A 143209-nucleotide genomic window follows, 5' to 3' on the forward strand; every position below is an offset into this window, starting at 1 on the left:
AGTACACCAGTAATGAGTATGTTCTTAAAACAAAAGTGTCCACTGTTGATGTTAAAAAGTACAATTGTTTTGTTTTTCATTTTGCAATAACTTTTTCTCTCTTTTTTACAGGTGGCAGCTTGTCGTATCAAAGTTGAGTTAATAGGTGACAAATTTGACCACCTGAGGGGAGAAATTGGTGGGCCACCCGATACACCATATGAAGGTGGACAGTTCACACTTGAGATCAAGATTCCAGAAACGTATCCTTTCAATCCACCTCTGGTAATTAATGCTGTGTTCAAATATGCTTGTAATTAGTATTTCCACCAATTTCTGATTTAAAATTGTGTCCAAAACAGTCTGGCGCTTCTATTTAGGAGTTGGAAGTAAAAAAGTTACATGTACGACCATCACTGTAAAGATTTAGCAGGAAAATATTGACTAATGTTTGTCTGAACTCTTTTGATAATAAAAATAAAGCATGTACTTTTAATGTATCATTGAAGACGATTAATTGGTGCAGATATGGTGGGAGACTATTTTTTATACTTATACTCACTGTGTCAGTTGAAAAATAGCATTCATCACTTACAAAACATGTCAAACATTGATTTTGTTAAAATTAATTGGCAGGGACGTGTACTCTACTTGTATTTGACCTCAATTTCATTTTGTCAGACACTGGGAAAGTTAGCTTGTTTCGTAAAAATTTTATCTGACAAAAGTGAATTTAGTATTCTATATATTTTTTCTGATGTCATTTGCCAAATATGGCAACATATTTTATTGCTAAAATATAATGGTCTACAAGTAAAAGCCAGTTTGAAAGTAAAAAATACCTTTCTTTCTAAAGCTTTAATTTTGTTGAGTTGTCTTTGACAAACTGAAACATGAACTTGGCTCCAGATCATCTGTCCAACTGCACCATGTTCGGGTGTATAATCACCTGTGGGACGTCGTTAATGTATTTTATCATTCATAAATATTACACTTCAGTAATGGTTTTGTGGCATGCTTCAGATTGACATTGTTTATATATATGTAGTTGGTAGTTCACAAAGTCTTCACTTCACCTGTACAAATGTATATTTGGGTAATCATAAGGGGCTGTCCCACAATCACAATGCTCTAGAGGAGCAAGGGTTCATAGAATGAATTACAAACCTCTATTACAAGAAGTTTACAATTTCCAAGCATTTTTGTTTTTTGTTTTTTTCTTTCCTGTGTGCAGTAAAGTCTGATTTTCATGGTATGTATTCACAGACATAATCACCACAATATTTATGAGTTTCATTTTAATTTAATTTATATTCAGTTAAATTTTATATTTTTATGGTAAACATCCAGTATTAATTTGTTTTAAAATTGTAATGGTCGTTATTACCCATATGGTTAAAAGTATCTTGGTACATATCAGAGAGGTACGTTCCACTAGAACGCCAGGTCGGACGTAACACTTGTCATTGATTGGCAAACTACAACCTTACAGAAACATCAACTAAACAAGTTGAGTGATATAAATTAAGATCAATTATGGGTAATAAATTAGATATTAAACACTACCATTTCATATCATGTTTATGTCCCTCGTGAAATAATTTTCATTGTCACTCACTAAAGCTTGTGACAATTGAAAATTATTTCACGGGGAACATAAACATGATACAGAACAGAAGTTCATTTAATATCCTATAATTCTGTGCAAATCCACTTCGGATGTTCTTAACTTTAAACAAATTTTGTTGATTTTCTGTTTAGGTAAGGTTCAAGACCCAAATATGGCATCCTAATATTAGTTCTGTGACTGGGGCCATTTGTCTAGACATTTTGAAAGATCAGTGGTAAGTATCCAGCATGAGTATGCTTTATTACTCTAATTTCAAACTCAGGAATGTGGCTACTGAAAAATGTGATTATAAACCTATCTTTTCCTCTCTTTTTTTTTGTAAATTACTTTTTGTTAAAATATTTGAAGTAATATTTTTTTTGCGTGGCGACTACACCCTATCAGGGTTTCTGCCAGAGGGTACAGAGATTAAAATTATATATCTTAAAATCTTGGAAATTAATGGATATATTTCTATCATTTTTAGAATGCTTGTTTAAAATTTGTTAAAGCACATGGAATGCAGTATCTGATTTTAAACCCATAAGCATCTAGTAGTGGCACTTGTGGTCTGTTTTGTTTTATTATGTTCCTTCAAATTATTTTCTGGAAGAAAGCTTGCCTGTTGCCAAAATTAAACCAAATCTATTTTAGAATATGACCTTTGTAATAAGATTGATAACTCCTATAACTTCGATAACTTGCCTTCAAAGACTTAAAATGCACCAATAGAAATTGTGGTATATGTATGTATCGTCGCCATGTAAAGCGACTAATTTCTTTTTGCATTGTTAACACAGTTATGATAATGTATGTCTTGCCTCAAAGTCAGATAATTTATTCTAGTAGTAGCATGACATCAGCTTTTTTATTTAGCTCGTTATGTTGTACGTAATGTTTAGCTCTACTTTAAATATTTCATGTTTACACTATTTCTCAAGAACCAAGTCTTAGGTCAGTAAAATATTAGTTATTGTTGCACCTAATAGTAATTTGTTTTCATCAATGCAAGTGAAACAAAAATAAAATTAATTAATTAGTAGCTAATGTATGAATTCTATATTATTTATCTTTAAACATGAATAGAACTAGGTTAATCTTGAATTTTACATCACAGATCACAGAATACTTGTTATTTTTAAATGGATGTTTGCTTTGAAGATGAACTGTTGAATATTCCAGGGCAGCAGCCATGACACTTAGAACGGTTTTATTGTCGCTACAAGCCCTTTTAGCTGCTGCGGAGCCTGATGACCCACAGGACGCAGTCGTCGCACAACAGTACAAGGAACACCCTCTAATATTTGAACAAACTGCAAGACACTGGACATCAGTTTATGCAGGAGGTACCTATAGGACAGTCGTCTATTATTATATGTCTAATTTTAGTGTGCAGGACACAAGTTCATGCATGAAAAAACTATCTGACATTGATTGAATACTGGGGTTTTTAAAAACTGTTGTTTGTACTATTGGACAGTCATACAGTGGACTATTGTCCAAAGTGACATTTGTGTAACAGACCTTGTGGTTTGAGGATGCATTAGCTCTGGTGACCTCCACCCCCACTCCTCATTGTATCTCTGTTATACCCTATATGTAATCCTTCTGAGCTTGTCAACATCCTCTGGATTGTTACAGTGACCAACAATTTGACCAACATATTGAATTTTGTGTATATTATTATTTTTTGTGGTTGATAAAAATAGCAGATCTTCTATTTAAATTTTAAAAAATAAGAAACACAGTGACCATTACTTCATGAATAAAAATGAGCTATTGTTTTGAAACTGTTACATAACTGATAAATAGCCTGTCCCTCTTCTGTAATGTGTTGTAATGCATCCCATAATATTCACTTCCAAGTGTTAGGTAATTATTGAGCATCCAAGGTTGTATTTCTTGGTCCATGTTATAAAAATTAAATGTCTTGTCCAAACAAATAACATGAAATTAAAGTAGAGAGATTAGCTAAATTCTTGAGGCTTTAAATTTAAGCAGTTACATCTGTTTAAAATCAAAGTAACCTGGCCTTTAGATGTATGACATATAATTTGGCTAATAATTAAAAAGCAAAATAAACAAAAACAAAAAGACAAATCACTCTCCTTACTAGATATTTAGAAGATAAATTTGCATCACTCCCCTAACTAAGTTTAGGAGAGCTGTTTACTGCTCCTCTCAAAAAACAAATTCACCACGAGGGCTAGTATAATACGTATTGCTAGTATAATACGTATTGCTAGTATAATAGGTATTGCTAATATAATAGGTATTGCTAGTATAATACATATTGCTGTGTAAATTGGCACAATCTTAGTCCTGTTCATGCACAGTTTGTTTATTTTATTTTAATCTGGATGTGGTTGGCTAAAAAACAAAAACAATCAGTAAGCAGAGTATTGTATGCACCTAATAAATGTATTCATAATGTAAATCTCAATGTATTTCAGGTCCCAAAAAGGAAACAGAATTAGAGCAAAAAATATCCAAGATAAAGAGCATGGGATTTGGTGAAGTAAGTAAATCAGTTACTGTACAGTGATAGTTGAACAAGGTGAATATTGGGTCAATGGTTTCATATGTAGGTACACAATGGATGGACTTGTTTTTATTTAAAAGGTTATAGATGATTAGATTGGTTACACATACGGCAACGTGTACTTGTGACATCATGTTAGACGTAGATCTGTTAAAGGGAGTATCAACTCAAATATGAGCCTGATGCGTTGGAAAGATGCATACCCAGATGACCAAGACATACTGACACTTTAATAAATGAAAAACGCATAATTTTAGAGTTGATAAAAAAAAACGTGGGGGCAGCCATTTTGTTTCGATTTTGTGACGTCCAGTGGTATAGCTTGGGGCGAAGTGACGTCAGCTCCGTCCAACGCCTCTATGCACAGTGTAAACAAACGCTCTAATTAACAACAAGGTGCTTCGCTTTCATCAACCTGACTTGTAAAACAACATAAATGACTTAATAGTATAATAAACTATATAACTAAATATACTTCAATTTGCATCAATAGAATGAAATGGAGTTATATTTTACTCTTAAAAAATCCAAACAAACAAATGCATATTATTAGGGTACGTTCGAGCAAAAATGACCACTCACGATACCCAAATGATAATTTTCTTTTCTTTGGGACTACGTAATTGGTCAATTTTGTGATTTTAAATGGGAAAGTCTACTTAATCAAGGGTTTTACAGAATTACTTACAGTAATAAAGCAGGACGGCTGACAATGTCTGTTACAATTTGAGGTGTGTCCGTGCAGTTATCACACAATAAATACTCTGTGATCTTAATAAAAGAGGCACGTCTTTTTAGTATGTCTAGACACAGTGTCTGGGGACCATCTGAATATACACCTGCCAATCAGGAACCACATGTACAGGCCACGGAACGAAAAGACCAATTAACCAAGAAAACACTCCGATTATTATTTCAGTATGTGGCTTAATTTATGTACAAAACATAAGATAGTTATTTCAACACTTTGACAATGGTGGTTTATTTTGTATTGAAAAATAATATATACATGGTGCTGGCTTACTGTGATGGATATTATTACAGATCATTGTGATACATCCGCAAAAATCAGGTATGTTTTGTTTCTTCAGTTCGAAGACTAATTCCTGACGTGACACGTTGGGTATTACGTAACCACCAGCTCACCAGAGGGCATGTTCACTGGGATGGTACAAAATGGCTGTGCCCGTTATATATAATAGCCGTCACATTTAACCATTTTATTAATTAACTATATGATTATACTTGTTGATATTAAGCAATAATGGGCATTATATATCATTGACTATGCATACCAGGCCAAATGCCTTAATTGTCCCCTCTAAGAACTTGTAAAAGTGCTGTTTAGAAAAGATGTACCTGCACATGTACACACAACTGTACCTTAATGAATGGACATTATCTTTAAACATGCAATAACCAGAGGTTCAATTATTTTATTACCTATTCAGTCCATGTGTGTTTCGTGCTGCAAAAAAAACGGGGTAGGGTACGATATGCTGGAATTATGTTTGTCCCATAATTTGAGTTTTAGTTTCATTTTGAAAACTGTTTACCTTTTTTTATTGATATATTAAAATATATTGTTGTAGAATGGAAATGTGGTGGAGAACATTTTCCATTGTTTGAGAGATGATTGTAAGTGGAGTTAGCCTTTTATCTGATTGAATTGTCAGTGTGGTTGCTTATTTATTCCAAGTTTTAAAATTTAAACCTTAGTTAGCCGTTTTAGACCATCAGAAACAACAAAAAACAAGACATGGAAGGAAGGTAAATGCTGTTTAGGTCAGCTTTCAGTAAATGAGTTGCCTCCAGCATGTTGATATTTTGTTAATCCATCTAAATTATCTCCCTTTAAGATTATCAATGCTTATTGTTGTGTATACACTACAGAGTTTGAAACTTGCCAAAAAATATGGTGGCCCAAAAATACTAATGCATGTTGGCAAATTATGGTAAGCAAATCACGAGCAAGATTTTAATGTGGAATACAAATATTAATAGTGGCTCATGTGTTATACTTATAGCTCTAAAGAAGATAATATTATTTGGGCGACTAACACCATTCTTTTTTTTATTATTTAAGTTGCTCAAACAGGACATTGGTCGCATTTGGTGACCTGGTCACAGGCCGTTTCAAGCCCTGCACTAAACAGTTGGTGTTTCTTTTTTATTGAATGTTATTAAAAATTAGATTTCATGATTCCATATCTTAATTTCTAGCTGGAATGAATTTTGGAAAGTAAAGCCTAGAAAGAATTATGGTAGATCTCAATGTTGTTTTTTTGTTTTTTTTTCAGCATCAAGCTAGAGTTGCATTATCATCCAAAAATTGGGACATAGAAAGAGCGACAGAATACCTGCTAACCAGCTAGCCAATGACTGCGTGGTCTAGACAATTATAATGTGATGCATCATCTGGTTTTTTGGAGTACTTTCACACTGGAAAACAAGGCATACATAATTGTATTGGTTCATATGATTTCCACTTGTGCTGACATATACGTGTTTTATTCTTCACAGCCTGTTTAACACAGGGGTAAATTGTTGATTTTTCCAGCTATACTCCAGTGTGCACCAAATTAACACACAGCTTTTATCTGCTTAGAACTGTACATACTGACATGTTGAGAAATACCCATGATTCCTATATTTAGAAAGAAAAATGCATTTTAAAATGTACAATCATTCAAATATTAGCCTTTTCTAAAACCACATAATTACCCCGTCCTATAATATTTTTGGGTTTCGTAGCTCAAAAATAAAAAACGACATTGAGGAAAAATAATTACTATTGCACACAGAGGAAAATGTATAATTGTTTTGTTATATTTATGAAGTGATTTTCTGAAAAAAATGTCCTGTCTAGATTAGGGGTCAATTAGACTTAGCCTTATTTGTAATAATAATATTACTACTACTATACTACTACTATTTTATCATACATGGTAAAGCAGTGGTTTTCAGTGATTTTAATGTTACCATTATAAAGCAAACCAGCAATGCAAGAATGCCATAAATATATACAGAATGTTATAATCGTGTATTATAAAATGCAGGCTATGTATAACGTGTATACAGTTGGATGTTTTTTAAGCAGCCACTGATCTGCCTTGAGTGGTCAGCTGTATGATACTACTTTAGATTGCTGCTTGACTTGAATTTGACTGCATATACAACTAACATGTCAGGTCTGAAATGATTGTCATATTCGTGTTGTCCAAGGTGTGAGAGAATTGTGAAAAGGTTCATCATCTTACATTGAAATATATTAATAATGATTCCACTTGCTAGCTTCTTTCATGTCTACCTTTGTAATGTTTTCATTTGTGAAATCCTTCTTAATAGGGCTGATATTTCGTTTTCATATTCATAAACCTACCCACAGTGATCCTTACAATATTGATAAAAGGAGTTGGATTCACCCTCATACTTTGACATTTTCATGTGTCGCAAACACTGTGTAAAGGGAGGGGAGTGTTCAAATAGTTCTGTGGAGCAACTGGTATCGCAAGAACAGTGCCCGTTCTGTGTGGTTTTGGGGGATTTATTTTTGTTCTCTTTTTTATTCTTCTTTTTTTTTTCTTTTTTTTTTTTTCTTCTTGTTTTTTTTGACAAACCAGGTATGATGTACAGTACACTCATTTGGTAATATCTTTTGGGGTGGGTTTTATTTTGGTTTTGTATGTTTGTTTTTATTATGATTTATTTATTTATCTTTCTTACTATTTTGTTATATATTTGTGTTTCCTGTTTGGCAAACCAGTTTACCCCATTAGTCAGAACCCTGGTTTAACACAAATGACACTCATTTAGTGGCTGGTTTGTGTTTTAGTTTACATTATTTTTTTTTATTTTTTGCATATTTGTGTTTGTTGTTATCAAACCAGTTTGTTTTCGCCTCGATTGCTACATTGGCAGTAACTTAATTTGTTTGTTATGTAGAGTTAAGTAGAAATATAATTCTTCTAATATATGGTGTTTATAATCCCATGTGGTTGTTACTTTTCTTGCTATAGTGAAAAGACCCATTGGTGACAAAACGTATGTTGAATGCACTAGTTATGGGCATTATGTTTTAAGAGATGAAAATAGAATTATGCATGTATGACAAGATAAAAATTAATGAACATACTCAAAACTAAATATCAGATTATTTGAAACTAACATGCATAAATTTAAATTTTATAATTCATATTGAATTGTAGTTACTAGTCCTGAAAGACAGAACAGTAATAAATTATAGAATTGTAGATTTTGTTTTTGATTTTTTAAAATAATATTTCGACAGGAGTTAAAACACCCTGTGATGATAGGATTGTGACCTAAAATAGTTGATGAAATTCCTAAATCTTACCTCACAATTGTTTTCCATTCCTCTAGTACATTTTGATATTATAGCCTAACTGTTCACACTCATTTCTTATTTTGAAATATGTTTAACATCATGGCATACACCAACACCCCAAGATCAAGTTAGAGAAATTTCTTGAGTTTTTTTGTTTTTTGTTAATAGGTTCTATAAATTAAAGATTTTATTATTTAAAAAGTTTGGGAATTAGCTTTAATCCAAATTTTGCTATTAAGCATGCAGATTTTATTTGCTCCAATGTAAATGCTTTATTAGATAAATCCGCTTTTGTCCAGATTTCAACTAGTCTTAAGCTCCTAGATTTACTGGCAGGAATAAAACACAATTGAAGGCATAAAATGGAGAATGTTTAAATATTTAAGTATTTATAATTAATCATCTATGATACCATAATTGTTCTTCACTTAAATCATCTTTATCTCCAATGTAAGTAAAAAATTGAGTATTTGATTAAAAAAAAGTATTTGATTATAAAATGTCTTAAAAAGATGCTGACCTGTCAAAGAAGTTAACATTATCCATGTGATTTGTACAGATTTAGAAAATTATGGAAATTTGAGTACACTATGTCCAGGATTTTGAAAGTTTAGAATTTTTTTTTTTTTACCTTTGAATTTGGAAAGTCTTGAAAAATTGTGATTTCACAAGTGTTCAAATTTCAATCACTCATAATAAAAATAATTTCAGTGGTTTGTATTCATCCCACTTCCCATGTGATATTTGGCGACTATCCTGGTCTCGGCTTTGATGTATGATATTCCAATCTGTTGTTACAAGTAAGGGAGACAAGCACTCTTTCATCACATCATGTAGTATATAGTGGCTTTTTGTAGACAACATACCAATAAATGTGACTTACATGTTACATTTATTTTCATGTACTTAGTGGTGGCTACATACAGATGCCATAATTGTAACAATAACTTACATATTACATTATTAGTCATATGCTGGTGTGTTGTTAAACATTCAGTCATTCGTGTATTTAGCAGTGGCTATTTATAAACCTCATACCAGTGATCATAACTAGTGGCTATTTGTAGAGGACATGCCATCTTAAATATATATCTCTAATTTGTGATGTATGCTAATATATATTAATAATATGTTATAGGATTCATATTTTAATTTGGGGCTGTCAGTGAGTTTCCTCTCTTTTCTTCTGTGTGATTTTATATATGTATGCTATTTTTGTGTGTATGTCAGGTTTGCTTTCAGCGCCCATGTTAGAAACACTTTGTGTCAGGACTTCGTCAGACAAAGCATAGTTAAATTAACCCTACAAACTAACCCAGGGTTAGTCTTACAAATTTCTTTTAATTATTTCTGCACAAATACAAACTAAACTAGATTTGATTGTGTATGGTTGTCCTAAATCAAGTTTCAACAAAGGTTTTCTATTACTATTTCTATTGATTCAGTCATTGGTTTTAACAGTTCTCTTAACTACTGGTTAAGCAAACTGTTTGCTTGTTGCTGACCACCCCTTATTATGCTATATCAAGCAGTTCACATTTGGATTCATTATTTCTCCCACACTTGTACTGTTCTAGACAGAACCCTTTGAAGGCAATATTGGGTTGCATTTGATCCGACATCAGAAATGGGTTCTAATGAGACGCGGCATGAAAAATATGAAAACGGTGCACCATCAGGCTAAAATGACCTTGATGTATTACTGAAGCCTAAACCATGCTAATTTTACAGTGTAAATTGAGCATGTATGATCATTTTTGTTAGCATGTCTTGTATAATATATTCTCTTGACCTGCAAGAGCCAGAAGATGTGATCTCGGTTTTTGTCGGTTGCACTAAGATGACTCAATGCTACTCTCTCTTAATTGATCTATGTAAACCTGTGTGAGTATTCAGTAAGTTACGTACCGGGTATGTCGGCCAGAAGGTCCTGTTCTTGTATACCATCCCAAGAATCACAATAAGTGGAGATAGATGGTTTTGCTATTAAATTAAATAGAATTAGTTATTGGTGTTTAAACATATATCTTGAGAGTTTGTCTGTTGAATAATAAATGAATAGCTGCATTTTAGTATTGCCACATGGGGTTTTTGTCTTCTTTTTTTTTCTTTTTTTTAAATCCTTATTAATTGTGTTCATCATTGGATTGGATGCAGGTGTTGAAGCAGAACATTGTACAATTTTATCTACAGTTTTGTGTGAAGATCATTGTGTTGAAATAACTGCACCGTTATTTTTTTGCCAAGTTTTGTTAATTTTTTGTCTGAATGTATTATATGTTTATTTTTTTTCTGGGAGAATGTTTTTGGTATATGTTTGCTTGCTATTTTAATCATGAGTGTAAGTTCTTTGAGATTTTTCTTTCCAGCTTTTCTCAAGTTTCCTTGCCCTGTCTCCTTGGTAACCAGGTGCATATTGACATATTGTCAGCACTAATGTAGATAATGTGTAAACACAAACCTTGATGTAATACAAGACTATTCTGATATTTGAAATATACATATTTATTACCAACAAAGAGTCCTTTTGTGTTTGTTTGTCAGTATGTTTCATATTTCCAATTATCAATGTTTATTATTTGTTTTTATTTACATATTTTCTTTTGTTTGAAAATGATGAAAAACAACAATTTGAATATACATCTAAAAGTGGGTGGGGTGGAAAAAAAAGAAATATTAGTTTTGTGTTTTGAAGTTAGTTTTACCATGCATCACTGCAATGCCATTTTGATCGATTCCAACATATGCAGGAATATGTGAGAAAAACAAATCCAAGGAAAATCGTAGCTTTGTACAAAGCAGTCATGATGACCCAATTTGAAAAACAATGTAAATAAGCATGCCTCCACCTAACGGAGACCACAATGTACAGGTATGAAATGAAGTTTAAAATATGAACAACAACAACCGTTTTGCTATATCAACATTGTATCTGACCATGGCAAGAGTCCAAAGGATATTAGGCAGTCTGATTGCTTCCATGATCCACTATCAGGTGTTTAGGACTTTCACTCATAGGAGATAAATAACAGGATGTTTATCCGTCCTGCACCGCCTATAGGACAGACACTCCAAATACCACCATAGAATACCCAGACTTGCACAGGATAGAGCTAACAAATTAAAAGAATGCCTAGAGCTACCACTGTGAATAGTGTTTGCAGCTATATAAAAATAAAACATTTTATGGGGAACTAGAGGTATTTTAAAAGTTACCATGATCATTAGTTTCCCCCAAAACTAGTCCCTGTTCACGCCCAGACTTCAAATATGTCTTCTACTGCTATGTTGCGGGCCCAAATGCACACAAAAAAGGAGAAAATCAATAACATGGTAAAGTTCAGCCCACCTAAAAATGTCTCTTTGTGTTGCTCTATAGATTAAGTAATTAGTATTTTTGGAATGGTATTTCACTTGTGAGATGCATTTGTTTGGCGAATTCAAATGAACCTATTTCCAGCATGGTTTTTATCTGCTAACATCCGGATATAATGGGTGTTAGAAAAGTTAAGTACTTGTGGCATTATGATCCTAACACACCAACCTCTATTGGACACATCAATAATGTACAACGTGCAAGGAACACTTAAGGCAGAAACGAGATATTTATTTACAACATCCATTTAAATACATGAATAAGTTATAAGCAGTTCAAGTGTGTCTGTGTGTGTGTGTCTCTCTCTCTCTCTCTCTCTCTCTCTCTCTCTCTCTCTCTCTCTCTCTCTCTCTCTCTCTCTCTCTCTCTCTCTCTGTGTGTGTGTGTGACTAAAACGTCATCCTCCATCCAGTTGTTTCTGTTTTCCAGTGATAAATGATTACCTAAGCACCACGTTACGTAATATATGCTCTTAAACTTGTCTTAAGTTCTTTCACTTCACTATTAAAATAGTTCAGCTTCCTCTGTTAACCTAAATATAGCACACAGCCATTATTTTAATGTATCACAGATACGCTATTGAATACGATCACTAAACGGTCATTTATTTATTCCACATAATCTGGTTTTGTAAAAATATTGGGGTGTCTGACGCAGAATATAAGTTATCAGTTATCCCTGTTCAATTTTAACCCTTAATCATGCCCATCTCAGTACTGTATCTCACCATAATGGTCGGTCCCAGAAACGCTGCAGAGTAATGATTGTTAATTTGGCGCCTGATAACAAATGTCCTTCCCGCATCCACCACCTCACCCCTTCCAAAGCACGCCTGGCCTGGAACAGATTTGTCTATATTATCTCTTAGGAAAATACTTATATATAATACATATTTTGATTCTTGAAATACTGGGCAGGGGCTTGTAACAACCATTTAATAACGTTTCAGATCATATATATAATATATATTTGAATCTATAAACTCGATAGCTGAGTCTATTTGGATATACATGCATAAATATTAGTTTTATTGGCCAAATACATATATTTTTCTTTGCAAAGATGTAGCTTCGCAAATATGTTGTGAGCACTGTTCTTTGTACACTGTCACAGCAGGTCGAGATGTCCAGTCGCAGGCAGAAAGTCTACAACTTTCAAACGGCACACAAGCTACACCCTCTGTTGTTAAGATTCCAAGCTATTAGCCAAGACAGTAACCAGTCTATTCCTTTTCTATATGAAGTTTACCACAATAATAGCAGACCTTCGTGGCAAGTTGTAACAGATATGGCATGAAGCTGACAAGTCCGTGGTACTGATGGTCGGGCATAGCGACTCTGTATGTGAAGAGATTATCTTTCTCGTTGTTGACGTGTGTAAAGTTGTAATTTTCAGAAGAGGCCACTGTGAATTGTTTATGCAGTCTGTCAATTTCTAACTTAATCTTTGGTTCCCGTAACCGAGTTATTGAATCACAGTAAGTACATATGCGCTCATACAAAATATCACTCTGACTTTTCAAATCGCAAAATTGCGACCAAAAAGACAGAAATGCTTCCATTTTAGCGGGTGTTTCATTAATTCTTTTACCACTCTTTGGGACTTTGTTTGTGAAGAGATAGAGACTCTTGAAGTGGCTCAATGTCAGAATGTTGGTTGGTACCATCTGCGGGTATGTGATCTGCACGGTTTTGATGGCGTCCAGAAAGGACTGCCGTCTGCGATCGAACCAGTCCCGGTAGACGATCTTTAGGTCATTCAGTCGACACATGTGTTTGTGACAGTCCAGTTTTAGCTTCTCCAACTCCATGAACTTCACATCAAACAGTGTCGGTTCTGTCTTCTTCATCTTGGTAGCTCTACAAAGAGAAATGAACACCATGTTCAGTGGCAGATCCAGAAAATACATATAGGGTGGGAATGACATGTTCCGAAGGGATTCCTCGGGTTCTCCAACGTGAACAATGAAATATATATACATGTATATTACATAACTTTTGATAAACTATAAAACCCGCCAAAATATAAAAACAAAAAAAAATCCGAGCTAGTTTGTACATGGGACCATGTTTTAAAGGAAATGGCCCATGTTATTAATGTAGAATACTTTTGGCTGTAAAGCTTTCTGTACCACAAACACTTTCAGCATCCATTCATTGTAAAGAACCCTCCTTAGTGTGAACATTGCGAGTGTACACTAACGGTGTGCCGCATTTTGGTGGAGTGTAATAATCTGATGCCGACATTTTGATTTCTATCAAATATTTTAAAATGTATTTACCTTCATATTTGTAGTGTATTGAATTGTATTTTCTCCTCAGCTCTTTACACTGTGTTTTAGACACTGTTACATATTTTTTAATTGTTTATTTTTAATAGAAATAATCATATTAACACACTTACCTTTGTTTCACACCCAATAGCCAATCTCTATTTTCTTTTGTGCTGGGGTGTCGTTAAACATTCATTCATTCATTCATTCATCCATACTGATACTCCTGTGGCTGCTTAATACATGACCGTTTGTAGTACATTATTGGTGAGAATAGTACAAGGCGGTCTGGTGAAACTGATAGTTTTCTTACTGGAGATGGCGGTTTGTTTAGGTTTCAGTTTTGTTATAAAATCTAACTCCATAACGGTATGCTCGAAACCCTAGTGGCATGTTAAAATATATTGGACCATGACAAGTACGAAAGGTCATCGATCTGGTAAAATGGAAATAATACTTATCTATGAGCAATGAGAGCATGATTGTAGGCATGCAAACATACACTGTCAGACATTATTCACCGCGAATAGTACGACAATAACATAATGTTTATATCATTGATATGGCTATAAATGATGGCCAAATGCTCACCAATCACCGGACTACAAATGTCAACAAAATTTGATATTTAATACCAGTAGCTTTTGTAGTGTCTATTGAAAACGAAATGACTAAATGTCTATTGCTTTCAATTTGCTTGGTGGAGATTACTGTTAACAATGGACAGAGGCCGTTTATACAGCAAGCGTGGCCAGGTTTGGGTACAATAAACAAGCGCTTTTGTACACGGCAAACAACTTGGTCACCCAACAATTGAGTCAGAAATAAGATTGCCGTTGATAAAAAAAAAAACCCTCTCTTTCTGTCTGTAATCTCTCTCTCAGTCTGTAATCTCTCTCTCTCTCTCTCTCTCTCCTCTCTCTCTCTCTCTCTCTCTCTCTCTCTCTCTCTCTCTCTCTCTCTCTCTCTCTCTGCGTGCGACACCTGACAGTAATATAACTGTATACAACTGGCGAAATTTGACCGATATTTGCGTTTTTATGTTTAAATTCAAATGTGTTAGTAGACTCATAGTGTTCACCATACACAAGATCCATATTTTATTGGCAAATAAATAAATACATCAATTGATCAGTTGATTATACCTATGAGTTGTCTTTAGAACAGAAAAAGAATATTTGTGTAAACATTTCAGCACTTTTGAAGTACGGTTATTTGATGTCAAACATGATTATTTTGTCATTTCATTTCATTGAGAGAGAGAGAGAGAGAGAGAGAGAGAGAGAGAGAGAGAGAGAGAGAGAGAGAGAGAGAGAGCATGTCTGTACCTTGAGTTGAATTGGGCATGGTAAAGATGTTTGTAATTGGATAGCTGTATGTATGTATGTATATATGTATGTATGTATGTATGTATGTATATATATATATATACTAGCGGAAAAAAGTAACTGTGTATGGTTATCATGTTGATAAAAACATAATTTCAAGACATAAAACGATGAAACGATCAGATAGCATGGTTAATAGGCAAATCTGCAAAACTTCAATTCATTTAAAATGTCACAGCATCCGTCGTTTCATTGGTATTGGGGATGAAAGACACGAGGGTAAAAAATCAGTTCACAAAGTTAATAGCGCGTATGGCCATGGTTTGCGTCGATGCAGGCCTGGTACCGTCGCCTCATAGAGCCTACCAAATTGTTGAAGAATGCCTGGGGAATGCCGTTCCAGATCTGGACTAACGTCTGACCCAGCGCTGCCAACGTCACCGGCTGGTTAGGCAGCGCACGTACACGACGTTGCATCTCATCCCAGACATGCTCGATTGGTGCAAGATCGGGTGAGACTGCAGGCCACTGCAACACATCGGTATTCTGCTGAGCTAGAAATCCCTTACCACCCGGGCGACGTGAGGTCTAGCGTTGTCTTGCTGAAGCGTGATGTGACGTTGCTGTCTTTGCACAAATGGGATGACGTGAGCCTGGATAATGTCGTCACGGTAGCCTACGGCGTTCAAATTGCCATCGATGACCACAATAGGTGTTCGTCCAGTTGACGTGATACCACCCCAAACCATGACACTGCCTCCGCCAAAAGCACGTCGCTCCACAATATAGGCGTCACTAAAACGTTCTCTAACACGACGATAGACTCTTGAACGGCCGTCGCTGCTGTCTAAGTGAAACCTGGACTCGTCTGTAAACAGAATACCCGCCCAGTGTCGGCGATTAAAGCGCAAGTGTCTTCTACACCAAGCCTGACGTGCTACACGATGGCGTCTTAGCAAAACTGAACGGACAGCCGGACGTCGCGAACAAATACGCTGTTCACGTAATCGATTCCGTACAGTTCTGGGGCTGATGGCACGCAATCCAGGAATGGTCCGCGCTGTCAGACTTTCCGTTTGGAAGTGATTCCTGAGGTGCACGAGTCGGGTATGATTGTCCTGCTGTCGTGACGTCACGCGTGGACGACCTGCACGTGGTCGGTCTCTGACATTACCAAATTGTTGAAAACGTCGCGACAAAGCCTGAATAGTGTTTATGTTGACACCAAATTGCGTAGCAACAGCGCAATGGAGCATTTCAGCCTGGATCATACCAATTGCGCGAAGGCGGTCATTTACATTTAGCCTGGGCATTGCTCTACGACCACTTTCAACCGAAAAAACCTGCTTTTCTGTTCCACCGGTTGCCAAACAATGACCCGACAGTAGCAAAGTCGACAAAAGCTGGAGCAGTAAAATGTTGGGCGGAAAAACCTTGAAAAACAGACCCATGTCCAAGAAGCGAAACGGCACGTGCCAATACGGAATTGACCCTCGCGATTGTGTGGCGGTGCGTTCACTGGTCAACTGTGCAAAACATCAGGCTAAAATATTGAGCCGTGTTAATTTTATCTGATGTTTCAAGTTACACTGTTACTTTTTTCCGCTAGTAATATATATATATTCCGCGGTCTTTGATATACCAGTCGCAGAGCAATAATTGATGAGCTCAATCGGCCAACAAATCGCTTCTAAGATAGGTGTTCAGTTGAAGACATTAGCAACTGACAGGCCAAAGTAAAGCCAGCACGGTAATATAATATGGTTAATGGTTCAGAACGAAAGCGAACACGCCTGGAACGACGACAGTCATTTATTTATGCATACCATACCATGTATGTAAAGTGAAGTACTGACATTCTATATCCTTTGTTTGATGTATATTTACCAGGCAAACGTTTCGCATTGTTATTTTTATAAATGGTGATTAGGTTCAGCATAAAGAAAACCGACCCATGGTGGCCCATTCCTGTCACTGTCACACCTAAAGTTATTTTGATTTAAAAACTAGTAGGGCCTGTTGATTGTTTTTTCTTTTCTTTTTCTTATCACAGACCCGTATGCAAGATTTTGTAAAAGGGCCATGCTGTTCCTGAAGTGGCATTTTGCGTGTAGTGATCTTAGGAACGAAGACGTTAGTAAGGACTGTTAAGATCCGTATTCTGAAATGCGACGTATGTTAATATCCAGAATATCTAAAATTCATGGAAATTGAAGGCGTAATATAAATTTATGAATACAAATATTTATAATATGATTGAAATCAGTTCAACACATCCATAACCATAAACATCGTCCATGAATGCTACTTAGATAAAGCAAATTAAAGAGCATTTGATTTAATATGCAAAATTCTTTGTTCTTGAGACGACGACATATCAAATCTGAAGAACATCGGTTTTAGTGCTACTAAACGCTTCATATTTCCCTTTACATTTTAGGTTATGTTGAATTATATTTCTTTACTACAAAATGTCTTGATAGTGCCTTAGTAGTAGCCAACACATAAAACAATGTGTTGCAATAGTCAATCCAGTGTATGCCCATCCTAGACATCAAATACCCACAAGTTCGCCGACCTGTTGTTAAACAAACGTTCTTTTCGTTTCCTAACTAAAAGTCCTTTAATAAATAGACAGGTATGTTTCAGTTTTAATCACATTGAATTTTTCACTTTAACTTGGAATAATGTTCGTGTAAGTAGTCTAGACAAGAAACAACCAATTTACAACTTGTGGATACGAGTGTGGGAAATGGGTGTAGTGATTTCGAATGTATCCACGGAAACTTTCCGGCATTACCACTATTAATATGCCTACACAATCTATAAAAGAGAAGAAACCTATCGTTTTACCATGTACTCTTTGCAGTCTGGAATTTACAAATATGTTCATTGTACATAACAATTTTCCTAAAAAAACGTAGCACCAATTGGGTAGCAAACCATGCCTTTATCGAATGACTTCATCTATTTAAAGCAAAAAATACAGTTCACTATATCGAGACAAGCATATTGGTACACTACCAGCGTTCAACCACTAGTATCATCAATAAAATCTTACCGGCTAGTGTGTTAGATTGTTTAACGGGCCCGCAGTAGAAGTGAGACGAACAGTGATTTCACGAGTATTCGTCTTTCCATAATCAATGATCGTAATCCGCCTTATGATGGACGTGTCTTGAATGTTGTATCACCAAGTAACCGAGTCGTCTGCTGGCGTAACCAGGCGCGCGCGAGCTAGCGACAACCACTTCCACTGTACTCATGAATATATACAGCCCCTTTGCGTGATGTTTTGACAGTCCTTGGGGGTTAATCTTCGTTTGATCGACTTGGAAAATATTCTTCGATTGTTGTCACTTTGACAAGAAAGAGGGAGAGAGAGAAAGTATGTGTGGGTAGTTGCAATTTGATATCAACTTAAGATAAAACACAAGGAAGTGTGGAGTTTTTGTGTTCTTCAACAATAAAGTCAAAAACACGAAAACAGCTGTGATTATTACGTACCATTTAGACAACAGTACTCGGAGAACACTGGAACGTTTAAATGACAATACCGTTTGTTACACAGGTACGGTTCACGACACGTATATGCTCACGTAGTGTAAACTAAAATGTCCACCTATTAACAACTAACGGTCGTATGTAAAGAAAGCCTTGAATAAATAATTGGTAATCTATCGGTAGGTCCGGATATACTTTTCATTTTGTTAACACGGCGTATCATCTGAATGGGTATACATCGGCGACCGAACTTTCCACCCCGCGCACATTACTTAACTTCTGTCTCGGCTTTATCAGACTCAAACAGGCCCATTAGTTGTTATACACTTCACTTACTGACTTGTTTAACTCAAATGAAATTCCGTATCTATTCTTTTAACAATGAGGGTCAAAATTAGAACGCGCGTTTCAGGTATTAACACGTAAATTCAACTCCTATACGACACATACACATATATATTTCTACATACAAATATTATATACATCCACATTTTAACTCGGTGTTCCACGACTGGTATATACCAACGACCGTAAAATGTATGTACGTGTTGTCCTGCCTGTGGGAAAGTGTATACAAAGGATCTCTTGTGGATTGTTAGGCGTGGCTTGTGAAAAACAATGGTTAAAAAAATCAGCCAGTTTTAAACACGTTTTGATGCATTCCTAATCACTGTAAAAGTATAAAAGCAAATGTCAATGGATTTGTTTTTTCGTACACTGAATGCCCGATGCTATATATTTTGAAAGCGAACATTAGGATAGCGTTTTCGTCAACCTTAGGTAAGTGGAAGAAGCATTTGCTTTTACAACTTTATTTAAGACAGGACTAACATTTCTTCATTAGCTAGATTGGTAATTTCTGTGTATACCTTGATCTGTACAGCAGTGTTATGGAAGACCCATCAACACTATAACATTGGTTAGTGAGATCATACAAGACCTAGCCTATACTAAGGCCTACTTGCGGTCCCAGGCCACAAACGCAAATGGTTCTCTCTAATCTTTCAGCACGATGGCCAACGCTAGGCTACACACCACAATCTTGACAAGAAACGTTCAACAAAATTGGTTGAAATCCGACTAATCGGCAGTTTTCTCCGACACCAATGTAGTCGAGAACTTGCTTGAGGTGGCCCCCGCCGTCAGCTACCATGTGTAACCGTCGCTGTTCTAGCTAGCGTTGCAGCAGGCATTTGTCAGACGCCTGGAGTCATTCCATGCCTGTTGGGACTGGAACAAGCTCATTTGGCTGAGCGCTTTCCTCGAGGTGCGCAAGTCATTGAATTAAAATCCTTCAGCGGACCCTCTGCGTCTCTCCCCCCCCCCCCCCCAATCCTATTCAGTGCCCCACAACTGGTATATCAAAGGCCGTGATAAGTTCTATCATTTGTAAACTTTGTGAGACGATTTGCATACATCAGGTGTGGGACACTATCTTTGAAAATGGAAACGGCATTGGGTCCATCCTACAACTCATCGCACCACAGCCGGGCTCTCGAAATCACAATGGGTACTGTCAAACGTTACCCGGAGTATATTACAATTATTTAACCATTCAGAATAGATATTCCACACGAAGTGTCTTGCCACGTCCTAGTTCCTTGACAATGGATGCTGTCAAACATAGCACCCAGTAGATTACAATTATTTAACAATTTGGAATAAATATTCCACAATATGTATCTTACCACAAGCACCATTCTTGAATATCCTTTAGATACAAAATATGTTTTTCTAACTGATCAACAAAAAGACAGTGGAATGTATGATCATAATCATAGAGCTTGGTGCATGTACAGACATCCTTTTGGTTTCCACGCCAATGCTTATGCATAGCTTCTGTATGATCATAATCATAGAGCTTGGTGCATGTACAGACATCCTTTTGGTTTCCACGCCAATGCTTATGCATAGCTTCTGTACTCTGACTTAAGTGGACTTTGAGTTTCGAGTTTTCCTTCTAGGAGTTTCCTTACTAGGATTCGGAGCCTCTCCAGCCTAGTTTTGATTTTGGAGTTTGCTTCTCCTAGACAAGTGTCTTTCTTAACTCACGTCCTCTGTCTGTCCAGTCCATAGTAGTCTAGTCTCTACCCTTTGACCAGTCCAGCTTGGGTGACCCTACCAGGAGCTGATACTCCAGCTGCCATAGCTCTCCAAGTCATTGAGACATACAAGCTACCTCACCACGCCAAGGCATGGACCATGATATAGAATGAAATGTATGAATGAATGAATGAATGAATGAATGAATGTAACTATGAATTTATAACGACACCCCAGTACGAAAAATACATAAATTATTGGGTGGCAAACAGCAATGGTTCTTATCAGCAAATTTGATTATATCTGTACCCAAGATATTATTATTACCCCCCCCACCCCATTGTTTTGAACATTTTGATTAGCAAAAGTTACCAATTGAAATGATTTGCAACTACAATTTAACATTTTAAAACCGTGTAGTGATCTCTGAAACATGCGTTGTGAATCTGTGAATCATGATGGGATACTGAACAAAATGCTCACTTTCCATATACGCGTCTTTGACGGGTTGTATTGTGGTATGGCATTTTATGTCAGTCCGTCCGTCATCTTTGTTGTCCGAGGCACATCATCCTGATCAATTCATATAGGATAACCAACCCTTGAATGCAAGTACAACTTAGAACGGAGGCGTGTCGCATACTTTAAGTTAGTCATTGTGTATAGTTGGTCATTGCGACTTACTTTTCACAGATTACTGAACATTAAAGGAAATTCTTATCGGGGACTTATCTTGTTTATCAATCCATATATGATAATTAAACCTTGCATGTAAGTACAACATGGGAATGGAGGCATGTTGCATACTAGAAGTTGGTCATTGTGACCTACTTTTCACGGATTAATAAACATTAAAGAAATCATTATCAGGGACATATCTTCTTTATCAATTCATATAGGATAACTAAACGTTGCATGCAAGTACATCTTGGGATACTGGTGTGTTGCATATCATAACTATAGTCCGTCCCATCATTCTATAAAACTGTTGTTGTTTTTTGTAAATAATTTCAGTTTGGTTTGACGTAATAAGAAAAGTAAAAGTGTTTTGAAAATAACAACAAAATACTATTTTTGTGTGGAATTTACCAATCAATCACCTCTTAATTAACATGTAGCAAGTTTCATTGTATGATGAAAGGCGTTCCCTGTGGGACAGACTATAGGTCACTGTGACCTACCTTCCATGAATTACTGCACATCAGTAGCTGGTCCAAAATAAACTGTTAAAGGGACATACCCTAGTTTTTAAACACTACAACATGGTTTTTTTTTCACTATTAGAGCCATTTATGATTACTGAAATCAAACATTACTTATATTTTATTGCTTAGATTATCCATTTGCATAGAATCGAAACACACGTGCGTCTGACAACTAGTGGTTATTGATTCGAGTTCTAGTAATTTTTAAGGATATATATCTCGGTTTTAACGCTGTTGTAACTTTATCCAAATGTGTTACAGGATTGTAGATTAACTAAACTTAGTGTCCATTTTTACACGTTAAAACTAGGGTTTGCGCCTTTAATCAAACCCATTACACAAGTTTCACATAATTATAATCCAATCATACACGTACCACATTCACTAATATGCTTCAAACTCCCAAAGGAAGTATCATGTACCTCACCAGTATTCTTGTTAACTGGAGGAGAAGATGGTGCTAGCAACACATTCCAAGAAAATCATATCACCTTCTCATAATCTTTTATTCCTTTACCACCCCCCCCCCCCCCCCCTACACAAACCCTCTATTTTACATACCAACCAACCGATTCCCTTTCCATCTTCTATTTCATTCCATAAAATTAGATCATATATATTATAGTGATTATTTACTGCTTGCTGCAAGTGAAGTCAACAAAGCTATACCTGATCTGACAACAACAGATTTCATTCCTATAATTCATATTACCTACATTGGTATTATATATACGTTATTTAGTAAATAGAATATTGAGTATTGGAATGGCACAGCCAGCTCATTAATATGCAAGCAACTTTCAAAAGCTTGCTTTCAGTTGTTGAACACAAAGCTGGTCTTAACAAGAGAGCAAGCCCATTGGAAGATGATACAAAAGCTTGCTTTCAGTTGTTGAACACAAGGCTGTCTTGACAAGAGAGCAAGCCCATTGGAAGATGATACAAAAGCAACTTAATATTAGCTGAATCATAAGTAATCTTAATAACTTGTTTTTCTGGACTGAATTAGGCAACCTTTGCATGGTGCTAGATAAATTTGTTCAGCACGCTGGGGCTTGCTGATTTCTAAATACGCATGTTTTTTCAGAATTCTGTTGAAATACTTATACCCCCAAGTTGCCATTTCACTTTGTATCATTGTTTTAAAAATAATTGAACAAATTCAATGACATATGGCCAAAGGTCACAAACATTCGCAATGGGAGATCTTGGACTCTCCAACATAAAAAAAAAGAGATTAAAAAAACGAGAAAAGAAAAAAAAAAGCACAATTTAGGGAAAGGCCCCCCCCCCCCCCCCCAAGATCTGCGTTATTTACAACTCACAACAGGAAGGAAGGAAATGTTTTATTTAACGACTCACTCAACACATTTTATTTACGGTTATATTGCATCAGACATGTGGTGAAGGACCACACAGATATTGAGAGAGGAAACCCGCTGTTGCCACTTCATGGGCTACTCTTTTCGAATAGCAGCAAGGGATCTTTTATATGCACCATCCCACAGACAGGATAACACATACCATGGCCTTTGATATACCAGTCGTGGTGCACTGGCTGAAGCGAGAAATAGCACAATGGGCCCACCGTCGGGGATCGATTGAACGCTTTACCACTGAGCTATGTCCTGCCCACACCTCACAACAGTGATAGATTCTATTAATCCAATACAAATTATTTGATGATATTGTTTACACAGTTTTAAGTCACATGTTCTTCAAGTAGTCAATTTGTTACTAGAGCTTACATTTCATTTCAACTTATTTTAGTGCTTATATTCAATTAATGCTCAAGCACACTGTCCTGGGAACACGCCTCAGCTATCTGTCTAGGACAATGAGTTAGTTATTAGTGGTTAGAGAGAGAGAGAAGAGGGTGAAGTGGTCTTACACCTACCCACCGAGTCATTAAAACTCACTCTGGGTGGGAGCCGGTACCAGGATGCGAACCCAGTACATACCAGCCTTATGTCCAATGGCTTAACCACGTCACCACAGAGGCCAGAACTTACAAAATGCAGTTGTGCAACAAGGGGAGGTAACCAAGTGAGAAGCTCCCATGCAAGTAATTACTCATCAGCCTCAGTGATGCAGTGGTTAAGCCATTGGACTACAGGCTGGTAGGTACAGGGTTCGCAGCTCGGTACCAGCTCCAACCCAGAGTGAGTTCTTAAGGGCTCAATGGGTAGGTGTAAGGCTACTACACCCTCTTCTCTCTCACTAATCACTAACCACCTGACAACTAACCCACTGTCCTGGACAGACAGCCCAGATAGCCGAGATGTGTGTCCAGGACAGCGTGCTTGAACTGTAATTGGATATAAGCACGAAAATAAATTGAAATGCTATGAAAATTACTCTTCAGCTGTATAGTACTCTATACATGTACCAGAGAAGAAATCAATTTATCACAGAGCAATACAGCCATAATGCTATAATTGTTTTCTATTCCAAATCTAATATGGTAGAAATTAACTGGCCAATTTTTGGTTCTCCATCAAAAGGCTGCATTCCTGATAGGGACAATATATTTTATTGCAGACAATGTGTCAATCATTACACCTTCTCTTCCCCATTCTGAAGCATGGGTTCCATTAAAGTCAGGAAAGAACATTCAAACTCTTCATCAGAGAATTTCTGAACACTCTCTCTAGCATTCATTTGGATTTTGAGTCTCTCCTTGTCAGACATGTTGAAAATGGTTTCCATGGCATCAGCATAGGATGGAACATCATCAGCCAAGAAGCCCGTTTGTTCTCCGTTGTGCGGTATCACAATATCAAGCTTAGGTCCTCCTGAGTTGTGAGCCAAACCAATACACCCAGCCGCCATCAATTCTACAATACCTGAAAGGCAATAAAAACAAACAGGTTTTTCAATTAATAGAGTACATGTAAATATACCATTTACAAAGGAAAAGAATCAACCATTCACGGATCAATATTAAATTAACGACCAGCCTCGGTGGTGTAGTGGTTATGCCATCGGACCTCTGGCTGGTAGGTATCCCATCTGAGACAATGGGGGATTTTTCATGCCAGTACCGGCTCCAACTCAGAGTGAATGCACCACTAGGCTCAATGGGTCGGTGGAAGGCCACATACACCTAGTTTCACCCACTTCATGGGTGCGATTATGGGTGTGTCTCCCGAGTGTATGACCCCACATGGGGGAGGATTACCCGGCATGCACTGCAGGTTCCGTGTACCCTGGGCTCGGGTGATACCGAGATAGCTCAACTGACAGCAAGCGTGGAGCACGGACCTGTCAAGTTGTTCCATACCGAAATGGAAATACTGCTGCTTCACCATTCATCTCATCATCATCCATGTTTGTAATGTCCAAAAATACCAAAAATGTCTTTGTTTCTGTGTTAAATGTTAGTGGCGTTTTGTTTTGTTTTTTGTTGTTGTTTTTTAAAATAAAATATTTACATTAATACTGGTAGAATTCAGTTTAGATTGATAATGTGCATATATTCCACTCCAAAGTGAATTTGGTTTTTATTATATGGTTGTTAATATACTACTCAAAAGAATTTAAGGGTCAAAAATTTATAACCAAATAAGTTTCAGAGTGTATTAGATTGATGATGTAAACTACACCAATTTTTTTTTTTATTGTTCCATATTTACAAAAAACCACAAATAAACGTCACTGTATACAAGAAAGTCACATGACATGCTGTCAAAGTTGAAGGTTGTCAAACATGGATTTTACCCATTAGAACATTCGTTTAATAGTGTGTGAATCCACCCCTGGCGCGAATACACTCGACACATCGTTGCCTCATGCTGTTGATCAGACGTGTGAAGAACTCTTGGGGAATGGCCTGCCACTCTGCCATAAGAAGTTGACCCAGATCATGAGTGTTGGCCGGAGGGGCATGGTTATCCCGAACTCTCCTGCCTAATTCGTCCCAGGCGTGCTCTATTGTGGCCAAGTCAGGCGAATATGCTGGCCAATCCATCCTGGCGATACCTTGTTGTCTGAGAAAGTCCGTTACCACCCTGGCGCGGTGGGGTCTGGCATTGTCATCCTGCAGAACTGCCCCGCCGCCAATCTGCTGAAGGCCTGGGAGAACCAACGGCCGGATAATCTCATTCAGATAGCGGATTCCATTCAGATTGCCATCCACCACATAGAGGGGGGTCCTGTGGTGGATAGAGATGCCGCCCCACACCATGACGCTGCCACCACCGAACCGGTGACGTTGTCTAACGTTAACGCCAGCGAAGCACTCCCCAGGACGTCTGTAGACACGAACCCGACCGTCGTTGAACTGGAGACTAAACCTGGACTCATCAGTGAACATCACTCGACCCCACTGAACACGTTGCCACCGCAGATGAAGCGTGCACCAGTGACGTCTGGCCGTTCTGTGACGTGGTAGGAGTGGTGGTCGAACAGCCTGGCGATGGCAGCGTAGATTATTGGCTCTCAGACGATTGCGTATGGTTTAATCAGACACTCGAGTTCCAGTCGCAGTCCGCAGATTGTCACGTAATCGGCGTGCAGTGGTTGTGCGTTGACGTAGAGCCATATTGGTGATGTAGCGGTTCTCTCTATTTGTAGTGCTTCGGGGTCTTCCCGAACGTGGACGATTTCGAACAGAATTCGTTGCTTGGTACCGTTGCCACAGTCGGCCAACGACACTCTGACTGACACCAAGTCTCAGAGCAACATTTCTTTGCGTATTGCCATCCTGAAGCCAAGCAATAGCCCTTCCTCGATCTTCGATAGTCAGTTGAAGTCGTACCATTGTCGAATTTGGAGTGTGCACCGTACACGAACACAAGCTCCAATTATACGGAAATTCAGCATTGGGAACATGGAATACACATGAAGTGCTTTGTGAAAAAGCAAGTTATGGGCACTTAGCAGACCTTTCGCTTTCGCCCTAATTTACGTGCAAATGTAAGCATGTTTTCGCCATTAGAACTAGTCGACAGTGTCAATGACAGTGGATTTTAATTCATTTATGGGTTGCTTAGACCCACTTTCGTCAAAATGGAACAATACCATGCGTGGCATTATGGTCTAGCTAATATAATTGACATTCAGAAAATAATGTCGAAAATATCGTCTGACCCTTAAATTCTTTTGAGTAGTATATAATGCACAATGTTGATAATTATTTTTAAAATAATAATAAAAAACCCCAGCCCACTCCAATACATGTTTCCTACACTGAAAATCATGTGACGTCGAAAACTGACAACACTATTGGATAAGTGTTTTATGGACTGATTTTAATGATGTCTTTAATAAGTTCAATACAGGGCTTGAACTTAACGGTGGCACGAACAGCAATTGCAAATGTCACTTTTAAAAAAATTGCCATATATGCAGGCTTAAAATTGCCATATATGCAGGCTTAAAATTGCCATTGGTGGACTGTTCCACCCATAGCAATTCTTTTAAAAACAGTTTTACTTCCCCTTGCAATTCTGCGCATTTGAAATATGACTACATACAGCAAAATAAACTTTTAGTCACATATTATTTGTGGCTAAATTCACTTTTTAAAACATTTACGTAAGTAGCCTCAAAATTGCAATCGGTGAAACAATTTTAAGTTCAAGCCGTTGATAGTTTGTGTACTGTCCGTAGTTACATGTAGTTTCTCTTTTTGATAATCTACCTCAGCAGCTGATAATTTGTCATTTTAATTTTTATTTATTTATTTATTTATTATTATTTTATTTCATTATCATTATTTAAATTTTTTAAATTATTGTTGTTGTTTAGTACTGCAGGTACAATATTACGCTATTCATATCTCTATGAAAACATACACAAAAGGATCCGCTAGATTCATATACCCCCCCTCCTGTTCAGACCACGCACTGTTCATACAGTACTTTGTATGTTTTCCTCCTGTTCCAGATGGTTCGGTAATATGGATCAATCAAATACTTATTTACCACCTATAAACATTTTTGCTGTGTATATAGCCAGCCCTCGTTAGCGGAGGCTAAAAACACGGCCGTCGTATATATAGCCACATCGTATAAAAACACTGTCTAGTTTACAGTATTCTTTAAAAATGTAACGAATCCTATCCTAAGCCAGCTGTTATGGCATATTTTGCATAATAATGAATTTAACAAGGTGGAAAATGAAGGGGTTTCTGATAATACTTTGTTGGGTCATTAATTAGGTCAACCATCCATGACTGAGTGCCTTTAAGAAAAATCCTGAAAACTGTTGTTGTGATGGTTAACTTCCAAGTTCAAGGGCCATACTCTGTCAAAAATGGCTAAAAGCACTTAAAACCCCACAAGGTCAAACATAATCTGTAACTCTACCTGATAAAGGTATATGCAAATTTCAGATCAGTATATACATAACACTTTAGCTCAAAATTATGAGGCATTGCCAAAAATAGTCAGAAATGTAACTCTACCTGATAAAGGTATATGCAAATTTCAGATCAGTATATACATAACACTTTAGCTCAAAATTATGAGGCATTGCCAAAAATAGTCAGAAATGTGGGTCAGTAAAGTCTGTTTTATTTAAGGACGCCACTAGAGCACATTGATTTTTTATCTTATCATCGGCCATTGGACGTCAAACATATGGTCATTCTGACACTGTTTTAAAGAGGAAACCTGCTATCACCACATAGGCTACTCTTTTACGACAGGCAGCAAGGGATCTTTTATTTGCACTTCCCACAGGCAGGATAGCACAAACCATAGCCTTTGTTGAACCAGTTATGGATCACTGGTCGGTGCAAGTGGTTTACACCTACCCATTGAGCCTTGCGGATCACTCACTCAGGGTTTGGAGTAAGTATCTGGATTAAAAATCCCATGCCTTGACTGGGATCTGAACCCAGTATCTACCAGCACAGAGACAAAACCTACAGTCCCATCCAGTAGTGTACTAACAAATAATAAACATCCACATTACCTATTCCAAAATGTTCATTCCACATGGTGTGCAGACCCACTGTAGATGATCCCATCAGCTGCTTCAGTTCCGTGAAGCTGACGTTCAGTTTGAACTGCACCCTGTCGGCCACCCCGAGTTCCTCACAGAACTCCCTCAGATTGTTCACTCTCTCCACGTCACTGTCATGTCGACAACTTCCAACGAGACACAGTTTGTACGCACGTCTTTCAGAGTCGCCCATCCGCTTGAGAAATACAGAGAACGACTCAATCTGTAACGGGTGATCTTTCTCAGGCCTGAACTGTCCCACAGACAGGATCGTTTTATCACCTCCCCTCTCTAGAGGAAGTTTGACGAATTCTGTGACATCGCACGGAGGATACACGATGTGTGTTTTATCAGAAGCCTGCCACAAGGCTTCAATGTGGTTAAACGTCCAGGTAGAGTTGACCATTATTAGATCAAATCGTTTGCCCACAATGCCATATAAATAAGCAAAGAGTCTGTAATATGCAAGTTTGACAGCACTGAGAAGAAGACTGCCGGAAATAAAGGTGGCATTGTTGTATGTGCGAGAGCGGTGTGACACTCTGTCTATCATGTCAGTACTGATTGTAGGATAGTGCGTGTATGCTCCAACCTTACAGCCTCCGAAATACTTAAATAAGGGACCAGTAAATGCGTAGCCCATAGTTTCCAGATATATATCGGGCACAAACTTCATCATGGCTTCCCAGCCTAGAAACACAGATCCCAAGCTCTGGCCGAGGAGAGTGAAGTAGGGGTACTTGAAGGCTTCCACCCAGTCTCGACGGTATAGATAGACAAACTCAACCGGTCTCACAATGACGATGTTGAATCTTTGTCGAGCTCTGTCGATTATGTCAGCTGGTCGAGCATCAACATCTCCTGTGTAAATCACACACTGAATGCTGGGATATCTGGAAAAGACATCTTTAACAATCAAAATTAATTAATAAACTGCAATTAAAAGGACTTGATTTTCTTTTATTATTATTTAACTGGTGTTGACATACATTGTATAGTGTAACAGGTAATATTCCACATCTTTATTTAACCTGGTATAGTTAAGTTTAATATTAATTTCCGAGATAAAGCACTCTTTTAACAAGTTTCAGTTTAAAAATCATAAACAAATATACAGTTGAATCCCGTTGGCTCGAACCCCGTCGGTGCTCAAGAAAGTGTTCGACCCACTGGGTAGTTTGACCGAAATTTTAAATTTCAGAAAGGTATTATATAGCAAAATATCTGTGAAATAATTTATTAGAAATTACTCTGATGCAGAAGCCCTTGTCGGTATTAATTAAATGTGTGGTTGCTGAAGTGATGACAGCTGATTAACTCTTGCAATGTTTCATTTAAAACTGGTCTTGTAGACGTGTTCAAAGTAACGCTTCACGCCGAGACCATTTTGTGCACTAATTGTTTGATTGGTATCATGGTTCATATAACAGGTACCGTAACACTAGCTGTACTGGAAAGATCATTACCGATAGCCGCTTAACAAACAACATGACAAGTATGGTAAAGAAAGGATTGCATGACTATTGTTCAATTCATTTCTTTACTTCAGCCTTGAATCCGAGGTTCATCGGCACAAAACAACAGCATACACATTTCGAACAGAGTCTAATGCACGCAGGCATTAATGAACTGATGACAATATAGTAGCTAATATCAGAAGTAATTTTAATTTTAATTTTATTGTTGCGATTCTCTGATTCATCTATAGCTCGTTCCACCTAAATACTTAATCCACGGTTGTAATCACCAACTGCGCAAGCGCAGGAATTGTTACTCCTTTTCGGTGGTGTTCCTTAAGATATTTGATGGAGGGAATATAGTACGAGGGAAATATAGTTAATAACACAGACGGAACCGATAATTTAGTTTGAGCGAAGGCTTATCGTCAACCCTGGGCCCATCATCAGTTAATATAAGGGTTTACCAAACAAAAAACTTGGGACTTCATTTTTGGTTCGAGCGTTGCGGTGTGTTCGACCCTTCTGAGGTTGAGCCAATGAGATTCTACTGTACTTTAAGTCTTGTAATTACCATTATTCCCGAAGTGGTGTTAGGAATTAACATGGATCACATTTTGTAACTTAACTGTAGTCCCTTTGTTTCTCAACATAATTTCTGACAATATACTAACTGAGAACCAGCACCTGTAAACACTTTGCCATTTATTTACATCATTTATTGGATTAAATATCATTTATTAGTAAAGTGATTTAAAAATAAGAATAAAAATTAATTTGGCTTTTGACATTATTTTCAAAAACGTAAATGGTCCAATAATGAATTTTTTATATATTGTAATAAATAACCATTTTCGGTAAGATAATCTCTGTAACATGCCTGCAGGATAGAATTAGTTTTAAACTGCCTTACTACACACTTTTTCTGTAAAGCTCTGATTGCAGTCCACAGCACTCTCTCGCCACCCCCTCCAGCATTGCAGTATGGGTGAAAGAACCCTACAGTTGTGAGTGTTCTCCCTTGTGCGTCCTTTCTCAGATGAGGCAACAAAGACTTTGAGCGCCAGCCAATCCACAGCTTCAGTGAGATTAGTACCACGGTGAAGACAAGAATGAAAAAGATCCCGGACAAAATCATCAGACTTGCTATCTCCGACACAACACTGGAAAGAAAAAATAATAATTTTGAATCGTAATTTCATAAATGAAATATTTAAGAACACTTTGTTTAATCAGTGGCAATAAGGTCCTGGGCCCCGTTCCACGAAGCGATCTTAGCCCTAAGATCAACTTAAGTGCATAGGGTAGCTATGCGCTTAAGATAATCTTAGGGCTAAGATCGCTTCGTGGAACAGGGCCCAGGACCTTATTGCCACTGATTAAACAAATTGTTCTTAAATATTTCATTTATGAAATTATTATTACACTTGTTAGCGGTAAAATGCTCCATTGACTGGTATATCAAAGGCTGTGCATGGTGCTTATAAAAAAGATCCCTTGCAACTAGTGGAAAAACGTAGTTTCTTCTCTAAGACTGTATGAAAAAAATTACCAAATGTTCAACATCAAATAGCTGATAATTAATAAATCAATGTGCTCTAGTGGTGTTGTTAAACTATTTAACAAACTTTAACTGTTCTTATAGTGATATTCCAGTAATTATAAACTTAAAAGTGATCAGTTTATCTCTACTGATGTGAAGATGACATGTTTTATTTAACGACGCACTCAACACATTTTACTTACTGTTATATGGCATCAGACATATGGCTAAGGACCACATAGAAAATAAGAGAGGAAACCCGCTATACTGATGTGATGATCGATTATAAACATCCATTGTGTGGGAAACTGTTAGCTCCAATGTTCCTCCAGTTAGACGATGGAATTGATGTAAATATTATGTTAGGGCTGGTATTTGATTTCATATGTAACATAAAAAATAAAACATAAAATATGGTAGTTATTAAAGGTAAAATTAGCCATTTGTTAGGTCTATGGATCCCGGTGAACATGGATCTTCAACTCAAAGCCTTCTTATGTTATGTAATTGTAACCGATTGTGTAATCGAAAGTTCATTTGTTGGTGCTAACCAATTACTGTTGGTGCTAACCAATTATAACTGTGAAATCCTAACCAATATGGACTCTCTTATACCAAATCTAGTTTTGGAGCATTGGTTGGAATAGGACAACCACAAATGGTCTCTTCATTGGGGGGGGGGGGGGGGGGGGGTGGTAATGATCCTACATGTACGTACAGCCCACTGCAGGCCTCTGATAATTTTGAGAACGATCGTTTTGTTCGCACATTGCTCACGCAAATCTAATTTTGCGTTACCTATTTTATGTTTGCGCAAAATTTCAAGCACCATTTACTGCGATATAACGGGTTACGCAATAAGAAATGAGTTACCTGGACTTATTTCTGCGTAACCAATTCTCATAGGCCTGAAGAGTGTAGACAAGAATTCTAGAAATGAACTTGGTATGTGATCCCTGTAACAGCCTAAAGTTTGATGGCATGACCACATCATCACTCAGGCCAATATCTCCCCCATCATAAACCCATACCTTTATAGCAGTGGCATAATCGTGGGTTTTTTTTTATTGTATTAAATTTGATAAAATCATACATAGGTAGAGTGGGTAGGTCCCCCCTCCCAATGCCCCCAACAGTGGGTTGCCGCCCCCACTTAATATAAAAGTAGGCTACATAACGTGTTTTCTTTTAATAACTTAATATTAATATTAAATGTACATTGTAAACTGACAGGGTTGAAAATAAGTAGTCGCCTGGTCGCCCGTGGCGACCTTTATTAGCTAAGGGCGACTAAGAATTTTACAAAGGTAATCCGTTGGGCGACCATCGAATTTAGGGTCTGGCGAATATGGTACAAGTTAAAAAAGAAAGACACTGAAACCGAATCGAATGTGACAAAACATACCACGTACGTCTGTGTTGGCGCGAACTACAGATCTGGCAGCAGAAAACATAGAACATGCTCTATATTTTGACAGTGGGGATGTTACACAGATTTATTTTTCTTTTGATATTTATTTTATTAACAGCCTACTACTGTAACATTTACAATATCCAAATTAAACATACACATGTGTGTGTAGACACACATTACATTTTTCTAAGGCTGAAAATATTAATTTTTAGGCTAATGTCCGTTTGCGTCAAAAGGAAACCGATCGATGACATGGCATGTAACTTCATACTGAATAAACATAAAATTCATACAAAACATATTTATTAAGGTTTAAACACAAATCATCTTAAATTACTTTTTTTTCTTCTTTTTTGAGTGTAAATTAAAAATATACTGTATATATTTACAAATTACCATCAAACTGCATTGGTTAAATCTTCTTTTCTAATACAGGTTTTAAGGCAATTGTTGGAACATCCAAGGCAATCTGAACAACAAAACCGTAATGCATGATGATCAGGGTCGTATATCTGCATAATGTAGTCGAATGAGTATTTGGCAAAACTGTGGACAATTCCATGGATCCCTAGCTAGTGCCATGTCTATAGAACCACTACTCCCGAGGAGATCCGTTACTGGAAATTGCATACATCTTGCATCACCACAAAATTTATTTCATCCCTCATCACCACAAAGAGGACTGCCATTCCCAGTCTAGTTTACTAAACCACGTGCAGTTCTACGTTTTGTACTGCATTATATTTTACTTCAGAGACAACACAAGTCACCTTGGCTGTTCTAACAGTTTGTCTTCACCCCTATATTAAAAATGAGATTCAATAATTATCCTGGATTTCTTTTTCATAAAAAATTTTATTCGAGTCGGTATGGGTTTAAAACTTAATAACATGTTTTATATAAATTTTGACTATTCATTATGAAGTTACATGCAAATTCATCGGTTTCCTTTTGATGCAAACAGACTATATATGGTGCACATGTGGTTATTATTTAACTAACATTTTATTTTTTATTTTGGCTGTGCAGTTAAATGCCAATGTCATAATTAGAGGTCTACTTGAATTTGAGAAGGGCCAGTAAGATTTTTCTTCAACTGGCCCTGCTGGCGACCAAGGTTTCAATGTTAATTTTCAACCCTGAACTGATGGCAAGTGTATTCTGTATTGTGATTGGTTAATTACATTCTTTTTCTGGGATCAAATGAAAGTAACACCTGGAAAGCTAATGATGTCATTAGAAAGTGATGTCATTAGCAATTGGAACACGCCAAATTGACGGTTCAAGGATCTACAATAGCCAGGTATGTTTTTCAAGAAATACCAAATCACCAATTAGTTCCACAGAAAAACGATTCAGTTTAAATTACAATGGACATAACCATATGGATGTTTTAGATTTGTGGATGTTATTGTCTGTTTGATGCCTGCAAATGTTACATTTTTAACCTCAAGATAACGCCTTCGGTCAAAAATGACATTTGTCGGATCAAATAGACAATAACACCCACAAATCTAAAAACTCCATATGGTTATCTCCTAGTTACCATGGATCATATTCATCTTTAGCTATCTTTATGTTATATAAAATTATACGATGTACATTAAAAAGACTTGCGGAAACATTTTTTTTTTGTTAATCTCGGAATAACTTTTGAACTGGGACGAGTTGACAAATGAGGTGAGTTGACCAACAACCATGTTTAACGAATCAATGTGTGAACAAGACAAATTTCATGCATCAGCTGATTTGAATGATGTGTAATAATTTTGTAAATTGTTATCTTTAATATTTTGTAAGTACTTGTGATATAAGTACAAACAGTAAAGTGGTCAAATGACCAATCACCGGGACGAGTTGATAAATCTTTAACATGATTAGAGCTAAAGTCCATCCCACCCTCCTACAAAAATGTTTTTTGTAAATAATTTCAGTCTGGTTTGCCATTAAGAAAACGTCTAAAAAATAAATAGCTTTTAGTAAATTCCATAGTATGAAAAAAAGGAGTTCCCTGTGGGAAGGACTAGGGTTGGTAGGATGTGATTCTGCGGACGTTAAAAGACCGTCTTGTTTTACTATGCCACTAAAACACCAGTCCGGAGGGACGTAGAAAGTGTGGTTCTTTCTACGTCAGGATCTTGTTACATACCCTATATATAATGGTAACCTGTATTCAAAACTTGTGGCACCATGCTTCAATCAATTCTCAACCGAAATAGTGCAACAAATGGACACACAAACTAAAAATGTATAACCTACCGTACTCACAAAATCCTGATAGAAGTATTTGCATCATTATTAACAAAATTAATGATAACCTTAAAGGTAGACTAAACTCCAACAAGAGCCTTATGTGTTGGAAAGATGCATACCCGGACCACCAACACATACTGACACTTTAACAAATGAAAAACGCGTAATTTTAGAATTAATAAAAAAACGTGATTATTCAGGGCTGCTAACTGGGGGCAGCCATTTTGTTTCGTTTTTGTGATGTCCGGTGGTATAGCTTGGGGCGAAGTGACGTCAGCTCAGGTCCAACTTCTCTATTATGCACAGTGTAAACAAAATTTTTAATGCTCTAATTTACGACAAGGCGCTTTGCTTTCATCAACCTGACTTGTAAAACAACATAAATGACTTGATAGTATAATAAACTATTTAACTAAATATATTTCAATTTGCATCAATATAACGAAATGGAGTTATAGTATTTTTTCTTTTAAAAAATCCAAAGAAAAAATGCATATTATTAGGCCTATTGGTAGGATACGTTCGAGCAAAAACGACCACTCACGATACTCAAGTGATAATTTTCTTTTCTCTGGGACTACGTAATTGGTCAGGTTTGTGATTTTAGATGGGAAAGTCTACTTAATCAAGGGTCTTACAGAATTACTTACAGTAATAAAACTGGTAAAGTCCATTACGATTTGAGGTTATCACACAATACGTTATGATCTTAATAAAAGTGGCACGTCTTTTTAGTGTCTAGACACAGTGTCTAGGGACCGTCTAAATATACACCTGCCAATCAAGAACCACAGATACAGGCCACGGAAAGAAAAGACCAATTAAGCAAAAAACCCACACCACTCCGACTATTATTTCAGTACGTGGGTTAATTTATATATAAAATATATAACAGTTATTTCAACACTTTGACAATGGTGGTTTATTTTGTATTTAAAAATAAACGACATATACAGGTTGCTGTGTTACTGGGATAGATATACCGGCCTCGGTGGCGGAGTGGTTAAGCCATCGGACTACAGGCTGGTAGGTACAGGTTCGCAGCCCGGTACCAGCTCCAACCCAGAGCGAGTTCTTAAAGGTAGGGTCAACCCAAACAAGAGCATTATGTGTTGGAAAGATGCATACCTGGACCACCAACACATACTGACACTTTAGCAAATGAAAAAATGCATAATTTTAGAGTTAATAAAAAAAACATGATTATTCCTGCTAACTGGGGACAGCCATTTTCTTTGATCAACCGGACTTGTAAAACAGCATAAATGACATAATAATATAATAAACTATTTAACTAAATATATTTCAAGTTGCATTAACAGAACAAAATGGGGTTATAGTATTTTTCTCTGTTAAATAATCTAAAGGAAAAATGTACACTATTAGGCCTATTGATAGGCTATGTTGGAGCAAAAACGACAACCCACGATACCCAAGTGATAATTTTCTTTTCTTTGGGACTACGTAATTGGTCAGTTCTGTGGTTTTAGATGGAATAGTCTACTTAATCAATAGTTTTACAGAACTATTTACAGTAATAAACCATGTCCATTACAATTTTAGGGGCGACAGGTAATATTCCGCAATACCGGTATGTATTTTTGTGTCTAGACACCGTCAATTAATTGGCTCGTCTGGTTACCAATCAAATACACACCTGCCAATTAGGAATCACAGGTAGAAGCGACTAACAGCATAGACCAATTAACTAAGAAAACACTCTGTGTATAATTTCAGTACTTATGTTAATGCATGGGCAAAACATTGTTAATTGTTTCGACTTGTTGTGTAGCCACTTTGACAATGGTATTTTATTTTGTATTGAAAAATAATATATGTATATAATGATATACTTATTGCTGGCTTACTGGGATGTGTATTATTACAGAACATTGCAATGCATGACTATTTACCATCCCGCAAAAAACAGGTAGATTGTGTTTCTCTAGTTCTAAGGCTCATTCCTGACGTTACGCGTTTAAGTATTACATAACCACCAGCTCGCCAGAGGGCGTACTCACTGAGAAGGTACAAAATGGCTGCGCCCGTTATATATAATAGCTGTCACATTTAACTGTTTTATTAATTAACTATACGATTATACGTATTGATATTAAGCAATAATGTGCATTATATATCGTTGAATATGCATACCAGGCCAAATGCCTTAATTGTCCTCTCCTTTAATGGGTAGGTGTAAGGCCACTACACACTCTTCTCTCTCACTAACTACTAACCAACTGTTCTGGACAAACAGCCCAGATAGATGAGGTGTGTGCCCAGGACAGCGTGCTTGAACCTTAATTGGATATAAGCACAAAAATAAGTTGAAATGAAAGGGATAGATATTATTACAGAACAATGCGATGCATCCGCAAAAATCAGGTATGTTTTGTTTCTTCAGTTCAAAGACTAATTCCTGATGCGACACGTTAGGTATTACGTAACCACCAGTTCGTTAGAGGGCGTATTCAATGGGATGGTACAAAATGGCTGCGCCCGTTATATATAATAGCCGTCACATTTAACCATTTTATTAATTAACTATACGATTATACTTGTTGATATTAAGCAATAATGTGCATTATGTATCGTTGAATATGCACCCCAGTCCAAAAGCCTTGCTTTAGCATTCCTTTAACAAATAAACCCGCCATTTTAAATTTGCTAAGTAGAGGGAAGCAACTCGCTGTGCAAGTTAAGAAAAGTATTGACTTAATGTGCCCCATGCACCACTAAGACACTTATTTATCCAATCATTGGAGGGGTGGGACATAGCCCAGTGGTAAAGTGTTCGCTTGATGCGCGGTCAGTCTACGATCAATCCCCGTCGGTGGACCCATTGGGCTATTTCTCGTTCCAGCCAGTGCTCCACAACTGGTGTAACAAAGGCCATGGTATGTACTATCCTGTCTGTGGGATGGTGCATATAAAAGATCCCTTGCTGCTAATCGAAAAGAGTAGCCTTTGACGTGGCAACAGTGAGTTTTGTCTCTCTATATCTGTGTGATCCCTAACCATATGTCTGACGCCATATAAGTGTAAATAAAATGTGTTGAGTACATCGTTAAATAAAACATTTCCTTCCTTCCAATCATTGGATATCAAATATTTGTTAATTCTGATAATTATTCTAACGTTATCTGCAAGGGATCTTTTATATGCACCTTTCCATTAGACAGGGCCGTACATATCACGGCCTTTGATATGCCAGTCGTGGGGCACAGACTTCAATTTGGACTTGGATCCCAGCTCAGACGAGCGATCTGCTGTTTTCTACGCATAATTTTAAAATTCAATTACCTTACATATTTATGCATCAGCGTCGACAGCAGCATTTTAGATTGAGATTACGTATTCGTAACGCCAGTAGCCTATTGACAAGAAATTGAAGAATGAAGAATCACAACCGAAAGCCGCGAGGGTCAACTTGCGTAAGCTTCCGGTAACGTTTAATTTAGTTTAACTCAACAACTGTACAAGAACCACATGATATCATAGTTCGCATTATTAGAAATTTTTAAAATTTGCATTGCCAATAAATTGCGTAATTTACGATGAAAACAACAAGCATATGAATAAACATTGCAGACGAAACAAGGGGGGAAAGTAGGTATGGGGGAAGCAAGTACACTGGTAGAATACGTTTGTTCCGTCTAAGCCGGTGCGTTTTAAACACCGCAAAGAGAAAGTAACTGCGCAGCAACATGTTGTCTCTTAAAGGGACAATCAGGTCAAATATGAGCTTTATGTGCTGGACCACCAACACATACTGACAGTTTAACAAATGAAAAAACGCGAAATTTTAGAATTATTCCTGCTAATTGGGGGCATCCATCACGATCGCCAAGTGTATCAAATGAGATGATAGAGATAATTTCCTTTTCTTTGGAAATATGTGATTGGTCAGTTCTATGATTTTAGATGAGACAGTCTGCTTAACGGATTGCAAAATTATTTACAGTAATAAGCCCTCTCGGTTGATAAATATAGAATATGGTCAAATTACTACGTTTTGATATCGTGGTTATTTGACGAAGTTTCAATAAAGGCTTACCGGTGTAACAGGCGAGCACATCTTTATCGAACTAAGTAACCTCTTTGAAGTTATATTTTTTAATTATTTTGTTTTTCGATGAAAATAACACAAGTTTAGGTGTGACGCGACAAACATTTAATGACTGTGACGTCAGACGCTGTTTCAGTGTAAACATTCTTTGCAGGAAGCTACGTTTTATTTTATTTTATTTTTTTAATGTTTAATGTAATGGAGCAAAATGGCTGTGCTCGTTATATTTAATAGCCGTTTCATGTAAACCTTTTATTAATTCAATAAATAAATTGATATTAAGCAATAATGTGCATTAAATATTGTTTAATATGCATACCAGTCTAAAAGCATGTTCCAAATCAAACCAGTGACCATGCCAGACACCGTATTCAATTGGGCTAGACGTACCTTCCTCATTGTTCTTGTTTGAAATAAAGAGCCAAAAATTGGTTCACCAGAGTTCAACTCCCTTACTTAAATATTCTACACTATGATCTATCTATAATTTATTTTTACAAGATGGTGATTGGTTTGATTGAAACGTATATTTTTCTTTAAAACAAAATCCAACAGCAAACAAAAAACAACAACCCCACAACATCAAATGGATTAGGCGCAAGTTATACAACTTACATCGCACGACAGTACTTAATATATTTATACTTATATACAGGGCCGTTTAAGGACTTTTAGACTATTAACTACTCATTTTCCCTTCCAAAGAAAAAATCCTAGCTACGGCCCTGATATATGGTACATGAAAAAATATTTCTATATTGTGTACTTCACTTAGAACACTTTTACCATTTAAAACCAGTTTCCTGAAATCTTTGCAACAACGAATTCCAGAGAATGCGTCTTTGTCTTTTTATATAAAATGAATCATCATCAAAAATAAATAAATAATAATAATGTTTTTGAAATTTAAGGGGATAAAAATTAGCGGGGGAGCGTGCGTGTGTGTGTGTGTGTGTGTGTGTGTGTGTGTGTGTGTGTGTGACTGTGTCAGGTGGCGAAATCCAGGATGGCCACCAAAATGATCAAAACACGTGTTTTCCAAATTTGAGGGTCAAAGATTTCAATAATTTGCATTAAAGAGACTGCTGCCATTACACGTTACAACATGTTTTCGACTAACAGTATTTTTAACAAATAAAATTACATTTTAAATATAATTGTTCTTGTTTGACATATCAGTGTCTGTACATTAGTATACAATGTGTTTCTTGCTATCCTAATGTTTGTAGGTAGCCCGGATGATATTTTGCCTCTAATAATTTCGAAAATACAAAATAAATAAATAAATAAATAAATTAGGAAGTAAAATGAAAAGTGACCTACTATAAACATTAGGATAACCAGAAACATATTCGACGTACAGAAACTGATATTATGAACACTAACTGTATTTAAGATGTAACTTCAGCTGGTAAAAAAAAAAAAAATTGTAGTTTTTTTAAATTAAGAAATATATTACAATGGTTACAACGAAACTCGGGATAGCCCATTTAATATATTCACCAGCAATTCATTGAAGCAATAATTGTTTTTTAGAATTGTGTTATTGAAGCTGTAACATTAATAACGATTATTAATCTGCCATTAGCTTATTCAATATACTATCTCTGCACAAAATTGATTCCAAACGAAGGTATGATAAAGTCGCAAAGGTATACAGCCATGATTCGCTGCCTAGTACTTTGTCTACAGAGGAGAACTGATCATGGTGACCAACTTCACCTACAGGCCGGGTGCTTATAAAACTTTTAGAGTCTAGACTCTAGACTAATAGAGTCCGAGACACCAATATCATGACAACGCCATTCAAATTGTATGCGTGTGACGTCATTAGAGATCGAGTCTGGACTCTAAAAGTTTAATAAGCACGGGCCCAGGACTGTCACTCTACCGCTTACGCCAATGCAGCTTCCGTAAACAGACATGTCTGAATGAATACATGGATGTGCACTGAATATTTCAAGAGTGGAACTGAAAGTATTTTACAGAAATAATGCTCAAATTAATTTCAGGTCCAAGTACCTTTAACTCTAGGGAAGCGGGGGCTTTTTATATTTTTAGTTTTCTACACTGAGGCACCAGCCATGATCAAACTTGTAAGGAAAGTGGGATATCTAATATGACACAACTGAGCAGAAAGTACACTTGATGGCTTGTCAGTTAAAACTTGATGTTATGAGTGTCCTGGTTCAGTTGAATACCAAATGTTGCTTCTCTTTTTCTTACTTTTCCAAATCCAGGTTTCAGCTATTATAATATACTATATACTTGAGTCTGTTTTCAAAACCTGCGAACATCCCCAGGTCTTATTACACTCTCAAAGACTTTGCATCAGATCCAGTGAATATATGCAGAAGTATATCACCATCCTTAGAATAAAAGTTTGTTTTAACCGTTTCCTCATTATCTCAGGATCATCATCTACATTGCGTGCAACATGTGGAAATAACAACCTCCATATATCTAGCATCAATGATAACAATATCAGTTATACCAGACATTCTAAGTTGGAAATAGATGTATAACATTTAATATATTTTTATGCTGACATTGGGATTCAACTACTAGTAATTCGCTGTCATTTACATTAAAATATTAATTCGTGTTTTTATACTTTTTGTGGCCATCTTGGATTTCGTCACTTGGTGGAGTTAGCCCACACTTTTGAGAGGGTCACTCCCGCTATCTTTGGTCAAAAGGCTTTGAAAATATGAAAAACACCTTCAAACCTTTGTCCCCGTAAATTGGTTACGGAACTGTATTAGTTTGCATCTACTAGTGTTTTAGAGAACGAAATAAAATTGCCGTAATTTGTGGTATTTAAAGTGATGTTCAACATCAAACCAGTCTATTTTTTTTTTTTTAACAAATACACTAGTTTTTATACAATATTTCGCATTCTCGTTTAATAAGTATATGACCTGTATAACGTCAACTAAGCCCAAAACAAGAAGAGGAGTTCCCTTTCCAATAATTGACGTAAATGTTTACCACTTACAGTAACTGAAAGGTAGAAGCATATGTGCGTCTTTTTAAAAATGTATTTATTAACAATATGAATATAATCTGAAATTTTAACGTTTTATAAGATGACGGAAGACTAAATTTCAATTTAATTTTAAAGAACTTTGTTTTTTGGATTGAAGGTCGATGACAGACACTGACAGCACTGTTGTTTTGGCATCGCACACCATAAATACAACATATCTTACTGTGCAATTCGTGAAAATATGATTTTCACACATCACTCGTTGACAAACATCGTATTAAAAAAACAAAAAAAACCCCATGAAATATCCTCCATCATCCATGTACTTTCACTTCGTATCTATCTCAGTATCTGTTGTAAATAGTATACAGTATACTCCTTTCTCATGGTATTGCAGGTTCCATGGTATCACAGTATTTGTATTTTTTTACGTGCAAATCCGCCTGATAGCAAATTTAATTATATAAACACGTTGACAGATGGTACTCTGTCATCTCTGTGAAGAAATTTTAAATAATTTCAAATTGTTTTAAAAATTATAAATGTTTTACTGATTCCTCACAGAATTACTAATACTAGTATTATTAGTAATAGTGTGATTTTTCTGACACCTGTATGCTTAAAAAAATCTGCAGTACCCGCAATGCAAATTTAAAACGTTATTGCTTGTAATACAACTTACAAGACTATTGTCTGGTCGTTGACAATCAAAATGAGGCTACGTATTGTGACGTGTTTACCATTTTGAGAATGCAACCAAAGGCGAAGTAGAAATATATCGGGAAATTTAAGAGTCCAAAATATATTTTTAAAAACCTGAAAATGTCATTACACTTTATTTCGACAATCAGAATATGTGAGAGGCTGTTGTACTTTCGTAAAATGGACAGAATATAACTTATTGTCTTAAGTGGACACATGTCAGCCCCGAAATTTTGATCATATGTTCAAGTGATAAGGCACAGACAAGTTTTTAAATGCGGTCTCTGTTTTACACAGAACTAAACTGGTTTTCTTAGTGAAACTGTAGACATGTAGCTGAATTGAACAAACGAAAGGTTTCAACCGAATTTTAGGATTTTTTTTGTGTTCAAAATTTGGTCGCTTCAATTTTACTGTAAATGTGTGAATAAAAACCACATATTTAACCATTCAGGTGAATTGTATACCATGTTTTCAAGTTGCCGCGATAACATGAGAGAAGCACGTCGAAAAACTCTGCAACGGTATAAGGGCACACTTCTGCCAGTAATATTTATTTACAAACAGGATTTATATGCAAATATATGATATGATGAACATGGAAATATGAGGTAAAATCCAACAAAAGTATATTTACCTTGATGTATGTAAGTATATCATTTTATTTCTGCACTATCATTAAGTACCGCGATACTGTGAGACCCCAGTATACAATTTTTATATTGCAATATTTTCTTAAAAAACAGTGATATACATTAATAATTTTCATACTTATAAACAAATTTTAGTAGCAGATGTCATTCAAATTTAAAACCAGTTATATTATTACTATATTTCGACATGTTAAAAACAACAACAAAGCAACAAAAAAAACCCCCTCAAAACACCAACCATGAACACCTTCACCACTGTCAAAATAGAAAGTTCTGTAATATATGTATGTTTTTATTTTTCATAATTTTAAACAAAATATTAAAGTTTTAAGTTTAGAAAGATATTTTAAAAAGAGTACCATTTTTGAAATATATTAAAAGATTACCATTGGATGTTATATTTATGGATAAACAAATATTTAATGACACCCCAAACATGAAAAAGACTTCATATATACATGTATGAAGCCAAAAGGATTGTATGTAGAGCTGGGTGGTATCCCTTAAGGTATTGGTATCATGTCAATATCGATTTACCATACCAAGCAAATTTCAGTATACCAAAATTTCGGTATTGAAAAATTGTTTCTCGTCATTTAGTAAAGCACTAACAATATATGTGACAAATGTGAAATAGGTTGGGTATAAATCAGACGAGAGCCTTGTGTATGGAATTTAAATGTTATTTAGATGAAATTAGCGAGTGAGCCTTAAAGGTACAGACCCTGTTTCAACCCGTGAAAATTAACTCTAAGTTTAGTTGATCTACAAACCTGTAACACATTTGGAATGAATGTTTAACGACACCCCAGCACGAAAAACATATCGGCTATTGGGTGTCAAACTACGGTAATGCAAACAAATAAAGCGATGATCAACATCAATATAAAAATTCAAGATTTAAATAAAAACTGTAAAGAACTGTGAAAAAGTACAAATATCACAGATAGATACTGACTTTTATTCAAAATTTTAATTTGTGCTGCATTGGCCATTCTCAAAGAGAATGTTACACATTTGGATAAAGTTAAATTGAGTGAAACATGTGTCTGTGACATTGAAATAGTGAAATACGCTCTAAAAATAGATTAAAACTCGACTCCATAACTCTTACTTCTCAGACACACATGCGTTTTTTAAAATATGAGAGAAAAAATGCATTTTATGATATTAAATACACCAGGGTGACTTCGAATGTATGGAAATTGATCATCTAAACCATAAAATCTAAGTAAAGTATGATTTCAGTTATTAAAAACGGCTATAATAGTAAAAAATATGCCTTATGGTCCGTTCACACGGTAACCGCGTGTATACCGTGACAGTTTCCGCACCGCTACGGGTTCACACTGTCGCAGAATGTTCTCATGGAAATCGCGCGGCGAAGCAAAATAAAGTTACGTGATCATATTGAATTGTGAAAGTTTGGCGTGTATACATGGATTTTTTTGTCTAGCGGAAGAGAAGAAATGTGAACAAAGGTATACAGAGGGATCTGAGGGCGTTCAATCCCCTCCACCGCCCCATATTAAAAAAGACATGTTTTATTTAACGATGCACTCAACACATTTATTTACGGTTATATGGTGTCAGACATATGGTTAAGGACCACACAGCTATTGAGAGAGGAAACCTGCTGTCACCACTTCATGGGCTACTCTTTTCGATTAGCAGCAAGGGATCTTTTATATGCACTATCCCACAGACAGGATAGTACATACCACAGCCTTTGTTATACCAGTTGTGGAGCACTGGCTGGAATGAGAAATAGCCCAATGGGTCCACCGATGGGGATTGATCCCAGACCAACCGCGCATCAAGCGAACGCTTTACCTGGGCTACATCCCCACCCCCCATATTAAAGTAATTATTTGCTTTCAGCCTGTAGGCCACGGGCTCATACCCAAACATTCACGTTAGTCCCCTTTTGAGAGACAGGGCTCACTATTTTAATGGGACCTTAGGAATATCATTACCAAATGTTTGACATCCAATAGCCGATGATTAAACTTTATTTTTAGGAATATTAATGAATGAAAATCACTTTGTATTTGGATTACTAGTAATATACTCAACTGTCACAGCTTTTGGGCAAACTCTTAGGTATCTTGTAGCAAGAAAATCTTAAAATCACTCTTTCTACCATTTTCCTAAAAAAACAGAATTTCGAAACTGATGTTTTTACCACACAAATTAACTATTCTGCCTAAATATATTGTTCACAAAGGTAACTAAAACAAACTGCCTGGGTATCTCAGAATGGGTTTGCCATTGAAAGCACCTTCAGGAATATGTCATATGAATCCTGAGATATTAATTTTTAACGTTTTGTCACCATAAAACACATTTTTTGCACCAAATGGCCATTGCCATGGCACCCATTGAGAAATATTTTAATAAACGGTATTTAAAAAATCAGCATTTGGACTGGTCATGATTTCCACTTGATTATTTTGTCTCTTGCTGTAGGCCTACATACCTTTTTTTTATAAGAAAAACTTCCACTTGGGACTGATTTATATGTTTTTCCAATATATTATTTATTTATTTATTACATAGGTGGAAAAAGTACACACATAACATTTTATCTGTGGTGAATGTAGTTAAAATAAGTATATATATTAACTGGCACATTCCATGAAACACATAAAATTAATGTTTCACTCCCAAATTTGTTTTTTAACATCATTTCTTTTGTATTCGTCTATTGACTTGTAAAGTATTAGATTATATAGCACTTTTTCACATCTATATTCATATTTCTATTTGAATTTCTCCCAAACCAGTTCATAGTGGCCAAGAACGTCGCGCAGAAACCGCGCTCCAATCAGTCGACGAGCGAATCCAGCGGAAAACATGATGTTTTTCCGTTCAGAGAATTTACTTTGCGGTTTTGGTATGAACAGTTAAATGCAAGGACGTAGTGAGCAATTAGTTTAGTGGCAACCATGCGGAAAAACGCAAATTTTTGCAGTTTCGGTGTGAATGGACCATAAGTGTTTAAAAACTAGGGTATGTTCTTTTAACTCAGGCATGCATTTAAGCTTGGATATGGCGCTATGAAATAGAATGCAACCACAGACAACAGGGGGTATGGGAGGCCTCCCTCAGAAAGAAAATGGGTTAAGTTTTAGGTTAGGGTTAAGAAAATTGTACAGTAATGATAAAGAGTCATTAATTATGTTAAAATGTTAACGTAAAAAAAATAAAAATAAAAAAATAAAAAATGTTAACATAAAAATAAAAAAATTTGGGTATGGCACAATACCCATTTTACTCTCTAGCAGAAACCCTGAAGCTGAATATACTGAAAAAGCCACTTGGTATTGGTATTGTGTCAATACTGAATGCCATGCCAATACCGAGGTAAATCACCACCAAAATACCAATATCAATACTGAACCTCAAATTTCAATACCGCCCAGCTCTAATTGTATGATAAGTCAGTGTCTATGTCAGCCTTTGTAGTCCGATATGTAGATGTGTATCAGACTGTGATTTTAGCTGAGTCAGTGTCTGGCTCTGTTCAGTAGTTTCTGGTCTTGGCTAGAGAGTGCATTATGTAATAGATGTTAACTCTTTTTTAACAAATAAATGGTCTACAAGTAAGTCCATTGATTTGAATACACACTTTTTCTAAATTTGACGCACCATACCTTTAGTTCAGTCTTTTTAAGTTCACTCATAACATTAAACTTAATGTTAAGGTTACTTACTTGCACCATCCATTTGGCTTTGTCCACAATAAATATAGCATATATTTAACAGTAATTTTAATGTTATATTTAACAAATGGTACTTTTTTCTTCCATCTTTTTAAACTTGAATGTAATGTTTTGAATAATTGTTTGAACTTTTTGAACATGACTAATTAATGCATTTAATTGTGTTTGATGAAAGCATTATAACCTAATTGTTTTACTATAATTTATGAAATATGAATATGAAGTTAAATTATGGTAACCGTAAGGTATGCTAATTGTTATATATGGAATAAATATATGCAATACAAATATTAATAGTGACTCATATGTTTTAAAGAAAATCGACCAAATAATAATATTTGGCCAACTAACACCATTATTATTAAAAAAAAATTTAAGTCGCCCAAATAGGACATTGGTTGCAATTGGCGACCTGGCCACAGGCCGTTTCGAGCCGTGCTAATCTTGGCATATTCAAGAAAGACACCACCCAAAAGCCTCCAACAAAACAACAAAAAACATTTGATGCTGTTATTGTGAGATGAATGCAACAACATAGATTCAGTCCTGTGTTGTTGCTTCAGTCACATTTTATTCCATTTTTTCTTCATTTGAACAATATTCTCTTTCAATTACAGTTGCTAACAAATACATCATTTTGTCTGCATGCTTAATGTATATGATTTGACATTTCTATAAGAAAATATTCAGAGAAATATCCCTTGAATTATTTATGCATCTTGGGATAAGTAACTAAGAACATAAAATTAAGAATTCTAGATGTGTCTGGAATACTATAAAAAATAAAATGGAAGGCAAAAGTGGCTTGTGAAGTTGATCATCAGAAAGCATCCATGTGTTTGGTATGTTGAGTGGGATTAGCTGCCTGTCCCCTGACAATTTCGAGCCCTGTTTTACACTTAAATGTCTTCATTTTGTTCATAAAGTAAAAAACAGCCAGGCTTGGTAAATTTGTTAATTGAATTGAATAGACCGTGAATTGTTTTTTATCACCAAAGGGAAACCCCCCAAACAACATATGCAGAGAAAATCCAGTAGTGTTGGTTGAATTATGTTTCAGTGAGAGAGTAATGCAGATGTTGGGCAGTGTCTTCATTGTGTAATACGTCTTAGTCCTACCTACCCGGTATACGTGTGAAAAGAGTGCGCCAAGTCAGAGGATCAGTGTCTCTTAGTGGACGCATTTGATTGTTTCTTATTCCAGTCTGTACTCACTGCTTTATGAAAAGCCATGGTAAGTGTTACCTTTTTTGTGGAAACGTCTTTATAAAAGACTGCTTGTTTTTAGAAAAAAAGATAATTTGGTGTTAATAGTTTTCTTTTGTGACAGTGTTTTTAAATAACGAGTTGATATGCTGTCCTATCTGTGGGTAAGTACTTAGCATTTAGTACTCATATATAGTACAGTTTGAGCCGTGTAGTACAAAAGATTCCTTTCTGTGATTAAAAAAAGAATAACTTATGCACATGGTGACTGGGTATTCTTCATTGATTCTGCAGATCAACTGTCCCAGATATATCTGACACTGGTAGATATTGATTTAGCAGGACCGGCCTTGATGGTGTCGTGGTTAAGCCATCGGACATAAGGCTGGTAGGTACAGAGTTCACAGCTCCGACCCAGAGTGAGTTTTAATGACTCAATGGGTAGGCATAAGGCCACTACACCCTCTTCTCTCTCACTAACCACTAACCACTAACCCTCTGTCCTGGACAGATAGCTGAGGTATGTACCCAGGACAGTGTGCTTGAACCTTAATTGGATATAAGCACGAAAATAAGTTGAAATGAAATGATTAAGCAATGTGCTGGGGTGTTGTTTTTACATAGATTGTCCCTGTAACTTCATTTCCTCCAATGTTTTGATGTCGGTCTATGTGACAGATTACCGGTCATGAACCAGACAACCTTACTTGACCATTGTGGGATTGCCATACATGTATTTACTGTTTAGACGTGATGAATAGGTGTTGACGACTCCAGTACCAGCTGAACAATCTAACTATACAATACTATTCATATTAGTATACTTTTTCACAACATACTTGTAGTAAATGGAATACATACACAGGTGTTTGTAGCTGTGACTTCTCTTGCTCAAGCTGATAGAACAAATTGATAAATTCTGTGTTTTCATTCCACTGATGTCCTCAGCAACCTGGGCATATAATACTATAGTAGCTGCACTGAAAATTTACCCAGATCCAAGGGTGTAAGAAACTTATAAACTTACAAATAAGGTAAAAAAAAATTTTTTAATAGAAATTCTTTTCGATTTTAAGCCATTTTAAATATGCTAATATAAAAAAAAAATTGGGGTGGGGTGGGGTGGTCAGATTTTGCACTTTTTGCACATTGTTTTGTTACTGCAGAGAAGATTTTGTTTTTAAAATCTTGATTAGCAATATTTTTAGTCAACTGAAAATTGATTAGCAACTACTGTTTGATGTTTAAAAATTGTGTAGCGATCTCTGAAACAACCGGCCTTGGTGGCGTCGTGGTTAGACCATTGTCAACAGGCTAGTAGGTACTGGGTTCGGATCCCAGTCGAGGCATGGGATTTTTAATCCAGATATTGACTCCAAACCCTGAGTGAGTGTTCTGCAAGGATAATGGGTAGGTGTAAACCACTTGTACCGACTAGTGATCCATAACTGGTTCAACAAAGGCCATGGTTTGTGCTATTCTGTCGCAAATAAAAGATCCCTTGCTGCTAATCGGAAAGAGTAGCCCATGAAGTGGCGACAGCGGGATTTCCTCTCAAAATCTGTGTGGTCCTTAACCATATGTCTGACGCCATATAACCGTAAATAAAATGTGTTGAGTGCATCGTTAAATAAAATATTTCTTTCTTTCGATCTCTGAAACATGCATAGCAAATCGCAACATGATACTGGACAAAATATTCCATGTTCTGTAACAAAGACATATAACCTAAAGAAAGCTATTAAAATATATTATATATGTACAGTCAGACCTTGTTACAATGACCGTGGTTACTACTACATTCACACCATCTGACCACAGATTGTCAGGAACAAACATACATCAGTGTTATTCTGCTCATTACACCGGAATTCACACCTACAGACACCGACAGAGCAAATTAGGAACAAACATGCATCTGACATCTGAAACACCTCTTTACAACAACATTACATAATCACAGATACCTAGCACGTTGGCAGTACACACACAGCCACTTAGAATCCTTGATCTTGTAGTGAGCCAACTGTGTCACATGCAGCCCGAGCTACCGATGTCTGCTAAATCTGTGGACATGGATTGCTTTTGCAATTAAGCCTTTAGTTAACCAATTAAAGGATTAACTTCAAACAAGAAAATCTTCTATTTTCATGATATTTTGTAAACGAAACAGATACCAATCGGAGATGTCTTTCACCAAGCAATGATTAGACGGACGGTGAATGCGCCTTGCTTAATATATTTAATGATTTTTAAAAACCCCCAGTATTTAATGTATGTATGTGTATTTGTTGTTTTTAATAATAATTGCAATGCATTAATTATTTAAATGCTATTTAGTCATCAGTTAATATTAATTAGTATTTTTTGTTATGTTATTTTGGCAATGGAGATAACTCAAAACAATTCGATACACTGGCAATTTCGATATAATGACTAAGTGACCCAGGGACAAACATGTATATATATATTTTTTCTTCACAACATTTGCTTTTGACACCTATAATTCAATGAAAAACTAATGTTTTCCCTAAAACATCAAAGGGTACCGTAGTACAAGTACATTGTACTCTGGGGATGTTTCCATAGTTTTTACAAACAATACATATAGGTGATATCACAGAGATGGACTATGTGATAAGTTTGTTTTGTTTAATAACACCACTAGAGCACCTTGGTTTGTTAATCATTAGATATTGGATGTCAAACGTTTGATAATTCTGACATATAGACTATGTGATAAGAATGCTATTTAGGCTGTGTACAACATAACACAACAAAACTATGAGAAACAAGTTACGTGTATATTGTATATATAACCTAACAGCCTGCTGTGTAATACGTTGTGTATATCACTCCCAGACAAGCTGGATAGGAAGTTGTCTCTTTAATTATCCAAAGTTGATTTATAGAACAAAAATGTTTTTTCAATTATATTATAAATATAGGTACATGTATTCTTGCTTGGAGATGTACTTGAACCTTTTCCATATAATATATAAATTTCCACATGTCCTCCGAAACAAATTTACTGCCATTACCCCACCCTTTTACATATATACTGGCAAGTTGTTACAGGAAATATGTCACAGAGAAATTGCATCTCCATCCATCCATCCATCCATCCGTCCGTCTGTCCAGCCAGCCAGCCAGCCGTCTGTCCATCCATCCATTCATTCATTCATCCACACATCCAAAAATTCATCCTTTGATGCATCCATCCATCTATTCCTCTGTCCATCCATCCCTTCCTCCATCCATCCATCCATCCATCCATCCATCCATCCATCCATCCATCCAGTCATCAGTCCATTCATTCATCCATCCATTCATTCATCCACACGTCCAAAAATCCATCCTTTGATGCATCCATCCTTCTATTCCTCCGTCCATCCGTCCATCCATCCATCCATCCATCCATCCATCCATCCATCCATCCATCCATCCATCCATTCATTCATTTCAGGATTGTCTGTTATTTCTTTTACATTCATCGGGGTATGAACAAAAAAATTAATCCCCAAACTGTGAATCAGCAAAACCGTTCTCACATAAGTTTGCGGATTACTTTTTTTGTTCATACCCAGATGAACATACAGACAATACTTATAATTAAATTTGAAACATACTTACTAATAATAACAATAAAAGTTCATTATTATTTTTTGGTTAAAACAATAATGCTCAGTAAGACAAATTACCAATATAAAGTGACAACGTAATTTTTATATTATTCATCAAGAAATGAACAAACTCCCGTTGCTATGGCTGGATGATAAACACCAAAACCGTTTTACACACTATGAATGGCGTAGCGCATTAATATTGCCATTATACAAAACTATATTTAAAAAAGCCAATCGAACTGTATTCCACAATGATTTACAACTGTATCATTATACAAATAAGGGAATGCCCTTAGAAAGTTAACTTCTTTTTTTACCGTCAAATCTCTGATTCATTATAATGATTTACATACGGTTTTATAAATTTTAATTAAAGTTGAATTAATGAATGTGAACACTGACTTGAAAGGGATAAAGTGGTTTCAGTGTTACAGTTTGTGTGGATTTCAGAGGAAGTTTGTGATTGTGTGATATTATTCTCGGAAAGAACAGGTCGCGTAATTGTGCATGAAGGTGTATGTGTATTCGTGTGTGTAAGTTGTTGATTTGGTGTTTTTGTCAAATGTGACAGAGCTGCGCTCATGTCTCTCTTTGTCGAGCATTCTCTGCTATAACTTCTAATAGAAGCTTCATTTTTTGTGGCCTATCATATACATTATGTATCTCAGGTCAAAACCTGAGTCGTTTAAAGCCTGAATTGTCACTGTCAGTCCCAGTGCAGATGATATTGGGATAAAATTAGAAATGATAGAATCCTCGGGGATTTTGTAATTGATAAAAAGTAGTTACGGTAATAACATTTAGTTTTTATTTGTTTACCGAAAAAGTGCAGTTTTCGCATTCATGGAAGAATGAACATTGTTTTTTTAGATCACGTGATAGTGTTTTAACCAATCCAGACGCCTATTACAAAACAGTAATTATAAAATGGAATTAGATTGTAATGAATGTAACGGAAATTTAATTATTCATTCATCCACCCATTCAAAAATCCATCCTTCAATGCATCCATCCTTCGATTCATCCATCCATGCATTCTTCCTTCTTCCCCTCCATTCCTTTATCCATCCATCCATCCAATCCATCCAATCCATCCAATCCATCCATCCATCGATCCATCCATCCATCCATCCATTCATCTATCTATTCATTCATTCATTTATCCACCCATCCAAAAATCCATCCTTCAATGCATCCATCCTTCGATTCATCCATCCATGCATTCTTCCTTCTTCCCCTCCATTCCTTTATCCATCCATCCATCCAATCCATCCAATCCATCCAATCCATCCATCCATCCATCCATTCATCTATCTATTCATTCATTCATTTATCCACCCATCCAAAAATCCATCCTTCAAATCATCCATCCTTCGATTCATCCATCCATGCATTCTTCCTTCTTCCCCTCCATTCCTTTATCCATCCATCCATCCAATCCATCCAATCCATCCATCCATCCATCCATCCATCCATCCATTCATCTATCTAATCATTCATTCATTTATCCACCCATCCAAAAATCCATCCTTCAATGCATCCATCCTTCGATTCATCCATCCATGCATTCTTCCTTCTTCCCCTCCATTCCTTTATCCATCCATCCATCCAATCCATCCAATCCATCCATCCATCCATCCATCCATCCATCCATTCATCTATCTATTCATTCATTCATTTATCCACCCATCCAAAAATCCATCCTTAATGCATCCATCCATTTGTCCCTCCCCCTTCCCTCCCTCCCTCAACCATCCATCCATCCATCCATCCATCCATCCATCCATCCATTCAATCATCCATCCATCCTTTCATCCATCAATCCATTCATTCATTCATCTTTTCATCCATCTGTCCATCCGTCCGTCCATCTAACCATTCTTTTATCCATCCTTCCATCCATCCATCCATCCATACTGTGATGTGTTGTAAAATGAGCATGGTTATTTTTACGTATTCAGGGCAGTACCTAATGGGGGTTGTGGAGAAGACAAACTAGCAGATAGATCACACAGAATTATGAAAAAGTGCAGTTTTTAGTTGAGAAGTTCCCATTTTTGTCTGCCTAGAGGCTATAGAAGATCCTCCATTACTCTGCCCCCATTATTTTTGTACTGCCACCCCCACTTGTTTTTCACTAAGTACTACCTTGGCAGTTTAAAGACGTGTTATTATAGAAAACCTGATAGCTCTAAGCACATGCTGCCTAATGTTCAGGATCTGTGATTGCATGCGTGTCACTGATAAAGAATGGGTCAGGATACATTGCACGTTCACACTACGCTAAACAAGTTTCCTAGTTGATACACATTCACAAGCACATGAAGTTAAACCTGCTGTAAGCAGCCACCTGAGGCCTCTTAAAGATGATATATATACAGGCCAGATTATTGAATATTAAATATTTTGTGAGAGTAGAATGGTAAGAGTAGAATGATTGGCAGTAGAGACAGATGGTTGGTTAATTAAATAGCAGTATGTGGCTCTTTAGACAGGCTGGACGTGCTGAATGTGATATGTAAGATGTAAGTCAGAGTAAGTGTAAGCATGCAGTAATTACAGATTGTACTGATTGTATCTGACATACTGGACGGGACCTCGCAAAACATGTGGTTAGTGTGACGTTTAGAAACAGGATTCAGTCGGTTTTATTGGATGCCCAGGTTCAGGATGAACTGAGATGTAAGCCAACAGCTGTTTTATTTTCCTATTAGGTGTGGGTGTGGAAATATTTACTGCATGGCATTGTATCAACAGAAACCCACTTATTAATTAACATGTTGTGAAAAAAGTTGTTTTTAATCCTTGTTTATAACAGACAAATAGTCATTATCATGGGAGGTGGGTGATGGGGATAATGTATGCATATTCTTGAACAAAAAAAGAAAAAAGATGATAAAACATTCCTTACAAAATCAATATTTTTGATGTATGCTTTTAGGAAGGGGGAGAGAGTTAAAAACAACAACAGAGTATGATTTGTACACCCACAATTTGTACTGTCCCTTACTGAAATGCTGTGGCAAAATATTACAACAGTTGTAAATAACTGTCGTAAAAGATGCAGTATATTTGTTATATGATATTTTATTACCCACATGATTATAATGCATGGTTACATAAATGTCATTATTGCCCATATGGTTAAACATATTTTGGTACATATCAAAGTGATACGTCCCACTTAAATGCCAAGTGGGACGTAACACTTTTGATGTCGCACAATGACGTCATCAGTTGGTGCAGTGCAATCTTAAAGGAACGTCAACGAAACGACATGAGTGATATAAATTAAGATTGATTATGGGTAATAAATAGGATATTAAACTCGCTATCATTTTGTATCATTTCGCTAAAGCTTGTGACAATTGAAAATTATTTCACTCTGGACATAAACATGATACGAAATGGAAGCTCGTTTAATATCCTATAATTCTTCCCCATGTAATGTTTATGGCATGGACCATAACAATACATTAAATACTGCTGTCACTAGTCTGTATAACAATTGTGGCTTTTGAAATTGACATCATTCAGCATATTTGTAACTGACCTTGTTGAGTGTTATTAAAGGTGCTTTGTCAAAATTGCAATAATGGTGGTTCCTAATAAAATATTTATTAATTTTTGCTTTGAAACATAAAGTTTATACCTTCAGTTATATGCTTATGAAATATTACAACCAAATAATTCCATTTATTAGTAGAAAAAAAATAATTTTGCCTACAACCCACTTTGCCTACACTCAGTTTGCCTACAACCCAGTTTGCCTACACTCAGTGTGAAAAGATGACATCCCCAGTTAAAAGTGGAACATTCCATGTATAAAAATAACATTACACAACAAAAACAGTTAGAGGTCTAAAATTAACGAGCTACTCTCGATTCACTAATATCAAAACCTATATTAGCTCGGCCATTTACCTTTCGACCGACCATTCAAAATTGCACCAAATTCCCTCAATCAAAATTGCGCACCCTTTTCTCTTTGGCATTTAATTGCTCCATTCAAATTCCATAGCACCACCCCCATCCGTCTGCTACCGATTTGATCGGGCTGCTGGTGCTCCCTTGCACCTGCCAGTGCAGGCGGTCCCTCCTCTCCCCTCCCCCCACCTTTCCTGTCATGGACGGAGGAGCCGGCCAAGGCTGGCTCTTGTGCCCACGACAGGCGTGCGCTACAACAGATTGTTCTGAATGTGCACGTAAAACCCTATGACCTGACCTGACCTGACAAAAACAATGCCATTTACCTTTCGACCGACCGTTCAAAAATTGCGCCAAATTTCCTCAATCAAAATTGCGCACCCTTTCTCTTTGGCATTAATTGCTCCATTCAAAATTCCATAGCATCACCACCACCACCACCCGCCTACTACCGACTTGATCGGGCTGCTGGTACTCCCTTGCACCTGCCAGTGTAGGCAGTCCCTCCATTCCCCCCCCCCCCCCCATTTCCTGTCATGGATGGAGGAGCCAGCCAAAGCCGGCTCTTGTGCCCACGACAGGCATGCACTACAACAGCTTGTTCTGAATGTGCACGTAAAACCCTATGACATGACATGACACAAAAACAATTAAACTATTAAAATTGGATCAATGGACTAATACTACTCACCAGAGCATGAAATCACCTTTGCGCTACTAAGCCCCAATTACATTACTTATGTTCATTATAATCTTAATTGTTTATATAATACAATGTTTTTATGTTGGTTTGAGACACAAAATAATAGAGACTGTCCAATTATTAACTGGGCATGTAATTTTTTCATACTGTAGGCAAACTGAGTGTAAGTATACTGAATTGTAGGCAAAATGGGTGTAGGCAAAGTGGGTTGTAGGCAAAGTGGGTTGTAGGCAGAATGGGAGGGAACCGTTGAATGTGTATGCATAAAACAGTTACGTCACTAGTTAATGCATGTGAAACACTTTCAACACTTAACTTTACCCAGAATGTTTTGCAGACAACTAACAAACAAAAAAAGAGTGACTATGCTATATTTTCCCACAAATTTTTAGGGAAACCCCAAGCTTGTTGTCCAGTATAAGACGTTTTTTAAATGATTATTCTTGAGTTAATTATGGAAAAATTTATGCATGGAATCGATTAATTTGTAATTATTTATTACAAATAAATGCAAAAATAACGAAATACTGTAGTCTCAACTTTGACATAGGACCCTTAACATCGTTTGTGAAGAGATTAGTTATACTCAACTTTTGTTACAAATCACAGTTTGTGGATAATATATAAATTATTACATTTGCATAGGTACCATACGAAGGTTTTGGAACTTGTTTGGGAACTGGATTTATACCCTTTATTAATTATAAGTTGTATGTGTGCACTGTGTGAAATTTAAACATTGGCCAGGATTTTATATTGAGGTAGAGGTGAGGGATCACTCACACTGTTTATGAGTCATGTTATGGGTGATAGGCAAATATGAAAGGTGGTGTGAAAAAAAATAGGTGTGATGGGGGGGAGGGGGTGATGGGGGGGGGGACATGGCCTACTCTGACAGTGTCAGTGAGCATAATAATCTGCCGTTTGCCCTCCCCACCCACTTAACCCCTTCATACTCTCTGATGACCTGCAATATACAATTTATGTTTTGGGTTTCCTAATTATGGTTCTAGAATTCCACAAGGTATGTAAAGGAACAGACCCTAGTTTTTAAACACTACGACATATTTTTCACTATTAGAGCTATAAAATTTATGATCACTGAAATCAAACATTACTTATATTTTATTGTTTAGATTATCCATTTCCATACAATCAAGGTGTTTCTGGTCATCTTGGTGTTTTTAATACCATAAAAGTACATTTTTGATATTTTAAAAACGCAAGTGCGTCTGAGAAGTAACATTTATGGAGTCGCATTTTAGTCTATTTTTAAGGGTATTTCAGCATGACAAATTCTTGTTTCACTCTGTTGTATCCAAATTTGTTACAAGTTTGTAAATTATGCAAACTCAGTGTCTATTTTTACGGGTTGAAACTAGAGTCTAGGTGAAAAATATGCTTTAGTGTTTAAAAACTAGGGTCTCTCCCTTTAAGTCATGTACTCATCTCAGGGTCATACATTGCACTCACGTCTGCTATTTGGATGTGCATGTATACTAAAAGTGTCCTTTACACCTAGGCTATCTGTACCTACATGTAAATATCAATTATCATATAGATATCATGTACTCATCTCAGGGTCGTACATTGCACTCACGTCTGCTGTTTGGATGTGTATGTACACTAAAAGTGTCCTTTACACCTAGGCTATCTGTACCTACATGTAAATATCAATTATCATATAGATATCATGTACTCATCTCAGGGTTGTACATTGCACTCACGTCTGCTATTTGGATGTGTATGTACACTAAAAGTGTCCTTTACACCTAGGCTATCTGTACCTACATGTAAATATCAATTATCATATAGATATCATGTACTCATCTCAGGGTTGTACATTGCACTCACGTCTGCTATTTGGATGTGTATGTACACTAAAAGTGTCCTTTACACCTAGGCTATCTGTACCTACATGTAAATATCAATTATCATATAGATATCATGTACTCATCTCAGGGTCGTACATTGCACTCACGTCTGCTATTTGGATGTGTATGTATACTAAAAGTGTCCTTTACACCTAGGCTATCTGTACCTACATGTAAATATCAGTTATCATATAGATATCATGTACTCATCTCAGGGTCGTACATTGCACTCACGTCTGCTATTTGGATGTGTATGTATACTAAAAGTGTCCTTTACACCTAGGCTATCTGTACCTACATGTAAATATCACTTATCATATAGATATCATGTACTCATCTCAGGGTCGTACATTGCACTCAAGTCTGCTATTTGGATGTGCATGTATACTAAAAGTGTCCTTTACACCTAGGCTATCTGTACCTACATGTAAATATCAATTATCATATAGATATCATGTACTCATCTCAGGGTCGTACATTGCACTCACGTCTGCTATTTGGATGTGTATGTATACTAAAAGTGTCCTTTACACCTAGGCTATCTGTACCTACATGTAAATATCAATTATCATATAGATATCATGTACTCATCTCAGGGTCGTACATTGCACTCACAGTCTGCTATTTGGATGTGTATGTATACTAAAAGTGTCCTTTACACCTAGGCTATCTGTACCTACATGTAAATATCAATTATCATATAGATATCATGTACTCATCTCAGGGTCGTACATTGCACTCACATCTGCTATTTGGATGTGTATGTATACTAAAAGTGTCCTTTACACCTAGGCTATCTGTACCTACATGTAAATATCAATTATCATATAGATATCATGCCTGTAGTTGTACGCTCATTATCAATATAGATTATGCATGATGTGCCTTTGTTAGTATTAATACAGCGAATAATGGGTTACCGGGTAATGACATATACTCTAGCATATTGATCTCCTTTATCCGGTGAAAGTAACAGTGTTTAACTGTGCGTGGATTGCCAACCAAAATTCCATCCTGTGTCATTAATATGTTATTGTTTTTATGCTTCAATGTCACAAAACATTGGACAAATTGTATTGTTTCCAACATTTGACAGGTAAATGTATTCCTAGGGCGTGAAGGGGCTAGGGATCAATCTTCCTCAATGGACCTATTGCGTCATGTGTGTGTGTATGCGTGTGTGTGTGTGTGTGTGTTAGGGGAGGGGGAGGGGGAGGGGGGAGGGAGTCAGCATGTTCATGTAGCCTGATGAGGTCATGGTCGGTGTCAGTATAGAAGCCTGTGATTTGAACTTGATGAGCTAAAGGAATATACATGGACACACACCAAGGACTTACTAGAAGAATATTTCTTGCCCACTGGGCAGGGTTATCCAGCTTTTGTATGGTGCTAGACAAATCTGTCTGACCCTAGGGCTAGATAAATCTGTCTGACCCGAGGGCTAGACGATTTCTACATACACGTGATGTCATAACTCATGTTTTACGACAAAATTCTCTTTGCCATTTCACACTGTATCATTGTTTTAAAAATATTTAAACAAATTAATATTTTCAACTTTATATTTATTAAGTTGTTGCATTTTTATGTCGTTGCATAAGTTGGACTATATTTTTCAGCGTATGATTAAATGAGTTTTATTGTTTGTAAGTGAAATGTTTACGAATCGTTCTACAATAAACCAGCCGTACGTAGCTTACAAAATTAATGTTTTGTTACTGTAATTAAATGGACCGGCCTCGGTGGTGTCGTGGCAGGCCATCGGTCTACAGGCTGGTAGGTACTGGGTTCGGATCCCAGTCGAGGCATGGGATTTTTAATCTAGATACCGACTCCAAACCCTGAGTGAGTGCTCCGCAAGGCTCAATGGGTAGGTGTAATCCACTTGCACCGACCAGTGATCCATAACTGGTTCAACAAAGGCCATGGTTTGTGCTATCCTGCCTGTGGGAAGCGCAAATAAAAGATCCCTTGCTGCTGATTGGAAGAGTAGCCCATGTAGTGGCAACAGCGGGTTTCCTCTCAAAATCTGTGTGGTCCTTAACCATATGTCTGACGCCATATAACCGTAAATAAAATGTGTTGAGTGCGTCGTTAAATAAAACATTTCTTTCTTTCTTTCTTTCCATATAACCGTAAATAAAATGTGTTGAGTGCGTCATTAACTAAAACATTTCTTTCTTTCTGTAATTAAATGGGCAAGAAAAAGAATCAATCACTGTTGTGAGGTATAGAGAAGGCAATTCCAACCCTCGGGACAAAATGTTTTTGTAAGGGCCTCGGTAAACCTTGGCCCTCACAAAACACATTTTGTCTCTCGGGTTGGAATTGCCTTATCTATACCTCACAACGGTGATAGATTCTATTAATACATTCTGTTCCATGCAGTGCTCCATCTTTTCAATAAGGTTTGATTTATTTAACAACTTACCTAGAGCACGTTGATTTATTAATCAGCTATTGGATGTCAAATATTTGTTAATTCCACCCATATTTTTCAAAATTAATTTATGTTTACATTGATTGTAAATCTTTTATGTTGTAGATACCAGTTATTACTTAAGTGGTGTGTATCATGTAATATTCCTTTACAATAAAAGCCAAATAACAAATTAGCTGACCAATATTTCAAATTTTCTTGACGTTTCAACAAGCCAGATGTTGAATTGGGTGTATTTTTGATTTTTTATACACCAACAGTAAAAACCTCTGATATGTAGATTTCCTTTCATCACAACATGGCTTACAGTGTGTGACTTGCACATGGAAAACATGTACAGTTAAACCCCTCAACACCGGACCTCCATGGGACCTAGTAAAATATCCGGTTTTGAGTGGTGTCTGGTTTTCAGGGGTCTGCATTTACGTGACTTGTTCTCCATTAAATTGGGAAAGTGATAAAGACCAGAAATAGGGATGTTTTAATAATAATTAAAAACACCTAACCCAAATCCGAAAACCTATCTTAACCAAAATTACAACACAATGCATGTATTAATTAAATATCAAAGCTGGCGATGGGTATTTTAATTGTTTATTAGCATGTTGCCAACCTTGTTTACTTAGGATCGTGTAACAGTGATTACATTGATAACAGCGAACCCGAGCATGCACATATTACATGTTCCCCAACATGTAATCTGGCTGGAATGATATTAGGAGCAATTAGTGGCACCACATTGATTGGCATTGGTTTGATTGTCCGGTTTTCAGGGGGAAGATTTACACTAAATTGACATATTGGGACCAAATTGTTTGTCCGGTGTTCAGTTTAGAGAAGTTTCCATTTTAGAGGGGTACAATTTAGTGTTAAAAGTTGAGTAAATCATGGGACTGTGGAACACATCTGGTGTTGAGGGGTTTCTGGTTGAGAGGGGGTCCGGTGTTGAGGGGTTTCTGGTTGAGAGGGGGTCCGGTGTTGAGGGGATTCTGGTTGAGAGGGGGTCCGGTGTTGAGGGGATTCTGGTTGAGAGGGGGTCCAGTGTTGAGGGGATTCTGGTTGAGAGGGGGTCCGGTGTTGAGGGGATTCTGGTTGAGAGGGGATCCGGTGTTGAGGGGTTTCACTGTATAGACTATCATGGAAATTTATATATGGAAGGTTAGGGTGTGAGATTTAGCTGTTCGTTGAGAGCTCGGTTGAGGTGCTTGCATCGCAAGGTCGAACCATTTCGGTGGATCCATTCAACTGATTGGGGTTTTTTCTCGTTCCAACCAGTGCACCACAACTGGTCAAAGGCTGTGGTATGTGACTTCTTATCTGTGGGAAAGTGCATATAAAAGATCCCGTGCTACATTAGGAAAAATGTAGCAGGTTTCCTCTGATGACTACATGTCAGAATTACTAAATGTTTGAAATCCAATGTTGTGCAGTTAAACAAAAACTTTTTTTTGTATGGAAGGTTATTGTGTATAAAATATCTGAGTTTGAATCGGGTGGTGGTTAACTTTAGCCCAAGTGTTCTTAACTATCACATGTTTGTCTAGCCAAGGTGGAGAGTGGGTTATCTGTGTTCTGTTTACTGGCTGTCCTCACTGACCTAGTTATTGAACATATCTGTCTCCAGTTGTGCAGTGTCATGCTGGTCAATAATTGCATCATGTTCTCTGGTGTTCTGGAAGGAGGTGTGCAGAGTATTAATATATGAGGAGATAACAAATCCTCATTGCCCCACTGACATGGCGAGTGAAGACACGTCCTTGGTATCTGCTGTCAGCAGTGTTAAGTTAATAGTGCGTGTTACAAATCATTTTAACAGTAATTATTTAATTGTTAGAGTGAATCAGTAATATCAAATATTCCAAGATGCCCAAATGTGGAGAAGATGAGTCCTTCCAGCCAGTGTTACTCAGATAAATATTAGCTGCTGGACCACTATGATTACCACTGATCAATGTACATCCTGGTCACTTATTAACTAATGGGAAGAAAGTTAAATAGCTGGTGCCACACTGTAGTTATTTTCAATTAGCCTAATAGGTTTACGGAGAAAAACCAGTTGTGGTATGCTTTAACAAAAAGGAGGCTTATTGTTTGTTATTGTCATGTATTAAAGGTGTTATCTCGAAGTTAAATAATAGGGACTTCCCACTGTGTAATTACTTAACGTTTGCTTTCAAATATAAGCATAAGGGACCAAATTTACGAAGCTTATTATTTTTATGTACCAGTATACGCAGTTGTTTAAGCATGTGTAAGACAAAAACAAGCATTGTAAATTTGGGAAAATTACAACCAAATAATTGAATTGAATAGTAAATTATTTTTTTTAACTGGAAAATCTTTAGAGGACGACTGTTGGATGTGTCAGATTGAGGTGAATGCAGTTGTTACTAAATATTGTTATGTTGCCAACAAGTATGCTGTCTTTGTGCATATCATTTGTAGAGTGCTTGCCAGAGGTTATTTGGTATTATTCAGTGAAGGTGTTTTTCCCCATTTCAACCAGTGCTCCATGACTGGTATATAAAAAAACGTATGTGCTGTCCTGTCTGTGGGAAAGTGCATATAAGAAAATCCCATGCTGCTAATGGAAAATTATAGTGTGCTTCTTTTGAAAACTATGAGTGAAATGTTTGACATCCAGTAGCCGATGATTAATAAATCAATGTGCTGTAGTGGTCCTGTTAAACAATACCAATGTTTTAACTGTAGCATGGCCATGTCTAGCTGTGGATAGTCATACCAATGTTTTAACTGTAGTATGGCCATGTCTGGCTGTGGATAGTCAAAACCAATGTTTTAACTGTAGTATGGCCATGTCTAGCTGTGGATAGTCATACCAATGTTTTAACTGTAGTATGGCCATGTCTGGCTGTGGATAGTCAAAACCAATGTTTTAACTGTAGTATGGCCATGTCTAGCTGTGGATAGTCATACCAATGTTTTAACTGTAGTATGGCCATGTCTAGCTGTGGATAGTCATACCAATGTTTTTACTGTAGTATGGCCATGTCTAGTGTGGATAGTCAATACCAATGTTTTAACTGTAGTATGGCCATGTCTAGCTGTGGATAGTCAATACCAATGTTTTAACTGTAGGATGGCCATGTCTAGCTGTGGATAGTCAAAACCAATGTTTTAACTGTAGTATGGCCATGTCTAGCTGTGGATAGTCAAAACCAGTGTTTTAACTGTAGCGTTTTTACTGTATCATGGCCATGTCTAGCTGTGGATAGTCAATACCAATGTTTTAACTGTAGCATGGCCATGTCTAGCTGTGGATAGTCAATACCAATGTTTTAACTGTAGCATGGCCATGTCTAGCTGTGGATAGTCAATACCAATGTTTTAACTGTAGGATGGCCATGTCTAGCTGTGGATAGTCAAAACCAATGTTTTAACTGTCGCATGGCCATGTCTAGCTGTGGATAGTCAATACCAATGTTTTAACTGTAGCATGGCCATGTCTAGCTGTGGATAGTCCATACTAATGTTTTAACTGTAGTATGGCCATGTCTAGCTGTGGATAGTCCATACCAGTGTTTTTACTGTAGCATGGCCATGTCTAGCTGTGGATAGTCAAAACCAGTGTTTTTACTGTAGCATGGCCATGTCTAGCTGTGGATAGTCAAAACCAGTGTTTTTACTGTAGCATGGCCATGTCTAGCTGTGGATAGTCAAAACCAGTGTTTTTACTGTAGCATGGCCATGTCTAGCTGTGGATAGTCAAAACCAGTGTTTTTACTGTAGCATGGCCATGTCTAGCTGTGGATAGTCAAAACCAATGTTTTAACTGTAGCATGGCCATGTCTAGCTGTGGATAGTCAAAACCAATGTTTTAACTGTCGCATGGCCATGTCTAGCTGTGGATAGTCAAACCAATGTTTTAAATGTAGCATGGCCATGTCTAGCTGTGGATAGTCAATACCAATGTTTTAACTGTAGTATGGCCATGTCTAGCTGTGGATAGTCAAAACCAAAGTTTTAACTGTAGCATGGCCATGTCTAGCTGTGGATAGTCAATACCAATGTTTTAACTGTAGCATGGCCATGTCTAGCTGTGGATAGTCAATACCAATGTTTTAACTGTCGCATGGCCATGTCTAGCTGTGGATAGTCAAACCAATGTTTTAAATGTAGCATGGCCATGTCTAGCTGTGGATAGTCAATACCAATGTTTTAACTGTCGCATGGCCATGTCTAGCTGTGGATAGTCAAACCAATGTTTTAAATGTAGCATGGCCATGTCTAGCTGTGGATAGTCAGTACCAATGTTTTAACTGTAGTATGGCCATGTCTAGCTGTGGATAGTCAATACCAATGTTTTAACTGTAGCATGGCCATGTCTAGCTGTGGATAGTCAATACCAATGTTTTAACTGTCGCATGGCCATGTCTAGCTGTGGATAGTCAAACCAATGTTTTAAATGTAGCATGGCCATGTCTAGCTGTGGATAGTCAATACCAATGTTTTAACTGTAGTATGGCCATGTCTAGCTGTGGATAGTCAAAACCAATGTTTTAACTGTCGCATGGCCATGTCTAGCTGTGGATAGTCAATACCAATGTTTTAACTGTAGTATGGCCATGTCTAGCTGTGGATAGTCATACCAATGTTTTAACTGTATGGCCATGTCTATGGCCATATCATGGCCATGTCTAGCTGTGGATAGTCATACCAATGTTTTAACTGTAGGATGGCCATGTCTAGCTGTGGATAGTCCATACCAATGTTTTAACTGTAGCATGGCCATGTCTAGCTGTGGATAGTCAAAACCAATGTTTTTACGGTAGCATGGCCATGTCTAGCTGTGGATAGTCCATACCAGTGTTTTTACTGTAGCATGGCCATGTCTAGCTGTGGATAGTCAAAACCAGTGTTTTTACTGTAGCATGGCCATGTCTAGCTGTGGATAGTCAAAACCAGTGTTTTTACTGTAGCATGGCCATGTCTAGCTGTGGATAGTCAAAACCAGTGTTTTTACTGTAGCATGGCCATGTCTAGCTGTGGATAGTCAAAACCAGTGTTTTTACTGTCGCATGGCCATGTCTAGCTGTGGATAGTCAAAACCAGTGTTTTTACTGTCGCATGGCCATGTCTAGCTGTGGATAGTCAAAACCAGTGTTTTTACTGTTGCATGGCCATGTCTAGCTGTGGATAGTCAAAACCAATGTTTTAACTGTCGCATGGCCATGTCTAGCTGTGGATAGTCAAAACCAATGTTTTAACTGTCGCATGGCCATGTCTAGCTGTGGATAGTCAATACCAATGTTTTTACTGTCGCATGGCCATGTCTAGCTGTGGATAGTCATACCAATGTTTTAACTGTAGCATGGCCATGTCTAGTGTGGATAGTCAATACCAATGTTTTAACTGTAGCATGGCCATGTCTAGTGTGGATAGTCCATACTAATGTTTTAACTGTAGCATGGCCATGTCTGGCTGTGGATAATCCATACCAATGTTTTAAATGTAGCATGGCCATGTCTGGCTGTGGATAGTCAAAACCAATGTTTTAACTGTAGCATGGCCATGTCTAGCTGTGGATAGTCAAAACCAATGTTTTAAATGTAGCATGGCCATGTCTAGCTGTGGATAGTCAAACCAATGTTTTAACTGTAGCATGGCCATGTCTGGCTGTGGATAGTCAAAACCAATGTTTTAACTGTAGTATGGCCATGTCTAGCTGTGGATAGTCATACCAATGTTTTAACTGTAGCATGGCCATGTCTAGCTGTGGATAGTCCATACCAATGTTTTAACTAGCATGGCCATGTCTAGCTGTGGATAGTCAAAACCAATGTTTTTACGGTAGCATGGCCATGTCTAGCTGTGGATAGTCCATACCAGTGTTTTTACTGTAGCATGGCCATGTCTAGCTGTGGATAGTCAAAACCAGTGTTTTTACTGTAGCATGGCCATGTCTAGCTGTGGATAGTCAAAACCAGTGTTTTTACTGTAGCATGGCCATGTCTAGCTGTGGATAGTCAAAACCAGTGTTTTTACTGTAGCATGGCCATGTCTGGCTGTGGATAGTCCATACCAATGTTTTAACTGTAGCATGGCCATGTCTAGCTGTGGATAGTCAAAACCAATGTTTTTACTGTCGCATGGCCATGTCTAGCTGTGGATAGTCAATACCAGTGTTTTTACTGTCGCATGGCCATGTCTAGCTATGGATAGTCAAAACCAATGTTTTAACTGTCGCATGGCCATGTCTAGCTGTGGATAGTCAAAACCAATGTTTTAACTGTAGCATGGCCATGTCTAGCTGTGGATAGTCAAAACCAGTGTTTTTACTGTAGCATGGCCATGTCTAGCTGTGGATAGTCAAAACCAGTGTTTTTACTGTAGCATGGCCATGTCTGGCTGTGGATAGTCCATACCAATGTTTTTACTGTAGCATGGCCATGTCTAGCTGTGGATAGTCCATACCAGTGTTTTTACTGTAGCATGGCCATGTCTAGCTGTGGATAGTCAAAACCAATGTTTTTACTGTCGCATGGCCATGTCTAGCTGTGGATAGTCAATACCAGTGTTTTTACTGTCGCATGGCCATGTCTAGCTGTGGATAGTCAATACCAGTGTTTTAACTGTAGCATGGCCATGTCTAGCTGTGGATAGTCAAAACCAGTGTTTTTACTGTCGCATGGCCATGTCTAGCTGTGGATAGTCAATACCAGTGTTTTAACTGTAGCATGGCCATGTCTAGCTGTGGATAGTCAATACCAGTGTTTTTACTGTCGCATGGCCATGTCTAGCTGTGGATAGTCCAAACCAATGTTTTAACTGTCGCATGGCCATGTCTAGCTGTGGATAGTCAAAACCAGTGTTTTTACTGTAGCATGGCCATGTCTGGCTGTGGATAGTCCATACCAATGTTTTAACTGTAGCATGGCCATGTCTAGCTGTGGATAGTCCAAACCAATGTTTTAACTGTCGCATGGCCATGTCTGGCTGTGGATAGTCCATACCAATGTTTTAACTGTAGCATGGCCATGTCTAGCTGTGGATAGTCCATACCAATGTTTTAACTGTCGCATGGCCATGTCTAGCTGTGGATAGTCAAAACCAGTGTTTTTACTGTCGCATGGCCATGTCTAGCTGTGGATAGTCCAAACCAATGTTTTAACTGTCGCATGGCCATGTCTAGCTGTGGATAGTCAAAACCAGTGTTTTTACTGTAGCATGGCCATGTCTGGCTGTGGATAGTCCATACCAATGTTTTAACTGTAGCATGGCCATGTCTAGCTGTGGATAGTCCAAACCAATGTTTTAACTGTCGCATGGCCATGTCTGGCTGTGGATAGTCCATACCAATGTTTTAACTGTAGCATGGCCATGTCTAGCTGTGGATAGTCCATACCAATGTTTTAACTGTAGCATGGCCATGTCTAGCTGTGGATAGTCAAAACCAATGTTTTTACTGTCGCATGGCCATGTCTAGCTGTGGATAGTCAATACCAGTGTTTTTACTGTCGCATGGCCATGTCTAGCTATGGATAGTCAATACCAATGTTTTAACTGTAGTATGGCCATGTCTAGCTGTGGATAGTCAAAACCAATGTTTTAACTGTCGCATGGCCATGTCTAGCTGTGGATAGTCAATACCAATGTTTTAACTGTCGCATGGCCATGTCTAGCTGTGGATAGTCAATACCAATGTTTTTACTGTAGCATGGCCATGTCTAGCTACGGATAGTCAATACCAATGTTTTAACTGTAGCATGGCCATGTCTAGCTGTGGATAGTCATACCAATGTTTTAACTGTAGCATGGCCATGTCTAGCTGTGGATAGTCATACCAATGTTTTTACTGTCGCATGGCCATGTCTAGCTATGGATAGTCAATACCAATGTTTTAACTGTAGCATGGCCATGTCTAGCTGTAGATAGTCAAAACCAATGTTTTAACTGTCGCATGGCCATGTCTAGCTGTGGATAGTCAAAACCAATGTTTTAACTGTCGCATGGCCATGTCTAGCTGTGGATAGTCAATACCAATGTTTTTACTGTCGCATGGCCATGTCTAGCTGTGGATAGTCATACCAATGTTTTAACTATAGCATGGCCATGTCTAGTGTGGATAGTCAATACCAATGTTTTAACTGTAGCATGGCCATGTCTAGTGTGGATAGTCCATACTAATGTTTTAACTGTAGCATGGCCATGTCTGGCTGTGGATAATCCATACCAATGTTTTAAATGTAGCATGGCCATGTCTGGCTGTGGATAGTCAAAACCAATGTTTTAACTGTAGCATGGCCATGTCTAGCTGTGGATAGTCAAAACCAATGTTTTAAATGTAGCATGGCCATGTCTGGCTGTGGATAGTCAAAACCAATGTTTTAACTGTAGCATGGCCATGTCTGGCTGTGGATAATCCATACCAATGTTTTAAATGTAGCATGGCCATGTCTGGCTGTGGATAGTCAAAACCAATGTTTTAAATGTAGCATGGCCATGTCTGGCTGTGGATAGTCAAAACCAGTGTTTTAACTGTAGGATGGCCATGTCTAGCTGTGGATAGTCATACCAATGTTTTAAATGTAGCATGGCCATGTCTGGCTGTGGATAGTCAAAACCAATGTTTTAAATGTAGCATGGCCATGTCTGGCTGTGGATAGTCAAAACCAGTGTTTTAACTGTAGCATGGCCATGTCTAGTGTGGATAGTCCATACTAATGTTTTAACTGTAGCATGGCCATGTCTGGCTGTGGATAATCCATACCAATGTTTTAACTGTAGCATGGCCATGTCTGGTTGTGGATAGTCAATACCAATGTTTTAACTGTAGCATGGCCATGTCTGGCTGTGGATAGTCAAAACCAATGTTTTAACTGTAGCATGGCCATGTCTGGCTGTGGATAGTCCATTTTCTGGACTGTGAATTCTTTGATTTCATAAGATTTTATAAGACAGGAACCAAGTTGTAGTGAATGTGATTCTACATCAGTTAGAAGCACATTTCAAAGTTTATGTGTTTGATAATGATTGATTAGCTATTTATCAAAAATATAACTAGTAGAATTTGGCACTGAAAGTTTAAAATACAGCACCTTTAAAAGATGTAGAAAAGCATTTATTAAGTTTGATACACACACCAACTCTCATAACATTAAAGAAGTATGAAACAAACATTGTATCTCCATCATATTGGGTAGATTAAATTCCATTGTTAATAAAAGGACAGCTTGGACCAAGGTAGGCAGTTGTTATTAGAAATTGATATGCAGTGTATGGATCTGATGGCAGAACTGCACATGTAACTGTTTTTTGTACCATCAGTTGTTTTCATCCCTGTATTAAACAGATGTTTTAAAAACTTAAGTGATTTGATAGGAATTTGTGAAGAACCTTTTTAACAGTTTACGTTGAAATAATGAGAAATAATTATGTCAGTCAGTTGGTGCAGGTTTAAAATTTTAATGATTTGTTTTAAAAGCTTGCCTTTAATTTTCTATAATATTAAAATATTTGTATACTGTTGGCTGTGTACAAAAAACAGAACTACTTTTTACTTTTATATTTGAGTTTTACTTAATAAACTACTAGTAATTAAAAAGTTTAAACTTTTATTATATACATGTAATTTGCAAACCAAGGGAAATAACTCTTTCCACTCTACTAATCTAAACACTTGACTGAATGTTCATATAAGAAGTTACAAGCCAAGGGGAAAGTGTGTGTTTGTGTGTGTGGGTGGATAGTTACTATATAAGTTTATTCTTTCACAATATACATGTACAATTTGTCTCTGTTATTTTACATGTGGCATAGTAACAAGTAGTTACATTTAACAATGCTGGGTTTAAGCTGGAACCAAAACATTGTTGGCGACTTTGGTCCGAAAATCTGTAAGCAAATGTAATTTTCAATTAGCCAAACAGCCAAAATGGTTATTGGTCTCCGAAAGTTAGATGAGTCTCGGTGAATATAATTTGGTGATTTGGCAAACAATACTTAAAAACCCTGACAATGTGCTGAGGTGCTATTAAACATTCCTTTTTTTTGCATGTGTATATTAGTTTTTAACTCTGTGTGTTTCTGTGTGACAATGACAATCATTTACTTGCTAGTAAATCACATATATTCACTAGCCAAATCTCTTCGTCCACTCGCCAGTTTTAATACCTATTACATAATTTTATAAATTAAATGTATGGCAGTGCCCCAATATTCGACCACCTAAGAAAGAAAGAAATAGACCCAAGTTTTGTTTATGCATTATACCGTGGTTAAAGCATGATTGGAGTGCCTCGATGAACAGTATACAGTTACTGATCAGATGACCAGTATTGATCCACTTTCTAATTAACCAAGATGAAACTCATTTACTTAACGTTTATTGTCTACTATATAGCTCTTTTGGAAGAAAGGTTGTTTACCCTACAGCGAATGTTCAAAATACTTTGAAAAAAATCTATGTACTGTTCAGTTAAAAGGAGAATGGAAATACACTGGTTGAATACTGATGCTGTTGCTGTTGCTTCAGTTCTTTTTATTATTTAAAGAAAAACATTTGTTTAATGTTTGATAATTCTATGTCATATTCTACTCCATATCTATGCTAATAAAGTGCGTATTTAAGATAATATACACAACATGAATTTTAAGGAATACTAGCTATTGTGTATTTATAGTTTATAGCACCAAAGATACAAACGGACATTAGCTGTCTGACTCACGATCACTTTACCCTATCGTTGGCTAAACTTCCTGCACATATCATACCACGCAGGCTAAAAATAAATGTGTCTATAACAAATTCAGATGATCTAAGCTGGAGTTTGGTGAAGCAGTATAGGAAGTAAACATGATTTGTTTCGAAATCCTGTTACCATACTAATTACCGTACTAAGATATTAATAACTGATGATTTCATTGGCACGTTCGACTTGTTTATGCTTACTAGGCCCTATATTTTGTACTCACCAGTTGGATACTACTTTTTTTACAAATGCTCACCTGTGAACAAAAGTTATTGACAAATACGAGTGTTTTACTTGCTGTGTAGATTGAGACCTGCATGATGATGAAGTAAATTAGATCTATGATACCAAGTGTTCCTTTACTTCTTTTTCCCAGTGTCTCCATGTCATCTTATTTAGTATAACATCATAGCACTTTGACATGAGATGAAGTAAATTAGATCTATGATACCAAGTGTTCCTTTACTTCTTTCTCCCAGTGTCTTCATGTCATCTTATTTCTAAAGTATAACATCATAGCACTTTGACATGAGATGAAGTATTTAGTATAACATCATAGCACTTTGACATGAGATGAAGTAAATTAGATCTATGATACCAAGTGTTCCTTTACTTCTTTTTCCCAGTGTCTCCATGTCATCTTATTTAGTATAACATCATAGCACTTTGACATGAGATGAAGTATTTAGTATAACATCATAGCACTTTGACATGAGATGAAGTATTTAGTATAACATCATAGCACTTTGACATGAGATGAAGTAAATTAGATCTATGATACCAAGTGTTCCTTTACTTCATTCTCCCAGTGTCTTCATGTCATCTTATTTCTAAAGTATAACATCATAGCACTTTGACATGAGATGAAGTATTTAGTATAACATCATAGCACTTTGACATGAGATGAAGTAAATTAGATCTATGATACCAAGTGTTCCTTTACTTCTTTTTCCCAGTGTCTCCATGTCATCTTATTTAGTATAACATCATAGCACTTTGACATGAGATGAAGTATTTAGTATAACATCATAGCACTTTGACATGAGATGAAGTATTTAGTATAACATCATAGCACTTTGACATGAGATGAAGTAAATTAGATCTATGATACCAAGTGTTCCTTTACTTCTTTCTCCCAGTGTCTTCATGTCATCTTATTTCTAAAGTATAACATCATAGCACTTTGACATGAGATGAAGTATTTAGTATAACATCATAGCACTTTGACATGAGATGAAGTAAATTAGATCTATGATACCAAGTGTTCCTTTACTTCTTTCTCCCAGTGTCTTCATGTCATCTTATTTAGTATAACATCATAGCACTTTGACATGAGATGAAGTATTTAGTATAACATCATAGCACTTTGACATGAGATGAAGTATTTAGTATAACATCATAGCACTTTGACATGAGATGAAGTATTTAGTATAACATCATAGCACTTTGACATGAGATGAAGTAAATTAGATCTATGATACCAAGTGTTCCTTTACTTCTTTCTCCCAGTGTCTTCATGTCATCTTATTTAGTATAACATCATAGCACTTTGACATGAGATGAAGTATTTAGTATAACATCATAGCACTTTGACATGAGATGAAGTATTTAGTATAACATCATAGCACTTTGACATGAGATGAAGTATTTAGTATAACATCATAGCACTTTGACATGAGATGAAGTAAATTAGATCTATGATACCAAGTGTTCCTTTACTTCTTTCTCCCAGTGTCTTCATGTCATCTTATTTAGTATAACATCATAGCACTTTGACATGAGATGAAGTATTTAGTATAACATCATAGCACTTTGACATGAGATGAAATATTTAGTATAACATCATAGCACTTTGACATGAGATGAAGTATTTAGTATAACATCATAGCACTTTGACATGAGATGAAGTGACCACCAAAACAAGTACATGTATTTCAGTTTTTTTGTTTATGTTTTTGTATTTTTATTTGTATTTGTATTTTTCAGAACTCCATGCCTGGTGAAAACATGGACCGGGTGACGGTGCTAAAAGTGGATGGCATGACTTGCCATTCATGTGTGAGCAAAATAGAAACCAACTTAGCTAAGGAGCCAGGTGTCATTAGCATTAAGGTATGTCATTAACTTAGATAGGAGCCAGGTGTTATTAGCATATAGGTATGTCTTTAACTTAGGAGCCAGGTATCATTAGCATATATGTATGTCATTAACTTAGATAGGAGCCAGGTATCATTAGCATATATGTATGTCATTAACTTAGATAGGAGCCAGGTGTCATTGGCATTAAAATATGTCATTAACTTAGATAGGAGCCAGGTGTTATTAGCATATAGGTATGTCATTAACTTAGGAGCCAGGTATCATTAGCATATATGTATGTCATTAACTTAGATAGGAGCCAGGTATCATTAGCATATATGTATGTCATTAACTTAGATAGGAGCCAGGTGTCATTGGCATTAAGGTATGTCATGAATTTGGATAGGAGTCCGGTGTCATTAGCATTAACTTGATTAAGGTATGTCATTAACTTAAATAGGAGCCTGGTGTCATTAGCATTAAGGTATGTCATTAACTTGGCCAAGGAACCAGGTGTCATTAGTATTGAGATATGTCATTAACTTGGCCAAGGTATGTCATTAATTTGGATAGGAGTCCGGTGTCATTAGCATTAAGGTATGTCATTAACTTAGCCAAGGAGCCAGGTGTCATTAGCATTAAGGTGTGCCATTAACTTAGATAGGAGCCAGGTGTCATTAGCATTAAGGTGTGTCATTAACTTAGATAGGAGCCAGGTGTCATTAGCATATAGGTATGTCATTAACTTAGATAGGAGCCAGATGTTATTGGCACCAAAATATGTCATTTACGTAGGTTGGACCAGTAAATTAGCATAACAGCACACTTTTGAGACCTGACCTCTGACTGCATCAAACTTCCTTATCGCGTCATGTAATGTCAGTTAGGGGCATGGTGCACATCAGTTACCACATAAACTTACATGTGGTATGCTGGGTTATTTGTATATTTTCCATGTTTGGATTGCTCTCGCTGTTGCACATAAGACGATCAGTTGTCAGTCAAAACATTGAAGGTGTACAAACAACCGTGCACAGTCTAGTTTAAAATGGATAATAATTCACTGGACATATTCCCATAACTTTGAAGTGCACTTTTTGTAGATGTTGATATAAATATAACGGGTAACCAGTGCCATGTATTAATCACATTAAGGAGTGTCTGACATTTGTCACAAGTTTGATGATTTCCTAGTTGAGAAACATTAAATTGTTTATGAATATGTAGCATTGATAAAAACATAAAAGTTACACAAGTTGCCCTGAAAATATGTAAATGTTGAGTGACATTAATTTTGTCAGTTTTGATTGATTTATTTATTGCTGTTCATGTCCGCAGTAACAATAACAATTTTTAAAATGAAAAAGTGTTATATTCACTATTCACTCTTATGTTATATATATTTTCCAATATTTCTCAAAATGTATATTAAGATAATTGAATGCAGTTAAATCACTGACTTGTTATATAAAGTTTGTAGCTGTTGCTTTGGGCAACACAGGCATAAGCTGACCTCATTTCTAGAAAGATAGCACAGACGAATTATATCAAAATTGCAGTATGCCCCAAGGCAAGTTGAATTGTGAATAAACTAATAAGAAATTGTGACTGGATTTTTGACTTGGGTTCAGGTTTTAAACCAGATTATATCTATGGGTAACAGTTTGGATTACCGTATGTGGGAAAAAAATGACTGTTTAATGTCAGCCCAGCGTGTTGTTAAACAGTGTCTGGTAGGTACTGTATTCGACTTAAGGGAATTGTGACACTTAGTTTAGAAGGTTAGATAAGATACCGTCTACCACAGGATACACAAAGGTTCTTGTTATGCACTTTCCCACAATATGGACAACACATATACACAGGTTGTTCGTTATCTTTGAAAGTAGAAAAGAAGAAAGAAAGAAAGCTGTTTTATTTAATGACCGACTGAACTCATTTTATAGTTATATGGTGTCAGACATATGGTTAAGGACCACACAGATAATTAGAGGAAACCCGCTGCTGTCACACAGTGGGCTTCTGTTTTTGATTAGCAGCAGGGGATCTTTATATTCACTATCTCACAGACAGGATAGTATGTTCCATAACCTTTGTTATACCATTTGTGGAGCACTGGCTGGAATGAATTTGAAAACCCTCAACATTTGCAACAGCAATCAGGAGTTCTGCCGCAAAAAGCATTGCTAAATTGATCTGCAGTGTCATTTTTAGCATTATCGGATATTTACTATGTTATTATCTCTATTAAATAGCCTTTGCAAGATTATCAAAATGTTGAGGGCTGCAAATGTGGAGCACTGGCTGGAATAAATAGTAGCTGAACTGGTGCACGACGTGGTCCAGTGGTGGGGCGGGACGTGGTCCAGTGGTGGGGCGGGACGTGGTCCAGTGGTTGGGTGGGACAGAGTCCAGTGGTGGGGCGGGACGTGGTCCAGTGGTGGGGCGGGACAGAGTCCTTTGGTGGGGCGGGACGTGGTCCAGTGGTGGGGCGGATGTAGCCCAGTGGTGCACGATTGGTGTGGAATCAATCCCAGTCTGTGGGCCTATTGGGCTATTTCTCGTCCCAGCCATTGCATCGCGACTGTTATATCAAAGGCCATGGTATGTGCTATCCTGTGTAGGATGGTGCATTTAAAAGATCCCTTGCTATTAATGGAAATATGTAGCGGGTTTCCTCTCTAAGCCTAAATGTAAAAATTACCAAATGTTTGACATCCAATAGCCAATGATTAATTAATCAATGTGCTCCAGTGGTGTCACTAAAAAAAAAAAACTTTAGTTCAGTGGTAAAAGCACTTGCTTGATGCGTGGTCGGTTTGGGATCGATCCCTGTCGGTGGGCCCATTGGGCTATTTTTGTCATTCTACTCAGTGTACCACAACTAGTATATCAACGGTCATGGTATGTGCTGTCCTGTCTCTGGAATGGTGCATATAAAAGATCCCTTGCTACTAATGGAAAAATGTAGCGGGTTTCTTCTCTAAGATTATATGTCAGTATTACCAAATGTTTGACATCCAATAGCCAATTGTTCAATAAGTCAATGTGCTCTAGTGGTGTCATTAAACACAACAAACTTTGTTAGCTATATCAGCGAGCTATATGTTTGTCCCACTCCCAGTTTCTCAAGTGACCCAGCAATTAATGGAGCACTATGTGTACCCATGGCAACAGCCGTTTGATGGGAAACATTACATAAATCTTATTCAGGATGAGGAAGTCTATTACTTACTGTTTTCACTCACCTTGTTTTCAGCAAACAGTGATGCACACAGAGACATTTAAATAATTGTTATAAATATCCTTTTAATGGTTTGTCCCGGGGCCAAACTTAAACTAAATCCACGTGACCTCTACTGGTATTTGTGTTTTCTCCAAGCTATGATTTTCTTTTCTTTATACAACAATTTGTCTTTTGAAGAGTGTATCATAAAAAATAAAAATAAAACAATAAATGTTTTTATGTGTAGTCTTTTGCTTTGTTTTAAGCACTGACACATTGTCCATGTTAATGTATGTTTTAAAAAAAGTAATCGTTTTGGTCTCCTACCGGTCCAACCAGAAGGGGACTATAGGTTTCATCTCCACCTATCTGTCTGTTCGTCTGTCCGTCATTCCCTCTGTCCCAATTATAATTTTGTTGATATTTTTTTAACAATGTCTTGAGATATTGAGCTTTATCATGTACTATCACAGATCACGTTTTACTTTCATGGTGATTTACCCAATTTTTACACAGTTATGGCCCTTGAACTTCAGAGATACAGAAGTTTGTTAAGCCCGATAGAGGACATGTATTGCTTTAACAGCTCTCAGAATGCTTTGTTTTTCTTGTATTCATCTGTTTCTGCCTGAGTACATGTGATTATGTAGTTCTGCCCGAGTACATGTGATTATGTAGTTCTTCCCGAGTACATGTGGTTATGTAGTTCTTCCCGAGTACATGTGGTTATGTAGTTCTTCCCGAGTACATGTGGTTATGTAGTTCTTACCGAGTACATGTGGTTATGTAGTTCTTCCCGAGTACATGTGGTTATGTAGTTCTTCCCGAGTACATGTGATTATGTAGTTCTTCCCGAGTACATGTGATTATGTAGTTCTTCCCGAGTACATGTGATTATGTAGTTCTTCCCGAGTACATGTGATTATGTAGTTCTTCCCGAGTACATGTGATTATGCATTTCTTCCCGAGTACATGTGATTACATGTATATAGTTCTTCCTGAGTACATGTGATTATGTAGTTCTTCCCGAGTACATGTGATTATGCATTTCTTCCCGAGTACATGTGATTACATGTATATAGTTCTTCCCGAGTACATGTGATTATGTAGTTCTTCCCGAGTAATGTGGTTATATAGTTCTTCCCGAGTACATGTGATTATGTAGTTCTTCCCGAGTACATGTGATTATGTAGTTCTTCCCGAGTACATGTGATTATGTAGTTCTGCCCGAGTACATGTGATTATGCATTTCTTCCCGAGTACATGTGATTACATGTATATAGTTCTTCCTGAGTACATGCGATTACATGTATATAGTTCTTCCCGAGTACATGTGATTATGTAGTTCTTCCAGAGTACATGTGATTACATGTATATAGTTCTTCCCGAGTACATGTGATTACATGTATATAGTTCTTCCAGAGTACATGTGATTATGTAGTTCTTCTAGAGTACATGTGATTACATGTATATAGTTCTTCCCGAGTACATGTGATTATGTAGTTCTTCCCGAGTACATGTGATTACATGTATATAGTTCTTCCCGAGTACATGTGATTATGTAGTTCTTCCCGAGTACGTGATAAGGTAGTTCTTCCCGAGTACATGTGATTATGTAGTTCTTCCCGAGTACATGCGATTATGTAGTTCTTCCTGAATACATGTGATTATGTAGTTCTTCCTGAGTACATGCGATTATGTAGTTCTTCCTGAATACATGTGATTATGTAGTTCTTCCCGAGTACATGTGATTATGTAGTTCTGCCCGAGTACATGTGATTATGTAGTTCTTCCAGAGTACATGTGATTATGCAGTTCTTCCCGAGTACATGTGATTACATGTATATAGTTCTTCCCGAGTACATGTCATTATGTAGTTCTTCCCGAGTACATGTGATTATGTAGTTCTTCCCGAGTACATGCGATTACATGTATATAGTTCTTCCTGAGTACATGTGATTATGTAGTTCTTCCCGAGTACATGTGATTATGTAGTTCTTCCCGAGTACATGTGATTATGTAGTTCTTCCCGAGTACATGTGATTATGTAGTTCTGCCCGAGTACATGTGATTATGCAGTTCTTCCCGAGTACATGTGATTACATGTATATAGTTCTTCCTGAGTACATGTGATTATGTAGTTCTGCCCGAGTACGTGTGATTATGTAGTTCTTCCAGAGTACATGTGATTATGTAGTTCTTCCCGAGTACATGTGATTATGTAGTTCTGCCCGAGTACGTGTGATTATGTAGTTCTTCCAGAGTACATGTGATTATGTAGTTCTTCCCGAGTACATGTGATTATGTAGTTCTTCCAGAGTACATGTGATTACATGTATATAGTTCTTCCCGAGTACATGTGATTATGTAGTTCTTCCCGAGTACATGTGATTATGTAGTTCTTCCCGAGTACATGCGATTACATGTATATAGTTCTTCCCGAGTACATGTGATTATGTAGTTCTTCCCGAGTACATGTGATTATGTAGTTCTTCCCGAGTACATGTGATTATGTAGTTCTTCCCGAGTACATGTGATTATGTAGTTCTTCCCGAGTACATGCGATTACATGTATATAGTTCTTCCCGAGTACATGTGATTATGTAGTTCTGCCCGAGTACGTGTGATTATGTAGTTCTTCCCGAGTACATGTGATTATGTAGTTCTTCCCGAGTACATGCGATTACATGTATATAGTTCTTCCCGAGTACATGTGATTATGTAGTTCTTCCCGAGTACATGTGATTATGTAGTTCTTCCCGAGTACATGTGATTATGTAGTTCTTCCCGAGTACATGTGATTATGTAGTTCTTCCCGAGTACATGTGATTATGTAGTTCTTCCCGAGTACATGCGATTACATGTATATAGTTCTTCCCGAGTACATGTGATTATGTAGTTCTTCCCGAGTACATGTGATTATGTAGTTCTTCCCGAGTACATGCGATTATGTAGTTCTTCCTGAATACATGTGATTATGTAGTTCTTCCCGAGTACATGTGATTATGTAGTTCTTCCCGAGTACATGTGATTATGTAGTTCTTCCCGAGTACATGTGATTATGTAGTTCTTCCCGAGTACATGCGATTATGTAGTTCTTCCTGAATACATGTGATTATATAGTTCTTCCCGAGTACATGTGATTATGTAGTTCTTCCCGAGTACATGCGATTATGTAGTTCTTCCCGAGTACATGTGATTATGTAGTTCTTCCCGAGTACATGCGATTATGTAGTTCTTCCCGAGTACATGTGATTATGTAGTTCTTACCGAGTACATGCGATTATGTAGTTCTTCCAGAGTACATGCGATTACATGTATATAGTTCTTCCCGAGTACATGTGATTATGTAGTTCTTCCCGAGTACATGCGATTACATGTATATAGTTCTTCCCGAGTACATGTGATTATGTAGTTCTTCCTGAATACATGTGATTATGTAGTTCTTCCCGAGTACATGTGATTATGTAGTTCTTCCCGAGTACATGCGATTATGTAGTTCTTCCAGAGTACATGTGATTACATGTATATAGTTCTTCCCGAGTACATGTGATTATGTAGTTCTTCCCGAGTACATGTGATTATGTAGTTCTTCCCGAGTACATGTGATTATGTAGTTCTTCCCGAGTACATGCGATTATGTAGTTCTTCCAGAGTACATGTGATTACATGTATGTAGTTCTTCCTGAGTACATGTGATTATGTAGTTCTTCCAGAGTACATGTGATTACATGTATATAGTTCTTCCCGAGTACATGTGATTATGTAGTTCTTCCAGAGTACATGTGATTACATGTATATAGTTCTTCCCGAGTACATGTGATTATGTAGTTCTTCCCGAGTACATGTGATTATGTAGTTCTTCCCGAGTACATGTGATTATGTAGTTCTTCCCGAGTACATGCGATTATGTAGTTCTTCCTGAATACATGTGATTATGTAGTTCTTCCCGAGTACATGTGATTATGTAGTTCTTCCCGAGTACATGTGATTATGTAGTTCTTCCCGAGTACATGCGATTATGTAGTTCTTCCTGAATACATGTGATTATGTAGTTCTTCCCGAGTACATGTGATTATGTAGTTCTTCCTGAATACATGTGGTTATGTAGTTCTTCCTGAATACATGTGATTATGTAGTTCTTCCTGAGTACATGTGATTATGTAGTTCTTCCTGAATACATGTGATTATGTAGTTCTTCCTGAGTACATGTGATTATGTAGTTCTTCCCGAGTACATGCGATTATGTAGTTCTTCCCGAGTACATGTGATTATGTAGTTCTTCCCGAGTACATGCGATTATGTAGTTCTTCCCGAGTACATGTGATTATGTAGTTCTTCCCGAGTACATGTGGTTATGTAGTTCTGCCCGAGTACATGTGATTATGTAGTTCTTCCCGAGTACATGTGATTATGTAGTTCTTCCAGAGTACATGTGATTATGTAGTTCTTCCCGAGTACATGTGATTATGTAGTTCTTCCCGAGTACATGCGATTACATGTATATAGTTCTTCCCGAGTACATGTGATTATGTAGTTCTTCCTGAATACATGTGATTATGTAGTTCTTCCCGAGTACATGTGATTATGTAGTTCTTCCCGAGTACATGTGATTATGTAGTTCTTCCCGAGTACATGCGATTATGTAGTTCTTCCAGAGTACATGTGATTACATGTATATAGTTCTTCCCGAGTACATGTGATTATGTAGTTCTTCCCGAGTACATGTGATTATGTAGTTCTTCCCGAGTACATGTGATTATGTAGTTCTTCCCGAGTACATGCGATTATGTAGTTCTTCCAGAGTACATGTGATTACATGTATATAGTTCTTCCCGAGTACATGTGATTATGTAGTTCTTCCCGAGTACATGTGATTATGTAGTTCTTCCCGAGTACATGTGATTATGTAGTTCTTCCCGAGTACATGCGATTATGTAGTTCTTCCCGAATACATGTGATTATGTAGTTCTTCCTGAATACATGTGATTATGTAGTTCTTCCTGAATACATGTGATTATGTAGTTCTTCCCGAGTACATGTGATTATGTAGTTCTTCCCGAGTACATGTGATTATGTAGTTCTTCCCGAGTACATGCGATTATGTAGTTCTTCCCGAGTACATGTGATTACATGTATGTAGTTCTTCCTGAGTACATGTGATTATGTAGTTCTGCCCGAGTATGTGTGATTATGTAGTTCTTCCAGAGTACATGTGATTATGTAGTTCTTCCAGAGTACATGTGATTACATGTATATAGTTCTTCCCGAGTACATGTGATTATGTAGTTCTTCCCGAGTACGTGATAAGGTAGTTCTTCCCGAGTACATGTGATTATGTAGTTCTTCCCGAGTACATGTGATTATGTAGTTCTTCCCGAGTACATGTGATTATGTAGTTCTTCCCGAGTACATGTGATTATGTAGTTCTTCCCGAGTACATGTGATTATGTAGTTCTTCCCGAGTACATGTGATTATGTAGTTCTTCCAGAGTACATGTGATTATGTAGTTCTTCCCGAGTACATGTGATTATGTAGTTCTTCCAGAGTACATGTGATTATGTAGTTCTTCCCGAGTACATGTGATTACATGTATATAGTTCTTCCAGAGTACATGTGATTATGTAGTTCTTCCCGAGTACATGTGGTTATGTAGTTCTTCCCGAGTACATGTGGTTATGTAGTTCTTCCCGAGTACATGTGGTTATGTAGTTCTTCCCGAGTACATGTGATTATGTAGTTCTTCCCGAGTACATGTGGTTATGTAGTTCTTCCCGAGTACATGTGGTTATGTAGTTCTTCCAGAGTACATGTGATTATGTAGTTCTTCCAGTGTACATGTGATTATGTAGTTCTTCAGCCAGTGGATAGTTGAACCATGCTGCCTGCTGCTTATCAGTTTTGTACACTTTATTATCGAAGTGCACATTAGAAGACATATACTGTGTAGTTGCAGAAAACACATGTTATATTCACACTGTTATCGCACACACAATCCAACACAATAGTATTTAATGTGTTTAAGGATCAGTATATTAAATTATATGGAGAACTTTTCCTGGAGTACTCCATTGGGCTATTTCTCGCTCTAGACAGTGCACCATGACTAATATATCAAAGACCGTGGTATGTGCTATCCTGTTTGTGGGATGGTGCATATAAAAGATCCCTTGCTTCTACTGGAAAAATGTAGCAGGTTTCCTCTCTAAGACTATATGTCAAAATTATCAAATGTTTGATATTCAATAGCTGATGATTAATATATCAATGTGCTCTAGTGGTGTCGTTTAACTTTCCTGGTGTTTCCTGGGTTTTTTAATTTAGTAAATTTTATGAGCACATACTATGACCTTTGATATGACCGTTGTGTGGTAATGGTTAGAATGAGGGTGGAGGATGTGCTGAAGCATCATTAGTCCCGTACCAGAGACTGTTTATCTTTCTGTCTGTCTGCCTGCCCCTCTCCATCTGTCTGTCCATCTGTCTGTCCCACATATAGGGGTTTTTTAACTTTTTTCTGCAATGCCTAATGATATTCAGCTAAAAAAACACTTTGTATAGTTTTAATTATCATGAAGAGATAAGTTCAGTTTTATACCTTCATGGGGATTTGCCCATTTTTGATGGAGTTATGGCCCTTGAACTTTGGAGATATGAAAATGAGTTGGGCCTGGTAGAGAATATGTATTGCTTTAGCACTACTCTCAGAATGCTTGTTATACAAACCTTCCTTTCCTTTCAAGTGATGTGTCATCGTTATACCTGTATTACCTGTATCTACCTGTCGGGGGCCTCACTCCAGGTGTTTGTGTAGTACAGGTATCTGTAGTAAATCTCTACAGGTAATATAATGAGCCTGTGTAGCAGCTCCGTTGTACCCACTGAGGAGAGGCATCTCCTGGTGGGTTTATCTATGTTTATGCTGTTTAATATTAATGTGTGAATCATGTGGTCCACTTCGTGTTGGTGACGTTCGTGCAGTATATCCTTGTTAACCTAATATAAACTATTAAAAGTGCACTCTCACCTAATGAATATTAATGTGTGAATCATGTGGCCCACTACGTGTTGGTGACATTCGTGCAGTATATCCTTGTTAACCTAATATAAACTATTAAAGGTGCACTCTCACCTGTTGAATATTAATGTGTGAATCATATGGCCCACTACATGTTGGTGATGTTCGTACAGTATATCCTTGTAAACCTAATATAAACTATTAAAGGTGCACCTTACCTGTTTAATATTAATGTTTGAATCACATGTACCTATATATGTTGGTTACATTTGTACAGGTGTATCCTTGTAAACCTAACATTAAATATTAAAATTGCAATATGACCTCGATTCTTAATGCAAAAGACAAATGCACCTGCTGTTTTAACAAACTCATTTGTTTTTGCGGTCAACCATGTTTTTAATACATTGTAACAGAACAATAGAGTGGATTGTTTATTGTGAGTTAATACTTTTTAAGTGATCTATATTAGTGATTGCATTTAAAGGAAATTGGCGAATGGTGTTTCATCAAAAGAAAGGGTTGGGATGTAGCACAGTGGTAAAATTTTATTGTCCCCAGAAATATTTGGCAGTGTCAGGGTTGAGGAACCCTGAGCTCACTGACTTACAAATATTTTAAATATATTTCAAATATATACAGACTATTTACATGTACACAATGTTCATGTTTAAAACATATACTGCATTCAAAAAACTCTCTCATCCATTCACCTGCTCACCTCCCCCCCCCCCCCCCCCCCCCCCCCCCACCCACACACACACAAATATCCATGTACATCAGTTTTCATACATGTCAGTAATTAGTTTTAATTATTTCTGGGAGCAAGAAAGAAGAGAAAGAAGAAAGGAAAAAACGAAATATCAAAAGTGACAGAAAAGAATAACGGGTTGCAAATTTTATCTTTTAATGTTTGTCTCTAAGCCAGTATGTTAAAGTACAGTTGAAAAGAGTTCATGTAAAATTGTCAATAAATGAATTATACCATTTCTTCCAATATGTTTCCAAATATTCGTATTCACAGTTTTTAAGCAGAATACACCTTTGAATTTCTAATTTGTTTTTAATTGTCCGTTGTAATGATCATAAGTTCAATTTTTATAGAATAAATATAATATTTAATATTAATAATCATCCAATTTACTACACTTCTGTTTGGTTCATTAGGCAAACTTAAGATAACTATATGTTTATCAAAAGTATTATGTTCACCCATAGTATTTGTTATCCAATTCGCAATAGATTTCCATAGTTTTTTTTAACAAAATGACAATCATAGAATAAGTGTCTGGCAGCAGATTACAGAAAGTACATTTATTGGTATCTACATGTATATAGTGAATAGTATATAAAAAATGGTTAGTTGTGAGTATTCATTGCAATATTCTGTACTGAAACCACCGCAAAGTTGTATCTCTGGTACATTTAAAGGGTATGCTATAATATATTTTCCATTCCTTTAATGAATAGTTAAAACCTTTTTCCTGATATTTTAATTGTGATTTTGGAATTTTTGATGTTTTGCATAGCAGTTTATATTGTTCCTTGCAACCTTGTTTCTCTTTTAACATCTGCTTTAACTTTTGTGGATAAACTGGTTTATAATTAGGGAAAAAATTCAGTTTGACAATTTAATTTTCCATATTTTTCAATAATTTTTTTTACTGCTTTAATTAAAGATGTATAATCTAAAAAATGTGTTATTATATTATACTTTACCATAAATTCGTCAACAGTTAGAAAGCCACTATGTACACCAATTAAATCATTTATAAAAATAATTCCCTTTTCGGCATACTTTTTGTAGAAAATAGTTTTTTTTTTATCTTTAATATTTTACTGTTGCCCCAAATATTGACACCAACTAAGTTGTCTATACTTTCAATGATTTCTTCACATTGAATTTTTCTCCAGCTTTCAAGAACATCTTTCCAAAAAGGATTACTTATATTTTGCATTTTCTTGCCAACAAATTGATCCCCATATATAATTAAATCATGTATTGATACATTTGTAATAAATGAAAAAAGATGTATCCATTTTGAATCATTTGTAAGTACTTCTTATCCATGTTGATTTTAAAGCTGTTATATAGATTGAAATATTAATCATTCTTAATCCTCCGTTTTGATAATCTTGAATTATAGTTTCACGTTTTATTTTTTCTGGTTTATTTTCCCATATAAAACTATAAAATCTTTTATTTAACTTTTGGACTAATTGTTCAGATGGAGTTGGTAATGAGATTAGTAAATTTATTATTTTGGGTATTATTAATGTTTTTAAAACAGTGCGTCTGCCTAATAGCGTCAATTTTCGTGCACTCCAGATTTTCATTGTACTTTCCATTTTTAATACTTTTGGTTCAAAGTTATTTTTAACTATATCTTTTAGATTTAAAGAAAAGCGAATTCCCAATAAAGTAAACTTAGTTGAAACCCATTTTAATTTCCATCTAGTATGATGAAAGACTTCATTTGAGAAATATTTTCTGCCAATCCATATTGTCTTTGATTTAGAATAATTTAGCTTCAAACCTGACATTTTTCCAAAGTAGTCTAGAGTACTTAATAAGTGTGCCATACAGTGACTCGGGAGATCCATCCAAAATAAAAGTAGTATCATCTGCATACTGCAAAATAAGATATTCTTCTCCATCAATATAAATTCCCTTAATATTCTTGTTATTGTGTATTAAAATGGCAAGTATTTCTGCACATATTATAAAAATGTAGGGCGATAACAGATCGTCTTGTCTGCAGCCTCTGTATAACTTAAAACTTGCTGATAGATGTCCATTTTGGATTACAGCTAAAACTGAATTTTTATACACTGTTTGTATCCAGGTTTTTATTGAACACTTAAAATTAAAAATGTCTAGAGCTTTTTTAATAAATTTCCAGGATAAGGAGTCAAACGCCTTTTCAAAATTGACTAACAATAGCTGACCTGGTATTTTATATGTTTCTGTGTACCGTATATTTTCTCCTACATATCTTCCGTTTATAAATCCTGTTTGATCTTTTTCAATAATTTTGTCCAATACGGTTTTTATCCTATTTGCAATGCAACCAGATGCTATTTTATAAGTACAATTTAAAAGGGTGAGTGGCCTCCAATTTTTAAAAAATTGCTTAGGTTTGTTTGCTTTTGGTATGCAGGTTATGATGCCTGTTTTTTGTACATGTGACATTTCTTAAATACTGTAACTATAATTGATGGCTCTAACTACAAAAGTGCCCCAACTCAAGCCAAAAGAATTTTAAAAATTCTACTGGAAATCCATCAGAACCAGGACTTTTTTCATTTTTCATATTTTTAAGAAATAATAAAGCTTCAACGTACGTTAATTCCCCCTCCAACTCTGCTGCTTCGTTATCAGAGAGAATATTAAAATTACAGTTTTAAATTAATTTTGTTATATCTTCACATTCAGATTCCTGTTTTGAATACTGTTTTTCATAAATACGTTTTGTTTCTTTCAATATTTCAGCTTGGTCTGTGATTGAATTTCCGTTTTCTAATTCTATTTTAGAAACTAATTTGCTACGAAAGTTTCTTCAATTTACTGCCTTATAGTTGGACACATTAGTTACTATGAACATGATTATATATACATATATATTCATTCTGTAAACAAATTTCTGACTAAGTTTACACAATGTTCAGGAAGGAATTTTTTTTATGTGAACTTCAGTTCATTGTTGACTATAACCAGAGAATTTTGAATTTGTGGTGATGTGGTCGGGAAGGGGCATAGATATGAGTGATTATTATTAAAATTAGAAAGCTTCAAATACTTTGTGTAGTGTTTCTCTTTGTCATTTCTCCATGTATGGGGCAGGATGTAGCCCAGTAGTGAAGCGCTCACTTGATGCGATGGTCAGTCTGGAATCGATCCCCGTCAATGGGCCCATTGGGCTATTTCTCGTTCCAGGCAGTGCACCACGACTGGTATATCAAAGGTCATGGTATGTACTATCCTGTCTGTGGGAAAGTGCATATAAACGATCCCTTGCTACTAATGGAATAATTTAACGGGTTTCCTCTCTAAGACTATATGTCAAAATTACCAAATGTTTGGCATCCAATAGCTGATGATTGATAAATCAATGTGTTCCGGTGGTGATGTTAAGCAAAACAAACTTTAACTTTTTTTCCATGTTAGTTAAAGCAAAGAAAGAAATTTTTATTTATTTAAGTACATGTATGCATTTAGCACATTCAAATTATGGTTATATTGTGTCGAGCATATAGAAGGCCAAATTTGGAAAGCGTCTTTATGACTTTTGCACATGTATCAACATATATTTACAAAGCTTAAATACCTGTTTAAAAAAAACCCCAGACTTCATAAATTTGGCCCACAGTCATAGCTAAACCGTGAGTTACATGTATATTGTACTGTGTGGAGTCTGCTGTGTGTATGTAACAGGGTTCAAAGGACGAAAACAACACATCACGATGTTTGGAAATGATTTACTTCATAAACAGTTCATTATGACATTGCAAACAACGCCCTGCAAGAATAAAATATACAATATATAACAGGCGTTCATTATAAATAATTACATGTATGCGTCATAAAAATCATCGTCATAAAAATAGTTCGATCATACATGTCAATCACAACATCATAAAAATATGTCCATCACATGTCATCAATATTAAAAAAATATATATTAACATTTCAATTCGTATCCCATTAATGTCACGGTTATAAGTAACATCTACTAAAATATAATATCTTCCTAATCAAACAATCTGTTTGATTAAACTAAACCTGAATAACCTTTTGGTCCACACCTACATGTATATGATAGATATCGGGATAATTAATTCCAAGGGGAGGTAATTACAAGAATAACAAATGGTTGAGATTTAGTGAAAACATTAACCTAATTGACTTAAAATAAATTACTGTGGAATGTTGTCAGAATAAAAAAATACTTTACTATATTAAATATTATAATTATGTTATAATGAGGTTTAAGATTAATAATTAATTGAAATAACTGCTTGATTACTAACTAACTATGTCATACTCTGTATGTGGTACACGAGCGTAAACAATGCCGGTGGTCAACAAGACAGTGTGTGAAAACCTGGGGAATAAATTATAAACTATTAAGCATCATAAACTACAGATGCTTACGAACCTGCAACAAAATAAAACATTGGCACAGCATACACTCATAAATCATACACGCATATCTTCGTACAATTATGATAGTGGAAATATTAAAATAAGTTGATGTTTAAAATACAAACATATCTTTACGCTGAAGAATTAAGTGTTATTGATATAATATATTTATATGATTCCTTTTTAGAAATAATTTAAAACATTTAGTAGTTTGTTATACTTAGTCGTGGAACTCCTAGAACTTGCACAATTAGTTATATTATTATCAAAACAATGTAATCATTTATCTGCATTAATTCGCTAGTATGTGAGCAATATATTTATATATATTATTAATAATGTTTAACTAAAAGAAAGAAATTAATTTGTACCTATAATGTATTCTGATCTGTCGCCTGTCAAAACCCGTCAAACATGTCTGCTGTTCATGTAGTGTGTGCACGTGAAAAGCATGCAGTGCTATTAGCCAATCAGATAAAGGGTACCTGACTGAGAAAACTAATAGAATAAATACTATTTGGCAGACAACAATATCTGACAAATACCTGCGAAATATTAAAATAACAAATTACATATTTACACAATATTAAAACATCATCTGCCACATGTACACTTGTGAGTAAACAAAAGCAAAAACATGTCAGAATAATGTGGTTTTTGAAATCTGTTTACGTCACTTGTCACCGCATGCTGTTCCTGCTGTTGGCTGGATCAAGGAAGAGGTGTATTGTTGGAACAGTGTGACGGGAGTAGGACCACTGTGGAAACCTGTCATAGTGATGAACATTGAGTGTAGGATCACAGGCTGAGATGCATGAAGTGTTCAGGAAATACTCACCGAGCACCTGGCCAGTAACACACAGAGTCACTGATGATCTGCATATTGGACTTATCATACACTGATTACAATCACCTGAAGTAGGACTATTGACTTGTCTGTGGTCTGACGAACACATATTGAATTTATCTATGGTGATTACAGTGACCTCCAGTTCAAGTATTGAGCTGTTTTCGGTCTGATGATATGCAGGTGAATGTCAATGCTGTCAATACCAATTCTGCTGTGATTCTTTCTGGTATTGAAAGGCAAGGGACGTACTCGTTTTTAACATGTGACATGAACACTGTGCTATTGTGCATGTGCTTTTTATGCTCCAGTTAACATGTGTAGTGTGTTTGGTGGCTAACAAATGCATTAGTGATAGTTTTTATGAGGTGATTTATGTAGGAATTTCATATTTGGTTTATTTGCTGGTGGCATTTCAGTGGTGTTAGTTGACAAGTCCCATCCAGGTTAACTGTTTGTTTACAAAGAACATATAAGCTGCTCTGATCATGTTTCAGGTACTGGAATGAGGCAGTGATACATCTGACAAACTGTGCTTTTTCATGCATGTCATTTTAGTTTTTACCTCTGTACTCCGCCAGTGATATATATTGAAGTTCAGTGTTGTGACGTATGTTGGATATGTACCAGTGATTATCATTGCAGTTCACAAATATTTCTGTTGTAGTAAATCTGTTCTTTGGTACAGTTGTGTGATTATTTATCTAAAGACATCAGTGATGTATTGTCTGGACTTGAATATGATTTCCAAGTAGTTGTGTGATGTTTGTTTTGCAAGGTGTGTTTGACTTTTAGAACCACTTTGTTGTTCACAGTTATATAAACTTACCTTAATTGATCTATTTTCTGGGTCAATTGTTTGATAGTATATCTTTTTAAAAACGTTTTAGATTGGTGACACTGATATGTTCACATCTATATTTGAACTCTCCAACCAGTGTTTGTGTTCCATTTATTTAGTTAATCCTGTTGACGTACATATAGTCCACACATCCAAGGACATCTTTATCAGTGAGATAAGTGTGCCTATGTTAATAGACCTGTTCCTTTGGTCAGCTACATGTATGGGTATGTGATAATATGTCAGAGAAATAAGTCACTGGTCACATTGCCAAGCCCAGACTTCAGTGTACGGTCACGTGCTGCCTACACTGTATTTACTTAGTGTTGATTTCGCTGGTTTGCATTTTCTGGTCAACAAAGTTACAAGGCCTGTTTCATTCATACTTGGTGAAATTTGCTATGGTCTTGAATTCATCCTTGTGTACCATTTATTTGTGTATCATGTTTACTTAGATATGTTTGCATTATTCAACCCAGTTTTCAGATCTTATCATGTGGTTAATATAAGTCACCTGAACAGAAGTGGCACACTTTAGGTATTCTGTTTTAGCACCAGCCTCCGGTTATTACCCATTTGTGGCTGTATCGGTGAATTCATCAAACCAGTAGCGGAAATGATGGAGGTAAACCACCTGTTGATTCTGTTTTAGGCTTCAGCTTAAGGCCATGTAGTTAGCTGAGAACTTTATTGCTTTATTAGACCATTATTGCATTTGTTTAAACCATTGTCAGTCAGTTCTTTATCTTGGGATAGTGTCGGGCATTGATTGTGTTTTTATGATATACGCTATAGTTATACTGAATATATTAATACATACAGGAATCTCTGTAATACACAGCATGTGATGTGACAGGTTTATGGATTTTATTGGGTTTGTTTTTGATGCTGTCATTCCCTGTCGAAGGTTTACATTGAAATTAAGACTGTTGTGTAAAAATATGTGAAAACAAGACTAGCTGTGGAACAGAATGTAGGGAATCAGTATTTGCATTCAGAATAAGTGGAGCGTAAATTGTGAGACCCTTTTCAACAAACAACAGAATGTCATCTCGTTACGGATATTTTTATGACACCTTGCCGGTAAAGTTATTTTTTTTCCTTTAAAGTTTATATTTGTAGGTTTTATTTATTTGTTTATATACACATGTACGTTGTTTATAATTGTCTATGTTTTTAAATGCATATTTAGACTCTGTGTTTGACACACACTAAAGTCCCAGATCAGTAAAACGTAAGCTGTAGCTGCACATTTGGATCTTATCAATGTATATTTTAAATAAATGTTTTTATTTTTGCATTTAGTTTACATAGTTACAGTACCGGGTAGTTTTATTTCTATAAGTCACAATTCATTTATACTTAAGCTGTGGTTTCATCCATGAATATTTATCAAAGTCCATATTATTTTTTGTCTTCTTTTTCCCAAGAAAACAAAAAGAAGAAAAGAAAAAAAGATAAATAAAAGTCTTTAACTTAAAGTACCAGTATTCATGTGTTTTTATAAATTTTAAAAGCCAGTGCCCCATTTTACAAGACGATCTTATTGCTAAGACTACCTTAAGTGTATAAAGGTAGCTATGCACGTATGGTGATCTTAGCGCTAAGATCGTAAAATGGAACCCAGGTCATAGTTTAGACATAGCATAAAATGAACCAGAGTTGTAAGAATGTGTAATTGTTTAGCACTTGCTTGATGCGTGGTCAGTTTGGGATCGATCCCCGTCGGTGGGCCCATTGGGCTATTTCTCGTTCCAGCCAGTGCACCATGACATGCATATCAAAGGCCGTGGTATGTGCTATCCTGTTTATGGGATGGTGCATATAAAAGATCCCTTGCTACTAAAGCTAAAAATAATAGAAAAATGTATCGGGTTTCTTCTCTAAGACTATATGTCAAAATTGCCAAATGTTTGACATCCAGTAGCCAATGATTAATAAATCAGTGTGCTCTAGTGGTGTCACTAAACAAAACAATCTTTGTGTAATTGTTACAATTCTAGTTACAACCTGCAGGTAGGAAAAAAAATTCGAAACAGAACTTGTTCTATAATGCAAGGTTTTTTTGTTGTCCCATTTAAAACACCCCATTTATTGCACATTATTTTAAAATGTCTGAAGATTGTACAAAGAGATATTTTTATTACAAAAATTAAAATTATAAGCAATTATCAGGGTACATTTTGTTCAGTATCATGTTGCCTTTTGCTATGCAAGTTTTAAATACTGCTACACAATTCTAACACATTAAATAACAGTTGCTAAAAAACAAAACTATATTCCCTCATAGAATTTAAATTTTTAAAACCATTTTGGCCTCACTGGAAACTCAACCTGAATAGTATATATGTCAAGACAGGAATGGACTTTTGTTGTAACAAGAAATCCTACCGTAAAACATACATCTTATGTTGAAATGTCTTTGGATTATAATATTAGAATAAAATTTTCAATTAATTAGTTATTTACCACATTATAAAGCCATACAACAAATTAAACAACAATTACAAACAAACAAAACATTTTAAATAAATGGATTCACTGTGATTCTTTTGATGTGAATACAAATAAAGATTCAGATGGCATTTGGTAATACTGGCACCTGGATATGCATACATACATTTATTATTCACATGGTTCAACATAACTGAGTTAATAAAAACCATATGAAGCCCACGTGTAATAACAAGTAATCACGTGACTACTCTTAGATGATGTCGCCTACAGCAATGTAAAAAATTAAATCATTTCGTCATTATTCATTAAAAAATAATAATAATAATGAAACGGATAATAAAGAAATTATTACACTCGCATGTGAGTCATACTGATTTTATGAAACTTGTGTGAGGATTCATATATTATCCTCGCTCTTGCTCGGGCAATACAAAATCCTTACACTTGGTATGTAAAACCAGTACGATACACAAGCTTGTATAACAATCTCTATGTTTACCTAATATCCAAGATGTATTGTACACTATCAGAACCAGATCTGTTTATTAAAAATATGTGACTGTTTTTCTTGCAGGTCTTACTGGAGGAGAAGGAGGCTTTGATAAACTACCGGCCCACTGAGACTAACCCAGGAATACTGGTGGACAAGATTGAAGACATGGGCTTTGACGCCAAGGTCAAGGAAATCCAGTCGAGGAACTCCCAGTATGATGCTGGTGCTGCTGTCAAGGAAACGGTGATCGACATTGAGGGCATGACCTGTATGTCATGTGTGAGGACAATCGAAGGGATGATTTCAAAACTGGACGGAATTCAACAGATAACCGTTTCACTGGAAAACAAATGTGCTACCATTTGCTACGACCCTTCCAAATTGTCTGCCGATAAGATTGCGAATGAGATTGATGATCTTGGATTTGATGCCCGAGTTCACAACTCCTATCCGATGCATGACACTGTGACAATACACGTGGAAGGTATGACGTGCATGTCTTGTGTCAAGACTATTGAAAGCAACATGTCTTCAAAGGAGGGAGTGAAAGACGTCAAAGTCTCCCTAGCCGAGAAGCAAGCCTTTTTTGTGTACGATCCAAAGAAAACCAATCCTGAAGTGCTGTGCTCTGACCTGGATGACATGGGCTTCACGGCCTCACTGTTGGACTCTGCATCAAGTGAGGATGAGTTTGAGGATATTGTCTGGAGAAGACGGAGTGAGGTGGACTTAGTGAAATCTTCCAAGAAGTCAGAGTGTGTGATTGACATAGATGGGATGACCTGTGGGTCGTGTGTCAGGAACATTGAAAACAATATCTCATCCAAGAAGGGCATAAAGGGCATCAAAGTTTCACTGGAAAACAGGAACGGAATTGTGCAGTACGATAGTTCTTCGACAAGCCCGAAAGCAATATCAGAAATGATCGAGGATATGGGATTTGAAGCAAAGGTTGTCAGTGATCAGCATGGTCCTTCGTCGAAGAAAGCCAAACTGACAAACATTGTGATCAAAATCCAAGGGATGACATGTCAGTCCTGTGTTAAGACGATAGAGAACAAAATTAGTGACCATCATGGAGTGAAGAGAATCAAAGTTTCACTGGCGGACCAGAAAGCTGAAGTGACATTTTATCCAGACAAAGTGTCGTCCATAACATTAAGAGATGCAATCAATAATATGGGCTTCGAAGCATCATTATCAGGTTTGTTTTAAACACAGTGACTTATTGCAAAATAGTTTGCCCACTCCCCTTTCCATAATCAGTCATAGGCTGTAGATTTACATGTCTATATGTATATGATGAGTATTTCTGTTCACTTGGACAGTTGTAAGAACTGTCACTTGCGTTATCCAATTTCTTTACATGTGCATGACAACAAATGCAAATACAAGCAGATTTTATAATACTTTGAAGACTGTATGAATAATTATAGTTGACATTTTGCATGACAGTTGACTATAATTTTATAACTGATCACCCCATTACTGGAAACTTGCCCATCAATTATTGATTATAATTGATCATCAGAACACCAGTAATTTCCATTTCAGCAGATTTATTTTACATTCTAGTCAGACATACAGTTATTTATCACATGTATATATATCTAAATGAATAGAGTCGTCTTGTTTTGTAACAGGTGTGAAAACACACTTTTTAAAACTGAAATGTAATCATGATTTAATCATTTAAAATTCATTTTATTAATTCAAGAAATATATGTGATTAAATTTAATGTTATTTGAATTTTTAAAGTAAAAATTTTAATTATTCATATGAAATGAGGCACATGTACTCTTTTTGTACATGATTTTTAGGCTATGTACAGTGTTTTTGACATAGCCCCACATTTCTGCTGTTTAAAACATGGTTTTAATTTTTTTTATCGAGTTTATGTTCCATCAAATGTATAAAAAAAACCTTTTTGATCCATATATATTTGTTGACAGTTTTCATGGATATAAATGTTTTAACCTGTGAAGTGGCTCCCAACCCGCACCTGAATCTGAACACGCAGTCAGAAACAAAACACACAAATACAGGAGTGTGTCTTAATTCTTTTTCTAGAAAGTCTCGGCAAGAGCTTGGAGCCCACGATTGAATTCATTAAATCTATCAGTACCTCTGTTTCACAAACGTCCGTCAAATTCCAGAAGAATGGTGATATTGAAGTTGAGGAGTTTGAGAAATGTTACTTGAAAGTAACCGGCATGACATGTGCTTCCTGTGTAGCAACAATAGAGAAAAACATTGGGAAGATTGAAGGTATGTTGATTCGTTTACATGCACATGTACTGTTTGTTTGATCATAACTGTCACCAATGTTCACAACCTACTTACTGAATATTTGTGGTTACTGGAACCCTAGACAAGTTTCACTAATATTATCCATTTTCTTTTACAACCTACCTGCTGAGTATTTCTGTTCACTTGGACCTTACAACTTTCACTTACATTATTCAATTTCTTTACATGTGCATGACAACAAATGCAAACACAAGCAGATTTTATAATACTTTGAAGATTGTATGAATAAGTATAGTTGACATTTTGCATGACAGTTGACTATAATTTCATAACTGATCACCCCATTACTGGAAACTTGCCCATCAATTATTGATTATAACTGATCATCAGAACACCAGTGATTTCCATTTCCACAGATTTGTTTTACATTCTAGTTAAGACATACAGTTATTTATCATATAACTATTACAGTATATCTATAATACGTTCATGACACAAACCATCCATTACAGAGTCCAATGCAAATCTTTGTCCTCAGTTTCTGATAGTAAATAGAGTATCATACGCACATGTCATATTTACTGTTCATCAGAGACATTTTGTAATGCAATTGTAAACTAGAAAGTACTGTGTTATTTGCAGGCATCCAGTCTGTGCTGGTGGCTCTGATGGCCCAGAAGGCCGAGGTGAAGTACGACCCCGCCTACATCCTCCCGTCTCAGATTGCGAGCGCGATCAATGAGCTCGGTTTCCGGGCATCCGTCATGGAGGTGGACGGTGCAGGGGAGGCAACCATTGAGCTCACCGTGAGTTGGGGGGGTCTGGGTGGACATACAATGATATGTGGGATCAATGAGCTTGGTTTCCGAGCGTCCATCATGGATGTGGACAGTGCAGGGGAGGCAACCATTGAGCTCACCGTGAGTTGGGGGGTCTGGGTGGACATACAATGATATGTGGGATCAACAAGCTCGGTTTCCTGGTGGCTGTCATGGAGGTGGACGGTGTAGGGGAGGCAGCCATTGAGCTCACCATGAGTTGGGGGGTCTGAGTGGACATACAATGATATGTGGGATCAATGAGCTCGGTTTCCGGGCATCTGTCATGGAGGTGGACACGGTGCAGGGGAGGCAACCATTGAGCTCATAGTGAGTTAGGGGGTCTGGGTGGACATACAATGATATGTGCGATAACAAGCTCGGTTTGCGGGCGTCCGTCATGGAGGTAGACGGTGCAGTGGAGGCAACCATTGAGCTCACCGTGAGTTGGGGGGGTCTGGGTGGACATACAGTGATATGTGGGATCAACAAGCTCGGTTTCCTGGTGGCCGTCATGGAGGTGGACAGTGCAGGGGAGACAACCATTGAGCTCACCATGAGTTGGGGGTCTGGGTGGACATACAGTGATATGTGGGATCAATGAGCTCGGTTTCCTGGTGGCTGTCATGGAGGTGGACGGTGCAGGGGAGGCAACCATTGAGCTTACCGTGACTTGGGGGAACTCTTAAAAAGCTATATACAGTTCGGGGCAACTTTATACACCTTTTAATTTAATGCAAGTCAGTACAAAACAACCCAAAACAACACCAAAAGAAACAAATCATCATGGTAATTTGGTATACAAGAAAGGGGAAGTAATCTATGACTAATCTAGTAATTTAAATCTTTTTGTTCTAATACCTTAGTTCTAAATATATATGTATAGCACATATTTTTGACAGAATGTGATTAAATACAAATGTATTGTAACTTATTAATTTAGTTAGCCTATTTAGACCAAGAGAGAAATATCTGTCGTAAATTTGGCCATTTTATTTGTTTAGTGTAAATAATACAGGGTTTGTCAAGACTGATTTTATATGTGATGATGTGGAATAATAATAATAATAATATCATGTTTGTACACAGATCAAGGGCATGACCTGCTCCTCATGTGTTCACCTCATCGAGTCTACACTAAAGAAGAAACCAGGCATCATATTGGCTTCAGTTGCATTGGCGACATCGAAAGGGAAGTTTACTTACAAAACTGATGACACAGGACCAAGGGATGTCATTGACATCATCAAGGTAGGATATTGTGGTCTAAAGTATACATGCAGACAAGTGTTTAGTGTATAATTATACTGATACTATTACTACATCATGGCTTGAACTTAAGAATTTGCCAGTCACAACGGCCCACTGATGGCAAGTTTTTTTTTTAAAACATGACTAAAAGGTTATTATATCTGATTATATGGAGAAGACTGTTCACTTGAAATATCTGTTGTTTGTTAAAAAATTAATTGTATATGATTATTCAGTTTCAACATGTAATTCTATATAAATGAAAAAAATGACAGGTTCCAGTGGAATTCTTTTGGAAATACACATTTACATATACTAGTGGAAAAAAGTAACTGTGTAACCTAAAAAATCGGATGAAAATAAAACTGCTCAATATTTTAGCCTGATGTTTTGTACATGTTACCAGTGAACGCACCGCCACACAATAGCTGGGTCAATGCCGTATTTGCACGTGCAGTTTTGCTTCTGGGACATGAACATGTTTTTCCCATTTTTTTCTCCCAAAATGTTACTTTTCAAGTTTTTGTCGACTTTTCAACTGTCGGGTCATTGCATGCCAACCGGGGGTACAGAAAAGCAGGTTATTTCTGTTGAAAATTGTAGCAGAGCAATGCCCAGGCTAAACGAAAATGACCGCCTTCGCGCAATTGGCATGATCCAGGCTGGTATGCGCCATCGCGCTGTCGCTACGCAATTTGGTGTACACATAAACAGTATTCAGGCTTTGTGGAGACGTTATCAACATGTTGGTAATGTCAGAGACCAACAACGTGCGGGCCGTCCACGCGTGACGTCACGACAGCAGGACAACCACATCAGACTCGTGCACCTCAGGAATCGATTCCAAACGGCAAGTCTGACAGCGCGGACCATTCCTGGATTGCGTGCCATTAATCCCAGAACTGTACGGAATCGATTACGTGAACATGGTATCCGTCCGCGACGCCCGGCTGTCCGTTCAGTTTTGCTAAGACGTCATCGTGTAGCACGTTTGGCTTGGTGTAGAAGACACTTGCACTTTAATTGCCGTGACTGGGTGGGTATACTGTTTACGGACGAGTCCAGGTTTCACTTGGACAGCAGTGACGGTCAAGAGTGTATCGTCGTGTTGGAGAACGTTTTAGTGACGCCTGTGTTGTGGAGCGACGTGCATTTGGCAGAGGCAGTGTCATGGTTTGGGGTGGCATCACGTCAACTGGACGAACACCTCTTGTGGTCATCGATGGCAATTTGAACGCTGTTTGCTACCGTGACGACATTATTCAGGCTCACGTCATCCCATTTGTGCAAGGACAGCAACGTCACATCACGCTTCAGCATGACAATGCTAGACCTCACGTCGCCCGGGTGGTAATGGATTTTCTAGCACAGCAGAACATCGATGTGTTGCAGTGGCCTGCGGTCTCACCCGATCTTGCACCAATCGAGCACGTCTGGGATGAGATGCAACGTCGTGTACGTGCACTGCCTAACCAGCCGCTGACGTTGAGAGCGCATGGTCAGACGTTAGTACAGATCTGGAACGGCATTCCCCAGGCATTCTTCAACAATTTGGTAGGCTCTATGAGGCGACGGTGCCAGGCCTGCATCGACGCAAACGGTGGCCATACGCGCTATTAACTTTGTGAACTGGTTTTTTACCCCCCATGTCTTTCATCCCCAATACCGATGAAATGACGGATGCTGTGACATTTTAAATGAATTGACGTTTTGCTTAATTGCCTAATAAATAATGCTATATGATAATTTTATCGTTTTATGTCTTGAAATTATGTTTTTATCAACATGATAACCATACACAGTTACTTTTTTCCACTAGTATATATGTAGCATATGTATCCTCTTTTGTGGTTTGAAGCAAAATAATTAACATTTATTTATCTTAATTCAGCTAACAGCATCATGTATTTTACGTGTTATTATTTCTGTCATGTTTTAACGGACACTAGATTAAAATCTTAAATAAAAAATGCATCCAGAAAATAGAATTGCTTGCTCTTGGCTGACTTATTAAATATTTATTATGAATTCTTTCTTTACAGTACCATTTTCATTACATGTTTTTCATCTTTACAAGGCACTGTAGAACCCTATGTTACATATTTGAGGTTAATCAACATGAATTATCTAATAATATTTAGAAAATATCAAAATGAATGAAAGTCCGATTGCTAATTTTGTTTGTATTTTTTCACAGTCTTTAGGTTTCGAGGCTCACCTGGTAACCGATGACGACGATATTGCTCGATACGACCACAGAGATGAAATAAAAAGGTGCGTATTTCACCTGTTGTTTGGCTTTCTTCCAGTCAGTAATTCCCACTTGTCATTTGAAGGGAGCTTATTGATAAGTTTATTGTCTTCCAATCTAATTAAAATTAGCTCCACTGGTTAATTACTATTACCTGTGGATCTAACAGCACCCCGTTGGAGCTCATGTTCAGTTGACCTTTCATTCGACCAATCAAAACCTTAGTTTGCAAAATAATGCCAGTGATTTGAAAAGAATTTGAAAACATTCGGGATTATGCTGAGTGTATACAAAATGATTTAGGTGAATTATGAAGTATGCCGAAAACTAATTTCAATATAAAATTTTATATAAAATTCATTTCAAGATGAAAAACCCACTGTAATGGTATAGCCATAAAATCTGTTTATACTAGTATACAATCCAGAGTTTATTACTGCGCTTTTCCACCTGTTTTTTAATGTTGAAATAGACCAACAAGTTCGCCTATTGCATAAATAGTCTCGCCTGATATTTTTATAATTTGTATCCTCCCGAATAACGCTATAAAAGGCGAAGTGTAATTGGTCAATATTCAAATTGTTACTTATAGATGAAATGTCACCTGGACATGGGAGTCCATGCAATGCTGTTAGATTGACTGTCTTCATACAGTTATAGTGTTAGGAAGTAGATGAAATGTCACCTGGACATGGGAGTCCATGCAATGCTGTTAGATTGACTGTCTTCATACAGTTATAGTGTTAGGAAGTAGATGAAATGTCACCTGAACATGGGAGTCCATGCAATGCTGTTAGATTGACTGTCTTCATACAGTTATAGTGTTAGGAAGTAGATGAAATGTCACCTGGACATGGGAGTCCATGCAATGCTGTTAGATTGACTGTCTTCATACAGTTATAGTGTTAGGAAGTAGATGAAATGTCACCTGGACATGGGAGTCCATGCAATGCTGTTAGATTGACCGTCTTCATACAGTTATAGTGTTAGGAAGTAGATGAAATGTCACCTGGACATGGGAGTCCATGCAATGCTGTTAGATTGACTGTCTTCATACAGTTATAGTGTTAGGAAGTAGATGAACTGTTTAGAAAGTTATAGTAACCCATTAATAATTAATTAAATGTACATAATGCTTTGGAATGCTGAATCTGTTTACTAGTTTATGCTGAACAAATTGAAGTTGTAGCTTTTCCTTATTAAAACTTTTAAGTGACTATTTTCAGAGAAAATAATACAAAGTTTTCCTACATGTACTAAGCTGATTACTTTTGTGTTTTTCCAGGTGGCGAAGCTCATTTTTGCTGTCCCTGGTGTTTGGTCTACCAGCCATGATTGTGATGGTGTACTTCATGTTTCACAAACCGGCCGGCGCACATGTGGCTGTGGTTTCAAATGAGACACATGTGGAAAACATATCTACTACTCCAAAACCTAAAGCTTCAATGCCAGGGCATTACCAAATCATGGTTATTCCTGGACTGTCTGTGGAAAATCTTCTGCTTTTCCTCTTGTCAACTCCAGTTCAGGTTGGTACATATTTAAACTAGTGAATAATCCAAGTGATTTGTGAGGCAACTGAAATGTAGCTGTAATGTAAATAAAATCTCAGTAAACATATACAAAAAATTGGACTTTACTCTGAAATATAATTAGTTTATACATGTAGGTTTTTGAATGTCTCATTACCCTAGAGAACCATATCCAGTGGCGGATCCAGAAAATCCATTTAGGGGGGCCCTAATGACATAAGGCAGAATGCCAATGGAACTTTGGGGGAGGTTTGGAGGGGATCTTAAAAAAATGAAAATTAATATATTATAAAATTATAACAGTCCCAAAATTTAGGGGGGGCCCGGGCCCCTGGGGCCCCCACCCTAGATCTGCCTCTGATATCAATGGAAGCTCTAGCACCGGGTAGGGTCACTCAAGCTGGATTAGTCAAAGTGTAGAGACTAGACTAATATGGATCACAGCTGGATGTGCGGGGTCAAACTACTTGTAGGGACGTGCCTAACCACAGCTCAATGTACATTTGCTCATATGGCAGACGTATGACAGACAATCCATTTATAGATATGGTTACGGTATAACTGTTCTATAGAAGTTATTAGTTTCTTTTTGTAATTTTAAAAATTTCTCTTATATTTAAACGTACATGCAGCAGTATGTTTTATGTCCTGCCACCAAATGGTACAGGGTTAGGCTTGACCGTAGATTTCTTCTGTCTATAATATTTATGTATGTGTAGTGCCATAATAGCTAGGGCATCAGTATCCCATTGTGAACATTTCTAGTTTTTACTTTGTTAGTAACTAACGATTGCTATATAGTTTTTACATAAAGTTACATATACACTTCTAAGGTCTGCACCTTTACATTTGTTGATATTAAATGGATATTGTTTAATTTCTTTTTCAGTTTATTGGTGGCCGATATTTTTACATCCAGGCTTATAAAGCTGTCAAACATCGAGCAACAAATATGGATGTTTTGGTTGTCTTGGCAACTACAATATCGTATACATATTCTGTGATAATTATTGTGGTTGCGATGATCATCAAGGAGCCGACAAGTCCAATGACGTTCTTTGAGACGACCCCGATGTTGATGGTGTTTATTTCACTGGGCAGGTGGCTGGAACACATTGCTAAGGTACGTTCTCAGTATAGGTGGCTGGAACACATTGCTAAGGTACGTTCTCATTATAGGTGGCTGGAACACATTGCTAAGGTACGTTCTCAGTATAGGTGGCTCGAACACATTGCTAAGGTATGTTCTCAGTACAGGTGGCTCGAACACATTGTTAAGGTACGTTCTCAGTATAGGTGGCTCGAACACATTGCTAAGGTACGTTCTCAGTACAGGTGGCTGGAACACATTGCTAAGGTACGTTCTTAGTATAGGTGGCTGGAACACATTGCTAAGGTTCGTTCTCAGTACAGGTGGCTGGAACACATTGCTAAGGTACGTTCTCAGTAGTTAGTTCAAAGGGCGGATGAGTACTGAGAATGTGCACCTCCTCCCGATTGCTACAAATGTCCTAAAACTGAAGCATGCAATAAATTTTATTTATGGTCATTTGCTGAAAAAGAGCAACAAAATGATTCTCTAGGGTGATATTCTTTGTTGAGAAAGGTATGTTTGATATATGAAAAAAAAGATACCCACCCCGAAACCTCCCTTATAACAAAAAAGAAAAGAAAAAAGAGAGAAGATTTAAATGCTCAAAACATTCACACACTGCAGTGAGTGTTGGAAGTTCAGTAGAATACTTTTCCACAACTTTTACTCAGAAATATTTATGTGTTTGAAATACAAACAAAACTGTATTGTCTATGATAGATTGATACTGTTAATAAAAAAAAATTATATTCCTGAAATAAAAACTGAAAATATGATACTTTTTGTCAGAAATATTTTTATATTAAAATTTAAAAATATGATTTTAATGTGTGTTACTTATTAGCAATCATTCATATGATAACTTTATCATATCTATGTGTTTCAGTAGTAAAACAGTCTTTATGTTATATATTTAGGGTAAGACAAGTGAAGCACTGGCCAAGCTGATGTCCCTGCAGGCCTCGGAGGCAGTTCTAGTGGAGGTGGACAAGGAGTACAACATTCTCAGGGAGGAGACAATCAGTGTGGATCTAGTGCAGAGGGGAGATGTCTTAAAGGTTAGTTGGTTATTGTAAAAAACATAGGGGAGATGTCTTGAAGGTCAGTTGGTTATTGTAAGAAACAAGAGAGGAGATGTCTTGAAGGTCAGTTGGTTATTGTAAAAAACAGAGGGGAGATGTCTTGAAGGTCAGTTGGTTATTGTAAAAAACAGAGGGGAGATGTCTTGAAGGTCAGTTGGTTATTGTAAAAAACAGAGGGGAGATGTCTTGAAGGTCAGTTGGTTATTGTAAAAAAAAAAATTAAAAATACAAACAGGTTGTTCAAATAGTGTTATGTTACAGCACCAGCTTTGATAGAAAGCTGTGGTTTCTACAATTATGTTATTTTGTTTGGTGAAATGTTGAATTTTTCTTATTGGATGTTGCATAAAAAATTAAAGAATAATAATAATAAACCCAGACAAATTGCTGAACACAAAACATTTAATCTGCAGAATTCTTGTTGGGTTTTACACATATCTATTTGTTTAATTACAGGTGGTGCCAGGTGAAAAGATTCCAGTGGATGGCAGAGTTCTGGATGGGACGTCAACATGTGACGAGTCACTCATAACAGGAGAGAGTATGCCAGTCCCCAAAAAGACAGGTAACAACAGCAAATTGTATTCTGAACTTTTGATACCACAAATTGATTATAGTGCAGTAATGATTATTGTGGTTCCCGTCTTCCCTCATTATCAGGCCTTAATCTAGCAGGCGAAATGAACGTCTTCTTCTCTGAAAGTCGGCTCAAGTCGCAGAGTTAATAGCCGTAGTGGGAAGTCGAAGTCGCCTTAATAATTTGGTCCTAATTTGATTTCAAAAACAAAATCGCACAACAGACATCAAGACCCCAACGTGTTTAGTGTCATAGCCCACTTGGCACCTACATGTAGGTTGGTCTGTGTTTTTACTTTGGCGCCAGACTGTACACTGAAGCATGTTGTGCCATTTGCAATGACCATTCAAGCGTGGTCAGAAAATACTAATTATTACTTTAATTTTAACATAACACATTATCAACTACTTTATAATATCATGTTTTTAATGAAACATACAATTGTTTTGTTTAAATTTTATTACCATAAGTAGTAGTATGTTATATCAAAATATTACGATTAAAACCAATCAAGTGTATAATTCGGAATCATCCCAAATGAATGTGGAAAATGGTTAAACATTAAGAAATGTACTGATAAATGTTCACTTTGCCTATTTTTATCAAACGTCTCCCCTTTCTTCTGGGAAGGGAGAAGTCACTTCTACTTTTTCAATTGTACATAAGGGCCTGCATTATATTAATTTAATTATGAAAACTCATGTCAACTTATTTAATTGTCATCTTGTTAATTCTTTTATCCTAATCATATTCCTTTATTCTGTCTGATTACTTCAGTAGTTTACTATTAATTAAAAGACTGAACAGTCAAATATATAGTTGATATTCGCCGATGGTCTTGTCATATCATAATTTATCAGCATGAGTTGATAAAAGTATGAAATCCGAGGCTTGCCGAGGATTTATGCTTTTATCAACGAGTGCTGATAAATTATGATATCACAAGACACGAGGGGGGTATTCTTTTTATCATCCATTATCATTCTTTTCATTTGTGACAGTTGTAAACAATGTCAGTAATGTGGGTTGAATGTCAGTGGTAGACTCGTTAACTAGCAGAACGGCAGTGGTGTGACGTCACTAATGGTAGGTTTAGCGCTGAAACAAACACAGTGACGTAACAAAACATTGTCTTGTGATTAAAACTTGACCAATCAAGATTATAAGAAGCGATATCTCCTACAAAAGCCTTTTATGCATGATAAATATATATTTGTTTTTTTTCGTTTCCAGGTAGCTCTGTTATCGGAGGTTCGATTAACCAACACGGCATGCTGCTGGTAGAGGCCACACATGTGGGATCGGACACCACCCTGTCACAGATCGTGAAACTCGTCGAGGAGGCTCAGACGTCAAAGGTAGTATAACAACAATTGTTTTTGTTTAAGGTATTACCTTTCCAGTGGTGTTTGAGTCAATGTTTTGCATTTAGCTCACAGTTAAAGTTTTTCATTGTGCTTCATTTCTCAAATCTTAGATCAGTGAAACTTTGTTTATAGTTACATACATGAATGTTCATGTAATAAATTAAAATTTTAAATGAATTTATTCTGTTGAATTATTTTTAAAGTTCAATTTATGTATTTGTTTAATTTTAACATGCATTGAAAAGAACGTCTATGGATGCCACTCTCAATGACACCAAATACATGTACGTGTATGCTAGGCGTAACATTTAATTTGAGCACCGGCCTCGGTGGCGTCGTGGCAGGCCATCGGTCTACAGGCTGGTAGGTACTGGGTTCGGATCCCAGTCGAGGCATGGGATTTTTAATCCAGATACCGACTCCAAACCCTGAGTGAGTGCTCCGCAAGGCTCAATGGGTAGGTGTAAACCACTTGCACCGACCAGTGATCCATAACTGGTTCAACAAAGGCCATGGTTTGTGCTTTCCTGCCTGTGGGAAGCGCAAATAAAAGATCCCTTGCTGCCTGTCGTAAAAAGAGTAGCCTATGTGGCGACAGCGGGTTTCCTCTAAAAACAGTGTCAGAATGACCATATGTTTGACGTCCAATAGCCGATGATAAGATAAAAAAATCAATGTGCTCTAGCAGCGTCGTTAAATAAAACAAACTTTACTTTTTTAATTTGAGCAGTTCTTGGTTCTGTTTCTCATAATGTTTTATATTTTCCTTCTTCTTCGAAGACAAGCTCATTATATCCTTTGCCTCATGGATCGAGACCATATGCAAAGTTATCAAGTGTTTTGTTTAATTCAAGTTCGTTTTCATTTCTGATATTTTATTGAGTTATGTTTCACAGTAACATTTAAGACATGTATATTTTCAGGCTCCGATCCAGAACCTGGCTGACAAGATCGCTGGTATCTTTGTACCCATTGTGTGTATCCTCTCACTTCTCACTCTCACTGTATGGGTCGTTCTTGGCTTTGTCGACATCAAATACATCGTTCCAGATTTCCAGGTTTGTGTAAATCTGTCACATTTAGCCATATCATTTTTTTATTGTATCTTTCTTTTTCAAATTTCAATTTTAAACTTTTTTTTATACTATTATTTTTTTTAATCTATCATTAGAATAGACTTTTCTGTTCTCAGACATGAATATCTTCTCTACTGAGAGTGAATATCAAGTTTTTTTAATGTGTATATTATATTGTTTTTGAGGAACATTACTAATGCCAGTTAAAGTCTAGACACCACATCACCCCTGCACACACAGGTCTTTTTGATTTGGTGAATGTATTACAGATCATTTGTTTGTTGTAACTTAATTCACCATTTTAGTAGTGGTTTGGAAGGCAACAAGCAAATAAAGGTTAAAAAACCCATTCCAGATGAGTAGCCTATTTGGTGCGGTATTTACTAATACCCAAATTGTCAATTGCCAAATGTCTAACACATAACATCGACTAATCAACAATATCCAGAAGTGTTGTTTTTCTGTTTTTAGGATGGCGGTTCAGTTCTGAAGCATGAAGCGATCTTTGAGAAGGCGTTCCAGTACGCCATCACAGTGCTGAGTATTGCATGTCCGTGTGCACTGGGGCTGGCCACGCCCACTGCCGTGATGGTGGGGACCGGGGTGGGAGCCATTAATGGAATCCTCATTAAGGGAGGAGAACCTCTGGAGACCACACACAAGGTATGCAGTGGGTAGTTTAATTGTGTCTAAGATCAGGCTTGTTATATGAACACTTGAAGGGTAAATCAGGCATCAAAATAAGCAATGTGTCTGATGACCCATGTACAGGTTACCACAAAATACAGACATGGTAAAGACACATTTATCACAGTACATTATTATTACTATAAAATCCCATAGTAGACCAAGGATTTATCCAGGAGTTTTGGCAGGGTCCCGTGTCTGATGGGATTGGGTAAATTAGTGTGATTAAATCATATTTGGGATATTTGTTCAGACCACTGAATGATGCAGAACACCACTGTTAAATGAATTTATTGGCAGGGTCCCGTGTCTGATGGGATTGGGTAAATTAGTGTGATTAAATCATATTTGGGATATTTGTTCAGACCACTGAATGATGCAGAACACCACTGTTAAATGAATTTATTGGCAGGGTCCCGTGACTGATGGGATTGGGTAAATTAGTGTGAGTAAATCATATTTGGGATATTTGTTCAGACCACTGAATTATGCAGAACACCACTGTTAAATGAATTTATTGGCACAGACACAATTAAATATATATATATTGGCAATTTGGAGCATAGAAATTGGGAATTTTCAGTGCCATTTTCTTTTGGGAAGGGGCCGATGTTTGGACCCACAGAACTCCTGGATAAATCCCTGACATACCTATACACATACATCAGTGTGTTGCCACAATTGTTTGCTGATTGCTCAAAAAGCTGTTTTTGCTGCTTGCTGCTTCGACATGCATAAAAATCCTCAGTTGTAATATTGTAATATTTTACATCTTCCACAAAAAACAACAACATTTTGAAATGATTGAAGAATATTTACATTTTAATTAAAATAAGCCCCTAAACAACAAAACAAAACAGTGTCAAACAGCAGATCGAAGAATTATTGATCACATAGGGTGGAAAAAATACCCCTCGCATTACAACATGTTTTATCTTTTAGAAAGTTGCATCATCAGCAAATTCTTTCCTAGCAGCCATGTATTTAAAAAAAAAAAAATTCATTATATTATTTTATTTTATTATTTTCCCACTATTATGATTTTTTGTTGGTTGTGTTGACACCTCACTGCTGACTTTGTAGCAGGATATCCCTTGACCATCGAATTACTATGTTTCATTTGAGTAAGGCAAAAACTTTTATTACTGGTCTCTGCACAGCATGCATACGCATTGATTTTGACTGTGCACATTAAAATCTTGTTTACAATAAAAGTTAAAAGTGACAACATCTCAGCTATAATCCATTTTATAGTGTTTTTATGTATCCTAAGTATGTTTATAATAGATGTGTCAGAATAGCCTTTCTGTAATATATATATATATGCAGTGTTTCTGCCTGAAAGAATGTTTTGGGTATGGCACTGTAAAATTGTATATTTACAATGTGTGTGCTGAATGCATCCACAGTCGATAGAGGGTATGGGGCCTCCCTCGGAAAGAAAATGGGTTAGGTTTAGGGTTAGGGTTAAGAAAATCATACAGTAATGATAAGAGTCATTAATTTTGTCAAAAGATCAACTTAAAAAAAAGCCCAAACAAATCTGCTAAACATTTTGGGTATGGTGCCATACCCATTTTACTCTCTGGCAGAAAGCCTGATATGGCATTTGTATGTTTGACTAGATTTTTCTGTATTGTGTTATACTTGTTCAGGTTAAATGTGTGGTGTTTGACAAGACGGGCACAGTAACATACGGTATTCCACGGGTCACTCGGGTCTCCATGTTCGTGGATGAGAAAGATTGCTCATTTGTGTCTCTCCTGGCCATTGCCGGAACAGCTGAAGCCAGCAGTGAACACCCCATAGCATCGGCCATTGTCAAATATGCCAAAGAGGTGAGAACTGTTACATACTTATAAAATATGTAATTACAGGCTCAGGTTCAAACTCATTAAGGGGTGTGTTCATTATGCGATTAGTCGCACTGACTTGTCGCATGCGATCAAATCATTCTGTGAGAACACCTAAATCAGAACTACAAGTTATGTCGGAGTCATACTGATTAGAACCTGTTCTATTTCTCACAACAAATCGCATACGACAAGTGGATGTGACAAGTCGCACAATGAGAATGCCACTTTAGGAGTGACTCTTAACACAATGTAATTAGCACATGGTCATCAATGTTGAGAAATCCCAGTTTGAAAATGTAATATAACAGATGTTCTTCTCATTAAATATTTTCTAAATACAGAAAGGTGAAAACTGTAGAGACTTGGTAAATGAAAAATAAGTGGTTTTTATTTCTGCAAAAAAAAAAAGAAGGTACATGTTATTACACATAATTGAGTTAAGTCAACAAACAATGTGCCGCAAGAATATTATTGGTAGTAATAACTGGCCCAGGTTGTACCATCTAACTGCTTTAACACATGAACTAATTAATAAATAACTACTGGTAGGTTTTTCTTTCAAACTAAAAGCAGGCATAATGCTATGTTATGTGTTAATAGTCTTATTCAACTTACTGTGCTAGCACAACCAAAATGCTATACAACCTGAGTGATAACCTCCACTGCAGAATTGTCTTCCCTTGCCGGATGTATATTACCACATCCGCAAGTGGGTAGACCATCATCCTTGTCTTCAATTCTGCACATTGTGGTCATGTTTGCAATTGCTCTCATTTATAAACTTAACTTTTACATTTTATAATTTGTAAATTGTTGTTTATTATTTCTCTGGGTATTATAAAGTTATGTTATGCATTACATGACAGATCTTGTATTTTCTTAAACTATAGACACTGAAGACGGAGTATCTTGGAAAGGTGAAGAACTTCAGTGCAGTCCCAGGCTGTGGACTCAAGTGTGATGTAACTCAAATCGAACCTTTGTTAGCTACGTTAGACATGGAAGGTGTGAACAACCGCAAAAACCGGGTTGGGAGCATCAATATCAAAACAGATCACTCCCTATATGGTGATATAGAGCTGGCAACAATGCTTATTGCAGGTAAATCAATTAAAAAGTGCAAAAAACCCCAACAATTTTGTTTTTTAAATTGAATGGTATGAAATTTAAAGTTAAAAGAACTCAATACAGTGACAAATGAGCCAAGCCTGTGTGTTCAGTCATACATAGTCTCCAGTTGTTTCTTCATTAGTTCACAATGTGTTAAAAAAAAAAAAACATCACATGGAGGTGGGTGGGTATTGCCCACATTATTTTATGGGTATATTTGAATAGAGTCTTGAAAAGTTGGTGATGGGGACAGCTATATATCTCTGCTATAACAGATTAATTAAGCAGCTTTGGTATTTACGTTGTTATAAGTGCTTATTAAACTGGACACTAAGTAAGTGGCAAGATTTTATGTAGAATTGAAAACAATCCTTGACTGTCTTCTGTATAAATGCCCAAGATGTAAATATTTAGAATCATTTGTGCTAAATCAGTTTCTAAATAATATATGCCCACAATGTAATATCATTTTTGCATTTCAAAAGTATTTCAGATTTATATGGAATTCTGGATTTTTTAACCATTTGTACAGTTTTTATGGGTTCTGTACAAAACTTATGATATGGTTTTGGCTGTACCTTTACATACATTCTAGATGGACTCGCCATTTTAGATCATTAGGCAATTCTAACCCTATCGGATAACCAATATTAAAATTTTAAGATTGTTTTTCATCATCCACTTTCATCTTTTTTTTTCAGATGCATTTATATCAGCGTCTTCCTCAAAGACTTACGAAGTTCTGATTGGAAATCGTGAATGGATGCATCGTAATGGTCTGGTTGTGACAGACGACATGGAAACCGTAATGACGGAGCACGAAGAACAGGGCCATACAGCTGTTCTCTGTGTCATTGATAGTAAGTATATACTATATTTATTGTACTTGGTGTCATTGATAGTAAGTATATACTATATTCATTGTACTTAGTGTCATTGATAGTAAGTATATACTATATTTATTGCATTTAGTGTCACTGATAGTAAGTATATACTATATTTATTGTACTCAATGTCATTGGTAGTATGTGTATACTATATTTATTGCACTTAGTGTCATTGATAGTAAGTATATACTATATTTATTTCACTTAGTGTCATTGATAGTAAGTATATACTATATTTATTTCACTTAGTGTCATTGATAGTAAGTATATACTATATTTATTGTACTCGGTGTCTTTTATAGTATGTATATACTATATTTATTGTTCTCTGTGTCATTGATAGTAAGTATATACTATATTTATGACGTACTTATTCAATCTTACTATACTGATAAAGACATTTTCAAGCCGTGTGATAAATTTATGTTGTATCGCACATATATGCAATCTGGACCGGAACTTTTAAATGGGGAATTCCCTTTTTATTTTTACTGGAGTTAGCGCCATTTTGTATCTAATGTCATATATGATTTACAAATTACGTCACATCGTATTTGAAACATTACACAAGGCTATCGCAGAGTACGATTCTTAATGTTAAGTAAATCCATGAAAGGAGGATTGATCATAGATTTAAGAAAGTGTTGTTATGACATTAAATTAAAAAACATTTTTGCAAAACATAAAAGAAGGTATGTGATAAATACAGAACTTCACATACATTGTTTTCACTTGCTATTTATTGCACTTATTTATTTTGTGCAAGAAAATAACACACTCGACCGCTACGCAGTCTTGTGGTATATATTCTTGCGCAAAATAAACTTGTGCAGTAAATAGGAAGTAAAAACAACGTATGTGAAGTTCTGTATATTCAATCTTACTATAGTGATAAGACATTTTCAAACCGTGTGACAAATTTATCTTGTATTACACATGTGTGAACTGGACCAGAACTTGTTAATGGGGAATTCCCTTTTTATTTTTACTGGAGTTAATGCCTTTTTATTACTGACTTCATGTCTGATTTACAAATTTTGTCACATCATATTTGAAACATGACACAAAAATTACTGCAGAGTATGATTTTTAATGTTAAGTAAATCCATGAAAAGAGGATTGGTTAATAGATTTAAGAAAGTGTAATTATAACGTTAAATTATAAATTGTTTTTGTAAAAAAATAAAAGAAGGTATGTTTTGAATATCAGTGTTTTTATATACAAGAGTTATAATTGATGTTTACTTGGGGTTGTCTCTGGCTCATTTGACAGCATAACCTGAGGTGCTTGGGCGAAAGGATGAAATCCCAGTCTCTGATTGACCCCCCCACCCCACCCCACCCCCCAGCCAATGTTGTGTTTTGTAGTATTTTCTTTGTATCTTAGTGAAATGTTTATAAGAGTACTTGTAATGAAGTTATGTTGTTGTGTTTGTAAAAGTGATTAATACTATGTCTTGTGTTTGTAGGAGTGATTAATACCATGTCTTGTGTTTGTAGGAGTGATCGTGTCAATGTGTTTGTAAGAGTGATAACAGTTATATATTGTTTTTGTAGGAGTAATCAGTGTTGTGCTTGTAGGAGTCATCACAGCTATTGATTGTTTGTATGAGTGATTATAACTGTGGTGTGTTGTTTGTAGGAGTGATCAGTGTTGTGTTTGTAGGAGTGGTTATAACTGTGTGTTGTTTGTAGGAGGGATCAGTGTTGTGCTTGTAGGAGTGAACATAGCTATGGATTGTTTGTAGGAGTGATTATATCTATATATATTTTGTAGGAGTGATCGTGTCGATGCTGTGTTTGTAGGAGTGATTATATCTATATATATTTTGTAGGAGTGATCGTGTCGATGCTGTGTTTGTAGGAGTGATTATATCTATATATATTTTGTAGGAGTGATTGTGTCGATGCTGGCGGTGGCCGACATGGTTAAGTCTGAGGCTCACCTGGCCGTGCACTGTCTGAAGCGCATGGGTCTACAAGTGATTCTGCTCACCGGGGACAACAACAAGACGGCTAAGGCCATCGCTAAACAGGTCCGTTCAAACATAGTGTATCGCAAGTGGGAAAGTTTGTAATTCCATTACCATATACCGTTGCCTATTAATAGCTCTCGGCTATAAGTTGAGTCTCTAATTTCAAACCCTGAAAACATAAACAAAAAAAATTGACTGTTGACCCTAAAAATAGCCTAAGAATATTAAAGTGTTTTTTATTTTTCAGCAAATGAGAATCATGAATTACTAATACATGCAATATTTGAACTAAAGAAAATTATTTTAGAAACTTTGGCTTTACACATTGGACTCCCATTTCCAATCAGATCTTCTAGCATCAAAAGAGAATATGTACTCAGTACATTGTTAAGACCTTTTCACTGTTACCTTATCACACTACACAGAATGATATGCACAGAACAATGCTTTTTTTTATCAACAGATTGTGATAATATCCAGTGTGAAACTGAACATTTTACTGTGTAAAGGGGAATAACTCTGTTGTACAGACAAAACTTTTTCACACCAAATGTGATTCATTGTTCAAGCCTTGTGAACAATGCAAGCTCTTGTTCCAGCCAGTACTCCACAACTGATGTAACAAAGGCTGTGGTACATACTTCCTGTATGTGGGATTGTGCATATAAAAGATCCCTTGTTGCTGATCGAAAAGAGTAGCCCATGAAGTGACAACAGCGGGTTTCCTCTCTCTATATATTTGTATGATCCTTCACCATATGTCTGACACCATATAACCATAAATAAAATGTGTTGAGTGCGTCATTATATAAAACATTTCCTTCCTTCCCACTGCAAGCTGATTCAAATGATTAAATTATGCATTAAGGTTTTTTTCTTCAGATTGGAGTGACTCGGGTCTTCTCTGAAGTGCTTCCGTCACACAAGGTGAAGAAGATAAAACAACTTCAGAAGCAAGGCTTGAAGGTCGCCATGGTTGGAGATGGCTGTGAACGACTCGCCAGCCCTGGCTCAGGCTGATGTGGGTATTGCTATCGGCACGGGAACGGATGTAGCAGTGGAAGCAGCCGATATTGTCCTCATTAAGGTGAGATACACAGTCGGCAGACCATGATAAATTTATAATTCCAATCTTTAAATACTCTTGTTATGCTTGGATCAGTCTAAATGATATCATGTGACTTTAAAAAAACACAATGTTCTTAACTTGTTGAATTTCAGTTCTGCACTACTTTCAGTGAGAATGTTGGGATGTTCCCAAATGGTGATGACTTACCAGAGGTGTGATGGTTTGTTGGATTTATTGCCATCAATAGAGTCAGGTGGTTTTTGTTCGCATCTCAACCGGTGCTCCACAACTAGTAAAACAAAGTCTACTGGGCTGTTTTTCTATTAAAAAAAAGTGCTTACAAAAGATCCCTCGTCATTTTTGTATGGAAGTAGCCTGTGTGGTGGCCGATCGGTGGGCCCATTGGGCTATTTTTTTGTTTCAACCAGCACTCCATAACTGGTGTAACAAAGGCTTTCCTGTTTATGGTATTATGCATATAAAGATCCCTTGCTGCTAATTGAAAAGAGAAGCCAATTGCGTGGCAGCAGCAGGTTTACTTTCTCATTGTCTGGTCCTTAACCATATATCTGATGTTGTATATGTGGTGGCAGCAAGCTTCCTCATGATTGTCGTATAGAAATCACCACATGTCAGACAAATAGGTATACTTAAAATATACTGAGTTATCTTTTAAAATGTTCCTTTTGTTTTATACCAGAGTGATCTGCTGGATGTGTACTGCGCCATTAAGCTATCCAAGATGACAGTTCGGCGGATCCGGTTCAACTTCATTGCAGCCTCTGTGTACAACCTCATTGGTATTCCTGTCGCTGCAGGTAACTGATAATTTTTTCATTGAAGCTTGGTTTGCTACCCAGTTACTGATGTTTTGTTTATGCTGAATTATTATTGATATACGTCAATTCATTTCATTTGTTCATCCATTTCATTTGTTCATTCATTCATTTGTTCATTCATTCATTTGTTCTTGTGTTCATTAGTTTATTTGTTGTGTTCCACTTTTGGTTTCACAGTAAAAGACTTCTAAACTAGTCCATTTATTCAGCAATCAAAACATAATTGGCAGTCCCAAACAAAGATATGAAAATTTGTTTTGCAGACTTTTGTTTTTTTTACAATGCCTCAATATTTTATAATGCCTCAAGTATTGAGCTGAAAGTTTGTGTATAGCTTTATCATGTTCTGTTACAGATCAAGTTTGACTTTCATGGTAAAATACCCATTTTTCACAGAGTTATGGCCCATGAAATTAAGATATATAAACTTTTAATTTTTATGGTGATTTTATGTGTTGGGCCTGGCAGGGGACACGTATTGCTTTAGCAGTACTTTCAGAATGCTTGTTGGCATTTGGTTTCATTACACTTTACTAACTGAATCCGCACAGATTTATTTTACATGTTTTTTTGTTTTTTTTCAGGTTTGTTTGTGCCTCTTGGATTATCTTTGCGTCCATGGATGGCCTCTGCTGCCATGGCGATGTCATCAGTCTCAGTAGTTGTGTCATCGTTGTTACTCAAACTGTAAGTATTAGGAAATAAATATAAATTGTTTGTACCTGGAGTACTGTACAGTATTTATAAAATGAGTTTACACAGTAGTCAAGTTCGAAGCAAGAGCAAGGGCAATAAAATAGTCATTAAAAAAAAAATAATAATAATAATTGATACCACACACACACACACATACATACATACAGACAGACAGACAGACAGACAGACAGACACACACACACACACGTACACCACACATTGGTAAGTATGTGTAATAGTTTATATATTGTCAGAAGTACAGACAGACATACATATAATGGTTTTTGATGAACAAAGCCTTTTAAAAAACCTCAAAGTTATAAATACTCAGCATTAAATAACAACACTTACTTTGGACTGTTTTTTCCACATTCCAACCAGTACCTCACTATTTGTACCACCCCACCCTAGCCCACCCCCAGCTTACCCACTGCTAATGCCTAGTACATGTATGTAATTATATATTATTATTATTGAAATGCAACACTCGCTTGAATGTTACTTACAGGTTTATTTAGGGTACGGTTCCTACAATAAATTGCAAATAAATACAGCTTAAGTATTTTATTTAAAAGTATTTCAGCATTAACAATTCTGCTACAGTTCAAAAATTAAGTTACTACACATATAGTATTAGCATAACAATTTAATTGATGGAAAACAAACTTGCCAATATTAATAATGGAGTATTTATTTTAATTTTTAATGTTTTTCAGTTTCAAAAAACCACAGAAAGACAAAATGATCACCACAGACTATTTTAAGAAATTTTATGATGATCAAAATAGTGACAATATTTCTCTCCACCGTGGAATGGATGAAGACCCACCAAGCACAAAGGGCAGCAAACAGGGGAGCCTACTCTCGCGGCTTAGCAACAAACCCAAGATGATCAACCCTGATCACATCAGCTTGTTAGCTCCAGAAGATATTCATGAGAATACTTAATTGCCAGTCATTTTGTTTTGTTGAGAATATAAGGATAATATTTTAATATAAACTAATTTTTTATTGTGTAAAGTATTTGTAGATTGATCCTTTTTCAGTTCTGTAACTAGTCACAATGCACATCAATCAAAAGTGATCATTGTATAACAATTTTTGTGTCTAAATATTACATTGTATTATGCGGTTGTGATAAGTAAACAATGATTATGTTAAAATGAGATTGATATTACTATGTATTGCACATGCATAATTTTTGAAATTTTTAATGTTGATATCAAATTGAAGTCACAAAAGTGTCCTTTAACTCTTCATATATAGGTATGTTCACAGTAAGCGGGTAATTATAAATAAATACTGTATGAGTATTTATGCCAAATAGGTTTCAGGTGCAGGATAGTTGTTTGTTAATGTATTGAAATCATTGATTTAGTATGTGTCTAAGGGTTCTTCTCATTAAAACTCACACTATTTTCTGTACAGCTTAAAGGGTGTTCTCATCATGCGATTAACTGCACCAACTTGTTACGTACTGTGAGAACACCAAAATTGGTACGACATTAGTCTTATGTGACAAGTTGTACCAATTAGACATGTCCTATTTCTTATGACAAATTGTATGCGACAAGTCAGTGCGATAATTTGCATATTGAGAATCCTGCTGTACGTGAGTACAAGATAACGTGTATGCAGTTTGTACTGTGAGCATCAACAACAAAGTTTACTGTATGTGGGTGTGCAGGGAGGAGGTTAGCAAGAATCACTTGTCATGTTATGGTGAAGTGTTTTTTGCACACGTATAAAATAAAAATGTAAGTGGACAGAGAGTTACACTGTTTTCTACACTATGATTTTGGACAAAGGAATAAAGGGATGTAATTATGCAAAGGTGTTTTACAGAATGGCTACACACACCCAGCTCCAAAAAATACAGTGTTGTTATCAAGACACTGTCTTCTACCATTATAGAGAAAACAAAACAAAATTTGCACAGTACAAATGTTTGTAAAATGTTTTATCATTATGATTAAGAAACAGATTGTTAACAGTAAGAATGGTAGTTAACACCATTGAAGATGACTGACCACAAACGAAATGGCTACCACAATCCTCAATTTTGGCTTTGACACTAAAGGTTTTTAAATTTTTAGCCCACCCAAATTAAAAAAGTTAATTATCCAAATTAAAATTAGTATATATCATTATCCTAGCAAAGACAATTATTTGTAAATGCTTATTTGATGATATTTTACTGTTTTACTGTTGATCATATACTGTAAACAAGTTGTACGCTAATCTAGGTTTATCAAATACAATATGTACATGTTTTACAAGGCTTTGTTTTAGATTTTGATACCTAAAACCATATTTGTATTATCAGAACACTAAATAAGAATGATAAAAATTACAGCATGTTTATATACGGGCCTCGGTGGTATAGTGGTTAAGCCATTGGACATAAGGCTGGTAGGTACTGGGTTCACAGCCTGTTACCGGCTCCCACTCAGAACGAGTTTAATGACTCAATGGGTAGGTGTAAATCAACTACACTGACCACTAACAACTAACCACTAATGTACTGTCCTGGACAGATAGCTGAGGTGTGTGCCCAGGATAGCATGCTTAAACCTTAATTGGATAGAAGCACGAAAATAAGTATAAATGAATGAACCATTTTGAAAAACATTTTATGTTGAAATGCTATTGCTGTATGTTGAAATGCTGTTGCATGGATCAAGAAAAGACAGCTGATTTAATAAACAACTTTTGAATAGCAATAAACATTGTTTAAACCAAGGGCTTAGCACTGACATGTTAAGAATTGTAAGGTATGATTACCACTAAACTTTCAATTTAGGTCACAGTATCTGCTAAACGGGGGGAATAAAATTGCTTTGCAATGTAAAGCATACCTGATTTCATGCTTGAGAGAACAGGTATAAAAGTCTATCACGAGACATTGCCAGCTTCACATGGCTTTGTCAAAGGTCAAGGTCACAATAGATAGAAAAAGAAAAGAAAAACCCAACCCAAAACAACAAACACACTGGGTGGTGGAGATGGTGTTATCTTGTTAAGAGATGAAAAACAATTTGTAAACCATTTTTAATTATTTGTAATATTTATTTTTATTAATATTTTAAAAATAAATGTCTTCATAATCATACCTCATGTTTTTTCTTTTAAATTTGTAGCAATGTAATTATTTTTTTAAAAGATAGCTTTTATATTTTATTTTGTAGTCTTTTTGAGAGTTTTTTTTAGGTTTGGAGGGGGACCGAGGAATGGAAGAGAAAGAGACATTTAATGACCCATTTTAAAAGTACTCTGTATATTATAATATCATGTCCCCAAATCACAAATAATATGACTTTTGTCTTTTATCTATGTTCGACATGCTGGTTTTGGGGGGGGGGGGGGGGGGGGGGGGGTTTGAGGGGATTATCTTTTATTGTTGTAATCTTCAACCTGACTTCTTACTTATGGCATTTTCTCCCATGATAGCCGTTTTATTGACAACTGGGATGTTCAAACTAGTCCATTGGAAAATCGATATTGAGAGGTCAGGATAAATATTTAGACTGAGAACAAATCAAATGTTTTCTTCATTTTAATTTTTAGTCTTGATATATATATTTAGAAACACTGTATAAAACATAATTTTGTTTGTACATATATGTAGTATTAACATGCGATTTTTCAGTAAATATACAAAATATTATTTTTGTGATGAACTTACACTTGTTACTCATGTAGACTCCTACATACTAGCATCTTAATAGTTTAATCCCGATTATTGTTTGGTCCGCTGTATTTAGCAGATAAAATATCAATGTACATTAAATACTAGTACGTCTTTTCTGAGAATATTTGAACAAAGTACTGAATATTAGTATGTGTTTAATGACATTTTATTTTTGAAAGGCTGTGGTCTTTTTTTTATTTATGATATATAAGGATTCAGCCATTCTAACAGTTTAATGTAAATTGTTACAAGCATTTTGGTGCACTTGCATGTCATTCATGGAATGCTTGTACAGACCTGGTTTTACACACAGGTACCCCCAAACAGAAACCTGTATTACTAATACCATAGTTATATTAAAGAGTTTTATTATATAACATAACTATAGCATGCTCAGCGTTATTGGTTTTACTTTAAAAAAAGGTTTAAAGGGACATTCCTGAGTTTGCTGCATTGTAAGATGTTTCCGACTAATAAAATACTTCTTCGATTAAACTTACATATTAAATATATTTTCTTGTTTGGAATATCGGTGTCTGTATAATTCATGTGTTTCTAGTCGTCTTAATATTTGTAAGAAGCCCAAACTGGCTTTTGTCTTCAAATAATTTTGTACGTACGAAAATAAATATTTTAGGAAACAAAATAAAATTTAACCTAGTACACATATTAGAACGATCAGAAACACGTTTAATATACAGCCACTAATATTTTATGCAGAAAAATATATTTGATATGTAATTACAATCGTTAAAAAGTCTCTGTTAGTCGATAGCATCTTAAAAATAGCAGCAAACTTGGGAATGTCCCTTTAAACCTTTTTTTTTGTTAACGCATTATATGTAATATATCATTTACATAGTCACAACGGGTTACGCATAAATGAAATGGGTCACCTGAATTTGTTTTGTTTAATCTATAAATGGGTTATGCCAATTTTCAGTTCTCGGAGTCCTGTTTTTGATGTAGTTTAAAGATTCTTTGATGTTTACAGGGTGAATGCAATACAAAGAGCATTCTTAGATAATATATCATATTTTGCTAAATGTAAATAGTTTGTTGTTGTCACGGTAAAAATTGGTGTGAGATATTTATGTTTAATTGGTGTCAATAGAACTATATTTTTTTTACCAGTGTTTTACACTTACACATAACCTTAGAGTTGAGCATGTGAGAATATCTGATTAATGTACTGGTTGGTGTTTAAAAAGTACACCAGGGTAAGCAGAAGCACAAATTAATTGGTCCGGCCATTTTCGTTCACCATCTCTGCAAACCACATTATGGAAGAGAACCCCACGTAAGTATTTCTTGAACCCTGGCTAGTTCAGAACAATTCTTATGACCTCAAGTATGCTTTAATAAGGCATATTCTTATTTTTTGTTAATTTAATGTCAGTTTGGGCATTTTCAGTGATTCATTCAAACAACTGAACTAGAAGCTATTGGTTCTGCTAGTCTTGAAATATTCCACTGGCCCTGATCAATACAAAAGTTTGACATGTATAAGAATGTAATTTATGTTTCTATGTTCATTTACATAATACTTTGTTTCATATTATGTATATATGAATACTGTCAAAATATGCTGTAATCTGTGTTATACTAGTATATTAAAACAAGTAATATTAATTAAGACTTGCTTTGTGTTTCTTTGCAATTTAGCTACCATTAATATTTCAAAATGTATTCACCCGAAGAAAATACTCTGTATATCTTGCCTGCAAGAGGGGAGGGTGATTCTAGTATGATAATAATGAATTTTTTTATGTTTGTTTTCTCTCTCAGATGAGAACGAGTGAGAGTGAGAGAGAGAGAGAGAGAGACAGACAGAGAGACAGACAGAGAGACAGAGGGGGTGTCAGAATTAAGGTTTCTGATTGACAATTACACGTGACAACTTGTATTTGCTGATTATATGGGCTTAGTAGATTGGATGTTATCGATGGAATTGGACATCCAAGTCTATGCATTTACTACAGTTACAGCAATCCCCATCGGTGGCCCTATTTGGCTATTTTTCGTTCCAACCAGTGCTCCACAACTGGTGTAACAAAGGCTGTGGTATGTGCTATCCCGTCTGAGATGGTGCATATAAAAATCCCTTGCTGCTAATCGAAAAGAGTAGCCCATGAAGTTGCGACAGCGGGTTTCCTCTCTCTATATCTGTATGGTCCTTAACCATATGTCTGACGCCATATAACCGTAAATAAAATATGTTGAGTGTTTCATTGAATAAAACATTTCCTTGTTACAGTTACTGCAATAGTTTTAATAAACTCATTAACAATAGTTACTAGCAGTCTTCATACAATGTACAAGTCTGTTCCAATGTTCAAATAGTGCCCTGCTTCTGAATGTCAAAAAGACAACAATATATTTTTATTGACCTAAAAGAACGACATCCAGCAAGCAATAAGAACTTAATATCTTGAGATTTCAGATTTAAATAACTGTTCTTCACATACTTCACCACTGACAAAATAGAATTTGTTCTAAACCATATATGTATAGAGAAAACAATTTTGCAGACCCACGAAGCATATGGAATAACACTAGTACCAGTACTACAATTATGACCTATACCAAACCTCAAATTCAGACATCTTGTAACGTAATTTAGTACAAATGATAACACGGTAGGTACTTGATAATGATAAAAATGTCACTGCATATCAATTGTGCGACAGCTTTTTGTAGCAGTACTGTTGATAGTCTTCGTGAACTGCAAAGGCTGCTATCCTGCCTCTCACGTGATCAATTCTGGCAATGATCCGCTTCCATCCGATCACTACTAGTGATCAGTGATGTTCCTTGATCTTATGTACGTTTTGAGATGCAATGAGTTTGCCTTCTTCAACTGGCTCTTCTTGAAAGGGCTGCCCTAAGTTTGCTGTTCTTGTAAGATTTTTTTTCAAATAACAAGTTTTTACAACCAGTAATCATAATAATAATAATAATAATTGGTACGACCATGACGTATGGCCTACCTATTTGAAAAGTGGTACGTCCCTGAGGGGTATGAGTTACCGACAGTCGTTTTCATTAAAATAAACCTCGGAGTGCTCGGTTTAAGCCTATTTTATGTTGTCGGTATCCGCGTAATCGACGATTTGTTATTAAGATTTAATAGGACATGACAAAAACTGTTGAAACCGAATGACGACTTCGGGGACCAATCAGGCCTATTAATAGTTTGCGAACGTAGGACTGGTTTTCTCCGTACTTACTATTTAAACATTTTAGCTATATATACTCTTCAAAAAAAGAAACGCAAAAGGGTACAAATGGGTTATAACTCCGATTTTATGTTTCCTACCGGTTCATGCTTTGTGAATATAAGGTCATTGCATGTCCCAAACACATTCCCACGGTTACATTCGATAAAACGCAGCTACTGTACAATAAAGTTCCAAAATGTGAATATTCGCAAAAACGCAGCCACGTGCAAACCATGTCACCACTGCACGTGCGTTGTCTGCACGTGCAACATGAACACCGACAGTATAAAAGTGCAGGGTGTTCGCTTGCCTGGCCTCTGTATCTGGCCGGCAGTTGACAATCCAGGACATGCCACGTCTCAGTGAACCGCAGAGAAACAATGCCATCGGCCGACTAGACGCAGGCGAATCCAGAACGGCCGTTGCCAGGGCATTCCATGTGTCCCCAAGCACCATCTCCAGACTGTGGGACCGTTACCAGCAACATGGATCAACACGTGACCTCCCTAGATCCGGTCGACCACGGGTCACTACCCCCGGGCAGGACCGCTACATCCGGGTACGCCACCTTCGGGAACGATTGACTACTGCCACCTCCACAGCCGCAGCAATACCAGGTTTGCGCAGGATATCCGACCAGACCGTACGGAACCGCCTACGTGAGGTAGGAATTCGTGCCAGACGTCCAGTTCGAGGTGTCATCTTAACACCACAACACCGTCGACTCCGACTGCAGTGGTGCCAGATTCATCGACAATGGCCTCAACTGCGATGGAGACAGGTGTGGTTCAGTGACGAGTCCCGATTTCTGCTCCGACGTCATGATGGAAGATGTCGCGTGTATAGGCGTCGTGGTGAACGTTATGCGGCAAACTGCGTGCAGGAAGTGGACAGATTCGGCGGGGGTAGTGTCATGGTGTGGGCAGCCATCTCACACACTGGCAGAACTGACCTGGTCCACGTGCAGGGCAACCTGAATGCACAGGGCTACATTGACCAGACGTCGTTCCAGTTATGGCCAATGCCAACGCAGTGTTCCAACATGACAACGCCAGGCCTCACACAGCACGTCTCACAACGGCTTTCCTACAGAACAACAACATTAATGTCCTTCCTTGGCCATCGATATCACCGGATTTGAACCCAATTGAGCATCTATGGGACGAGTTGAACCGACGCCTCCGACAGCGACAACCACAGCCCCAGACCCTGCCCGAGCTGGCAGCAGCCTTGCAGGCCGAGTGGGCCACCATCCCCCGGGACGTCATCCGTACTCTGGTTGCTTCAATGGGCAGGCGGTGCCAGGCAGTTGTCAACACACGCGGAGGCCACACCCGGTATTGACTCCAGATGACCTTGACCTTGGTGGTGTGTCCTATCACTTACTCACAATGGACTAGAGTGAATTGTGAACAATCCTGCAACATTTGGTAATTATCGGACTCACCATTCAATAATTAAATCAATTCTCCAAATGTTACGACAATGTGGTTTTGCGTTTCTTCTTTTGAAGAGTATATAAGGGAACCCCTGATTCGCACCCAGTGCTAATACATTAAAGTTTTGATATTCTCTGGATATGAACTGATCTTACGGTAAGATATGTGACATTTATTGTGTACGATGCTAAAACTATGGTGCCACAACGTCCTGTCATCTACCTTTAAAAACCCAAAAACGCCTCATAGAATAAGGAGGAAGTGACATCATATGGATGAAGATTAAAAAGTTCTACCTATATTTTTGCGTTCTTAAAAAAAAGAAGAAAAAAAGGGCAGATAGGCCTAATAGTGTTGGATATTAGAATACTTTCTTCAACGTTGATCAGTTCGCACAAACACGTTTTTAAAGTGGCATTTTCACATATTGAAAGATTGATTATGATGAAAATCGGGGGAAAAACTGACAGTGAAGAGCTCTATATTTCGGTAAATTTTGTTGCAAAATCATAAAATAAAAATGTTTGCAGCTGATGAAATGGTCCATAATCCCATTGTGCATTTATTTAATTATATAATGATGATAATAATAATGCTAATTATAAACTACCCCCCCCAATATTTTTTCTTCCCCCCCCCCCCCCCCCCCCCGAACGGGGATGGTGTTGATTAACTGATAGGGGCTACACCGACTTCTCTCTCACTAACAACTAACAACTATCTATCTCGGTCCAGGATAGACAGCCCAGATAGCTGAGGTGTGTGTGCCCAGGACAGCGTGCTTGAACATTGGATATAAGCATGGAAATAAGAAGTTGAAATGAATGAATCAAATGAAGTCTTTTTAATGAATAGAAATAATGAATTTGGTTTTTGCTTGTTGTGATGGGTGTTACTGTAGCCTAGGATGGTGCAACAACCACAAGGTGCATTTGTATTATTGTGTTATCAAACTGCAAGGGAATTTTATATGCCAGAGAACATTTTGTTCAGTATTGCATCACATTGAAAATCGCTATGCAAGTTTCAGAGATCGCTACATAATTTTAAAACATTAAATAGTAGTTGCTAGAAATATCGCTAATCAGGATTTTGAAAACAAACTGTTCCCTGTATGCACTTTTTGAATGGTGTAGGAAGCAGGGAAGTGGAGGGTTGTCCCCATTTCTGAAGATAATGCACTGGCCCCTATTTGAAGTTCAAACGAATACATTGTTACATCCACCTTAAAGGACAACACATACCACTCCATATACTAACAGTAAGGCATTGACAGGGATGGAGGATAAATTTCATTAGGTCTACTGAGAGGTATTTATCCTTTTTGTTTCCTCAAATTCGGGTAAGAGCTCTGTCAGTGAGCCTGCATTCAATGGGACATGCTCTAGTGGTATATACTTGTGACTTTGCTTGTTTATAGAAAACTAGTTTTTAAAGCTTGGCCTTACCGGTATCTTATCTCTCTAGTTTTAGGCTGGCCAGTTGACTGTCTGACAGCCTCATTGAAGCAACACAACAATCAGCCTGGTCATGACTGACCTGACCTGTTATTTAGTTTAGTCCGGGTGGTCTTCTGAAAAGAAAAATGGCTACAAAACATGCCACTCCATGTTAGCCATCATCTTCAGTCTGAATATTGACACCAGGCAGCTAGGCATCTAGTCATCTATACTCTGTTCATTACAAAAAATAAAAAAATAAAAAATGAAGTGTTTATTTGTCAATAATTCCAATTTGGCTTCACATAAACTTTAGAAAAACTGTTTTGGAAATAACAAGGATGTTATTTTTTATTTGTTAAAAAAGTTGATCAAGATAACAGTTACTCCTCTCAAAACCAGATCCTCTGTAAACCAGAATTCCCTCAAAACTGCACATTTTTCATTGCAATACAGAATATGATCTTTGTAAACCAGATACCCCTTTAACAAAAGACTAATCGAATATTAGTAGGCTCAATTAATAAAGGAAATATTTCAAACTGAAAGAGCTGACATCATCCATCACTATGGGTGGGTACTGCTTGTTTATTTATATATTGACCAATATTTTTCAAATTGCAAATTAGAAAAAAACATTTCTTAATTTTAAAAATAATTTTCCTTTTCTTAATAATTTATGTCAAGCTGAAATATAATTATTGTATAAAAAACACTTGAAAATTTTAATGGAATGAAGTACTCTTAAATTTTTTTAGTTTTTTTTAAATATTAACAGCTGGTAAGATACATGACATTGTGTAATTTTAATTTTATATATATATATATATATATATTTTTTTAATGTAGGCATACATGTAATCGTAAAATGAGCTCTGTAAAAAATGAAACCCTTAATAATTACTATCTTTGAGAAAATAATATATGGAATCTTTCTTCCCATGTAGCATTAATTTATGGAACAATTTATGAATGAATATCAACAATTCCACATCTATCAGTTCTTTCAAGAAAAAATAAAAAGCAAAAGATTTGGCAGTCCCTGCACATTTTTATGAGGGTGAAAGAAAGCTACAAATACTGCACTGCAGACTTAGATTAGGAATAAGTGATCTACAGAACAGAACAACAGAATTTTATTACACTCGGGCTGTTCCACAACGGCGTTAGAGGAACATACATAATAAATAGTATAAACGTGACAAGATGGTTTACAAGAGGATGAAATAATAACATATGATAATACATAATACATGCATTTACTTGTATATGATATTAATTGATAATAACTGTAACAGAAGTTGTTGTAGTAGTAGTAGTAATAATAATAATAATAATAATAATAATGGTGGTATCAGTAATGGTAGTCGTAGTAGTATAATAATAGTAGTAGTAGTAGCAGTAATAGTAATAGTAATGGTAGTACATGGTACAGTAATAATAATAATAATAATAAATTTTGTAATATAGCTAGGAAACAGTTTTGATTGTGACATGAGTTATTCAGTTACCAGGACGTTTAAAAACCTGGCAAATTACATTTATAAATTTCGCCAACTTCTTTAATACACTTATTTTCTTACTGTTCATTAATTCTTTGAATTTGTAGGTGCTTGGTCTAGTATAATAATAGGGATGTAAAAATCTTACTCGGGAATTATGAAAAAATATACATACAAATAAATAATGGAATTCATCACCAATGTCACTTTCATCACATAAAGTACACAATCTGTCTTCAAATAATATGTTATTCCATCTTCCAATTTCGACAGGTAAATAGTGATTTGACATTCTAAATTTTATAATTAATCTCCACAACCTTTTGGGAATTATATTTAAATATTTTTCAAAAATGAGTTCTTCTTTAAAAAGTTGATAGGTTTTGCCTCTTGATGACATTGATATGCTATTATTCCATATTTGTAAATATTGATCATTTTGCCTAATTTTAATTTGTTGTGAGAGCCAAGTTAACGATAAAAAGGTATGTGATATCCAAACATAGCTCATTCCTAAATGCTCCAAATTATTTTTAATACTAGTGAGCCAATTATAATTTATTCTATTTGTAACATGATCTGTCAACATAAATCTGTATAGAAGAAATGATAATTTTGATTGTTTCCCTGAAATAATGCGTGCCAAGTAATAATGCGTGCCCAGTAACAAACCATTCTTTTTTGAATATTTAATTCCACGGGCACTTTCCCCAATTCTCCATATAACATAAATAATGGGGTGGATTTTTTTGTTGGCAAGATGTGTCGGAAGAAATTTATTTGAACAAAATAGCATATATCGTTTTTTCCATATTCCCAAACTTCGCAACCGTATAACAAGATTGGGAGAACCATTGATTCAAACATTTTAAGTTTACACTCAATCGATAGATTATTGTCTTTAGATTTCGCCAATACAAAATACATAGCTTTAGTTGCTTGATGTTTTAATTGAGCCTTGATCGTTTTAAAATTATTTAATTTGCTAAAAGTGACCCCAAGGTATTTAAATTCCTTAACATTTTCAAGAACATATTTTCCAAGTTTGAAAGTACATTTATAATCTCTGAGTTTTTGAGATATTTATCTTTAGTTTCCATTTATTACAGAACTGATCGAATACGTTTAATGTGTGTTGTAAATCAGCGGCATTGGTAGCTAGTATAGCAGTATCATCTGTATAAAGTAAGCAAAGTAAGTGAATGCCGATGTCGAGCAGGTTTTGTTGGTTTTCATCAATGGGGGTAACTCCTTCACATCCAAAATTAATTAAATATTTTTCTAGGTCATTTAGATACAAGGAAAATAGGACTGGGGATAAATTTTCACCCTGACGGACGCCGTTGCTGCATGGGAATAATGAAGATTTCTGATTGTTTGCATATATTAATGATTTTATGCCTTTATACATTTGGTAGATAGTCACGGCCACAAATTTACATGCTTTACTGGAGTAAATCCACCGTGTACCTGTGGTCATCACGTTGAAGACTCGTAACATTTCCTGTTATTTTGCCCTCTATACAGTAGAGAGCGCCAGACCTACTTATCCAGGTTAAATCATTTAAATTTAAATATCGACACATTAATATATGGCGATCCCAACTTAACACTACAAGAAAATAGTCTCATCTTCAAACCAATTCACAATTTCATTGCTGAAAACAAATTTTTTAACTGATAAAACCGTCCACCTTCTTTATTCTTCTTGTTTCTCTGTTCTAATCTACATACAAATATTTATATTTTGACAGGTTTAAAATACAATATTTTAACTTTTTTCACCACTAAATTATATTTTTACTCAAAATGTCCTTGTTGCATGATCAGTTAATATTTCATTTGTATAATGTAGGGAAAGGTCTTTATATAGGCTATGCCTGTTGATCAATCCCATCTGTTAAAATATAAACAGAAATAAATATTGTTTAAACCAACATAATAACATGTTTTTATTTTATTTTTATATGTATGTCATTAATCTCAATAGTACTTATAAAGAAGTGAGTCAGAACCGTATCCTGGACATTACCAAATTCTTTTGGAATGATAAATACTATCTTTGAGAACATAACATGTTTTCCTTTTATTTTTATATGTATATTGATCATTAATCTCAATAGTACTTGTAAAGAAATGAATCTAAACCTTATCCTGGACATTACCAAATTCTTTTGGGATGATAATAATAATAATAAAAACATTAATAATAATAGTACAGTAAATAGGTACTGCCAGAAACTGACGAATACAAACTTTTTAGTCCTGATGAATAATAATCATAATAATGGTATTTGTAAAGTTGTACATTATTTTATTACAAGACTATCAGAAAATATTAAACGATAGTACACATAAAGTAATTACTGAGTGATTCATCATAACATACATGTATGTATGTTACAGCATTGTTACTTTAAGTTGCATCAGGGAGTGAATTATACCTCAAAATGTTAGGATAATTTTTAGGTTAACCATAATATACATATACTTATGTTCAAGGCCATAGAGCTATTCATTTGTCATAAATCTCTAGGTTTGATTTATGGCTACCTCCACTCAAACATTGAGATATGTTTTTATTTATTTTGCTTAGTCACGCAAGTCTTTTGTAATGCAACATACCCACTCTGAAAATAAAACTCAGGTATTTGAACTAGTTAACAAAGATCATTGCTATGACCCAGTTTGGGAAATTTCATGTCACAGTTGAGTGAATATGATGTGTGTGTTTTATGGTCACTTGGATCGGCTTACTCCGTTGTAAATCAGTATTAATTTCTCTACAAAGCTGTATGTAGTGTTACACAGACTCTTTTTTCTGCTAATACATTTGAGAAACTGCCCACTGTTCACCTTTATGAATTGTATTAATCATCCTGGAAACTGTATTGATAAACAGATGCAATCTAGTGTAGTATTGTGTGCAGGTCAATACCAGATTAAAAAAGTAAAAAAAAAAAGAAGTTAAAAAACCCAAACAAACCCAGCTAGTATAAGATAACAGATAGGACATTGTAATATATCTCAAAATATGCTTACACATGCACATGTCAAATAGTGTATCACATGTCACCGTGTATCAAGGACACATGAACGACTGCACGTTATATGTAAGAAAATAAGGTACTCCACAATATTTATTCTAAGTCTAAAACTAACACTATCTCTAACCCTAATGTTTAATGAACAAATAAGAAAGACCCAGTATTTCTGCTGCAGTGAAATACACTGCAACCGGATAATTTTATATCTGGAACGTATGATGGCTCACACATACCGGTACACGTTCTCAAGGTGTGATCTGACAAATTGCAATACATGATTAATGATTATCACAGTTACTGTCTGAGTGTGTCCGTGTTCAGTACTGGTAAGTAGAACATTATGCGTGTCTCTAAACATTTTGTAAAGTGTCCAAATAGTAATACTGGCATATTGTTGAGGGTTACCTCCTCACCCTAATACTGGATACTTGTTGAAGGTTACCCCTCCCCCCCCCCTCCAATACTGTATAATTGTTGAGGGTTACCCCCTCCCCCCAATACTGGATAATTGTTGAGGATTACCCCCTCCCCCCAATATTGGATAATTGTTGAGGATTACCCCCTCCCCCAATACTGGATAATCGTTGAGGATTACCCCCTCCCCCCAATACTGGATAATCATTGAGGATTACCCCCTCCCCCCAATACTGAATAATTGTTGAGGGTTACACCCTCCCCCCAATACTGTATAATTGTTGAGGGTTACACCCTCCCCCCAATACTGGATATTGTCTGAGTGTGTCCATGTTCAGTACTGGTAAGTAGAACATTGTGTGTGTGTCTAAACATTTTGTAAAGTGTCCAAATAGTAATACTGGCATATTGTTGAGGGTTACCTCCTCACCCTAATACTGGATACTTGTTGAGGGTTACCCCATCCCCCCCCCCCCCCAATACTGTATAATTGTTGAGGGTTACCCCCTCCCCCAATACTGGATAATTATTGAGGATTACCTCCTCTCCAAATACTAGATAATTGTTGAGGGTTACCCCTCCCCTCAATACCTGATAATTGTTGAGGGTTACCCCCCCCCAATACTGTATAATTGTTGAGGGTTACCCCCTCCCCCCCAATACTGGATAATTATTGAGGATTACCCCCTCTCCAAATACTAGATAATTGTTGAGGGTTACCCCTCCCCTCAATACCTGATAATTGTTGAGGGTTACCCCATCACCCCCAATACTGTATAATTGTTGAGGGTTACCCCCTCCCCCCAATACTGGATAATTATTGAGTATTACCCCCTCTCCAAATACTGGATAATTGTTGAGGGTTACCCCTCCCCTCAATACCTAATAATTGTTGAGGGTTACCCCCTCCCCTCAATACTGGATAATTATTGAGGATTACCCCCTCTCCAAATACTGGATAATTGTTGAGGGTTACCCCCTCCCCCCAATACTGGATAATTATTGAGGATTACCCCCTCTCCAAATACTGGATAATTGTTGAGGGTTACCCCTCCCCTCAATACCTGATAATCGTTGAGTGTTACCCCCTCCCCTCAATACTGGATAATTACTGAGGATTACCCCCTCTCCAAATACTGAATAATTGTTGAGGGTTACCCCTCCCCTCAATACCTGATAATTGTTGAGGGTTACCCCTCCCCTCAATACCTGATAATTGTTGAGGGTTACCCCTCCCCTCAATACCTGATAATTGTTGAGGGTTACCCCTCCCCTCAATACCTGATAATTGTTGAGGGTTACCCCCTCCCCTCAATACCTGATAATTGTTGAGGGTTACCCCCTTCCACCACCTTTGTTTTTAAATTAATTAGAATCTTTTGTTCACACTAACTTGACAACAGATTTTTGGTAAGCATTTGAATTTTGTTTATCAATATTGTTTCTTGGATAGATGATACGAACATTGGACAAAATACCCAGTACATACAATTATAAGAGTTAAGTTAAACAATAACAAAGTTAGTACTGTCACTTTAGCTTTTACTGAACATTTATTTCATTTCAACTTATATCCGTGCTTATATCCAATAAAGGTTCAAACACTCTGTCCTGGGCACACACCTCAGCTATATGGGCTGTCTGTCCAGGACAGTGGATTAGTGGTTAGTTGGTTAGTGGTTTGTGAGCGAGAAGAGGGTGTAGTGGCCTTACACCTACCCACTGAGCCCTTAAGATGCCCTTAAGAACTCGCTCTGGGTTGGAGCCAGTACCGGGTTGCGAACCCTGTACCTATCAGCCTGTAGTCCGATGGCTTAACTACTGCGCCACCAATTAGGCAGGTTTTACTGAACAAAACGTGAATCCACCTTAACATACATATGGTTCTGCATTGATGCACCTGTGTTATTTGTTACCTGTATACCGGTATATAAAAGTGGACCATGCAGAGTATGTGAATGGATCCATTACCAGGACAAATAGATCAATGAAAAAGACACATATAGTAACAGTTTTAAGGAGTGTTTTTGTATAGCTAAGGTTTAAACTGGTGGATGTTGAAAAGGGATGGTAATATTTGTTTGATATTGGACACCACAGCACATTTTTAAACTATGACTATTTGCTATTTAGTTGGTGGTTCATTTGACATTTGGACTAAATAATGAGAAAAGAAACTGACTGTTATAATAATATAGTAGTAAGATATCTTTTATTTGCACATTCCCCATAGACAGTACAGCACATACCACAGCCTTTGATGTATCAGTTGTGTGGTGAGTGCTCTACCATTGAGCTTCATCCAGCCATTTAATCTTTAGTGTTAAAGATACAGGAGTTAAACATTTTATGAACATTTACGTGGCAAACACGATATAGTAAGATATCTTTTATTTGCACATTCCCCATAGACAGTACAGCACATACCACAGCCTTTGATGTATCAGTTGTGTGGTGAGTGCTCTACCATTGAGCTTCATCCAGCCATTTAATCTTTAGTGTTAAAGATACAGGAGTTAAACATTTTATGAACATTTACGTGGCAAACGTGTTTAATTTCATTCATGTGTTAAAATAATTCTTGCTGACATAACTGCTAATTAATGTGACCCGAGGCTGACGGATATACTAGTCAAAGGTTGTCAATATGTTCTAATATATTATTTTTTTTACACACATTTAAAATAATTTCTTTGAATGTTTGGTGCAGGTGTGTGAACAAAACATATCACTGTGAATGTAATTAACATGATTACATAAATCAGTAACTGAACTAATTTTAATACTTGATTTCTTGTCCAAATCAGCTCTCCATGGCTGCTATTTTCTGCCATGGTATGTGATGCCCTGTCTGAGGAAGAGTACTTATGAAATATCCTTTGCTGCTACTCTGAGTCAGATTAGTCGATGTGGTGCCAGCAGGTTTCTTCTTTAATATTATAGACCAAAATTAAGTCATAGATTAAGAAACCAGAATCACTGTTGCAAATGTCTACTAATTTATAAGGGTTGGGATGTAGTTCAATGGTAAATCACTTGTCTGATGCACAGTCAGTTTAGAATTGATCCCGGTCAGTGGGCCCATTGGGATATTTCTCGTCCTAGTCCATGACTGGTATATCAAAGGCCATGGTATGTGCTATCCTGTCTGTGGGATGGTGCATATAAAAGATCCCTTGCTACTAATGGACAAATGTAGCAAATGTTTGACATCCAATAGCCGATGATTAATAAATCAATGTGGTCTAGTGGTGTCGTGAAAGAAAACAACTAATTTATAAAAGATTACATAATGAAGTCCCTTAACTAAAATATTTCCTTTTCCACCCATTGATATGTAGATGAAAAGTGTACATGTATAGATAACAATTTATTTTTCACCTTTAGGGGTGAATGTAGAAAAACAACAACAAAAAAAAAAAACATAATTTTTTTTTTTTGGCACATTCAGCAAACTAACCTTTTTTTTAGGCATTAAATTACTAGAATTTGTTGTTGTTATTTTGGACATGTGACATTGATTGTATATGGTTTCATATGACATATTTCAGTTCTCTGCACACGACCTACAAAAGCTGGTCATGTGCCGACAAATAAAAGAAACTGAAAAAACCAGATTGGCAACAAATGCTGGCAGTGTGCCCTCCTGGTAATTTAATGGGGTTTAATGCTCTGGGCCGAAAGTAGGTCATGTGAATCCAGATACCCGTAAACAATCTGGGTGTTTTGTGTATTAATTGCTGGGTCATCCTGACTGTCACGGATGTTGCATCATATTGTGGGATGTTCTGGAAGGATTTTTTAAAATATAAACAAATGTGAAGATGTGAAATTCATTTGACCTGGTGTCACCAAATGTTATGACCTGTTTTGAAGAACTGCCAGTACGTCACAGCTGTTCGAATACTATGTATGTTGGGTTTCATATCTGTTACTGGTATATTCAAATCATTTTAATACATGTACATGTATGTTGTAGAATATGAACTGTGGTACATCATGTATAAATACACCAGCAAGATTGTATGGTAGTTGAGTCAGGATGGAGTGATTGAGATTGCAGTGTTTTTATATTTTGTGTTTATTTTTTTTGGTTTGTTCATTTTATGTTAAAGAGTTGGCCCTGAGTCAGCTTCCATTGCTAAGATGTTTTCAACTCAACAAATGTTTTTAACAACTAAACTTATATATTAAATACATGTTCTTACTAAGAATATCAATCTGGTTTTTTTTTAAATATTGTAACTCAAATTGCTGGGTGGTTTTTTTAAATATATTTTTTATACAAAATGTATCAGAGGAAAATCTGATTTGGGCTTCTACAAACATTAGGATGACCAGAAATACAGTGAATATATAGACAAATATTCTGAACAAGAAAGTGTAAATTTCATATGTAATGTATGTTAAAAATTCTCTGTTGGTTCGATACATGTTAAATTTGTGGAAAACTTAGGATAGTCCATTTAAATGTGTGTATACAGACCATTGTCAAACACCTCTGTTCATCAGTCACCTCGGGAGTGATCATTAAGTGGGTGCTATCTTGATATGTCCCGACATGTTGTTTAACAAATACTCCTTTCCATTGTTTAACAAATACTCCTTTCCATTGTTTAACAAATACTCCTTTTCATTGTTTAACAAATACTCCTTTCCATTGTTTAATAAGTACTCCTTTCCATTCTTTAACAAATACTTCTTTCCATTCTTTAACAAATACTCCTTTCCATTGTTTAACATGTTAAAGGAAAGATGTGGAGAGTTGGATATGGTTTTTCAATACAGTAGGTTTCACTTGCCAAGGTGTTCAGTATCTTTGAAATATTAAAATATTTTATTAATTTTTATTTTATTTTATTTTATTTATTATTATTTCATTTTTTTGCAACTTATTATTCTGTCTGCCATATTTTGTAAAAGTAGTTAATTTAAAAATGTAGGGAGAGCTAGACCTTAATACAGGCCTTCCCTGTTGGTCAGTTTCCAGCATAAAAACATTAATAAATACTATTTTTAAAAACATATCTTTGTAAGTATAGGAGGCTTTTTGAGAAAGTATAGGTTGTTGGAAAGTTGGCTGTGCGGGTGAACTTGTATCCACTGTATTGTGTGACATGACATATAGTTTGCTTGACTTTGGATGGTCAGATAATGAAACCAGTTGGTTGTGGTTGTGGCAGTTCCTCGGGTTGTCGATTGTTTGTTTGCTACATCTAAAGACTGGCAATGTCCGTGACAGACTGCCCAGCTCACCGACGCCCACTCCAGATCGTTTGACTAAGAGTTTTCTCTGATCCTGCAGTCTAGACAAGGTTTTTTTAATGTGCACGTGTATGCAGGTAGCAGAGAGTGTTGTTTGTAGGAAATGAACTATAAGGCCAAGGAAGACACAAAAAAAAAATTGTCATGCAATGTTGAGTGGCGGGATGTAGCTAATTGTTAAAGCACTTGCCTGATACGCGGTCGGTCTGGGATTAATCCCTGTTGGTGGACCATTGGGCTGTTTTTCATTCCAACCAGTGCACCACGACTGATATATCAAAGGCTTGTATGTGCTGTCCTGTCTGTGGGATGGTGCATATAAAAGATCCCTTGCTACTGATGGAAAAATGTAGCGGGTTTCTTCTCTAAGACTACATGTCAAAATTACCAAATGTTTGACATCCAATAGCCGATGATTAATAAATCATTTGCTCTAGTGGTGTCGTTAAACAAAACTAACTTTTTGTTATGTTGAATATTTTAAATCTTTTAAGTTTCTTATTTTGTTCAGTATACTTGTTATCTGATGCAGTCACACACATATATTTAAACCAAGCAAAAGGCTATAACACAAGTTATCTAATTTATCAGTATAATCATAACCTTATTGCATGTAAGTGTGTCGAAGGTGGGTGTATATTGAATACTTGTAACACCAGGAAGTGTTCATTACATTTCTGTTGGATAAATATCTGGTAACTTTCTTTAAATTGTTTAAAGCTTTTCAAAATATATAACAGCTTTAAAATTAAGCTGAAGTCTATATTAAAAAAAACAAAAACATTTTTTTTTCCATCTGTCATGTGACTGTCATACATCAGAACATTTGTTATGTCGTTTGTTATTTTTGTCGCCTTTCATTTACTTAGGGCTTTATGCCCACAGCTAGAAATAGGTCACTTAAGTGCCTAGTCTGTTCTCAAGACACCAAGAAAAACAGGATATGTACATTTGTCCAGCATCACTGTCAAACTGGATTACTTTCTGGTGTGTACTGCTCTGTTTTCGAGTGATATATGTGCTGTAATTACAATCTGAAAATAGGAAAGTATTCATCTGATTATGCTTCCTAAAGTAATTTAAGTTATAAGGAATGATTGTCCAGTCGTAGTTATACAAATACACTGAATACTGTTTTGTGGGTTTATTTGTTAAATACTGTGATCCTGTTTAGTTGTAAATTAAATATATTTACAGATCTATCTAAATTATAGGAATATATTTGACATTTGGTAGACATGGGAATTATTACATAAACTTAAATCACCTTTATGATTATGTCTGCAGGTTTGTTTGTTTGTTTTTCACTCTACAGAACTAAAGGCTATGTTGTTAAGTATAAACAGCCAAATAAGTATAATTTATTACTTAAGAAATGTTTTAAACAAAAAATACAATAAACAATATCTAACATTTATAAATATATTAGCACTATCTAATATTTACAGATATATTTACAATATCTAATACTTCAACATTTACAAATATTCTAACATTTAATTATGGTACAAATATATTTACAATATCTAATATATACAAATACATCTATAAATATATTTGGCAGAAATAATTCTTATATGTTTGACCTAGGATATGGTGACATTGATTGCATGTAATCTCAATATTAAACCTTTCTAAAAATACATTTGTAGGCCTACATATTAAATCCATTTTTGATTAGTTGGATTGAAAGCATACATATATGCTTTTTTAATTTTATTATCACTCATTTTGGAAAGCTTCCAGAGATTTAGGGTATAGATAAATACAGTAAATATATTTACATAAACTGTATCCGTGTTTCTTGTTACAGGTATAGTCAATTCATAGTACATTTGTATAATTTTTCATTTTCATTTTCATTTATTTTCATACTAACATTCATATACAGTTGAGGTTTAAGTATGTTCTCCTGGCAGGGATGAAGAAAGGAAGGCAGGATTTATTTAACAACATACTCGACACATTTTAATTACGGTTATATGGTGTCGGACATGTAGTTAAGGACCACATAGATAATGAGAGAGGAAACCTGCTGCCACTATACAATAGGCTACACTATCCAATTTATTACTTAAGAAATGTTTTAAACAAAAAATACAATGAACAGTGTCTAACATTTATAAATATATTAGCACTATCTAATATTTACAGATATATTTACAATATCTAATACTTCAATTTACAAATATTCTAACATTTAATTGTACAAATATATTTACAATATCTAATATATACAAATACATTTATAAATATATTTGGCAGAAATAATTTTTAGTGGCAAGGAATATTTTATTTTCACCATCCTACAGACAGTATAGTACATACCACGGCTGTTATTATACCAGTTGTGGAGCACATGCTGGAATGAGAAATAGCCCTCTGGAATTGTGGATGTTAGTGTCACCCGGAAACAGTGTTCTTGGTCTTTGATGAGAAGCTCACAATCCCAATGTGTATGCATTGCCATGCATGACATTAAAGTGTCAAAATGTTCTAGACTTGAGTCTAGACTTTAAAAGCTTTATAAACATGAGGTGAGATATTTGGTTTGTCAGTGCACAGTGCTCAGTGATTAACAGAGTTCACACAAGTTTAGGCTTTTCACAGGCATCGGGATGTAGCCCTGTGGTAAAGTACTCGCCTGATGCTCAGTCGGTCTAGGATCGATCCCCGTCGGTGAGCCCATTGTGCTATTTCTCATTCCAGCTAGTATTCCACAACTGGTGTAACAAATGCCATGGTATGTACTGTCCTGTTTATGGGTGTGTGTGATGCTAACTGAAAGGAGTAGCCCAGTGAGTCGCAGCAGCAGGTTTCCTCTTATATTATCTTTGTGATCCCCAAGTAACCATATATCAGATGCCATATAACCATAATTGAAATGTGTTGAATGTATTGTTAAATAAAACATTTCTGTTTCTGGTTTTGACAGAGGTTAATAGTTGGAAAAAAGTTGGTGTCATGTTGTTTGTTTCACTCACTCTGGGTTGCTGATTCTGGGATTTGAACCCAGGACCTACTAGCCTTGGAGCCGATGGCTTAACCACCACACCATCATATTTACAATATGTAATAATAACCACCAGGATGATGACAATCTTGTTGACAATATTTCCTTTGTGTTTAATTTTATGTTTTGTTTATTTTGTAGTGAACTCTAACTGTTGAAAACATGGATCAAAGCACAGTGCTAGAGGTGGGCGGTATGAAATGCCAGTCTTGTGTGAAGAAGATTGAGACTGCGTTAGCTAACGAGACTGGAGTCATTAGCATAAAGGTATGTGATAACCGAACAGGTAGTTGGGGATGGGGGGGGGGGGGGGGGGGGGGGGGGTGTCCTAACTCTAACCAGTTACATGGGGATGGTGGGTGGGTCTAATGTGTAGATATGTTGGCCAATACGGTTTCCATGCAAATATTATTAGTCCTCTATGGGTCTGTCCGTCTGTCTGTCCATCTGTCCCACACAGATTTCCAGACTTTTTCACAATGCCTAAAGATAGTAAACTGAAATTTCGTGTATAGTTTTATCAAGTAGAGTTATAAACTTTCTTGAGGATTTATCCATTTTGACTGAGTTATGGTCCTAGAACATGGATTATAAGAAAATTGCTTCAGGAACTCTGTTCAGGTGCAGGGAACATGTTCCTAAAAGTTTCAAATCCCACTCTGCCTCATCTGATGGTGTAATGAGAACAGGTTCTCAACCGTTGGTGAATGCAGTTTCGAATACATGGTTAAAATGCTTGTTGTTGATTTTAATTGGATTGGATTGAATAACATATTAACGTGCCTATATCCAATTTAGGTTCAAGCACGTCTCTCCTGGGCACAATCTCTGACTTTGGCAGTGACTGGGTCTGGGACAGAAGGGGTTGGTGGGGGTTATAGTTGAAAATGGGTAGAATTTTGAAAATAGCAATTAGTGAAAAAGTTAATAGAATTAAAAAAATAAAATAAAAAGTTTATATAATTTGGAGCATTTTAGAAGGACAGTCCAAAAATAAATAAGAGAAAGAAGAGAGGATCGGACTATTTAATAATGTTTAAAAAAAGAAAGTAATTTCGACCTAAAATTTTTAACGAAGATCTAACAGTTTAAAGTCTGATCTATATGTCTACGTGAATGGCCTCATTAAGTCCGTTACGGTGCACAGCTTGTAGGGACGAGGTGGTTTGCATCCCGTCAAGAAAACCCCTAGAGTGACAGTCAGATGTGGAAGGTGTAGTGCTGAGAGAGTATCAGACTAGGGTATAGTCCAGATGTCATGGTTGGTATAGTGGTGCTTACGGACCTGGCTCCGGAAGATACAAGATGGTATCAATATAAATAAAGTAAAGTCTAGAAAAGAGTAGTAAGGGCTGCCCCCGCTTCCTATTTCTTCTTAGAGTGTGGTGGTCAATCTTCCAGTGCTGCTTAGACAGGCTCGGACATGTAGAAACTAAACATGAACAACCGTGGTGTTCTGCAGAATGGCTGTCATACAAGTCACGGAAAAACAAGTCAGCTGGAAAAATGACGTGGAGGCAAGGAATCTCGCTAAAAAAAGAATCCAACCTAGTGGTGCAGGCTGTTGAAATGAGAATCGTCTCAGTGTTCAAACAGTCCCGATGGCTGCATACATTTTAATTAAGCTCCCTTCTTCAGCCCCGACGCCATATAACCGTAAATAAAATGTGTTGAGTTGCGTTGTTAAATAAAACATTTCCTTTCTTCTTCCCTTCTTCAGCCCACCCTTTCTTTCACTATTCCTGACACATGTTCTAATCTGTGTCATTTATTTCTGTGTTTGTGAAGCATGTCTAAGTACATTGTAAGTAGGTAAGGTTATTATATTGTCACATTGTTACAAGTTAATATTGTATTTACAGTTGAACCTGTCTATGGCGGCCACTCAAAGCACCAGGCAAAGGTGGTTGGCAAAGACAGGAGTCCAGATTTTTAGTTTAAAATCTAATCTAACAGATACTTATCCTATCTGAATGACACTTTCTAAAAAGGAGTATGCACTACACTGGTCTACTACTTGGCAAAAACTAAGCACTTACATACATGTATGTGACGTTTGTTGACTTTTGATCCCTCAGTAGTTAGAAGATAAAGGATTGTAGATTATCAAAGCTAACCTTGATGAGAACAATTCAAAGTACAAAGAACAACATCGAATTATTTATTTACGAACCAAGCAGGGGAAGATCCAGGAAATATTTTGTGGAGGGGACTAAGTGAAAACGAGCACATGGACTTGAATATTTTTAGGGGGGGGGGGGGGGGGGGGGTGTGCCCTAGTCTCCCTTTGATTTGCCTCTGCCAAACATAAAATACCACAGAAATGGCCTACATCAGACTAAATGATACTTAAAAAAGTGTACATGATGATTGACATGACAGATGAAAAAGCTGGTTTGATCAGAATTTGTTGCCATAATTGTTGTGGCCATCTTTCTGATGCTATTTTGTGGCTAAATCAGAAAGTTCATTGTTGCCTTTAAGATTGAAAACAGCAGTGTCCGCTGGCTGGGTTGTGAAGGTGTTTGTCATACTGAGTTAACATACATAGTGAAATGTATTGGGCAGGGCTCACACTGGAACAAACTTTGTTTTAGCAATTGTCAGATATGTAGAGTCCTTGAAAATTATTAAAATAATTAATTTAAAGCAAAATGTTTTAGCCAAAGACTAAATGTTGTAGCCATTTTGTATAAAAATTAACAATTGGCTGATTTGGCAATGGACAGGGTGAGCTCTGGTTGGGGGGACCTCAAAGTGGTTGTCATACATTAAGGCAGGTTTGATTGCATATATAAGTATGAATAAATACTGCATTGATTTTAGCACAAACAATATTACAGACAAAACATTTTGGCATTGAAAGTGTAATTATACAGGTCAGTGGACTTTATTGTCCTTTGTAATTAGCTGACTAATATGAATGGTGTTATTTCTTGTCATTCACTATTAAAAAGAAGGCATTGTCTTCTTACAACCTTGAACACTGTTTGTCTATTGTAAATAGGCTGCAGCTTTTGTTAAGTGACAATATCTTGAAATCGAGTTTCGTGAGAATAATGTTAATTTTCTTTTGACATGTACGAATGCTACATATATTAGTGTATGTGTGGTATTCGCTTCATTCATTTGCAAAAAGTGGAGATACACGGATGTCGACTGATTTTGAACAAATTGGATAAAAAGTGTTTTATTGAAGTAC

General features: G+C 36.4%; 5 protein-coding genes across 10 annotated transcripts in view; 3 read left to right on the forward strand and 2 right to left on the reverse strand.

Annotated features, from left to right (window-relative positions):
• LOC121374168 (ubiquitin-conjugating enzyme E2 K-like) overlaps window positions 1-10997 on the forward strand; it is a 23416-nt gene extending 12419 nt beyond the window's left edge. Inside the window, exons 2-6 of the mRNA XM_041501139.1 lie at window positions 112-264; window positions 1741-1823; window positions 2771-2934; window positions 4042-4106; window positions 6431-10997. Coding sequence (XP_041357073.1) covers window positions 112-264; window positions 1741-1823; window positions 2771-2934; window positions 4042-4106; window positions 6431-6505 — 540 coding nt within the window. The 3' untranslated portion in view covers window positions 6506-10997. The remainder of the gene's footprint in view (window positions 1-111; window positions 265-1740; window positions 1824-2770; window positions 2935-4041; window positions 4107-6430) is intronic.
• A 1072-nt stretch (window positions 10998-12069) lies between these two features.
• LOC121373883 lies at window positions 12070-19015 on the reverse strand. Its single transcript, XM_041500679.1, has 2 exons — window positions 18516-19015; window positions 12070-13713 (listed from the first exon to the last, which is right to left on the reverse strand). Exon 2 carries the CDS (start codon window positions 13701-13703, stop codon window positions 13077-13079), a length of 627 nt encoding a protein of 208 aa, XP_041356613.1. The 5' UTR covers window positions 13704-13713; window positions 18516-19015; the 3' UTR covers window positions 12070-13076.
• A 5708-nt stretch (window positions 19016-24723) lies between these two features.
• On the reverse strand, window positions 24724-42713 carry LOC121375564 (GDP-Man:Man(3)GlcNAc(2)-PP-Dol alpha-1,2-mannosyltransferase-like). Of its 4 annotated transcripts, none has more exons than XM_041503076.1 (4): window positions 42623-42713; window positions 31535-31777; window positions 29128-30050; window positions 24724-25052 (listed from the first exon to the last, which is right to left on the reverse strand). In XM_041503076.1, the coding sequence occupies exons 2-4, from the start codon at window positions 31750-31752 to the stop codon at window positions 24763-24765; spliced, it is 1431 nt and encodes a 476-aa protein (XP_041359010.1). In that variant the 5' UTR covers window positions 31753-31777; window positions 42623-42713; the 3' UTR covers window positions 24724-24762. The 4 variants fall into 4 exon arrangements, with proteins under 4 accessions (XP_041359010.1, XP_041359009.1, XP_041359007.1 ...); XM_041503075.1 differs by having other exon boundaries at window positions 42615-42712; XM_041503073.1 differs by lacking the exon at window positions 42623-42713 and adding an exon at window positions 39128-39446.
• A 6299-nt stretch (window positions 42714-49012) lies between these two features.
• LOC121374026 (copper-transporting ATPase 1-like) lies at window positions 49013-119250 on the forward strand. The gene is given in 23 exon segments (XM_041500905.1): window positions 49013-49196; window positions 74437-74562; window positions 94640-95762; window positions 96630-96827; window positions 97452-97615; window positions 98717-98878; window positions 101076-101152; window positions 102415-102658; window positions 103551-103784; window positions 104672-104812; window positions 105293-105401; window positions 106647-106771; window positions 107704-107838; window positions 108328-108519; window positions 110199-110381; window positions 111290-111500; window positions 112211-112369; window positions 114290-114432; window positions 115255-115359; window positions 115361-115459; window positions 116142-116259; window positions 116865-116967; window positions 117693-119250. Coding segments are annotated over 23 exon segments (4386 nt in total). The 5' UTR covers window positions 49013-49193; the 3' UTR covers window positions 117925-119250.
• A 6325-nt stretch (window positions 119251-125575) lies between these two features.
• Window positions 125576-143209, forward strand: part of LOC121374244 (copper-transporting ATPase 1-like) — a 39636-nt gene continuing 22002 nt past the window's right edge. Inside the window, exons 1-2 of one of the 3 annotated variants that reach the window (XM_041501259.1) lie at window positions 125576-125816; window positions 140149-140274. In XM_041501259.1, coding sequence (XP_041357193.1) covers window positions 140170-140274 — 105 coding nt within the window. In that variant the 5' untranslated portion in view covers window positions 125576-125816; window positions 140149-140169. Of the gene's footprint in view, window positions 125817-131560; window positions 131642-135439; window positions 135640-140148; window positions 140275-143209 lie in introns of those variants that run through there. The other 2 variants (XM_041501261.1, XM_041501258.1) reach the window with 2 other exon arrangements.

This window comes from Gigantopelta aegis, chromosome 6 (assembly GCF_016097555.1).
Source record: "Gigantopelta aegis isolate Gae_Host chromosome 6, Gae_host_genome, whole genome shotgun sequence".
NCBI lineage: Eukaryota > Metazoa > Mollusca > Gastropoda > Neomphalida > Peltospiridae > Gigantopelta > Gigantopelta aegis.

Excerpts from the sequence above, each read along its gene's own strand:
- LOC121375564 (XM_041503072.1), bottom strand. The coding sequence starts at position 33,140 with ATGCCATCAAACTTTAGGCTGTTACAGGGATCACATACCAAGTTCATT. Across the intron at positions 30,051-31,534 it reads ATCAGAGCTTTACAGAAAAA|ATATCCCAGCATTCAGTGTG; the intron begins GTGTGTAGTAAG and ends TGTCTTTTCCAG. Across the intron at positions 25,053-29,127 it reads GAATGAACATTTTGGAATAG|GTATTGTAGAATTGATGGCG; the intron begins GTAATGTGGATG and ends ATTGCCTTTCAG.
- LOC121373883 (XM_041500679.1), bottom strand. The coding sequence starts at position 13,703 with ATGAAGAAGACAGAACCGACACTGTTTGATGTGAAGTTCATGGAGTTG.